Raw genomic sequence first — 121,896 nt, forward strand, 5'->3', positions numbered from 1 at the left:
TCGTGGAAGGACACAGTGAAACCACGCACACATCCTGGTCCCCATAAAGCCTCCCCCCACGGCTCCCAGCCTCCACTGCTGCTTTTTCCTAAAACAAGTGTTTTACGATGCTGGTCACAGGCGATTTTTCTGGTTCCACAATTCCTTCCAGACTGCCTGGCTGGCGTCGGCCGCTCGGGAAACGCTTCCCTCTTCTTGTTTGTTTGTGCACGCGTACGTAGGTGTGTGTGTCTCCTGCTGCGGGAGGGTGGCTCCTGGGCTGGGCCAGGTGGATTGCCTGATTGACATGGGTGGTTCGCAGGTGGATGGTGGAGACGGACAGACGCAGGGCACACAGATGCGCACGCACTCACGCGGGCGTGGGCGCCCTGGGGTCACGGGGCCTGCTCACCGGGCCTCTGCTGACCGCGCTGTCCTGGCTTTGGCAGGGAGACTGCGTCCGGCTGGCGCTGGCCCCGGCTGTGTGGCCATCGCCTCGGAGCGCTTCCTGCCTCTCTGGCTCAGCAGGACGTCCCGGCTCGGCGCGTTGTCTCCTCGCCCAGCCCTGGACTCGGCCATCCCGCCAAGCAGGCCCAGCTCCTCCCAGAGCGGGACGGGATGTCGGCAGACAGCGGAGACTCTGGCCGCACACGCGGGCCTCACGAGGCGCCGCTCCATGGCAGAGTCAGCGGGCCTGACGCCAGCCGCCCATGGCATCCGAGGGTCTCCCGGGCCCTACGCGGCACAGCCCCTCCCTGCACAGAAGCCAAGCGTGCGACGCTCGCTCTCCCAGACTCCCTTGCAGCTGGCCGGCACCTGCGACTCTGCATTGGGAGCCCCCGATGCAACGAGGGGGGGTCCAGCACTGGGCACTTCAGGGCCAGCGGGCAGGGACGTAGGCGAGAGCAGGTAATGACAATAACAGAACGTCACGTGGCCCAAGCTCACCCTGACCATCTGCTCCTGGCTCCTCTGCGGCCTCCTGTGGGTTATCGGGCGGCTCCAGGACTAACTTCTGCCCCGGGAGCCGCGTGGAGCAAAGCACGCTGTCTGGGCTCAGCCGCCCGGCGGGGAGACCCCAGAGCCACCCGGTGGAGCGGCCTTGGGTGCCGTTTCTGGCAGCAGAGCCGCCTGCCTGGTCCACCCTCCCCCGTCACCGGGTGGCGGGGTCCTGGGGTCCTTAGGCTGTCTCAGTTTCTGCCTTGATGAGGAAGGGCCACCTGTGGCCGCCTCCCACAGAGCTGAACCCTGGCGGGGGCGGGGCAGGGGGTGAGGCCCAGGTCGGTTCTGGAAAATCTGAGAGCGGAGGGGACTGTTCCCCACTTCCATCCCAGACGTGCGCGGGCACTGGGGGTGGGAGATGCCTGGGAGCCAGCAAGTCCTCGATGGCTGTGCCTTCGAAGGGCTGGCGGCGGCTCCCGTGTCCCTGAGACCATGACGAGGGGCTCCTCCTCCCCACAGGGATAGGGCCTGGGGGAGCCCTGGTGTCTCAGCTGAGGCTGGGTGGTGCCGTCCCGAACGCATGGTCCCCACTGCCTGATGTCTGCCTGAAAATCAGAATGACACGTACACCGTGACCCACCCACCCACCACCCACCCACCCACTCACCCACCTGTCCACCCACTCACCCACCACCCACCCACCATCCACCCACCATCCACCCACCATCCATCCACCCACCCACCCATCCACACCCCATCCACCACCCACCCACCATCCACCCACCATCCATCCACCCACCCACCCGTCCACACCCCTCCACCGTGTTCTCATGCATCCACCCAGCTACCCACTCACCCACCCTCTGTGCACTCACACATCCACCCACCCACCCACCTGTCTACCCACCCACCCATCCACACACCATCCACCCACCATGCCTCCACTTGATATTTATTGATCCCTTGCTGTGTTCTGGGCACTGTTCTAAGTTCTAGAGATGCCACACGCGCGTGCACACACACACACACACACACACGTGTGTGTTTGCTCACGGGTGGAGCGTATGTGTGTAGAGGCAGGCAGTGAACAAGAGCACAGGTGGCGTGCATCATGGCTCAGGCAAGGCGCCGGGTGTGGGTGTTGGCTAGGACAGCCGGGGAAGCCTCTGAGAAGCGGGTGTTTGAGGAGGGGTGAGTGGAAGGGAAGGAGGAGGCAGGGGACGAGGACAGCTTCGGGGTACTGAGTCGGGACCCGTCCGTGCAACCTCACGGGCAGTGGTGGGGAGGGCCGGGGCCAGGACCGCCGTCAAGCTGTGGGCTTTGACGGCAGGGAAGCGGGGAGCATCCAGGCTCCTGCTCGAGACCTCCCCACGGAGAAGGGACGCAGGGGAGCATCAGGAGGAACGGACTTGAACTTGGAATAACGGGGAAAAGCGGCCTAGAGGAAGCTCGATCTGCAGGTTTGTTGGAGGTGGGGAGGGGCAAGGGGCTCCGTGTCTAAAGGTCAAGTTGTGCTGTGGAAAATGGAGCTGCCGGGGTGGGCGTTTGGCCACGTGGTTCGGACACTGGCACCCCATATGGCTCCCGTCCTGCCGATGCAGGCTGAAGGAGTTGGGCCCCTGCCCCCGGGGGAGGAGGCCTGGATGGAGCGCCCAGCTTTCTGCTTTGGCCCTAGCCAGCCCCGACCGGCGTGGGCGTTTAGGGAGTGAACCAGTGACTGGGCGCTTTCTCTGTGTCTCTGAAACAACTTGATCAGAGTTTCACATAGCTCAGGTCGCACCAATGCGGTGTAAGGAGACAGTTTGGGGTAGGGGAGCTGGAAGTCGCAACACGGCCACCCCCGTGTCTCGCCCGGGGCCAGGACCCACGTTAACACCCACGCTGTGTGTTTCTCCGATTCAGGTACCACCCCTGCCGGCCACACCTCTCCTGCAGGGTCTCCCCTCGCTCTCGGGGCAGCCCCAGCCCACGCATGACAGCTGGCTCCACTCGGACAGCAGTCCCTGCTCGGGCGACATGGACGGACACCCCCGCCTCGAATTCTCCCTCCGAGGAGGCGGGGACTTGGGACGGAGTCGGAGCTCCCAGGCCCGTATCAGCACCGTTACTTGCGTACCCAGGTTGGGGCCTGCAGAGTCACGGAGCCCCCGGAGCCCGTGCCTTCACCCCGTTTTGCAGATGAGAGAACTGAGGCTTGGCACGGCTAAGCCTCCCGCCCTGAGCCCTCAGCCCGGACTTCCCGGGGGAGGGGAGGTTGCTTTCCAGCTTCCTTCCAGCTGAGTCACCCGTGGTTGCGCCATCGCAGTCCAGAGCGCGTGGAAAACCCGAGAGAAGCCCCACGGCCCTGGCTGCGCTCTGTCCGCCCACGCCCCCACCCTTTCCGTTCACGCCGGCCCGGAGGCTCCTGCTCTGGCCAAATGGGCCACCGAGATGGAGGCATTGGCTTTGGGCCATGGACATGAGCGGACTTTTTTTTTAAAAAAAAAGATTTATTTATTTAAAGTCAGAGTTACACAGGGAGAGGTCTTCCATCTGCTGATTCACTTCCCAGATGGCCAACATGGCCAGTGTTTGGCCAGGCCAAAGCCAAGAGCTTCATCCGGGTCTCCCATGTGGGTGGCAGGGGCCCAAGCACTTCCCAGGCCATTAGCAGGGAGCTGGGTCGGACGTGGAGCAGCTGGGCCACCAGCTGGTGGCCATATGGGAGGCCGGCGTCGCAGGCTGCGGCCTCACCCGCCACGCCACAGTGCCGGCCCCACGCGAGCTCACTTGACCTTCCACTGGGGCAAGATGGCCCTCGGCGTGGGGTGTGGACACAAGTGCAGCTCGAATGTCCAGCGGGGACCAGCCAGCGTCCTCCCGGCACTGGGCAGGCCAGGCCCGGGAGAGGGGGCCCTTGGGGGAGGGGAGTTAAGGAGCAAGGGGCAAGGCCAAGGGGGCGAGGCGTGGCCCAGCTGAGTGCCTCGACAACTTAGCGCGTCTGCACAACAGCCCGTGACGGGAAAGCTGCTGTGTGCCCACTTGTCGGATGAGAAAACTGAGGCTGGCGTCGAGTCCTTTGGCCGAGGTCAGGCAGCTCGAGGCAGAGGCAGGACCCCTGCTCAGCTTCCCACAGGCCCAGCTGCCCTTCGGTGGGGGACGATCGTGCTGGAGCCCAGGGCCCGGCCCCGCCCCTGCCTTGCTGGTGCAGCCCAGCCATTAAGCTCCCTGTCCAAGCCCCGGTGGGACCGAGGTCCCAGGGCTGAGGGGGCCTCTCGGACGCTCTGCCGGGCTGCGCACCACTCAGATCGCCTGGGAGGCCCCTCCTGCTGGCTCCACGGGGACAAAAGCACCTGCTGACCCTCGCGGTCCAGGAGCCAGTGAAACAGGCCCCGGCGCTGCCCTCGGGACCGCCAGGCAGAGAACACGCAGCTGCTGCCGGGATGCAGGTGCTCGGGGCGCCCTCCTGTCTGGGCCGGGTGTTTACGCCAAGGCTCAGAGGAGACGGGGCCCAGCCCAGGGAAGAGGAGAGCAGGCACAATGGTGTTCCGCAAATCCGTGGTTTAGGGACTGTTTGTTGGCCCATTTCGCAGGTGGGCAAACCGAGGATCCCAGTGTGTGATTAATTTGCCCGTGGTCTTCTGGCCAGAAGGTGGGGTGCTGGCCGTGCCGCTGAACACTGCTGCACGAGGGGGTGTGGCACCCCACCCTTACCTGGGGCGTGTGGATAGGGATCGGGTGTGAGTCGAGCCCCGGGTCTTGCTCTCAGCTCCTACCCTCTGGTGTCTTTGGCACAGACCCTCCCAGGAGCACCAGTCACTGTTGGTGGCAGTGCTGGCCATGAGGCCGCGGCCCACATGCTGGGGACCGAGGGCGGGGTCCCCTGTTTGGCTGGCTCCTCCCCTTCCAGACTGTGTGGGTTGTCCTCTCGCTGCTTGCCGAGGGCGAGGGGAGCAGACCCGGGACCCGGCTGCTGTGGGAGAGCCCGGGAGCCAGCAGAGATGGGTCCCTGCGTGGGGTGGCCTCAGACTGTACCTGCCACCCCGGGGGCTTTTCCAGCGCAGCGTGTGCATTGCCCCCGTGCCTGCGCTGTCCTGGGGAGGCGAGGGGGCTCCCCTCCCACAGGTGGGGCAGCACTGGGTGCAGGCCGGGCCTGGGTCTGCGGCCCCGGGGGTGACATGACAGGAGGACCAGGCTCTGCTGCCTGGCAGCGACGGGGAGACGTGGCAGTCCTGGTGACAGCGGTGACAGTGAGGGCAAGGCCATGGCGGCGGCAGGAGGCAGTGGGGCCAGCCATGCGCTGCCGTGAGAGGGGGCAGCAGCCAGCGCTGGTCATGAGAGCAGTGACACTGGTGACAGCGGCCGTGATCACAGTGGCCCCGGCCTCCCCTCTGCTCCAGGGCACCTGATCTCTGACGGCACGGGCCGGGGGGAGGGGCTAGGCGGGGGGGAGGGGCTTGGTTTGCTGAGGCCCAGGCCTTCTCCCAGCTGTGAAGAGGTAGGGCCAGGGTTCACATCAGAATCTCGTCAGCCAGACGCCCTGTGAGCCCCTCATCCAAGCCGGTAGGTCTCAGCCCCGCCCATCGGGGGGTCTGGGGCTGGGGGGTGGGGCCAGGTTTGTTTTGCTCTTTGACCCCTCCCCCAGGTCAGGCTGGTTCTCCCACCTGAGTGCTCCTAAGCTTCTAGCAGGTTCCCTGGTGCTGCCGCCGCGGGCCCGGGGGCCCCACTCTGCGAGCCAGGGTCCCTCCTCTTCTGTCCCTGGCCCTGCGGGATCCGCGTTCTCGGGACCCCGCCCCCAGCCCGTGTGCGGAACGCTCTGTTCTGGTCTGGCCCCTGAGCTAATCCAGCGTCCAAACTTGCCCCCAGTTACATAAGTGTTGCCTAAGGCCCAGAAGAAACTAGCTGGTGCTGCCCCCCCAGAACCCCCGCCGGCTGCTCCCAGGATGTCAGCGCTGGCCGCTTCCCTGGCCCCGGAATTCCCGGAGCAGCTGCCGAAGCCTCAGGCAGGCCCCGCGTGCCCAGGGCGAGCCCCAGCCCGGCAACACCCCTCCTCCCCAGCGGCTGGCCCAGGGGGTGGAGCCGTGACCCTGCACATCTGGGCCGCAGCAGCTGTCCAGCGGCCTCAGGGGGCAGTGAGGGGGCGGCTGCTCCCTCAGGCTGAACCTGTGCCCTTCCACCACCCGGTCCCTGTGACACAGCCCCCTCCCCGGCCCAGGCCGGCCTCACAGCAGGTGCTGGGGCCCCGAACCCCGAATCCCTTGCTCGCCCACCCTCCTGCGAGGCCGCCAGTGCCTGGGGCTGCAGGCGGGGTCTTGATAAGCAGAGGTGCTTTACTTTTTAAAAAAGGATTTGCTTATTTCTTTATTTGTTTACTTTTATTTGAAAGGTAGAGTGAGAGAGAGAGAGAGAGAGAGATCTTCCATCTGTGGGCTTGCAACAGCCAGGCTGGGCCACGCAGAAGCCGGGAGCCAGGAGCCAGGAGCCAGGGGTCTCCGTGGGTGCAGGGGCCCAGGGCCTCGGGCCGCCCTCAGGGGCCTTCCCAGGCACATGGAGCAGCCGCTTTACGCATCCCGGGGCTGTGGTATCGGGTGCCGGCGTCACACGCAGCGGCTGAGCCCGCTGTACCGCGACGCCAGCCTCCACAAAGCTTAGTTTGAAAATGGAACTAAAAAGCCAGTTTGTTTTGGTGCCAAAAAAAAAATCTTTGAAACCCAGGGACGGCCTTTGCACAGCCGTCATCTTGGTGCCCTCCACACGGAGGGCCAGGTGGGGGCTGCAGCCCCGGCGTGGCGCCCTCTCACAGGTCAGGGGCCCTGGGGGTCTCTCCCCTCCCCCTCCCCCAGCTGCCTGGGCCCTGGCGGCCCTGCCCCCTCTCACGACTCCCCCTCCTCTGCCTGGAGGTCGCCTGCTGTAGGATTTCAGGCCCAGGCTGCTGGCGTCGGCGTCTGTCCTTAACCACAGCCGCAGAGAGCCTTCTCCAGTGGGACCGCCGCCCGGCTCCCGCGGCCCACCCCTCACAGCTACCCAGCAGCCCCAGCAGGGCACGTGCGGGTACCGGCCTGCGGAATCAGCTCGCAAGCAAAGCGAACAGGGCAGGCGGGCGCTGGGGTTCACGGCCACCCCCGCAGGGGCTGCAGGCCGTTCCAGGCACTGGGCCGGGGGCGGGCTCTGCTCTGCAGCCAGGCACAGCGCCGGAGCCGTGGGGAGTTTCCAACGGCCCCAAACTGTTTTGTGTCTGTAGGCACCTGGCCGTCCTCGCACGGCTACCCACCCGCCCCCGCCTCTCCCCGACTCCTCCCCACTGGAGCCGCTCTCCCCAGGATGGCCATCTGGTCCCTGGTCGTCAGTGTCACTGACCTGTCGGAAACACCCAGCCCCACCCCTCCCCCACCCCAGTCTTCAACCCTCTCACCTCCTGAGCCCCAGTCTATGGAGCCGACTGGCCGCTGGCCGTCTCTAGGCCTCAGCCACCTGGGCTGCAGGAAGCCCGCCTCTCGCCTGCCCGAGCTGTCTTTGCTGTGGCCCTGCAGTGAGGGTGGGGTGGCTGTGACCTTGGGAGGCCGCGGCCCTCAGCACGAGGTGGGCACTCGGAGGTGGAGAGCAGCCTGGGAGGCAGAGTGCCGGCTGTGCTACGCTCCCCTCTGGGCAGGGGCGCCCAGGACTGGGAGGCAGGGCCGAGGCCGGCTGGCCCAGGCTGGGGGTCTCAGGCTCTTACGAGGACCCTCCCCTTTCTTTCTTGGTCCGTGCAGCTGAAAGGCAAGGCCGTGAGCTGCGCTGTTTCTTTGTAAATCTCCCCCAGGAGAGGAGATGCAGGGCGGTGAGCACTGGGCGTGGGGAGCACTTGTCCAGGGGCTCCGGCCTGTGCCACGGGAGGCGCAGAATTGCCCACCACTAGGGGGCGGCAGAGTACTGGGGACCAAGGCGTGGAGAGCAACAAGGGGTCAGAACAAAGGCCGCCTCCCACCCGAGGGCAGCCCCTCCTCTTCCTGCCAGGGGCCCAGCTGCCCCCTGGATGGGACACCCTCGGGAGCCCGTGGTCAGGCCACACACAGGGTCGAGGTCCTTTCGGGAAGGAGGCGTGGCGTGGAGGGGCATGTCCTGTGTAGGCCACGAGCTGAGCCAGGCAGCCACGGGGTCGTGGTGGGGAGACGAGTCGGCCGTCACCTCCCAGGAAAACGGCCTTGGGGCTCCAGGTCGCTGCTGTGAGCTTCCCCGTTGCTTCTTGGACGTTTCTGGACGCCAGGGAGAGGCTGCCCGCGGGGAGGGGCGTCCACGGCCTGGATTCACACCTGGCTGAGCTTGGCTGCCGGCAGACAAATCAGACACGCAGCCTGCCGGGGCCACGCGGGCTCTGACTTCCGCAGACAGGGCTTCTGGCATGGCCGCACCGACACGAGGGCAGGGCGCACTGGAGAGAGCGCAGGACAGGGGCAGCCTGTGGACAGGCCGCTGTGTGTGTGCTCGCTCGCCCTGCCCGGCGGCTGGGGGCTGTCGTGGGCACTTGGCCCCGGCCGGGGTCGGGGCCGCTCTCAGGGGGACCCACTAGCTGTGCTCTGTGCATTGAGAATCCCAGCCCTCGGCAAACCTTGGTCACCCGGAGGCGCTGGCGGCCCCGGGGTGCAGAGACCCCTGCGAGGCGCCCCCTCACTCGCCCTTGACTCCTTGACTATCTGCCCCCAGATCCTGGCCACAGGCTCTGCCCCCAGGGACCCGACCTAAAACACAGGACAGAAGGGCCCAGGGGAACGCGGGACCAGGCTGCCTCTCCGAGCTTTCCCTGGCTTGTCAACAGGTGTGGGAATTTTCGGGGGGGGGGTCCTTTCCTGAAGCCCCTCCAGGCCTGTGCTAAGTCCTGACCCTGAGTCAGAGCCGAGGCGCGGGGCCGGGGGCCTCCTCAAGGGCTTCGTGCATCAGGCCGCTCTGCCACGGCCCCCCAGTGGGAGGGGTCAGGTGACAGGCCAGGGCGCGCAGAGTGTGCCCTCGGGTGGCCTTGGAGCAGTGCCGGCCCAGCGCCAAGCCCTTCTGAGGCCCGGTCAGCACCCAGTGCTGCCTCTGGCCCGCCCGCCTGGCCCCGGGTCGGGCCTGCGCTGGCTCCACGGCCTCAGCCTGGCGGGGCCGGTGCTGACCCCGGGTTGCTGGCTTGGCCGCCAGCCCCTGCCCTCCGTCTCACTGCTGACACAGGGCTCCCGGCTGAGCTGATGGACTTAGCAGGGCGGCGCGGTGCCTGTGCTGAGCTCTGCTGGACTGGGGCCAGGATGGACTTCTCGGGCTGCTCCCGGGGCACCGCTCACCTCCCACGCCTGGCTGGGCCCTCCAGGAGCGGTGGGGAGGCAGGGCGGTGTGTGTGCCAGCACCTGAACCCCCTCGCGCCTGGATCTCTGCCCGGGAAGTCGCTGGTTCCGCAGCCTGCCTCCCGGAGCCAGCCGTAAAAGGATGACTCGATGGATCCTGAGGTTTGCAAACCGTGTTCCCCGGGGCCATTCAGATGGAGACTCCAAACAAGACTTGGCCTCCAGCTGCCTGTGGGGCCCGGGGCTGGGGGGCAGCGGCCTCTGCTTCCTCCTTGTTCCGCCGCGGGGATCCTGGCCGGGAACTCCCCGCCCGCCGGGTGCAGGCTCAAGACGCCCCCGTGAGGCGAGCCGACCCTGGCCCACTTCACTCCGTGGATGAGGTCGTCCACCCCGCCGCGGGTGCCTGGTGATCCCTGTGGGGGTCAGCACCTCTTTGCCTCCGCGTCACCGGCTGGGGTTTGTTTTTCCAAATCAGAACCAGTTACTGCTTGCGACTCCGTGAGGACCTGCCCAGAGCCCGTCGGGATGGATGGGGACCAGTTGTGCCCTGGCTGCCGCAGGTGCTGGCGGGCTGGGAGACGCGTGGGCCGCCGGGTCGGCCCCGGGGCCGGCTCCAGCCCTCTTTTTTGTGTTTGTTTGTTTCGGGGTCTTTTTTTTTTTTCCCTCGCTCACATTTTCCAGCCTGGCTTTTGGAAAGGGCGCGAATGACTCAGAAATCCTGCAAACACAGCAGCGCGAGGGCCACCGGGCACGCACTTGACCAGATGTCCCGTCGCTCCTGGGGTCTGCGTGTGGGGACCGCCCCCCGAGACCCCCTGCCAAGGCCCCCTTCCCAGCCAGGCTCGGGGATCTGCGTGCTGTAGGATCTGCGGATGGGATGGCGTGAGGGAGGGGCTTCGGGACCCTAGCAGCCCCTCCCCCAGGCCCACCAAGTGCCTAGCCCAGGTGTGGACCTCGGGGTGGTAGGAAGGGCTACAGCTTCCACTGTTGGCTGGCCCTCGCTTACGTCTGCTCCCCGTCCCCCAAACTGCAGAAGTATGGTGACAGTGACACAGGCCCGGAGCCCAGCGGTCCCGGCCTCTCCGGCCACAGTTCCTGCAGCAGAAACCGCGGGTGTAGACAAAAGCCGGGCTCAGGCTTAGCCAGCGATCCAGAGGCAGATTGCAGAGCTGTGCCCAGGTTCCACCACTCCCAGCATAGGGACAGACACGCCCTGTCCCCGCAGGGCACACGGGCCGGGGACCACTGCTGGACAGGGGTGCAGGTGCAAGACCGGCTGTTGCTCAGCCCCGCTGTACAGGGAACCGAGACCTGGGTGGCACCGGGGCTTGCTCCCGACTGTGGCAAGCACCAGGCGGGTCTGGCCCAGAGGCAGGCCAGGGACAGGGGAGCCGACATGGCCTCGGTCAGGGCTGGGGGTTCCCGCCGGGCCCACCCAACTGCACCTGGACGAGGCAGGGAGGTCGCAGAGGCCGAAGGTGGAGGCAGGCGGGGAAGCAGGGCCCGGGGCTGCCTGCGGGTTGGTGGAGGACAGCGGCTCCACCGTGCATGCCATTTAAGTGGGGGCTTGGGGCTGGGGGTGGCGCGGCGAGCTCCGACCACTAGCTCGGGAAGACCGGGATGCGTGTGGGAGGCCAGAGGGCCGGGGCGAGAATTCCAGACGATGGAAGGAGCGCGCTGGGGTCTGGCCTGATGTCCTGAGATGGAAGCTTCCGGAACAGCCTGTCCAAGCGAAGCCTCTGCCATCCCATCGGGATCCCGCCTGTCAGACTGGGCCTGAGTGACAGCCGAGTCCTCACAGGCCCCGCCCATCACCCATGGGTGGGGGGCCACCCCTCTCCCCGTGTCCAGATCCGAGGCGCCCAGTGCCGGCTTCCCCTGGGACGAGGGTGCTGTCATGACAGGAGGTCACGTGGAGGGCGTGGGGCGGCTGCTGTCCTCCCAGCCCCCTCCCCCGTCCCTTCCGGGGCCCTGCTGCCCCCCACCAGGTCTGCTCAGGCTCCTTCTGTGGGAGGGGCCGGGAGGAGCTGGAGGGAGCTAGGTGTGGGGGGTGGGTGGGTGGGTTTCAGTCCCCCAGGTCCCTCCCTGCGGGTCTGTGTCTGCCTTCTGACAGGTGGCCCCTCCCCCACACCTCCTCTGCTCACTGGCAACCCCTCTCCCATCCTCATGTCTCAGTGCTGACTGCCTTCTGCTGTGGCCAGCCCTGGGGTCCTGCACTGCCCATGGCTTCCTCCATCTACCCAGCCCTGCCCTGCCCCGCCCTGTGCCCACCCACCCAGCCCTGCCCTGCCCTGCCTGTGCCCCCCCAGCCCCGCCCCGCCCTGTGCCCCCAGCCCCGCCCCCGCCCCGCCCTGTGCCCACCCAGCCCTGCCCTGCCCTGCCCTGTGTCCACCCAGCCCTGCCCCTGCCCCGTCCTGTGCCCCCCCAGCCCCCACCCTGCCCTGCCTGTGCCCACCCAGCCTGGCCCCCACCCTGCCCTGTGCCCCCCCAGCCCAGCCCCTCCCTGCCCTGTGTCCCCCCCAGCCCAGTCCCTCCCTGCCCTGTGCCCACCCAGCCCCGCCTTGCCCTGCCTGTGCCCACCCAGCCCCGCCCCACCCTGTGCCCCGCCCTGTGCCCACCCAGCCCCGCCCTGCCCGTGCCCCCCCAGCCCGGTCCCCGCCCTGCCCTGTGCCCCCCCAGCCCTGCCCTGCCCTGCCCTGTGCCCCCCCAGCCCGGCCCCGCCCTGCCCTGTGCTCTCCCCAGCCCGGCCCCCGCCCTGCACTGTGCCCACCTGGTCCTGCACCTGCTCCAGAAAAAGGTGGCAGGTGTAGGACGGGCAGGCTTGGGACTGGGCAGGTGCAGGGCGGGCAGGCCCCAGGTGATGGTCAGGATGACACGGGGTGAACCAGGGCCGACCCCCGGGGCCCCTCCCCCAGCCTGGCCTGGTGGCTGCGGGGCAGCACTGCCCTGAGCTCTGCTGTTGGGCAGGTGCGGTTACCAGCTTTTGCAGAAGGGGAAACTGAGGCACAGCAGGCTCGGGGGACTTGAGAGACTGTGGGCGAGTGGCACGGCAGCCTGGACCCCAGACCCGTGTGACCTCGGGCCAAGTTCAGCATTTGCCTGAAACCACCACAGGGCGCAAGGTGAGTGACACACGTGGCCGTGGCAGCCAGGGGCTCGTGTCCACCCGGGGGCCTCTCTGCAGGGGCGGCTCTGTCTCCAGTCAGGTGGCGAGGAGTGGACCCCAGTGGACGGAGACGGATCCCAGAGCTGGGCGGTGGCTGCGGGTGACCTGGGCAGCGCAGTCCCGGCTCATCTGTCCCTGATGTGAGCGCCCCACCCCCACCGGCAGCCGTGCCACCCACTCGTCCTGCAGGCTGAGCCGTGACGTCAGCAGGACCGGGACGCGCAGCCGAGGCTGGGGGTGCGGGGCGGGATTTCCTGGTGGGCCTTGAGCCGACTTTCCTGACTCACCTGGGGAAGCTGCCCCCCGAGCAGCCCCCCGGGAGGCCCACGGGCACCACAAACCCCTCTCAGGAACAGCTCAGCTCCTTCCAGGAGCTCCTGGGGGCCTCTGTGCTGCTGCCCCCCCAGAGCCCCACCACCCACACAGGCGCCGGGAGCTGGCCGCCCGCGCCCCCTCCTCCTCGCGGACACAGGGGCGGCCAGGGCGAGTGTCCAGGGAAGCTGGGCTTGAACCCAGCACAGGCCACTCCCGCCCCAGGGCCTTTGCACTGGCTCCACCCTCCGCAGCACCGCGCCCCTGCCTGCTTTCCTTGTCCCGGTAGCCGGTTTCAGAAGAAGCTTCTCTCCTGTCTGCAGGGTCATCTCCCTCTTCCTCGCTGCCAGGCGGCCCCCCCCCCCCCCCCCCGCCCAGGCTGGGTTTCCTGTTTCCCTGCGAGGCCGACTCCCCTAGGACGCACTTGCCCAAGCAGGTATTTGGAGGAAGGGAAAAATGGGAAGAGAAAGAACCAGGAATCTTGCTGCCCCCTCCAAGGCCTGGCCCAGAGCCCCCGGCTTCTCCTGCCCACGCGGGGCCCCCGCAGCCCTCGACTTCCTGAGCCACAGAGCTGGCCTGCCTGCCGCGGGGGCCAGGCCGGGCGCGGCCCAAGGCTGACGGCCCGGGAGCGCCCTGGCTCTCTCCAGCGGCGTGGCTCCAGCTCCGGCTTCTCACCCTGGCCCCTCTCTGGCCATCCTACGCCGCCTGTTTTCCGGGGCTGCGGGAGGGGCCCGGGGCGGGGCTTGGCCGTGGCTGCACCTTTGTCTTGAACAGACTCTCATTCCGCCGCCTCCCCGGGGTGGAGAGAAGCGTGGCTCACTGTGGACGGGCCCAGAGCCGGCCGGCGAGCAGCTGCCCGGTGTGGGAGCCGCGGGGGCCGGGACTGTACCCGGAACCCCAGCTGGTGACAGCGGCGCCGTGTGGCCCTTCGGGGGCTGAGCGGCCCTCGTGGGCCAGGCCCCTGCGTCCACACACCTACAAGGGGGGAAACTGAGGCTCCTGGGCCCCATACAGGTGAGCCACCCCCGCACAGGTGAGCCACCCCCCACACACAGGGGAGCCACCCCACACAGGGGAGCCACCCCCGCACAGGTGAGTCACCCCCCACACACAGGGGAGCCACACGCTGCCTCTGGCGAGAAGCGTGCCCGCGGCTCCGTCTCCCAGAGGCCACGGCCCGGGCCCCAGCTCTGGCCTCCTCGGCACTGGAAACCCGCAGCGGCCCAGTCTCGGACGCGCGCACAGAGCGAACCTACGTGAAACACGACGCGACCTTGCTTTCAGAACCCGGCTTTTCCCAGCCGCGTGGCCTCACCGAGGTGCAGCCTGGGAGTCGGGGCCACGGCAGGGCCTCCTGAGGGGCTGTCTCAGCCCCGCACGGCCAAGCGGCACCCCGGTTCCAGAGACGCTGCGAGGGGGCCGGGCGGGTTTCCTAGATTTGGTGAGAAAGAGCAGCCTGGACTGCCCTTTTCATTTATTTTTTCCGAATTTGTTTGAAAGGCAGAGAGACACAGATGGAGAGGGAGGCAGGGGGAGAAAGGGAGAGAATCTTCCATCTGCTGGTTCATTCCCCAAATGCGTGGGGCTGGGCCAGGCGGGAGCCAGGAGCCAGGAGCTCCGTCCAGGTCTCCGCACGGGTGGCAGGGACCCTCGTCCTGGAGCCATCACCTGCTGCCCCCCTGGGACGTCACGCGCAGGAAGCTGGGTTGGAGGCGCCCTGTAGCTCGGGCTCGTCAGGCGCTCTGCTGTGGGATGTGGGAGACCCAGGAGCCGGCTCAGCCCGCTGCACAGTGCCCCCCGCACAACTTCTTCCTCCCACGGAGGAAGCACGGCGGTGCGGGCCCTGTGCCGGGAACACGCAGGCCCTGTCGAAGCCCGGAGGCCCCACAGGCTGTGCTGCTCTGATCCGACTGGGCTGAACGCAGCCCCTGCTGCTGTGGCCGCACCGACCTCCCCCTGCCGCCCCAGGCCTCTGCAGCCCGCGGGCTGCCCAGCACTGTTCCGGCACCTTGGCGCCAGGCCAGCTCCGCCCCAGCTGGCTTGTGCTTCTCTGGCCTCTGGGCACGCGGCCGCGCGTACATCAGACAGGGCCTGCCGCTTGTGCCAGGGACAAGGGAAGCCAAGAGCCAGTGGCTGGGGCACTCGAGTTGTTCGCTGGCTGCACCCAGGGGAACGAGGGCCACATCCCCACCACCAGGGGCCCCGAAGAGAGAGCCAGAAGTACTCGAAGCCAGCCCTGGTGCTTGGGACGGAGGGCCCAGTACACCCGCCACAGCCAGGCGCACCCGGGGACCCACAGGGTGGCGAGGACACAGCCGGTGGGCGGAGACCATGGACTCGATGGCTCTGTGGCATCTCTGGCCAGCGTTGCAGAGGAACGAGGTCCCTGGACGTCCGTGGAGCCGACGTGCCTTCATCAGGGCCCCTTTGGGCCAACATCTGCAATCGGAGTGGAGCAGCCCTCCAGGAGGGGCAGCGCACGTGCCAAAGCCCCGTGGACGCAGGCAACGTCCCCTTTTCTAGAAGCTGGGGGAAAGCCCCTGTTGTTGGAACAGAGCCTGGAGGAGAGTGAGGGAGCTGGAAAGGTTAGGGGCCGGGTCGACCCCCGGCCTTGTGAGCCAGGCTTGCGCATCCGGCCTTCATGCTAAGCCATGGGCGGTTGGCACAGCACCACCTGGTGGCTTGGTGGGGAATGGCACCCTCCCTTGCCCACGGACAGCGCCTGGACAGCTCCTGGGCTTGCCCTAAGCCCTCCTTGCTCTGGTCCTGAGAAGGCCTGTCCTGCCAAGGCCAGGTGGACACAGCTCTCAGGGGCCAGGCTCCCAGCAGAGGCAGCAAGGTGTGCAGGGCGCGGGAGACAGCCCGCCCACATGGCGCAGAGCCGATGCAGACGGCAGAAGCCCTGGCTAGCCTGGGCCTTTTCCAGTGTGAACTGGGCGGGGCCCGACATCGGGAGTGGGGCCAGGGGAGAGGACAGGGTCCTCATGACCCTCCCTGAGCCATCCGGGGGGCCTGAATCTCTGGCCTGCAGACAGGGGTGTGGCTTGCTGTGCTGACGGCCAGACAACGAGCAGCGATGCAGCGACCACGCCATCACCCCCTCATCGCAGAGGCCGGACAGCCCGCCAGCCCCCGCAGGACCCGCAGCTGCACCACCTGCCTGGCCCAGTTCTGCTGGAGATGGATGGCGAGTGATGCCCCTGGTCCCAGGGCTGCCGGACGGGGGGCTTTGCTGGGAGCCTCGGGAGTCCCGAGCCAGCCTCAGGGTGCCCCAGCCTGTTGTGCTGACAGGGAAAACAAGCAAAGATGAGACCCCCCCACACACACCTGTTCTGGGGTAGGGGGTGAGCGTGACGGGGGCGGGGAGGTCCTCGCGAGCAGGTTGGGGGCGGAGGGGAGCCAGGGCCCCACTCAGGAGAGCTGCAGGCTTGGGTGGGGGGAATCCCGTGGCATCCACGGCCCGCCCCTCCCCCGCACGCCCTCCCTGATCCCGGAGCCTGGGCGCGCTCCTGGGTTATCCAGCAGGGCCCTGTGGCCCCAGCAGGTGGGAGGACTCAGCTGAGGGCCCGCACGGCCCAGGTGGGCCCACTCCAGCCTCGCGAGTGCGCCCGTGAATCCCAGCTCCCTGCCCCGCTGCGTGAGCAGGGGCAGGTGGAGGAGGGGCGAGCGCGCGGGCCTCGGAGAAAGGTGGTTTCGTAGCAGGACGAGTGCACCTGTTACTTCCGCCTGGGCACTCACCCCGCCCTTTCAGAGCGCGTCCTACCGCCCGCGGGGAGGCTGAGCCTGGGAGCCTCGCCGTCCGGCTGAAGACACCGCAGCCCCGAGACCGAACTCAGAGCCCGCGGGGGCTCTGCAAGCCGCAGGGGCCTCTGCTCGCTCACAGGTGAGACAGCTTAAGGTGGCCGCCCGGGGAGGCCGGGTGCATAGGTGTGTGCCTGCCGCGCGGGCCAGCGTCCTCTCGCCTCCAGGGCTCTGGCTGTGCTCTGGTTCCGCGGGGGACCCCGTACTGAGGTGCACGCGGGTCTACATCCGCGGGGGACCCCCGTACCGAGGTGCACGCGGGTCTACATCCGCGGGGGACCCCCGTACCGAGGTGCACGCGGGTCTACATCCGCGGGGACCCCGTACCGAGGTGCACGCGGGTCTACATCCGCGGGGACTCCGCTCCAAGGTGCACACAGGTCTACATCCGCGGGGACCCCGTACCGAGGTGTAGACGGGTATATATGTGTTACTCCCATCCACTGGCTCACACCCCTCCGCCGCCCCAGGTGTCTGTAACGGCTCCCAGGCTGGGGCAGGAGCCGGGACTCAGTCCAGGTCGTCCACCTGAGAGGCAGGGACCCGACCTCTAGAGCCATCACCACCCCTCCGGGGTCTGTCTGAGCAGACCTGGGGCAGCTGGAACTCAAGCCCAGGTGCTCCATGGTGGGGTGGGGGCGTCGCAGCCACGAGCCCCACCCCCAGGCTGGGTGATGGCTTCCTGACACCGCCGGAAACCACCACGCCGTCGGGGTCCCCACCGGCCCCGCCTTAGTGGTCAGAGGCTGGGCTGCCGAGTGTAGATGCTGGTGCCGGGGTCAGCCCAGGGGTGGCCGTGTGGACTCAGCTGGAAAGTGTGCGCCTTGGTCTGCAGGGCTCCGCCCCCAAGGCCCGGTGCAGCGTCAGAGGTCGGAGCCCAGGCCAGGCCGCTGCTGTGTCCACACCCGGGCCTGGGAAGTGACCGAGGGCCGCCCTCTCCTTCCAGGTGAAGGAGTGGATGTCTCTCCGTCCTGGGCTCTCGCTGCTGCTGCTGCCGCGGCTGGCGCTCCCTGGGGAGAAGCTCTGCCTGGCCCTCACGTGACCTGTCCCCTGCCCCTTGGAAGTGCTCCCCGCGGCCAGGGGAGGAGAGGTGGCCCCGTCCGCTGGCTCCTCCTTTCTCGTGCTGTGCTGGCAGTGGGGGGACGGACGGGTGCCCCGTGGTGCTGGCTGGCTCTACCAGGTGGAACTTGTCCCTTAAGAAATTCCACTCATCTCCACAGCCCCAGATCTGTGGCCACAGTCTGCCGATGAAGCAGAGGCAGGGTGAGGGCGTGGACTGGTGCGGGTCTGGGCCAGTTACTGGGGTCCCAGACGAGACAGACGTGGGGGTGGTCTCGTGCTGACGGGGGCAGAGGCTGCAGTGAGTGGCCACAGCAGGTGGAGGACCCAGCACTGCCCGCACCGGGAGCCCAGCTTGCGAGACACGAACCTCCACAGTGTGAGACGTTGCTGTGGCGGCCACAGGACCCTGGCACGTCCCCACGTGCCCTGACGAGAGCTGGCGCCCCCGGCCTGGCCTTCGGTCACGGAGGGCTCCTGCCCTCCGCGGGGGCCACCGAGCTGCCCTTCCCCAGGGCAGAGGTTCAGAGGGGCTGCGGGCCTGGAGCTCTGGTCCCTTCTTAGTTCTCCGAGGAGTCTGGTGGGTTCTTCAGAATTCTGGGTCAGGTGCTGCGGTGCGTGACTGTGGCGGGGCAGCTGGTTCAGGGAAGGACTTTGATTGGCTAGGCTTGGTCATGTGCTTACCCCTTGGCCCTATCACAGTGGCCGGGGCAGGTGGGAGTCCTATGATTGGCTAGGCCTGTGTCACATGTTCACTCTGGGGTGGGACACTTCTGTGATTGGCAGGTCAAGTCTGACAGCATCACATGAGTGAATGAGGCTGGATGGGGAGGGGGCGGAGCCTGTCCCCTCCTGGTGCGCTCTGTGCTCAGATCGCGGGATGGGCCCGAGTCCGTGGGTTTGGGGCAATGACCGTGTTGGTCCAGCAGAAGCAGGAAGCTCATCCAGACTTGCCAGGGCGCAGTCCCAGAGGCACGTGGGAGTGACTGTCCACTGCACAGATGGGAAAATGGAGGTTTCGAGAGCCCAGGCCCCCACCAGGGAGGGAACCAGCCCGTTCCCAGCCCTGGCTCCGTGGGAGCAGGCCGGCCTCCGTTTCACCCATGGACCAAGTCCTCTGAATTCCGGCAGAGGGGAGAGGCCCACGAGGCAGTCAGAGCTCAGCTTAGGGCAGCTCACCCTGGGCCAGGCGGCGAGGCCGTCCCGGGGGCTGGCGAGTGACTTGGGCCCAGGCAACACGGCTCCGGGCTGAGGCTGTGCCCATGGGGCAGCCCGGCCCTGGGTGTGCCCAGCCACGCCTCCTGCCCTGCACACTGGGAAGGGGTCAGCCCAGGCACGGCCACCCCGTTTCTCCCTGGAGCACCCCAGGCACACAGCAGCTGCTGGGAAGGCCAGTGGGACTGTGAGTGTGCGCGCGCGTGTGTGTAGGGGCAGCGTCTGCAGAGCTGCTGGGGGCTGGGAGGCACCTGCCACCGTGACCAGGAGGTTCCCCGAAGCTACCGTCCATACTGGCCAGGGGGCGGGGCGGTGACCGGGTGGGGAGGGGCTGAGGAGTGTCAGAAGGGTTTGTGGTCGGTCGGTGTGGGGACTGGGGCTGCCCCCAGGGAACACGGTGGCTGGTATGGCTGTGTTTGGGTCCCGTCTGGCTGCCGGTGCGCTCTGGCCGCCCGCGGTGCCGCCACCATCCCGTTTCTCGGAATGCGAGCTTCATGGCTACCTACGAGGCCTCTTGTCCCACCTGCCCAGAGGCTGGGGCTGCCTGTGGTTCCCCGCCCCGTCCAAATCCAAGTCACCTGGGCGGCTGCAGGCGCCTCCGTCACACCTGTCCCAGCGCCCGGAGCAGGGGGCCTGGAACCCTGGGGGCGTGGGCTGCCTCCCGTGCCTGTCCTGCCCAGGTGCCGCCGGTGCCCGTCAGCCCTGGGCTGAACGGACTCCCCCAGAAGTCACGTCCACCAGGCGCCGTGGGCGGGACCTTGGCGGGATAGGTCCTCCCGGTGTGATCTAGGGGCTGTGAGGCCGAGATTCCCCAGTGAGGGAGGAGGGCAGAGATGCAGGCAGACCCGGGGAGAGGCCCCCCCCCACCTGCAGCCCGACAGGCAGGAAGACCCCGCCCCTTGAGCGGGAGGGGGCGGGGCCTTCCACACCTTGATTTTGAGCGTCCGGCTGCCGACTGCCCCTGCGGTTCCCTCTGCCTCTGCCTGGCTCCCGCCTGCGCCTGCCCCTCCCGGGCTTGGCCCCTCTGGCTCCTCACTGTGCCCCGTTCCTGCCTGGGGTGTGCTCCCAGCTCCGCCTCCCCCCCCCGCCTCACTCTGGCGCCCTCACTGGGGACCCGCGAAGCTGCCAGTGCCCGCTTCTCAGTCCCCTTGGGGCTTGTTCTCCCCACCCATCCAGCACCAACGGAGCCGATTTGCTGGTTTTTTTTTTTTTTTTTTTTTTTTTAGAGGATTTATTTATTTGAAAAGCAGAGTTAGAGAGGTGGGGTGGGGGGGCTTCCATCTGCCTGTTTACTCCCTAGTTGGCTGCAACGGCCAGAGCTGTGCCGACTGAAGCCAGGAGCCAGAAGCTTCTTCCAGGTCTCCCATGCAGGTGCAGGGGCCCAAGGACTTGGGCATCCTCCACTGCTTTCCCAGGCCACGGCAGAGAGCAGGATCGGAAGAGGAGCAGCCGGGACTCGAACTGGTGCCCATATGGATGGGATGCCAGCACTGCAGGCGGCGGCTTTACCCACCACGCCACAGTGCCGGCCCCTGATTGGTTTTTCGTATCAGTCTTGGACTCTGTCTCCTCCCTGCTGGACCCAGCCCAGAGCCGCACCCCCACCCAAGTGCTCCGGGCCTGAGTGCCCCCCCCCACTCCACGGGTGTTCACTGCCACAGTGTAAATGTGGGCGTGACGGTGCTGCCTGCGTTTCTGCCCTGCCGTGCCCAGGCAGTGTCTCCCCAGCCACGGCGCCAAGCGTGGTGTCTGCCCGTGGCCAGGCGGCCGTGCCCGGGGTCAGCAGAAGGCCGGGCCCAAGAACTCGGTCCCAGAGAGACCGTTCCGTGGTCCAGTTCCCTCTCCAGCAAGGAGGTGAGGAGGCGGGTTCAGTCCTGACGCGGCCCCCGGTCCTCTGGGACCTCGGGAGCTCCGGCGTCTCCGAGGAGGACGCCCGAGGGGTTCCCACGTCGAGGCTGGAGCCTGGCCCGGGCCAGTGGGAGCCGAAGACGCAGCCCGGGGTTGGAGCAGGCTCTGGGCTCGGCCCTGACCTCCGTGGGGGCGGCAGGAACCGGCTGCTTAGCCCGCGATGAAGCTTCTCAAAACCCTGCTGCGTGTGGGCCCCGGGAGAGCTGGGGGGGGAGGAGGCTGAGGGAGCGGGGGGCCCTGTCACCCCGCCCACGCCCATCCTGCCTGTCCCCGGAGCCCCGCGCTGGGCGCCGCGCCCTGTTCTCACCACTGTCTGCGTGGCCGCCCGTCTCTCCAGTCCCCTATTCCTGTGTTCAACGCCCTCAGGTCCCTGAGCTGGGCACCCCCCAGAGGGTCACCTCCCTACCATCTCCCCCTGTGCTGTCTTCTCCCCAGCACTGGGGGATGCCCTGCTCTGAGCACGGTCGGGGTGCTGTCAGCCATCTCCCCACACGGAAGCTGTGTGACCTCAGCTGAGACGCTTGATCTCCCTGCACCTCAGTTTCCTCGTCTGTGGAATGGGTACAATTAGCGCCAGGGCCCCTCCTCCCTGAGAGTGTTGGGTGTGTTGTTAATGGCAACCTCGATTGTTCCCCCTGTCACTTTGTGCCTGGCATTCATCCGCTGTCCACTCACTGTGTGCCGGTGTGGGTGTGGGTGTGGGCTCCGGCTGTACCAGGAGCCAGTGTGGTGACAGAGACCAGTCGTGCACAGGGGCGTCTGAGCTGTGACCAGGGGATAAGCAAGGGGGGCTTCCTGGAGGAGGTGTGGTCTGAGCTGTTTTGTCTTCAGTGAGTGAGAAGTAGCCATTCATTTGTTCGCTTGCTGGGTCAGCTGCTCCAAGGTACAAAGTCCGGATGCGGCGTTCGGTGCTGGAAACACGAAGGTGCCCACAGGGCTGGCCTGCGAGGGCTGCGGCCAGAACGGGGACGCAGATCTGACCCCTCCTCCGGGCCAGTACTGGGCCCAGGGTGTGGCCAGGCCAGGTGTGGGCGTGGGCAGGGCCCTGAGGGCCACACAGCCAGGGGGTCTGGGGGGTCTTGTCCCATCAGCCTAAGCGTGGCTACGTGGTGCAAGGGCCGGGCTCCCCACGGTGCAGCCGGTGAGAAGCGGCCCAGTGCAGCGCAGAGGGAGGTGTGCGTGTGTGCAGCACGCACACACGTGTGCAGCGCGTCTGTGCAGACACAGCACGCAGGCACAGAGCCTCCCGCCACCATATCACACACACTGCACAGGAAGTGACGGCCACAGTCCCACCCACGGCGCTGCCCCCAGCTGCCGGCCGCTCACCAGGGCGGCCCTGCCTTGCGTCCCGGCCCCTGGAGCTGCTCCCGGGCAGGCGTGGGCTCGGTGCGTGCTCACCCTCGTGGTTAAGGGGCCAGGTGAGGCGCCCCCATCCCCATGGGAGTACCCGGGTTCTATTCCCAGCTCCGGGACCAAGTTCCTGGTCCCCAGCTTCAGCCGTTGGAGTCGTTTGTGGAGCAAACCAGGAGACAGAAGCGCTCAAATAATCAACATCTTTGTGATTGAAAATACAATGCAGGGCCCGTGGTACCCGGCCCGTGCCCAGGGAGGCCCCCAGGAGCCCTGGGGACATGGCCATGCCTGGGCCGGTGCTGGGCCGCGGACCGCGCAGGTAATGCCGGGGTCCGTTACTGCCCGTGGAGGGCGGGCGCCTGCCTAAAGAACTCCGCCCTGGAGCCCAGGCAGCAGCGTTCGTGAAGGGGCGGGGCACTGGTGTCAGTTACAACCTTGGCCGTGCCAGTGCCAGTCTTGCCGTAGCAGGCGCCGGCCTGAGTCACCTGGGGGACGCAGACGGATGACAGCCTTGGCGGTGCCCAGCCCCCCCCCCCCCCCCCCAGTCTCTGACTCGGGTCTGGGTGAGGCCCGGCATCTTCGGCAGCGGCTGCAGTGCGGCCCCCACGGGGAACGCGCCTGGAGGGGCGCCAGCGGCTCTCACCAAGGTGTGCGTGACGGCAGCATCTGGGGTCTCAGTGCCCCCTGCCCCCGCTGCCTGTGGGGGGGAGCCCCCATGCCCCCCAAGCCCCAGGCACCTGGAGGGAGGCCCCCATGCCCCCCCCCGAGCCCTGGGCACCTGGAGGGAGGCCCCCGTGCCCCCCCAAAAGCCCCCGGCACCTGGAGGGAGGCCCCCATGTCCCCCTAGCCCCGGGCACCTGGAGGGAGGCCCCCACGCTCCCCTTCTCCAGCCCTGGGCACCTGGAGGGAGGCCCCCATGCCCCCCCCGAGCCCCGGGCACCTGGAGGGAGGCCCCCGTGCCCCCCCGAGCCCCGGGCACCTGGAGGGAGGCCCCCATGCCCCCCCCGAGCCCAGGGCACCTGGAGGGAGGCCCCCATGCCCCCCCCTGAGCCCCGGGCACCTGGAGGGAGGGCCCCATGCCCCCCCGAGCCCGGGCACCTGAAGGGAGGCCCCCACACTCCCCCACCTCAGCCCCGGGCACCTGGAGGGAGGCCCCCACACTCCCCCACCTCAGCCCTGGGCTCCTGGAGGAGCAGAGCAGGTGCAGGAGGCCCAGCCGGCTGCTGTCCGGCGCGTGTGTGGCCCTGCGGGCGGCTCTGCCTGGCCGCAGCAGAAGCCCCATCCATGTGCTCCGTCCCCTGGGGGCCCAGTGCAGCTCACGGCCACCCAGGGCTGTGGACGAGTGGTTTGTCCGAGGAGCTGGGAGCGCTGCAGGCTGGGCCAGGGCCAGCCTTCGAGGCCACCGTGGCTGCAGTCAGCTGGCCTTGTGCAGGCAGGGACCAGAGAAGCCACGCAGACCCCACCCCTGCTCCACCTATGCCGTGTTCCCGCCTGACAGCCACTTAGGACCCACCCGGGGGAGCCGCCTTGGAGCCACTCACCGGCAGCCTGCTTTGTCTGGGCTTCGGGGAGTCCTGGGAGCGTTTGGGGCGCCGGTCTCCTGCACCCCACGTCCAAGCGCCCGGGTTCTCGAGTTGGCTCTGCACTGGATGCCAGCCTCCTCCTAACACAGGCCCGGGGGCAGCAACGGGCGGCTCGGGTCCTTGGGTCGCTGCTGCCCACGTAGGAGACGCGGCTGCGGCTTTAGCACCTGGCTATTTGGGGAGTGAGCCAGTGATGGGAGATCTGTTTATATATCTGCTTCTCTCTCTGCCTTTCAAAATAAAATTTAACAAACAATTCTAAACATATGTGGCCCAAATGGATGGTTGACCCAGCAGTGAGTGGATCTGGTTGTGTGCGGGTCTGGGCAGCATCTGCTGTCCCCTGGCGCCCTCTGGTGGTCAGTATGCGCACTGAGGCTCCAACCCCGTGTTCCTGCAGGTGCCTCCCCAGCTCCGTGCCACCCGCGCAAGCCCATGAAGACCTGGGTCCTCATGGAGTCCTGCGGGTCACCAGGTGAGCTGGAGGCAGCCCCCCCGCCCACACAGCAGGTTCCTTGCACTATGATTGGTATTGCCACTGCTGCCAAGCCCCTAATGTTAATAAACACAACACCCGCACTGCCTGCCACCGAGGGGTCCCACAGCAACCCCTCCAGCCCGCTTCCCCGGGAGACGGCGACGGCAGCGAGGGTTAGCAAAGGGCAGAGAGGAAGAGGGTTTCGGTCAGCAGGTGTGCCGTTTGGGCGAGCGTGGGCTGCTGCACTGAGGACTATGGTCAGCGGCCGGTGCCTCCCTCTCCCCACCATGAAGTGGCCACAACAGCCGCGCTGCCTCCCAGGGATGTGGGGAACCCGAGTGGTCCCGGGTGTGAGGTGGGCAGGCTGGGAAGAGGCCTCTGTCGGTGGCGGCCAGCCTCTGGCCACGAGGGGTCCAGTTACACCCTCTGGATGTGAGGATACTGGCGCGGCTCGGGGCAGCAGGGATGTGCTGGCTGGAGCCAGGCAGGCCTTCGGGCCCTTCTGCGCCGGCTGGGCTGCTGGTGGGGGAGCCTCCTGCGGGCACCCAGGGGCTCCCTCAGGAAGGGCTGGCTCCCCACAGGGTCCTGACACATGGCTCCTCCGTGTCTCACTCGCTCTGGGCCCCAGGAACGCCTCCACCGGGGAGCCAGGGAGGTGGAGTGAGCTGGGTGGGGCTGCTGGGAGAGAAGTTAAGGCGGGCCTCAGAGGACTGAAAATGAGGCCCAGCACCCTGAGCGAGCTGTGCGGAAGGGCAGACCGTGTGCTGGTTCCTCGGGAGGATGAAGGAACTGGACATTACCCCAGCTGGGAGGCGGCAGCCGGCGCGAGCTAGGAGGCATCACGGGTGTCATGGGTGTCCTAGGCCCCTCATCCAATCTGCAGGAGTTAGGAAAGGGGTACAGATGGCTCCTGCACACGCAGGGCGGGGTGGTCCACAGGGGTGCGCACTGGCTCGGTACTCGTGTCGGATCCCTGTCACGAGGCAGCACAGCGCTGTCCTGAGGGGGACAGGGACAGCACGGCCGGCTCGGAGCGGGGAGCCGCTGCCCGCCCGGCACCCGATTCAAACGCCTCGGACGGCACCTGCTCGGCCGGCTCACGCATGCACACTCCTGCACGGTGCTGGCTGAACTTAGATCTCGGTACCTGACGTTCTGGGCCCTGGAAGGCGACCTGTTATTTAAATGCGCACCACAGGACCGTGGCCCGAGTGCTGGGGTGAGTGAAGCGGGAGGCCGTGCGTCAGCTGAAAGGCTAGCACAGGGTGTGTGGGCGGCCCCATCTGTGAGCCCTTGAGGCCGGACCAGCAGGAGGTTTTGGAAAGTGGCCGTGACCGCAGCAGGCGGCGCCCACACACAGATGGACCGCACGGCCTGGACAGATGTCCACAAAGAACTACGCGGCGCGAGAACTGTCATTGGTTACTTTATTTCATAAAAAAGTTACATTGCAAGAAGAGGTTGACAACTCAAGAATCCTGGGTGTGCACAGACTTGCCGAGCCGCACAGGGCTCAGCCGCTGCGGGACTCCACTGACAGAGGACAGCCTCACGCCAGAGCCCAGGACACGCGAACCACCCAGGTGTGCAAATGAAGATGCAAGCCATCTCCGGAAGCAGATCTGGCTCCTGGCCCCCCAGCTGCGTCTGTCCCCCTGCTGTGACACGGCCGGTGCCCTGCCAACTCCCGGTCTGCTCGCTCAGCTGGCCCGTGCCCCCAGCGGGTTGCCTGGGCTGCCTTGGCAGTGGCAGAAGCCCTGGCCAGGACAGGGTGTGGGGTAATTAAGACAAACAGAACAGCCCCCGGCGGGGAGACCCAGCGGAAGCCCTGGACTGTCACAAGCCACTGCTGGACGCGGCCGGCGAGTTAAGGCAAGTCCCCGAGGGGAGCTGTTTGCGTTCTGGCCAAGTCTGTCACCACCTGGCCGGGGGTCCCCTCAGCGGCCCCTGCTTCTCCCCACACCTGTGTCAGCACGGCACTGCACGGCACGAGGCCGCCGCCTGTCTCGCTGAGGTGCCTGTCTACACTGCTAATTTGGTTGGAACATGAAAAAAAAACCAACCCAGTTCCACGGCCCTCAGCCGCTGTCTAGATGTTTAACTAAAGGGGAGCAGGGGCCCAGGGAAGCGCGCACGCCTGTTCTTTGGATCGAGACGCGCTCTGCCCGCAGTACGTCCACAGGGAGTGCGCCGTAGCGCCGCGCCCGCCCCTTCCCTGAGGCCTCGGCGTCCGCAGAACAGCTTGTCCGCCGGACACGGCCGCTGGAGGTCACGGCGCCTGAACACTGCTGTGGGACACACATGCACACACGCACAGTGCACACACACGCACACGGACTTCTGGAAGAGGCCTGGGGGCCTGCGCCGGGCAGCGGGCCATGTGCCGGAAGCTGCCCGTCCGTGCGAGGCACCCAGCCGTGGTGAAGCGCCGGGGGACGCCCTGACACGCCCGCGTGCAGAATTCTTGTTCCCTGCAGTGAGACTGAAGAGAGCTCAGTACACAGGACTCAGCAACCCCTGTGATCGCAAGAATTCCTAACGGATCCAGCTGCCCTCCGGTCAGCGGCACGGACAAGGCCTCAGCTTGCCCAGGGGTCACGGAGGCCAGGGAGCCGCGGACCCTGCAGACCCCGAGTGAGTGACGGAACGTGGCTGAGCTCCAGCCCGGCGGGCGGCCTCACACGGAGAACTCGGCGCCTCCCTTCCTGGGTCTCGTCTGTAGCCGTCGCAGTCGGAAGCCAACAAAGGGGTTCATCCAGAGCAGCGAGGGGGGCCCCCCAAAGACGGACTTCATCCCTTCCCACCGCAGCCTCCGCTCCCACGTGGGCTTCTCGCTTTTCAACCTCTCGATCTCCTGCAAGCAGAGGCAGGCGGGTGGGCGGCAGCTCTGGGACGCCCTGGCAGGCCGGGTCAGACCACACGGCCGTAACGGGGGCCGCCGCCAAGCTTCCGCCTCCCACACCATGGAGAGAGGGCGGCTCCAGCAAGCGTGGGCTCCCCTTGCAGCCCGGCCCCGACCCCAGCCCCGGCCCCACAGGCTGCAGGAGCACGGCCAGCCTCACTGCTGTCTGACTCCACACCAACACCGAGCGCCAACTCCACCCGCGGCACACGGTGAATGCTGGCGCTGCTGGGGCCCGGCCTGGCCCTCCCGAGACTGGAAGCTCGCGCACGCGTGTGTGACGACAGAGCAGCAGACACGGGGACCCACGCCCCTCCAGACCTCCGCTGACGCGGCGTCCCCCCCCCCCCCCCGTGCACGGGGCGGGGCACAGCCTACCGTCTCGTCGTTGCATATCGAGTGGATCTGGGTGCCGAACATGACGGCCGTGAACGTGAAGAACAGAAGCCCCTCAAGGCACAGGAAGATCAACAGGATTACAGTTATCGGGGGAGAGAAGTCGCTGCACTCTGTGGACGAGAGCGTGGCTGGGACCGCGTGCACAGGAGCATGTCACGGGGCGGGGCGTGGTCTCAGCTCAGAGAGGAGCCCCGGGGCCGCCGGGCCAGCTCCCGGGGAAGTCTCACGCTGCCAGCAGGCACGGCCGCCGTGCCCGAGGGGCAGGGGAAGGCGCACACCCCACCTCCTGAGGCTGCCACGCCCACTGTGAGTATCTGGGTACGGAACTGCTTTTACAGCGCGGCCAACGCCGGGCAGCACGTGTTCCCTGGGGTGGGAAGGAGCTGCACTTCGGCTGGACAGCCAAGAACCGGCTCCGGCACCCCTGCCGAGGTCACCCAGTCAACACTGAGGCCGCCCTTGGCAGTGGCCAGCCGGCCACCCAGAAAACACGCACAAGGTCTGGTGAGAGAAACCTGTGCTCCCCCAGCCTCAAGCGTCTGCAGACACGAATACACGCGCCGTTGGAGGTGACCACAATTATGTGACCTCAGTACCTCGGCAAAATGGCCACGCTGAAGCCTAAGGAAATAAATAGTGATGACAGCCACAGTGCCTGCCTCCCGTATAGCTGCCCCTCGGCCCCCGTAACGTGACCCACGGAGTCGGCTCACCAGTCCACTGCCCACGGACGCAGGAGATGAACTGCAGCCCACAGAGGATCAGAGCGTGGATGGACGACAGCGCTATGTACATCTACAAGGAAGGGGAGCCGGTTAGCAATGCAGCCACGCGATCTCCCAGGAGCAGCGGCGGAGACGCACGCCACGCTGGCGCCTCCGCAGCGCGAGCGGAGGACCAGAGGCTGCCTGCCGCCTGCCCAGGACCACAGTGGACCAAGTGAAGTCACCACGCGGTCAGCAACAGCGGCATGCGGCCCGACGGGGAACAAGGCCCGGCGAGCACCGGCAGTCAGGCGGCCCAGTCTGCCCGTGGGGCCGCCCTCCCACGTCTGGGGTCTGAATAACCCCCCACCAGGGGAGCTTCTGGCTAAAGGGCTTCACACTCGGCGGCGGCGGTACTCACGGTGAAGAGCACAAAGAACCTCTGGTTCTTCTCCCCCACACAGTTGTTCACCCACGGGCAGTGGTGATCCATCTTCCGAATACACCTTTTGCAAATACTGAAAAGCAGAGTGTGTATTCAGCACCCACGCCCGAGACACGCCAGGGCACCGTAACTGCGGGAAAGCCGGGGAGGTGGACGGGGCGGCCGCCACAGTGCAGCCTCGCCGCTGCTGGAAGGCTCAGAGCCGGGGAACGCAAGGTCTGCTCCCCAGAGCCACGCGCCCCAGGTTCCCAAGCCCTCCCGACACAACCCGACCAGTCAAGGGCCCAGAGCTGCAAGCCTGCAAGTTAAAAGTCCCCTTCAATGAAACACAAAAGCTGACCGCTCACTGAGCGTGTTCCTGCCACGCCCAAGGCCACCTGACTGACTTGAAGCTGATTCGCTGTCAGCTGTGTTTCAGGGAGCTCGCGCGTGTCACCACACTGAGCCCAACACCCAGGGCAGCACACCTCCTCACGCCAGGGACGGCTGCACGGCGTCACCTCTCCCCACCTCAGCTTCTCAGCCTGATGTCTGTGTGCCCATCACCCGTAACCTGCCCATCACCCGTAACCTGCCCATCACCCGTGACCTGCCCAAAGTTCCCATTTCACCTTTTTACACAGATTTATTGTGCTCTGCAAGCCATCAAAGTTCACCCGCGGCACACACGAGCCAGTGACCCCGCCCCCCAGTGTCGGGACACGGCTGTCGTCCCCCAAGCAGCCCCATGCTCTGTGCCCCCTCCCCAGCGCTAGGACACGGCTGTGGTCCCCTGAAGCAGCCCCGTGCTCTGTGCCCCCTCCCCAGCTCTGGGACACGCTGTGGTCCCCTGAAGCAGCCCTGTGCTCTGTCCCCCCCCCCAGCGCTAGGACATGGATGTCGTCCCCTGAAGCAGCCCCGTGCTCTGTCCCCCCCCCCCACAACGCTAGGACACGGCTGTGGTCCCCTGAAGCAGCCCCATGCTCTGTCCCCCCCCCCCAGCGCTAGGACACAGCTGTTGTCCCTCAAGCAGCCCCATGCTCTGTGCCACCCCCCCACAACGCTAGGACACAGCTGTTGTCCCCTGAAGCAGCCCCGTGCTCTGTCCCCCTCCCCAGCTCTGGGACACAGCTGTCGTCCCCCAAGCAGCCCCATGCTCTGTCCCCCCCAGCGCTAGGACACGGCTGTCGTCCCCTGAAGCAGCCCCATGCTCTGTGCCCCCCCCCCAGCGCTAGGACACAGCTGTTGTCCCTCAAGCAGCCCCATGCTCTGTGCCACCCCCCCCCAGCGCTAGGACACGGCTATCGTCCCCTGAAGCAGCTCTGTGCTCTATGCCTCCCCCCAAGCTCTGGGACACGGCTGTCGTCCCCTGAAGCAGCCCCATGGCGCGTGCCCCTGGCTCCACGGCAGTCCAGCCCCATGCCGTGTTGTCCCCCCCACCCTCCTTCCCCCCGGGGTTACTGCTCCACTCTGACTACACCCCTTCCTCTGCTTTTTCTGGCACTTGTGTGGGTGTGAATCTTCTAGAACTTCCCCCGGCAGCCGTAAGGGAGACAGAGCCCCCTGGACTCTGGTTCTCTCCTGCCGGCATCCATCAGATGGTCCCCAGCTCATGCTCGGACGTTCATCTCGGCATATCCGACCCAGGAAGGGAAGACACCCTGCAGGTGCAGCCCCGCCCCGTGGTTGGGCCCTGTGACCATGACTTGGGGAGTGCAGGCACCGCCCGTCAGCCTCCCCTGCAGGAGCACACAGGCTGCCAGGGTGAGGGAGAAACCAGAGGGCGACCGCGTCAGCGGGAGCCGGGTGAAGGCAGATGCTGCTCAGCCTCCGCGGGACGCCGCCCGCCTGCTCCGGCCCTCCCGGTGCTGGGGCTCCCGCCGGTACCTGCAGTGGTGGGCGCGCTCGGGCTTGATGCAGCAGCACTTGGGGCACTTGTAGATCACCTCCCCGGGCTTGAGCTGCAAGCTGTCCATGTGCTCCTTGGTGGCGTTTCCCTTGGGCACCGCCCCCTGCGGGCAAGGAGGACGCTCTGACGTGGCGAGAAGCAGCTGAGCCCCAAGCCGCGAGTGTGCAGGGCCTGAGGCTCCCGTCAGCAAACCACAGGCGGTGCTGTAGCTGCCGCTTACAGACGACAACACGAGGAAGGACGGTGACCCTGACCGGGCTGGGAGCTCTATGTTCCACCAAAAACCAGCATGAAAATACACACAAAAACGAGTCCCCACTACCTCCCCCGCAAACTGAGAAACCGTCCGTGGGCTCTCCAACTTACCGCGGACAGGCCAGGACAAGGTGCTGGTGCCGCCCCTCCCGGTGCCCAGCCCCATGGGAGGGGTCTGGCCATGCTGCCACGGGGCTGTCCTGTCAGCCGCGAGGGAGCAGCAAACCAGATCTCCAAGTGGACCTATCTCGTGCTGTAGCGTCACCCCACACCGGGCGCTCGGCCGGGCTCACCGCGTGCCTCCACGCGCAAACCTGCCCACTGCGGCCCTAGTGCCAGAGGAGCCAGCCGCAGGCGGGCCAGGCGTCCCTCTGGAGCAGGACCACAGCTGGCGACCCAGGGAGGGGACATCCGGTCGGCGGCAGAGCTGAGCCGTGAACAAAGCGATACCAGACCCACGTCTAGGGTCCTGCTCCGCCCCCGCTCCTCCTCTGGAGACGCAGCAACGCCGGGGGGGGGGGGGGGACAGCGCGTGGGTTCTTGTGGGAGCCTCCAGCTCTCCTGCACCAGCTGTTCGTGCTCCTGCTGCTGCTTCCCCGCTGGGCAGGGCCTCCTTTAAGGATGGCCGTTAGCGAGTCTGTCATCAGCAGAGACCCTCTGAGGGGCATCCGTTCCGCAGCCCCTAGCGAAATCACGTGAAACAAAAGCCCAGAAACTGTGTCGGTTCTAAACCTGTGCCCGCCTACAGCCTCCGCCTCCTCGGTCAGAGCTCAAGCCAAACCCTTCTGTCCGCGTTCCCTCTCAACCCTTCGCTGATCCTCAGGGACCCCCACCCCCGAGTGAGGGATGCTGGACAGAGCTCATCTCCACGTGCCGCGGGTGGGCGTGTGCAAACGTCTGCCCTTGGCTGGTGGATGAGGTACAGAGCCCAGGGCGTGCAAGTAGTTAACAGTGAGAAGGGAAGAGCCGGGTGCCTGCTTCCGTCACTTATCTTTGTGTGAAGATTAAGGGGCGTGCCATCTCCCCACTCTGGGGTCCTCACACAGGCTTTGGACACCTTCGCTCCTCCCAGGGCCCGCATGTCTTACAGGTGAGTGCTGGTGTCCAAAAAAATGGGCAGTGGGGTTTTGTGTGTTTGCATGAGTGAGTGTAGCTTCGGGCCTTGGGAGTTGGCAAGACGGAGGGAAGGAGAGAGCAAAACCTTTGGAAGGTGTTTCTTGTCCCTGGGGATCCTGCTCTGCATCGCCTTAGTCCTCCACTGCGAACTGGGGGTGGGCGGGTGCCAGGGACTAAATCTTATAGAACAAAAACCAAACGCAGGAAGGCTGCGTCCCAGGGCAGTGGATGCCTGCGATGGCCTCGCGCTGGGAGAGACGCTTCTGGAAGCCGTGGCACTGGAGGCGGCAGGCAGAATCACGTGGCAGTTCTTGGCGCTTCAAGGTAGGGAAGAGGCCTCGAGCCAGGGCCTGGGCTCACAGGGAAACGACAGCGCTGGAGAGCAGGCCCCGGGAGGGGTCAGGGACGGCAGTCCATGCAGGCAGCAGGAATGAAGGGAGGACGCCTGGACGAGTGGCAAGAGGCAGCAGGGGCCGTGGGAGACCCCGAGCAGAGCTGGGCAGGGACCCCACAGTAGCAGACACATCACAGGAAGGAGACGCGGGGGGAGGGTGGCGTCGCCACCTGGCCTGACCGCAGCCGGCCTCCCCACGAGGGCTGAGCAGTCCTGTTTCCCCATCGTGGGAGCGGTTCTGGTCAAGACCCCACGGCTTCTAACACTCAAACTGTTCAGAGAAGCTCAGAAGTTAAGGGTGTCGGCCGGCGCCGCGGCTCACTAGGCTAATCCTCCGCCTGCAGCACCGGCACCCTGGGTTCTAGTCCCGTCGGGGCGCCGGATTCTGTCCCGCAACGCGCCAGCCGTAGCGGCCACTTGGGGGGTGAACCAATGGAAAAAGGAAGACCTTTCTCTGTCTCTCTCTGTTAGACAGTTAAGCGTGTCAACTCTGCTGCAGGCCACTCGGGTTTTACAGAGGCCTGACAGCCCCGAGCCCGTGTGCACCTCCATCTCAGACACGCAGGTGTCGTCCAGGACAGGAGACGGGAGAGGAGTTGGTGCAACAGGAGCTGAGCGGAGATGGCTCTCAAGGCGCAGCCAGGGGCTCCCGGGGGCCTGTTTGGAGGGGACGCTGGGCCAGAGCAGGAGCAGCCCCTCACAGCTGCAGACCCCAGCCCATGGCCAACACGGTCACCCAGGCCCTTGGGGCTGGCTGGCAGAGCCGATGCTGTGCACCAGGGGGTCCCAAGTGCCACTGCGGAGGCCGACAGCACCTGCCGCAATGGCCCAAGGGAGAGTGCCCATTTCCTCCATAGCGACAGCGACCCCCGCCCCCGGATCCCACCCACTCTCAGGTGAGAGAAGAACACACAGGACAGTGTGGACGCAGGGTCAGCTGGGCCTGGTCTGTGCAGCGGCCCTTCTGCCCTCTGTACCAGGAGAGCCGGCGTGCCAAGTGCAGGGACCCCAGAGACCGTGCACAGGGCGTCCTCCAGCCTGTCCCTCCGCTTCCTGGCATCCCACTCCACAGGCAGGGCCGAGGCACTCTCGCCCGGGGGCTCCTCAGACACCGTGACCCCGGCTGGCTGTACACGGACTCCCAGGGGCTTTTGCAGCATGTCCCTGGGGTACAGGCAGCATGGCAGAAGGCGAGCCACCCAAATGGACAAAGGCCTCAGCTAAGCATTTCTTGGAAGCTGACGTACACCTAGCCTGCAGGCCTGTGAAGAGATGCGTAGTATCGCTAGTGGTTAGGGAAATGCAAATCAAAACCACAGCGCGCAGCAAGGGTTGGTGAGGGCGCAGACAGGGCTGGTGGAGCCAGCAGTGCAGCCGCTGAGCATGGCCTGGCTCGGCCGAGCGCTGCTGCCAATGACCCGCGAGTCCACGCCTCAAGTCCCCACGAGAAGTGAACAGCCACACAGACGTCACGGCAGCACCATCCAGAACGGCCGAAGAGCGGAAAACCCCGGATGCCCATCACCTGGTGGTGACGACGGACAGGCATGCGTGGAGTGAAGGCCGACACCTGCACACAGGGACTACGGAGGGAAGCAGACACGGCCGCCCGCAGTGTGACCACTGCTGCGCCACGTCCAGGACGGCCAAGGCCCGAGACGAAAGCAGACAGGGCCAGGGAGGGGTTGCTCTACGGGTGACAAAAGCGTCCACACGTGCTAGTGGTGAGGGCCTGAGGCCGCCGGGGCGTGCGATGCTTTCAGCTCCGCCAGCCGCGCCTCACGCCTGCAACCTGACACGCGTGCACCCTGTCTCGGCACAGCCAGCTGCGCCTCACGCACCCCGTCTCAGCTCCGTCTCCAACACAGACCCCCGGCTCCTCCCCAGCCTAGCGCCGGGCTGCGCTCTGTGTTCTCGGCAGCGGCACACACGCAGCACCCCGAACTCATCTGCTGCTGGCACACCGGGTTTAGTCCCGGTCGGGGCGCCGGATTCTGGTTGCCCCTCTTCCAGGCCAGCTCTCCGCTGTGGCCAGGGAGTGCAGTGGAGGATGGCCCAAGTGCTTGGGCCCTGCACCCCATGGGAGACCAGGATAGGTACCTGGCTCCTGCCATCGGATCAGCGCGGTACGCCGGCCACAGCAGCCATTGGAGGGTGAACCAACGGCAAAGGAAGACCTTTCTCTCTGTCTCTCTCTCTCACTGTCCACTCTGCCTGTCAAAAAAAAAAAAAAAAAAAAAAAGGCCCTCCCAGAAGGGAGGGGAGAGGTGGGACGGGGTTGGCTGCTGGGTGTCGGCAGGTTTAGAGGAACCAGGGAGAAACGCCCCTGTTAGCAGAGCTAAGGAGGCACTGAGCGACGTCTCCACTGCACGGGGCCTCCCGCACACACAGCAGGAAGCCTTGCACGACGCCCACGGGCAGGGACCTGCCTGGGGCCACAGCCAGGGAGACGGTCACCTGGACAGAGCTCCTCCAGGGAAACCTCCCAGAGAAACCCCTGATCTGCCGCACTCCACAGTGGAGCAACCGAGGGCAGCTCCAGGCAGCGGCGGGTGTGGCGCCCGCGGGCGTTCTGCCGGGAACGCGGAAATGAGCAGGACGCCGTCAGACCCCAGCCAGATGAGGCTCCCACCCACGGCAGCTCAGCTCCCAGCTGCCAAAGCCACGACCACCGCCGGTTCTCAGCCGACAGGGTCTCTGCCCTGGGGACCTCCACTCTGGTTTCCTCCAAGTAGCAGCCGCCCCTCCTCACCGGAGCCCCCCTCTCGGCTGCGCAGGCTGAGCCCTGCCTGGGACCGGATAACCAAGGGCACCGTTTGCTCCCGGTCTTAGCACAGGCCGGAAGCGTCCTGGATACCTCTGACCCTCAGCCTGAAGAACGGAAACCGGCCGCGTCCTGTCAGAAGACGTCAGCAAAGAGGAGCAAAGCGGCGGAACCGGACGAGCCCAGGCCTCAGCCCATCTCTGAGAGCACGGGTGGGGAAGGCCCTGCGGAGGCAGCCTCAATGGGACCTGAAATTCAATAAAGCTACAGCAGGCTAATTGCTGGGTTGGTAATTCTGTATGGTTTATGAATAATGCTATAAACATCTTTATGGCCCTTGGCAAAAAAAAAAAAAAAAAAAATGTTCCTCTGTTAGAGAGGATTAAACCAGAGAGCTGCCAAGCACCCTTGTCTGGCAGTCTCTCCCCATGAGCAAACAGCCGTAGGCCACAGCGCCCGTGGGCCACGACCTCACTCCTGGCTCAGCAAGCTTCCTCCCCAGCTAGCAGAGAAAGAGGTGAAGCAACAGCCCGCGGCCTCCGGGGCAGGGCCCTGCCCCAGTGCGCACTCACGGGGTCGGTGAGCATGGTCCGCAGGTGCGAGGACAGGGCGAGCACCGCCAGGCAGTTGAAGACGACCCCGTTGACCACGGAGTACCAGAAGTCCTTGGAGGGCAGCAGCATGACGAAGGTCACCACGAAGTCCGCGTAGACGACCAGAAGCCACGTCATGACGGCGCAGACCATGCCGCAGCCGTCGCGGATGAACCACACCCGGTCCGCCAGGTCGGCCTCGGAGGACGAGGAGGACGAGGAGTCGTAGTTGTCATTCTCAGTCAGCAGCGGGTGGTGCTCGACGTCCCGGAGTCGGTGTCCTGATGGCTGCATGGTTTCCCGGCGCACCCTGCAGGGGCGACAGCCGGTGAGGCTCACAGGACACGCACACGCACGCAGAAGCTTGCACACACCCCTGCGCATGAACACACCAGCTCACACACCCCCTGCACGTAAACACACCAGCTCACACACCCCCTGCACATAAACACACCAGCTCACACACATCCCTGCACACACACTCCTGCACACAGCTCACATGTACACACATCAGCTCGCACACACATACACACCAGCTCACACACATCCCTGCACACAGCTCACATGTACATACATCAGCTCGCACACACCCCTGCACAGCTGATACACACACGAGCACACCCCTGCACACAGCTCATATACACATAAGCTCACACCCCTGAACACACAAAGCTCGCACATACACAAAACTCAAGCACACCCCTGCACACACTCATATACACACACAAGCTCACACACACCCCTGCACACAGCTCATACACACACACACACACCTCTCTCAAACACACCACTCACACAAATACACACACCCACTCCTGCACACACCCACTTGAACACTCAATGTGATGTGTTTGTCTAAATGCACACAGCAGAAAAGAACAGAACCAGTTAAGATGTGAGTTTCCCAACCTTTCACATTCTTGTTTTACTGTCTAGACACACTAAACCGCACAGTACAGGTTCTGCCTACAACACAAAACTGTCACCTCCACGGCGACACAGCCACGCAGGGTCAGAGGTCCAGTCTGCGCAACATAGAACAGCAGCCTGCGCCCCAGAGTCCCGCACGGGATGCACACAGCACCCCCGAAGAGCACTCCCCGACGCCGACCAGCCATGCCCGGCCGCCCACTGTTTCACACGGGTGCCTGCTCGCGGAGCTCACGGTTCGCACCTGGCCCCTCTCTGTTCCCCGTTCACTCCCATTTCTCCCTCTTCTTTTCCTTTTTAAGATTTTTTTTTAAAGACTTATTAATTTGAAAGAGTTGGAGAGAGGGAGGGAGAGCCAGAAGGACCTTCCATCCACTGGCTCACTCCCCAAATGGCTGTAACGGCCAGGGCCGAGCTAGGCCACAGCCAGGAGCCTGGAACCCCGGGGTGGAGGGGCCACGTTCTGCTGCTTCCCCAGTGTGGCAGCCAGGACCTGCGCCAGCACTCACAGGGGAGGCCAGCGTTGCCCGGACGCCGGCGCCTCGCTCGCTCTGGCACCACGTGGCCATGTTTCTGTGGCAGGTTCCCAATTTCTCTCCACTGTCTTCAGCCCTTGAGCCCTGTTTCTAGAAGGCCCCTCACGCTGTTTGAATCTTGTTCAAGTTTCCTTCAGGTATCGACTCCTCCGCCAAAGTCATTCCTGTGAGACCTTCCCTGTATTTTTATATCCAGCATCTGGCTTCAGGAACTAAAACGTACTTTTCCTAGTGACCCTCCTCCACGTGCGGCCTTCTCCCATCGGGGTTCCATGGAGGAGCGGCACTCGTGGCCAGAGTTGCTGGCGTCGTCTGCTCACAGGGGAGAGGAAACGCCTGCGCCCTCTTCAGGCCTCCTCTCACTCACCTCTGTACCCAGGGCAGTCCTGCACACCTCTCCGCCCGCCCGAGGTCTCCCTGCCGCCCACCAGTGGTCCCCCTGTGCACCTGCGCTGTCTGGCACAGCCAAGGGCACGCTTGCTGAGGGCAGCTCAATACCAGACGCGGCCTCAGACCCCACTGGCCTGGTGATTTCACTGTCAGTTTCTCAGGGACTCGCCATCCAGGGCTCAGAGCACCAAGGACTGAGCCAGGGCCACCCTGCTTCACGGTTCCGTCTCAGGGCCACGCCCCACAGGGAGGGGTGCTTGGCTGGGCAGCAGGACAAGCCACGGTTCCACAGGGCACGAGGCTGATGGCGTCAAGTTCCACGCAGAAAGCAGGGCCTGGAGTCCCTGCCAGGCGCACAGGCCCACATCTGAGCCAGTGCAGCACAGCCTCCGTGCAGGGCCTGAGAGAACAGGACGCAGCCCCTGCGGGGGTGCCGACGGCAGGGCATCCGCACAGGAACCCCAACACCGGCTGTGCTAGGCCGGTGGCACCCAGACCCTGAGAGCCCGTGCTCTGTGGAGGTCCACACTCCCACTGCAAGTCAGCCGCAGGACAACCTGTGAGCCCCGTGTCACTGCGTCTCCGGAAAGCGACCGCGGACCGCAGCAAGGTCAGGCTGGACGCGTCCCGGTGCCAAGGGCGCCGCGTCCGCTGAGTCACTGCAGCACCCTTCATTAGTGCAACGGGAAGGGAGGGGAGGAAACGGAGAAAGCTCTCCTCCACACTGAGCCCGCTCCGAACCCTGGGAGCTCCCTGCAACAGCGACACAACACCGGAACGCACAGGCTTCTGGGAGCCAGCCCCGCTCACGCCCCCTCGGCCCCTGCGGAAGCCCGTCTCCAAGAGGCAGGCACGGGCCCGCCACACCGTCTTTCTCCTTCGCTGGTGACCTGATGGCATCCTGCCTGCGCCCCCAAGCCTGTCTCTGCATCCCCACGCGCCACGAAGCGCCGTCTCCCAGACGCTGAGGCCAGCGGCAGACCCCTCGCGTCCCGGGACACCCGCACATCCCGCTTCCTCCCACTCAATGCAGACTCCTTCTCCAAGGACCAACCCCGACGGCGGGAAGGCGGCCCTGTGCCGGCACACTCACCTCAGAGCCGGCCGCTGAGCATCACGGGGACGCTCGGCGCCTGCTGGTCAGGGTCTGGAGGCGCATGCTGCCGAGTGACAGGATCTGGAAGACAAGGAAGGACAGCTCCCTCGTTACCAAGTCCTTTCAGAGTGTACAGAAGTGACACGCATTCCCTGCCACGAAGCTCTGTCACTGGGAACTCGCTTAAGTGAGGAGTCGCTGCTCATCTAAGTTGTGCCGGACGCGAGCGACTTAGCTGAATCTGTCCAGGTTGGCCTCCTGCTTTTACTACGAGTCTGTGAGCCAGCACCCTCAGGGAGGACCCCAGGGGCCACCCAGACCCAACCTGGCTAGCCTTTATTTCAACCATCCACCGCTGCACTGAAGGGGCGAGAGAAGTGGGAAGCCCCAGACCAGCTCACCAGGAGGCGCGAGGGGGAGACGGTGAACGGGCTGGGGGTGCACAAGAGGCGGGCTCCTGCCATCATCGCACACGCTCTGGTGCGTCTCCCAAGACCCCAGAGCTCGCTCGGCTTCCTGTGTGCCCCGCCCCCACCAGGGCCAGGCTCTGCTACAGCGGCCTCTGCCCACTCCAGCCACTGCCAGATTCCTCAGGAGGCGTCCCTCGGCAGGGCGTGCACGCAGGCCCCTCCACGCCAGCTCAGGGTGGATCCCGAGCTGCTTAAAGAACCGAGGCAGCTTTAGAATGAGGTACCACCCAGTACGTTTATTTAAGTACCTGTGCAATGGGCAACAACTTGAAATGCTTAATAGCATTTTTTTTATTTGACAGGTAGAGTTATATAGACAGTGAGAGAGAGAGAGAAAGGTCTTCCTTCCGTTGGTTCACTCGGCGCTGCACTGATCCGAAGCCAGGAGCCAGGTGCTTCTCCTGGTCTCCCATGGGATGCAGGCCCCAAGCACTTGGGCCATCCTCCACTGCACTCCCAGGCCACAGCAGAGAGCTGGCCTGGAAGAGGAGCAGCCGGGACTAGAACCCAGCGCCCCAACCTGGACTAGAACCCGAGGTGCCGGCGCCGCAGGCGGAGGATTAGCCAAGTGAGCCGCGGCACCGGCCAATAGCATTTTGAATTGTTTTCCAGTGAGCTCGTGTGAACGACATTTAGAATCTGAAACCAGGGGCTGGCGTTCTGGCATAGCGGGTTAAGCCACCCCAAGACTCCCTGCTCTCGTACCAGAGTGCCCGTCTGCTCTGCTTCCCATCAGCTTCCTGGGAAAGCAGAAGCTGGCCCACGTCCTTGGGCGCCTGCCACCCATGAGGGAGACCAAGTGGAGCTCCTGGCTTTGGCCCCGCCCAGGCCTAGGTTGCAGCCATTTGGGGCGTGAACCAGCCGATGGAAGATCTCTGGTTCCCCCTCTCTCTTTCAATTAAATAAATCTTAAAATCTGAAACTGGCTTGCAAGCTATAGGACTGCCACTTGTAAGCGTTAGGTATGCAGCAGGATTTCTGCAATGAGACAAAATACCCAATCCGACGTTAAAAAGTAACGGTAAACGCTGACCCCATGACTCAGCAGTTCTACTGCTAGGTGTTTACCCAAGAAAAACGAACGCAAAACTTGTACTAGATCCCTTCATAGGGGACTGGCGCTGTGGCACAAGCATCCCATGTGGGCACCGGTTCGAGTCCCGGCTGCTTCACTTCCAATCCAGCTCTCTGCTGTGGCCTGGGAAGCAGTGGAAGATGGCCCAAGTCTATGGGCCCCTGTACCCACGTGGGAGACTGGAAGAAGCTCCTAGCTTCAGATCGGCCCAGCTCCGGCTCTTGCAGCCAAATGGGGAGATCTCTCTGTCTCTCCCTCCCTCTTTGTAACTCTGCCTCGCAAATAAGTAAATCTTAAAAAAGAAAAACCGCTCACAGCAGCTTTATATCCCGAAACTAGAAACCCCCGAGTGTTCATCAACAGGAGGTGACTTTTAACCACTGTGTATCCTCATAAACCGACGCGCTTCTGCAAAGAAGGGAAGGATCCCCGATAGAAGCCGCAGCACAGATCTCTAAGATGCTGTGCTGGGCACAAGAGGCCAGAGGAGCGCGCAGTGTCTCCACCCGCAGCCAGGAAGACCACTCCACCTGCGAAGAACAGAGCAGGGTCTGAGCACAAGCCCAAGGTCACGCTCAGCTGATGGCTACACCTAGACAGGGAGGCAGGTGACACAGCAATGTGTGTGTCTTTTTTAAAGATTTATTTATTTGAAAGGCAGAGTTACAGAGAGGCAGAAGCAGAGAGAGGTCTTCCATTTGCTGGTTCACTCCCCAAATTGCTGCAACTGTCAGAGCTGGGCTGATTCGAAGCCAGGAGCTATGAGCTTACTCTGGGTCTCCCATGGGGGTGCGGGGGCCCAAGCACTTGGGCCATCTTCCACTGCTCTCCCAGGCCACAGCGGAGAGCTGCGTCAGAAGAGGAGCAGCTGGGACTATAACTGGTGCCCACATGGGATGCCGGCACTGCAGGTGGCCGCTTTACCCGCTGTGCCACAGCACCCACCACACAATATGTGTTTGTAAGACGAAATTCAACGAGCTGTTAAAAAACACCAATGAGGGGCTGGCACTGTGCTGTAGTGGGTAAAGCTGTTGCCTGCACTGCCAGCATCCCATATGGGTGCCGGTTCAAATCCTGGCTGCTCCACTTCCGATCCAGCTCTCTGCTATGGCCTGGGAAAGCAGTAGAAGATGGTCCAGGTCCTTGGGCCCCTGCACCGGCGTGGGAGACGGGGAAGAAGCTCCTGGATCCTGGCTTTGGATCAGCACAGCTCTGGCTGTTGCAGCCAATTGGGGAATGAACCAGCGGATGGAAGATCTCTCTTTCTCTTTCTCTCTTTCTCTGCTTCTCTTCTCTCTGTGTAACTCTGACTTCAAAATAAAATAAATACATCTTTAAAAAACACGCACACCAGTGAAGTACACACTTACCTTGCGCACTGCATGTCTCATCACACAGTGCTCGCGCCCTGACCGCCACGCTACTGGGAGGGGGGTAACCAGCACAGGCACTGTGGCACGACGAAGGGGAGAGGGAACAGGCAGCCGCACGCACCGCTCCTCAGCGTCCGGAACCGCCTCGTGTCTATTTTTATCTCACTTCAAGCAGTCTGAAACTCCTCCCTCACCATCTTCCTTGACTGTGAGCAGAAACGTGTTTCTCATTAAGGCACTGAAAACAAGCAAGTAAACAAAGACAGCGGCGTTCTGTGGTGACCAGCCACTACTAAAAAGCCAGGGTGTAATCACTTTAGCGTTCCTGCCCTGCTGACGAGGTCTCCCCTCGGGTCTGGAGCCGTGTTTATGTGAGAACTCAAGCTGTGCGGACTCATCAGCGCGTCACTACTCACACGCCCACTGGTGACCGATACAACACAGAAGTAAGCGAGCTGCCGCAGGCACGGACAGGCAGCACACGGCGATGCCGCCAGGGATCTGCCTGATTCCAACAGCCGTGGGCGGGGCCTGGAACCCAAGGCACAGGAGCGGCCTCGTAGAACACTGCGCCAGGTGCTGTTCCCCACACCAGGAGGGGACCACGAAGCTAATTCTGTCTAGAGAACAGAGAACGTATCGACAGTGACGACAGCCTGGGTGGGCCCTGCAGAGGAGCCAGGCACGGACAAGAGGACAGCACGGGAGGTGCACAGAGGAACAGGGCACACGGCGCAAAGGAGGGCGTGACGGAAGGCCTGGGCTGCGGCTCGCTAAGCAAGCCCTCTGAGCGCCGCGTGGCTGCAGCAGGTGGCACCAGAACTTGGGAACATGGATGACATTGAGGAGAGAGCACGCTGGCAGGAGGAAGACTAGCAGCCAGCAGAGACCACGGAGGCAAAGGCGGGGACAGGGCCTGGCGCGGCGGCCAATGGGGGAACGCCAGGGGGCAGTGCCGCCAGCGTTTCTGCCCCAGGGCCTCCAGCTTCTGGAACTTGGGGTTCATGGGAGCTGAGGCGCAGGGGAGGCTCACAGAGCTGACCCAGAACGAGAGGCCCCTGCACAGAGGTGCAAGGCTGGGAGCCTGGGCAACACAGGCAGGAAAGGGAGGAAGTGGGCAGGCCAGGGCGTCCTGGAGGGGGAGGGCTGGCGGGCCCCAAAGTCCGCAGCAGCCGACCACCCGATGGAGCACCCCGATGGAGCACCCAGGGCCAGCTGGGTCGCCGCAGGCCTCTTCCTCCTGTTTCAGTAACTAAGTGCTAAGACAGGAGACTGAGTGGTGAGAAACACAAAGAAGCAAATGTTTCAAACTGCAAGCATGTGATGGTCATCTACAGCTAGAAGGAAAAGGGTGTGGGCCGGCGCCGTGACTCACTAGGCTAATCCTCTGCCTGCGGCGACGGCACCCTGGGGTTCTAGTCCCAGTCGGGGCACCGGATTCTGGTCAGGGCGCCGGATTCTGTCCAGGTTGCCCCTCTTCCAGTCTAGCTCTCTGCTGTGGCCAGGGAGGGCAGTGGAGGATGGCCTAAGTACTTGGGCCCTGCACCCCATGGGAGACCAGGAGAAGCACCTGGCTCCTGCCATCGGATCAGCGCGGTGCACCGGCTGCGGCGGCCATTGGAGGGTGAACCAACGGCAAAGGAAGACCTTTCTCTCTGTCTCTCTCTCTCACTGTCCACTCTGCCTGTCAAAAAAAAAAAAAAAAAAAAAAAAAAAAAAAAAAACAAACCAAAAAACAAACAAAAAAAACAAAAAACACCCCTCGTGTGTCATCCAGTGTTCGCGACGATCCTTAAGCAGTTCCTGGTCCCCCCACTTTTCAGGGAAGCCCCCTTAGTTCCACAGGATTTAAGGACCCACCCAGCGACAGCGAGTGAAGTATCAGAGTCAACCCCAGGTCCCTGCACCCCACCCCTCCGGTGCTGCTCTCTGGGGTGACCACGCCCACGAAGCAGCTGCGCGGAAGCTGAACAGCGCGTGCGCCCCGCTGGCCGACTGAAACCTCGGACTGAAAGCACGAAGCTACGTGGCCCCCGTTCGTTCTTCCTAATTTTGTACTTTGAACTTTTCTTGCAACTACAAAAGCAATGTAGGTTCAAGGCAAGCTTCTATTTTTAAAGGATAAGGTAGGGGCCAGCATTGTGGTAGGGCAGGTTGAGCCGCTGTCTGCTCCACTTCTGATCCAGCTCCCTGCTAACGTGCCTGGGAAAGCAGTGGAGGATGCCCAAGTGCTTGGGCCCCTGCACCCCTGTGGGAGACCCGGAAGGAGCTCCTCCCTCCTGGCTTCAGCCTGGCCCAGCCCAGTGCAGATGTTGCAGCCATCTCGGGAATGAATCCACAAACGGAGGATGCCTCCCTCTGTCTCTCCCTCCTCTGTGTGACACTGCCTTTCAGATACATGAATAAATCTCTCGGAAAAAAAAAATGAGGGTCCAGGTTTGCACACCCAGGACAAGGAGCCCTAGAGAAGGAAAGGGTGGGAGAGAAAGAAGCTGTGAGGAAACTGGAAAGACAAGGCAGGGACAGGCTGAGCCGATGAAGCACTCCCGGGATGCCACGGGAGCAAGCACCCGAGTCGGGGTGGCTGACCCAAGCCCCGCGTGCGGCAGCAGGCGCCTATGATGACCACTGCGACACAGGTGGCCTGCAGGGACTGAGGAGGACCCAGAGGAGGTGGACGGGCAGGGCAGAGGCCGGGAGAAAGCCGAGTGTCACAGGGAACGGTAAACCCTTGTAGGTGGCCACGCCAACAGGCTGGTGCAGAGAGGCCGAGCTGATGGGAGAAAGACGGCCGAGCACTCAGGTCAGCGGCCCTGTGATACAGCGAACCCGAGTCGGGTGAGGGACTAGAGCGCCAGGCCCTCGTCACAGCACTCAGATGAGCTACCCAGAGCGCCCCCGTCACCGCGTCCCCAGCCCAGCAGCAAACACGCGGTTTATGCTTTCAAACCAGCACTGTCCGCCACAGCAACGTGGTATTCCTTGTCACGTTCCCGCATCCGAAGGAGAGTACCAACCCAACTAAAGCCGACTCTCAACCCCTTCTGGCATCTCAGGCACACCGCACAGGAACTGTGTTGAACCCTCTTATAAAGGCCTTTTCTATTAAAATGCTCAATCACTCTAAATACAGAAAAGCACTCGGACAGCCCAAATCAAAACTATGGCAAACGGAGAGAACACATGAGGCAGCCGAGGAAGTGTGGGCCTGGAGAGATGGAGCCAACCCCGTGGTGGGCGGGGAGCGCAGCCTGCACGGTTTCCTGCTAGCCACACCCACTCTCTTACCAGACATTTCTCCACGGATCTCTGTACACGGGGAGATGCCAGGCTTGATCCCGGATTCCCCCTTAACTACCAAATCTACATGCGGTCCAGAAATAATCCCAGGGGGCCTCAGCCCCAGGCAGTGGAAAAAGAACACTGCACCTGGAAAGCGACTGCGGCCGGGGGCCGGGGGCCGGGGGTCAGCAGGGAAGCACCACGCCCATCCTCAGAGCCCACTCTTCCCGGAGCAACACCGGGCCCAGACCATCGAGCTGCCGACACCAGAAACAGACCCACCCCTCATGCATGGCTTCGTCCTACCGCCCCACGTCAGCACGTGCTGTGGGCTCTGCCCGATCTGACTACCTCTTCCGTCTCCCCCCAACAAGGTACCGTGAACTCATGTGTGGCACGACTCATGCCCTCTCCCAGCCAGCCCCTTTCTACACTCAGTGCCTCTCCTCTCCCAGCAGCCAGGCCCCTCTCAGCACCCAGCGTGGCCCTTCACAGGAACCAATCAGATCACGCCAATCCCTGAAACCACTCCCGTCTGCAGACCTCTCCCGGGCCCAGCAGCAGGTCCTCCGTACGTTCCAGCCTCCACAGCGTTCGCTGAGCGTGCTCCAGAGAGCAGGGGCTACGCTGGAGGGAGACGAGGCAGAGTGGGGAGAAGCCAGACACGCAGGAGACGTATGTGAGGCCTGTCGCCAGGGCCACAGCCTAACTCTGAGAGGCAAAGGCAGCTACTTGCAAAAATCCCAGCAAGGTAACGACACCTCGAGAACTCGACATCCAGAATGAACCCCGGCATTCCCAGGGGACGGCTGAGCACGCGTCAGACCGGTGGCCCCACCTCTCCCACACCTTCCTCAGCACAACGCTGTTTAACAGGAAACGGACTCCTACAACGTCGACGCCAGGTTCATCGAAATCCAAAATAGGAAACTGACACACCAGCGAATCAGAATACTTCACAAAGTTCCTGGGCAGTGTGGATTATACAAACACTATGGGGGGGGGGGGGCAGCGCCGCGGCTCACTAGGCTAATCCTCTGCCTGCGGCGCCAGCACACCGGGTTCTAATCCCGGTTGGGGCGCCGGATTCATCTTCAGGACAAGGAAACCGAGTCCTGGACAGCCAGTGGGCAGCTTGTCACACACACAGGCTGTGAAGGTGCAGCCAGGACCCACTGGCGCCTCCACCAAAGCACCGCCTCCCAGAGCAAGGGCTTTACACTGCATTCCGGGAGGAGTAAATGGGTGTGGGACACACAGAATTCTCAGGGCTCAAAGTACGTCCATGACACTGCTGCTCGTCTCAAGAGACACTGGGGGCCTGTGCTGTGGCGCGGTAGGTTAATCCCCTGCCTGCAGTGCCGCCATCCCATATGGGCACCAGTTTGAGTCCCGGCTGCTCCTCTTCCGATCCAGCTTTCTGCTTGGCCTGGGAAAGCAGTGGAGGATGGCCCAAGTGCTTGGGCTCCGGCATCCATCTGGGAGACCCAGAGGAAGCTCCTGCTCCTGGCTTCAGATCAGCCCAGCTCTGGCCTTTGCAGCCATTTGGGGAGTGAATCAGTGGACAGAAGACCTTTCTCTCTGTCTGTCTATAACTCTACCTTTTAAATAAATTTAAAAAATCTTAAAAAAAAAAAAAAAAGAGAGAGAGACACTGGAAGAGGCAGGAGTGTGGTGCAGCAGGTGAAGCCCCAGCTGCACTTCTGATCCGGTTTCTTGCTAATGCATCCTGAGGACGGCTCAAGTGCATGGGCCCACGCCACCACACAGGAGATCTGGATGGAGTTCTGGGCGCCGGGCTTCGGCCTGCCCAGTCCTGGCTCTTGTGGCCACCTGGAGAGTGAACCAACGGACAGGAGATCTCTGTCTCTTCCTCTCTCTCTGTATCTCTTTCAAACAAATCCTTAAAAAAGAACTATATGATACTGAAACAACAGAAGGCCTGATACTGGCCCCATAGGAACTCGGATCTTATGAAAGGATTAAAAGGATTCTAGCAAATGTTTTTCAGGAATGGATCAGAAGCTGGTGGCGCCCAGAACTAAGAGTAGCAAGGTTAGCACAGGTCTGTAGATGGAGGTAAGGAAGCAAGGGAAAGGGAAGACCACGCGGCGAGTAACAGTGAACGCTACTCAGCCCCATGACAGGGCCCAAGGCACGGACACGACGACGCAGGGCTCTCCCTTCCTCGGCAGCTGGGGTGGGAGACTGACAGGAGCTGAGGCACACGCGCGTCAGAGGAAACCAAGGTCAGGACTCTCCCAGCTCCTTCCTCCTGCAGCATCTACGCCATCTGTCAAGGCCGAGGAAAGCAGGAGGGTGCCATGTGGTAAAGAATTTAACCCTGGGGCGGTGCTGTGGCCCAGAGGGTGAGGCTGCTGCCTGTGGCACTGGCAGCCTAGATGGGCACCGGTTGGAGTTCTGGCTGCTCCACTTCCAATCCAGCTCCTTGATAATGTGCCTGGGAAAGCAGCACAAGACGGCCCGAGTGCTGGGGCCCCTGCACCCACGTGGGAGACCTGGAGGAAGCTCCTGGCTTCACAAAGGTCCAACTCTGGCAGCTGTGGCCATTTGGAGAGTGAACCACCAGACAGAAGACCTTTCTCTCTCTGACTCTGCCTTTCAAATCAATCAATCAAAAATAATAATCATCTAAGGGTGGTGCTATGGTGTAGTAGGTGAAGCATCCGCTTATAGCACTGGCACCCCCACAGGCTCCAGTTTAAGTCCCGGCTGCTCCTCTTCCGATCCAGCTCCCTGCTGTGGCCTGGGAAAGCAGTGGAGGATGGCCCAAGCGCTTGGGCCCCGGTACCCGCGTGGGAGATCCAGAAGAAGTTCCTGGCTTCGAATTGGCCCAACTCCAGCCACTGCGGCCATTTGCAGGGTGACCCAGCAGATGAACTTCTCTCTCTCTCTAATTCTGCCTCACAGATAAAAAAATCTTTTTAAAAAAATAATTTTTTTTCAATCAACCATATCAGAAAAAGGACTGGCTTCTGTCCTTGGCCAGCAACGTGATTTAGGGTGGGGTCTGGCCACATCCAAAAGACAAAAAAAATGTGATCTGAGGGGGAGCTGGGGTCACACAGTGTCTACACAGAAACAGATCAGCCGCAAGAGCAGTCCATCCATCAGCCAGGCTCACGTAACGGAGGCCTCGCGAAACGGGACAGCGGTGCTCAGGTGAGCGTCCCTGGGACGCGAACATTCACCACGGCCGCCCTGACGGCACAGGGGAGCAGCCAGGGCCCCGGGCACGCATCTCGGCTGCCGTGATGGCACAGGGGCAGCGGCCAGGGCCCTGGGCACGCACCAGGGCTGCCCTGACAGCACGGGGGGCCAGCTAGGGCCCCGGGCACACACCAGGGCCACCCTGATGGCACAGAGAGGGCGACCAGGCCCCAGGCATGCACCAGGGCCACCCTGACGGCACAGAGAGGGTGACCAGGGCCCCGGGCACACACCAGGGCCGCCCTGACGGCACAGGGAGGGCGACCAGGGCCCCGGGCACGCACCAGGGCCGCCCTGACGGCACAGGGAGGGCGACCAGGGCCCCGGGCACGCACCAGGGCCGCCCTGACGGCACAGGGAGGGCGACCAGGCCCCGAGCACGCACCAGGGCAGCCCTGACGGCACAGAGAGGGTGACCAGGCCCCGAGCACGCACCAGGGCCGCCCTGACGGCACAGAGAGGGTGACCAGGGCCCCGGGCACGCACCAGGGCCACCCTGACGGCACAGGGAGGGCGACCAGGCCCCGAGCACGCACCAGGGCAGCCCTGACGGCACAGAGAGGGTGACCAGGGCCCCGGGCACGCACCAGGGCCGCCCTGACGGCACAGGGAGGGCGACCAGGGCCCCGGGCACGCACCAGGGCCACCCTGACGGCACAGGGAGGGCGACCAGGCCCCGAGCACGCACCAGGGCAGCCCTGACGGCACAGAGAGGGTGACCAGGGCCCCGGGCATGCACCAGGGCCGCCCTGATGGCACAGGGGAGCGACCAGGGCTCTGGTCACATGCCACTTCCCTGACTCCGCCCCGCAGGCTTCTGCTCAGGACTGGTTTTATTTGCAGCCTTTCCCTTAATACACCCTAACGGTGACATACACACCTCGAGTTCCGTGAGGCCTTCCTGTGGGCTGTGCCCCCAAACTCTGCAGCTAGCTGAACGCTTCTCACAGCTCCCAGCTGAAGGGCCAGGCCAGCTGGGAACGCCCACTCTGAAGACTGCTTTGGGAACAAGCATGCCCAGTGAGAACGCACCTTGACCTTACACTTCACACTCTGCTCCAGTACTTGGACCCCAATTAAAACTGTTTAATTAATGAGTGTATTTATTTTTATCTATCTGAGAGGCAGACAGACAGCTCCCATTTGCCGGTTCAGGAGCTGGGCGCCCAATCCAGGTCTCCCACGAGGATGCAGAGACCCTGGTACCCTAACCCACCGCCCGGAAGCTGGAATCAGGAGTGGAACCGGGCTATGAACCCAGGTACCCCACCATGGGAGGGGCCATCCTGAGCAATGTCTCACTCACTTTGCCAAATGCCAGCTCCAAAGTGGCTTTTTCTAAAGAAACATAGCCCAGGACCGGCATCTTTGTGTAGCGGGTAAAGTCGCGGCCTGCAACGCGGACATCCCACGTAGGCGCTGCCTGTGTCCCGGCTGCTCCATTTCCAATCCAACTCCTTGCGAATGAGAAAGGCAGCGGAAGATGGCTGGGCCCCTACCATCCACTGGGAGACGCGGATGAAGCTCCTGGCTACAGCCTAGCCAGGCCCTGGCTGTTGTGGCCATCCCGGGCGTGAACCAGCAGATGGAAGACCCACTGCCCAGATGCTGCAATGGCCGGAGCCGCACCGATCTGAAGCCAGGAGCCAGGAGCTTCCTCCAGGTCTCCCGCACAGGTGCAGGGCCATCTTCTACTGCTTTCCCAGGCCACAGCAGAGAGCTGGATCAGAAGTGGAGCAGCCGGACTCGAACCGGCGTCCCTATGGGTTTTACCCTGCCACAGCACCGCCCTCCTCTTTCCTGCTGCTGCAGATCTGTGTGTGCAGTTCTCCACGCAGGACACTGCGAGCTCAGCCCAACGCCGGCTGCGCACGGGAAGTCTGCCCAGTGCTCTTTGCTCACATGAACCACGACTGAACGACTTACATCATCGCGAGTCCAGGCCGGCAGGCAGCAGTTCCTGCGAGAAGTTGAAAGTTAGGTCTGCACCAAAGGTCGCGGCATGGGGCCGGCGCTGTGGCGCAGCGGGTGAAGCCACCGCCTGCACTGCCGGCATCCCATACAGACGCTGGTGCGAGGCCCAGCTACTCCACTTCCCATCCAGCTTCCTGCTGTGGCCTGGGAAAGCAGCAGAAGATGGCCCAAGTCCTTGGGCCCCTGCACCCACGCGGGGGACCCGGAAGAAGCTCCTGCCTCCTGGCTTTGCGGCCAATTGGGGAGTGAACCAGAGGGTGGAAGGCCTCTCTCTCTGCCTCCCTTCTGTGTAACTCTTTCAATTAAACAAACAAATCTTTGGAAAGGTCAGGGCAGCGAGCGCTGCTCTCCCACACCCCGCTCCCTGCAGGAGGCTCCGTGTCACAGCGCAGTAGGAGCGGGGCGCCAGGCTCCACTTCATCGGCCTGCTCTGGGCAGGTCAGAGGCAGCTCGGGGCGCCCAGCCACGCTGGCCCCTTGTGTCCCACCCCGCCACTCCCGGGTGTGCGTCAACCAGTCTACCTCCCTCCAGCAGGCCAAATCCAGACCCCTGTCTCCACCCCTTCTGCTTCCCAGCGCGGGCACAAACGCGTTTCCCGGACAGCACCAGCCTCGGGCCGCCCCGGGGCGAGCGCCACTTCCCGGTCGGCAGCCGGCCAGCCGCCCCGCGGGCACGCGGACCAAGGTGACTCCGGGGACTTCAGGTGAGGGCAGCTCGCGGTCACCACCCAGAGCCGGAAGCGATGGAGCCGGACTTCCACGTCCAGCGCACGGGGGCAGCCGGAGCAGAGCCGATCGCCGCAGGCACGGAGCGCTGCCGCGCACGGCGCCGTCTGCACTCGGACCAGGGCGGCCGCAGCCCGGACAGCGCAGCCGAGCAGGCAGCAGTCCGGCCGTCCTCAGACAGCGGTTGTTCACCAGCGCATGGCTGTCTCCACCGCCTACAGCCCCCCGAGGGCCGCCCTATCCACGGCCCGGAAGGCGGGCACCGAGTAAACGCCGCACAAGGCGGGGAGGGACACGGGCGTTGCAGAAGCCCCAGGGCCACGTGCGAGAAAGCCCATTGTAATCCGTGCCCATAAACAACCATAAAACCACCCCCTCATTAGCCGCGCGGGAGCGGAGCGCGCCGCCCGAAGCCAGGCAAGCAGCGGGGCTGCGCCTCGGGCCCGACCGCGACGGCGGCCGGGAGCCGCAAGGAGAGGCCGGGCGCCGGCGCAGAGCCCGCGGGGCTCCGGGGAGCGGCTGCGCCGCGGGCGTGAGCGCCGGCTCGGCGCGGCCCCCGCACTCACCCGAGGCCCGGGCGGGGTCGCCCGTCGCTGCGGCTCCTCCCGGGCGGCGGCGGCGGCTGCAGCAGCCGAGGCAGGGCCGCATCATGCGGCCGCGCTCATGGCCGGGCCGGAGCGGGCCCCGCGGCGCGGCGCGGCGCGGCTCGGCTCGGGGCCGGGCGGGAGAGGGCGAAGCCGGGCGGACGCGCGAGCCCTCAGCCCTGGCTGGAGCGCCGGGCCGAGCGGCCGCCGGAAGTGAACCCTGCGGGGTCAGCGGCGCCGCGCCTGCGCAGTGGCGGCCGCGGTCGGGGCGCGGGGCCCCGGAGGCGGAGTGCGGGGCCGAGCAGGCTCCCGCTGGGGCGGAGGGTCAGAGGACTGGCAGTTCGCGGAGGAATGGCCGGTCTTAGCCAGGAACCCGCCTCGGGGGCCCGAGGTCTTTCCAAGTCGTGGTCTGACGAGAAGGGTTGGGGGCTACGGGCTGCCGCGAGGGCCAAGCGCCGCCGTCCGCCAGCGCCGCCGCGCGTGCTCCCGGGCGCCTCGCGGGACACCCCCGAAACTAGTCGGAGGGGCGGCTCTGGGACCCCAAAGCTGGGTCCACTCGCCCGGCTCAGCGAGCCAGGGACGCGGGCAAGGTGGAGGAAGCAGGTGTTCACCGCAAAGCGCGGAGCCAGGAGCGGGCGGCCTCGCTGGGTCCCGGGCTCCGCGGGTTGGGGGAGCGGGCAGCAGGTGCGCGCCAGGCCCCGGCTGATGCGGGGAGGACTGCTGCTGGCACCCTGGGGCTGTGTGCCGGGCAGGTTAACTTGCTATCTTTTTACTATTATTTTTCTTAATTTATTTGAAAAGCTATTATAGAAAGAGATCTATTCACTGGCTCACTCCCCCAAACGGCCGTAGAAGCCCGGGACTGGGGGAGGGCAAAGCCAGGAGCTTCATGGGGGAGGCGGATTTACCACGTAGGTGCAGGGACCTGAGCACGTGGGCTGCTTTCCCAGGCACATAAGCAGGGAGCTGGATCAGAAGTGGGGCAGCCGGGACTCAAACTGGCGCCCCATATGGGATGCAGGCACTGCAGGCAGCGGCTTAAGCTACCACGCCAGTGCCCCGGGCCCTGGTGGCTACTTCTTGCTGGGGCCTGGGGTTGCAGCTTGTGTCTGGGGACCCTGCGGGGCCGGCTGCACCACCCCCTGCCCCATGCAGAACTGCCTGGACCCCCTGGGGCTCCTGGAGTCGTAGGAGGATCCCTTAAGGTTTTTGAAGATATTTTATTTCTTGGGTTCATATTATTGACAGAAATAAGCAAGGTCTGTTGTTACAGATTGATGGATCTGAAAGGCGGAGTCGCAGAGAGAGAGTCTTCGTCTGCTGGTGCACTCCCCAGGTGGCCACAGTGGCTGACGCCAGGAGCCCGGAACTCCATCCGGGTCTCCCACGTGGGTGCAGGGGCCCAAGCGCTCTGGCTGTGACCTGCTGCCCTCCCCTGCACATTAGCAGGGAGCCGGATCGGAAGTGGAGCAGCCGGGGCTTGAACCAGCCCTCCTACAGGATCCCAGCGCCACAGGAGGTCGCTTAACCTGCTGTGCTACAACGTTGGCCCTTCAGCCTCTACCTTTTATCTTTGTTTAAATGTATTTACGTATTTATCTGGAAGGTAGCGTGATAAAGAGAAAGATTGTCAACCCACTGGTTCCTTCCCCAAGTGGCCGTAACAGCAAGGTCTGGGCCAGGCCAAAGCCAGGAACAGGAACCCTGTGCAGGCCTCCCACATGGGTGGCAGGGCCCAGGCACTTGGACCGTCCTCCACTGGTTTCCCAGGTGCATTAGCAGGGAGCTGGATCAGAAGTGCAGCAGCCGGGACTCGAACCAGCGCCCATATGGGATGCCGCACTGCAGACAGAGGCTTAACCCGCTGCACCACACTGCTGGCCCCATAGACTTGCTCTCTGAGGCTTCTCTGTGCCAAGCCTGTGGTCTAGCACGCAGGGCTTTGCTTCTCCCTGACTTCAGGGAAGGCTGGGAGCAGAAAGTCCAAGCGTGGGTGCCTTGTCAGAGATGGAGAACGCCCGTCTCCAGGGTGAGTCTTGTGTGTCCCTCAGGGGGCGCTGGGTCCCAGGAGCTGGTTCCCAGCTGAGCAGCATCCCAGGAGACTCCCTGTGAGCGTGAGTGGACGCTGCCTTCACATTCACGGAAGGGTGCTTTGCTTCGTCCAGAGAGGGCTGGGTGCACAGTCGAAGTACGAGGCGATACCGCTACCGGCAACGATGGCGGGCTGGTGGTTCCCCGTGCTGGCAAGGAAGACCAAATTGGTGCAGTTAGAATTCAGCCAGCTCGTTGCAAAGCGTGATGGCAATACAGTAAACGTAAGCGCCATCCTCGGCCAGCAGCTCTGCCCTGGGGAATCGGTCCCGCAGGCAGACTCACCGTGAGCACCGAGCTGTTTGCACCTGGCAGTGACCGGCAGCGGGTTTGCCGGGGCCAGAGCCGGGCGTCGGCCCAGTCAGCGCCCTGGAGAGAGAGTTATGCCTAAGCACGCGGCACGGTGCTCTGCACTCGGAAAAGGGAGGAGGCAGACTTTTATGAGTCAGTCGGATTGGTCCTGGGTGTAAGTCTATTATAAAACTGCCTTTGTGGAGAAGGGATGAGTTGAGGGATTAAATACATTTATGGGTACATGGACTATCCCTGGAAAAACACAGAATTGGGTCTATATTGATTTTTTTCACCATAGGGATGTGTTATTTTTTTTAATAAAAACATTTATTTTATTTATTTGAAAGGCAGAGTTGCAGAGAGAGGGAAAAACAGATCTTCCACCTGCTGGTTCACTCCCCAAATGGCCACCATGGCCAGGGCTGGGCCAGGCTGAACCAAGAACCAGGAGCTTCATCTGGGTCCCCCATGTGGTGCAGTGGCCCAAGCACGTGGGCTTTCCTCCACTGCTTTCCCAGGCTCTTTAACGGGAGCTGGATTAGAAGTGGAGTAGCTGGGACTTGAACTGGCACCCATACGGGATGCTGGCATCACAGGCTGTGGCTTAACCTGCTGCACCATGATGCGGGTGCCAGATGTGTTCATTTTAAAAACAAAAATTGTGATTTAAAATAAGTCAATGGAACACTTGGCGAAACACTAAAACAGGTATTTCAAAGGAGAGAATATCCAAATATGAGAAAGCGCTCATTTTCATTAGTCATCAGGGAAACAAACTTAAACCCACACCGACAGAAGGGGTATGAAAAACACCAGGTGTTGGCAGGCGTGGGAAGCCTCCAGAACTCCCTTGCATGGCGGTGGGTGTGCCTGTTCATCTGCCACGCACGACTGACCAGCGACCTGCTACAACTGAACGTACGGGGCGCGTGTGAGGGTCAGTGGGTTAAGCTGCTGCTCGCCGCGTCCACGTCTCACGTTGGAGGGTTCGTCTGAGTTCTGGCTACTCTGCTTCCAGTCCAGCTCCTGCCAATGTATCTGCGACGGCAGAGGATGATGGCCCAAGGACCTGGGCCTGACCACCCACGTGAGACCCAGATGGGATTCCTCGTTGCTGGCTTCAGCCTGACGCAGCCCTGGCTGTGGGCTTTGGGAAGTGAGCGATGGGTGGGAGATCTCTCTCACTCTCCCTTCAGGTAAGTAAACAAAGCTTTAAAACAAAGACTGGATGGCCCAGGTCCTTGAGCCCCTGCACCCGTGTGGGAGACCAGGAAGAAGCTCCTGGCTTCGGATGGGCGCAACTCCGGCCGTTGTGGCCAATTGGGGAGTGAACCATCGGATGGAACACCTCTCTCTCTCTCTCTAACTCTAACTCTGACTTTCAAATAAATAAATAAATCTTAAAAAAAACAAAACAAAGACTGAACTTAGGTTCACCGGAAGTCTTGCGCTACGTGTCCATGTAGTACTATCCACAGTAGCCCAAACTTGGACCGACCTGCAGCGTCCATCAGGGGGACAAATGGATTCACAAACTGTGGTGCATGTGTACAGTGAAACACCGTGCAGCCATGGGAATGAGAGTCTTGATGGCGCTCTACAGGGATCAGCCTGCTGAGCACGAACAGCATGACTCTTAATTAAAGCGCTGGGACAGGCGTGTAGCCTAGTGGGTAAGGTGCCGTCATCCCAGAGTGGACTCCCTGGGTCAGCACCTGGTTCGTGACTCCAGCTTCCTGCTCACGCACACCCTGGCAGGCAGCAGTGGTGGCCCGAGGAGGGGTCCCTGCCACTCGCATGGAGGACCTGGATCGGGTCTCCAGCTCCCAGCTTCAGCCTGGCCCAGCCCAAGCTGTGCTGGGCATTCGGAACCAGGAAATGAGAGTTCTCTGTCTCTCTGCCTCTCAACAATCAGTTTTTAAAGTTTAAGTAAAAATGAAGACAGGCGAAAGTGGTCTTTGGCACAGGAAGACGGCAGGGCGGTGGCCCCTGGGGCTTGTCCCTCTCCAGCCTCAGGAGCTCTGCATTCCTTGGCTCACGGCCACAGCAGAGAGCTGGACTGGAAGAGGAGCAGCCGGGTCCTGAACCGGCGCCCACATGGGATGCTGGTGCTTCAGGCCAGGGCGTCAACCCGCTGCTCCGCAGTGCCTGCCCAGCCCGCTTTATCTTGGGTCGCGGCCTTCGGGGCTCCTCCGGGGTTCCAAGTGCTGACTCAGCTGTCCTACCAACGCACTGCTTCTGTCACCTTCTCTTCTATGATATCTTGAGATGTCCTGGCGCGTGTTTTGTGCCGACGTCTGTTACTTTCCTCTCTCTGCCCAGAATCTATCTGCCTTCTCCTGGCAAAAGCACCCCACTTTCCCGGGGTGGGGCACCCTTCCTCGTCCTCCACTCAGACAGTACAGGCCAGTCTGACTCCCACTCCTGTCCAGCCCGGTGACTGCAACAGCAGTGTTTGGCCTCAGACGTTGGTCCGTTCAAACCGGGCCCTGGAAGTTTGGCTGCTGAGAGACGATCCCTTTTCCCTGGCACTGCAGAGAGAGACAGCACAAGCCTGGAGCGGCTGGAGGCCACGCCGCGCAGATCCGCAGTGAAGCCGGCACCAGGGAGGAGGAGCCGACCCTGAGGAGGCGAGACCAGACTCTGAGGACATTTGTGCCCAGGTTCCCCCGGCCCTACCCCAGGACTTCTTCTTTCTTTTTTTTTTTTTTTGGGGGGGGGGGGACAGGCAGAGTTAGACAGAGAGGACAGAGAGAGACAGAGAGAGTTATAGACAGTGAGAGAGAGACAGAAGAGACAGAGAGAAAGGTCTTCCTTCTGTTGGTTCACTCCCCAAATGGCCGCTACAGCCGGCGCACCGCGCTGATCCGATGGCAGGAGCCAGGTGCTTCTCCTGGTCTCCCATGGGGTGCAGGGCCCAAGCACTTGGGCCATCCTCCACTGCACTCCCTGGCCACAGCAGAGAGCTGGCCTGGAAGAGGGGCAATCGGGACAGAATCCGGCGCCCCAACCGGGACTAGAACCCAGGGTGCCAGTGCTGCAGGCAGAGGATTAGCCTAGTGAGCCATGGCACCGGCCAAGGACTTCTTATTCTGTGAGCCAACACCCTCTTTACTTTTCTTTAACGCACTTGCAGTGTTTCTGGCACTTAGAACTGACAGCAGCCAGGCACGTACACGGGGTCCTGCAACACTGACTCCCTCATAGGCCCTCACTCAGCGGGTCTACACCCAGCTGACCTGGTCTTCCTCACTGGTGCTTCCTCTTCTGAGGGGTCACAGATACCTTCCCTGAGCCCCCGTCCTAATGTTGACAGGTCAAGGTCAAGTCCGCTGGCCTGTGTTTTGCAGAACTCACTCCATTTCCCCGTTTCAACTTGGCCGTGTCGTCTGTCTCTCTCCTACCTCCCGGCAAGGTCAGAAGGCTTTCTGTGGGGGTGGGGGGTCTGCAGGACCCCTGGACAGAAATGAGACGTGTTTGCTGAGCGGAATGGGATCCTGAACGAGCTCACGGCTCTGCAGTAGCTGGGGTCAGGCCTGGTCTGCAGGAGTCGGTGCCGGGCACCAGGTTCACGGGCTGCAGGGCAGGGCTTCCTGCAGCCGCCGTGCAGCCCCCCATTCCTGCGAGTGTGCGGGGCGGCACTTGTATTCCGGGGAACTCAGCACGCTGCCCACGTGTCTGTGTCCAACAGGAGGCTACCACGACACTGCGGCGGACGCCTTCCCTTCCTGAGCCTTCACCGAGCCTGAAACCCTGTGAGATCCACTTTCTCACTCATGACGACCATACCCAGCAAACCGGGGCTGGGTCAGAAGCAGCCAGGATGCAAAAGGCCCCAGACCTTCTCGGAACTTCAGCTCTCCCAAGTGTTCTTCATTGGCCACCCCCCCTTTTAAATTATTTATTATTTATTTATTTGCAAGGCAGTGTTAGAGACAGGTAGAGACAGAGAGAGAGGTTTTCTATCCGCTGGTTGACTCCCCAAATGGCCACAACGACCAGGGCTAGGCGAGGCCAAAGCCAGGAGCCAGGAGCTTCTTCCAGGCCTCCCACATGAGTGCAGGGGCCCAAGCACTTGGGCCATCCTCTGCTGCTTTCCCAGGCCACAGCAGAGAGCTGGATCAGAAGTGGCACAGCTGGGACTTGAACCGGTGCCCATATGGGATGCCAGCGCTGCAGGCCAGGGCTTTAACCTGCTGTGCCACAGCGCCAGCCCCTCACTGCGCTCTCTTAAATTTTTCCCGGTCAGCCCAGGGTTCGGTGGGTCATCATGCTTGGGGCAGAGCACTGGGCTCGCTCACCAGTCCTACGTCAGAACTCCCAGTCCTGCCTAACGCCGGGACTTCAGCACGGCCGTTCCGCCCTGTTCCAGGAACCCCTGCAGTTCCCTTTTATTTAACAAACGGCTCATTTCTACCTTTTTACAACTTGGCTGAGAGGCAGAGGTAGACACACACAGCTGTCTTTTTCCTTGGTCCATTCCCCAGTTGCCCACAATGGCGGGGGGCCAGGGCTGAAGCCCGGAGCTGCGGGCTCCGTCCAGGGCTCCCACGGGGGAGGCAGGAACCCAGGGTCTGCCCTGGGCAGGGAGCCGCCGTCGCCATAAACCCCGGCACTGCACGGGTGCAGGCACCTTAACGGCGGCTCCGCTGCTGAGCGCCACGCCACCCGGCCCCATCTTTAGCTACGGGGGTCTGCAAGCCCACAGCGCAGCGCTCAGCGGAGCCTGCAGCCGGCGCTGCAATCCGAGGCGGCGGTGCCCGCGCTGGGGAACCAGACGTTCGCCGGGCGCTGGAGCAAGCTTGACACAACCCAGAATGGTTGGGGAGGGCTGTCGGTTTCTGGTTCTAACTTTCTTCTTCTAGAACGAAGAAAGCTTCCGTCACAGCCATTTCTGGTTTTTCTTAACTGAAGGTTTGTGGAAGGAACTGCATGGCTTGAATGTATTTATCGTGCTGAAAGAAAACCCTAGAACTTTGGCCATTTAATGAATTCGGCAGCGGGGCGGGGTTGCGGTGCCGCGGGTGAGGCGCCAGCGCGGACACCCTCATCCCTGGCGCAGGTGCAGGTTCGGGTCCCGGAGGCTCCACTTCCGATCCAGCGCCCCGCCGACGCGCCCGGGAAAGCAGCGGAAGACGGCCCAAGGGCTCGGGACCCCGGCGCCCGTGCGGGAGCGCAGACGCAGCTCCGGGCTGCAGCCTGGCCAGCCGCCCGCTCGGCGCCGCGGCCTCACGCTGACGGCGGGACACCGCCCAGGACCAGGAAGCAACCCGGATCCGACCAAGCCTCCGGGGCCCGCCGCCTCTTCCCCGCCCGCAGAGCCAGCAAGGAACCCACCCATCCGCGCAGAAAGGCCGGCTTCGCCGCGCTCTCCCCGGGCGGGGGCGACCCCTGCGCCTTCCCACCCGGCCGGCCTCTCGCCGCGCAGGCGCCGCCCTGTCACGTGACGCCGCCGGGCCGCCCTCTCCGCGGGAGGCCGGGGCCGGCCGACGCCTGCGCAGGCGGGGGCGGGGGCGGGGCGTCCCGCTGACTGACGGCTCGCGCCGCGGCGCCGCGGAAGGACCCGTCTGCTCGCGAGCGGCGCAGTCCCCGCAGCCGCCGAGCCCCGGGGCGCCCGCTCCGTGCCCGTCCGCCCGCCGGCCGGCAGCCCGCCGCGGTGAGAGGGGTCCCGGGCGGCCCAGGGGAGGTAGACTCGGGACGCACGGCGGGGACGCGGGGCAAGGTCCTCGGGCGGCGCGGGGGGCTGCAGGGGTGACAGATGGGAGCGCCGCGAGGTGACAGACGGGGTTCTCCGTGGGGTGCCGGCTGTGGGTTCTCTGGGGGTGGCAGACGGGGTTCCACGGGGTGACAGCGGTCTCTGTGGGGTGACAGGTTCTCCCTGGGGTGACAGTGGTCTCTGTGGGGTGACAGGTTCTCCCTGGGGTGACAGTGGTCTCTGTGGGGTGACAGCGGTCTCTGTGGGGTGACAGGTTCTCCCTGGGGTGACAGTGGTCTCTGTGGGGTGACAGCGGTCTCTGTGGGGTGACAGGTTCTCCCTGGGGGTGACAGCGGTCTCTGTGGGGTGACAGATGGTGTTCCATGGGGTGACAGTGGTCTCTGTGGGGTGACAGTGGTCTCTGTGGGGTGACAGCGTTCTCTGGGGGTGACAGATGGTGTTCCATGGGGTGACAGTGGTCTCTGGCATGACAGGTTTTCCATGGGGTGACAGCGTTCTCTGGGGGTGACAGACGGGGTTCCATGGGGTGACAGTGGTCTCTGTGGGCTGACAGGTTCTCCCTGGGGGTGACAGGTTCTCCATGGGGGGACAGGGTTCTCTGTGGAGTAGAAGATGGAGTTCCATGGGGGTGACAGACAGGGTTCCCTGGGGGTGACAGACTGGGTTCTCCATGGGGGTGACAGCATTCTCCGTGGGGTGACAGCTGTGGGTTCTCCGTGGGGTGACAGGGTTCTCCATGGTGGTGACAAATGGGGTTCCTGGGAGTGACAGAGTTCTCTGTGGGGTGACAGATGGGATTCTCTGTCGGGTGACAGATGTGGGTTCCATGGGGGTGACAGTGTTCTATGTTAAGTGACAGCTGTGGGTTCTCCATGGGGGTGACAGATGGGGTTCCATGGGGTGACAGTGGTCTCTGTGGGGTGACAGGTTCTCCATGGGGTGACAGAGGGGGTTTCCTGGGGGTGACAGCTGTGGATTCTCTGTGGGTGACAGATGGGGCTCCCTGAGGGTGACAGGATTCTCCGTGGAGTGACAGATGGGGTTCCCTGGGAGTGACAGGGTTCTCCATGGGGTGACAGGGTTCTGTGTTAAGTGACAGCTGTGGATTCTCCGTGGGGTGGCATATGGGGTGACAGGGTTCTCTGTGGGGTGACAGATGAGGTTCCCTGGGGGTGACAGCTGTGGGTTCTCTGTGCAGTGATAGACAAGGTTCTCCCTGGGGGTGACAGTGGTCTCCATGGGGTGACAGCTGTGGGTTCTCCGTGGGGTGGCAGATGGGGTTCCATGGGGTGACAGGGTTCTCTGTGGGGTGATGGATATGGGTTCTCTGTGGGTGACAGTTGGGGTTCCATGGGGGTGACAGGATTCTCCATGGAGTGACAGATGGGGTTCCATGGGGTGACAGTGTTCTCTGTGGGGTGACAGGTTCTCCATGGGGGTGACTGGTCTCTGTAGGGTGACAGGGTTCTCCATGGAGTGACAGATGGGGTTCCATGGGGTGACAGTGTTCTCTGTGGGGTGACAGGTTCTCCGTGGGGGTGACTGGTCTCTGTAGGGTGACAGGGTTCTCCATGGGGGTGACAGGGTTCTCTGTGGGTGACAGATGGGGTTCCATGGGGTGACAGTGTTCTCTGTGGGGTGACAAGGTTCTCCATGGGGGTGACTGGTCTCTGTGGGGTGACAGGGTTCTCCATGGGGTGACAGACGGGGTTCCATGGGGTGACAGTGTTCTCTGTGGGGTGACAGGTTCTCCATGGGGTGACAGCTTGTCAAGGGGTGAGGGCATAGGGAAGGGGCATGGGGGTCCCCAGCACAGGGGCTGGCGTCTGGCGGAGGTGTCCGCAGGCCCATGTGGCCATGGGTGGCTTTCCCGTCTCCTGGCAGGGCGTGCTGGGAGGGGTGTCGGGTCCTGGCTGTGTTGCCGTGGAGTTGGCTGCCTGGCTGCTGTGGGGCTGGCGCGGTGGAGGTGAGGGCGGGGACTCGGCCGTCAGCCCCGCCTGTCCTCCGCGGGCTCCCTGCTGCTCGCGATGGGCACAGAGGAAGTCCGCAGAGGGGACGGCAAGGGACATGCGGTTTGGGAAGCTCAGGTCAGGACAGCTAGTTCCGGCTGGATTGAGCCAGTTTCCAGGATCTTTGAAAGTCTGCCTGGAGCCGGTGCTCGTCCCTGCTCGTACTGGGACCGCACTCCTCCCGGGGGAGGCAGGTTGCGGATTTGGGGAGAGGGGCCCAGGAGGAAGACCTGGCAGGGGCGCTGGCCCACTCCCCTTCCTTCCTCGGTAGGTGCCAGCTCGCGGGATGAGCAGGACCTCGGCTCCGAGCTGGCACAGGGGAGCAGCCTGACACGGCGGCTGTCCCCGCGGGGAGGCAGCCTGACAGCCGCCAGGGCCGCTGCCTGGGCCGGAGCATAGCTAATTTCTCACCTGACTGGAGGCGGCCCCTTCCCTAAACACCAAAGCAGGGCAGCCAAGACGCTCGACGTTGGTTGTGGAGAGCGGAGGGCAAAGCGCGGGTGGGTTGTCTGAGGAGGGGCGCGTGGCTTCCCGTCTGCGCGTCTCTCTTGGGGAGCGTCCGCCCGCATCGCGGGGTCTCCCTCTGGCTGTTGCCTGTGCAGTTTCCACTTTGCTCAGAAACAGGGCTGCTGTGCCTTTGAAGCACAGGCGGTAGGCTGCTGAGGTCTGTTCACAGTGGAAAAGCACACTCGAGGTTTTCCACGGGGGGGTGAACCGGCTCAGGACTCGCACCGGGACCCCCGGGCCGGGGCAGCTTCCCCCAGCTCGGTGTTTCGCATGGATGGTGTGCGGCAGGCAGTGTGAGGACTGGTTTCTTCGAGGACATCAGGACGGGCGCGTGAGGCGCTCCAGTGATGTGAGTAAGTCACAGGCCGTCCGTCGTTGGCTGCAGAATTCCAGAAAGCGGGGAAAGCCGCAGCTGCTCCGTGTGGCTCGCTATGCCAGCAGCTTTGCTTGTCAGGGACATCGTGGCGTGGCGACCCCCGGGGGCGGCGAGGGGCTGGTTTTTGGAAAATCTCTACGGAAGGCTTAGGTGGGGGACGCCGCTCTCTCTTTCCCTCTCCCCCTTTCTTCCTTTCTCTCTCTCCTGCCTCATCTCTCAAAACAAAAAATAATCAGGTTAAAAGCAACATCAAAAGCAGCCTGGAGATACTAAAAATAACAGGTGGGGGGGGGCTGGTGTTGCGGTGGAGAAGCTCATGTCGGCTCGTGTCAGCTCGGCGGGCGGCAGAGGCTCCAGGGCTGCGGCTCCCACCACCCTCGGGGAAGCCCGGGGGAGCTCCTGGCTCCTGGCTCCAGGCTCCAGCCTGGCCCAGTCCTGGCTCTGTCAGCCATTTGGGGAGTGAACCAGTGGATGAAAGACATCCCACCCCCCCATCTCTCCCCCTCCCTCCCTGTCTTTCACTCTGCCTTTCAAACAAACAAATCATGTATCATCGAAACAGCAAAGGCATGAAAAGCCAACCAGGCACAGGAGCCACACACAGGGGAGTAAGAGTCCTCTTCCCAGTAAGGACCCCTCCGATTCGTGTGACAGAGTTCCTCCACACACACTCTCTTAATTCACCTTCACCACGAACGTGGGCGCGGTATAGGGTGCCACTCCCACGTCACAGAGGGGGCGGTTGAGGCCGAGTGCTTTGCCCGGGACCGCCCAGCTGTGAGGGCGAAGGATTCCACTCAGCTGCCTGGCGGTGGGGGCGAGCCCATCCCTGCTCGCGGAGCGCCATGTGCAAGGGGCCTGGGTGGGCCGTGTGTCCTGCGGAGGGTCCTGAGGCTCCGCCGGCAGTGTCCTCCTCCCCACGGACTGCAGCCCAAGCTCCAGGTAGCCTGTGTCGACTCAGATTTGTCTGCGGAACCCGGGAGGAAGTGTGGTTGCGCGGTGCCTCTGGTCCGGGCGCTTGGTGTTTGCACACAGCCTCGCTTGCTCAGCCGTGTGGTGCAACAGTGCGAGGCCGTGCTGCGGAACCTGCTCTCTTAGTTTTCCGTGTCCTCCACCCCGGAGAGAAGTGTTGTGAAACCTGAGAGGTGACCCAGGAAGGCTGTTTATTTTAATCAGTATTTCATGGTGACATTGTTTGGGTTATGATGACACTTTTTTTTTGCAACAGGGCACAGCTGTTCTCGTTAGGGAAGAACAAGCTTTAGTCCTGTTTTCTAGATCTGGGCATCACCGAAAGGATTTAGGACGAGGTTGCCTGATACATGTACATTTTGGCAGGTCCATGGTACAAAGGCAGTCTTGGCACATAATGGGAGAAGTGTGGATCTGGAATCAAAAAGGTGATGGGGGGCGGCGCTGTGATGTAGCAGCCAAAGCTGCTGCCTGCAGTGCTGGCATCCCGTATGGGCGCCGGTTCAAGTCCCGGCTGCTCCACTTCCGATCCAGCTCTCTGCTGTGGCCTGGGAAAGCAGTGGAAGGTGGCCCAAGTCCTTGGGCCCCTGCACCCACCTGGGAGACCTGGAGGAAGCTCCTGGCTCCTGGCTTTGGATCTGCACGGCTCTGGCCATTGCAGCCATCTGGGGAGTGAACCAGCAGATGGAAGATCTCTCTCCGCCTCTACCTCTCTGTTACTCTGTCTTTCAAATAAATAAATAAATAAATCTTTTTTTTTTTTTAAAGAATTCACTTAAAAATAAAAAAGGTGATCGTTCCAGTCTGCTCCCTGCGTAGCGTGTTGTGTTCTTTTCCAGATGTCACATTCAAGGAGGGGGTAGAAAAAATCCAGCGTGTGCATTGGAAGCTGCGCCAGTGTGAGTGACTGGAGACTCTCAGAGCCAGGATTCTAGGAGACTCAGGGCCGTCGTTGATGAAACGTGTCCCGAAGAGGTCCAAGGTCCCAGGATCCAAAGGACAAAGATGACAGTTAGAAAGCCTTTAGTGTTAAGAACGTGGCTGAATACGGCGATGTTTTCAGAACCGTGGTCAGGCTGTGTCTTCCCCCAGCAGCCTCTCGTCAGTCTTGGGGTCAGTTCAACTTCTCACCTTGGCCTCTGGGCCTGCTGCGCTGGCCGTGCGGGAGCCAACCGGCCTCCCCTGTTCCTCTCGCTCCGTCAGTCTCTGTGCCTCAGTGCCTTTGCCCTGCCCACTCCTCTTGCTAGATTTTCCCACGGCCAGCTCCCCATCACACCCCACGTGAGACCGTCCTTAACTTTGCTTTTCCTCTGATCCCCAGCCTACTCGCTCTGTGATATTATTGTTTTATTTGCTTTACAGCAATATCAGAAATGATCTTGTTTATTTGAGAATAGTTTTTAAAAAATCTTTATTTGAAAGGCAGAGTGACAGAGAGGGAAGGAGAGAGAGAGAAAGAGATCTTCCATCTGCTGGTTCACTCCCCAGATGACTAGGGCAGAGCTAGGCCAACACCAGGAGCCAGGAACTCCGTCTGGGTCTCCCATGTGGCTGGCAAGGGCCCGGGTGCTTAGCGCATCCCCTGCTGCCTCCCCAGGCACACTAGCAGGAAGCTGGATTGGAAGCGGAGGACCTGGCACACAAGCCAGCACTCTGACACGGTACATGGGCGCTGAAAGTGGCGGCGTAACCCACTGCGCCACAGCGCTGGCCCCGAGAGGGCTTCTTGCTGTCTCTTCCCCTTTGCCACTCCGTCAGCAGTGGCCAGAGAGCCTGGCGTACAGCGGTGCTCAGTCATCAGTCGCTGAGTGCAGGATCTTAAGGCAGCCAGGTCTCGGTAGACGCTCAGCTGTGGTTTTGTTTTGTCTTAGCCAAACAGAGGCTGACTTGCTGCCCTCTGGGCCAGAGAATCCAAGCCTTAGATAGGAAAATGGGTCACCTCCAGCTTCCGTTACTAGGGCTGCTGTACCGGGGTGTCGTGAAGCGCCAGGGAGGTTTCCTCCCTCAGATCTGCAGAGCCCAAGTCCAAGCTCAAGGTGCAGCAGGACTGTTTGCTTCTGAGGATGCCAGAGAGACCTTGCGCCTCCCCTGGCTGCCGGCAGTGCTGCCGGTGCGCCCGTCCAGCCCTGCTTGCAGTCCTGCCTTCCTCCTGCCCTGCAGACCCCCTTCTGGCAGGCTGCACGTTCCTGCGTGCTATGAGCCGATGGCGGTGCCCCCACCAATGGGTTTTATGTCGGGAAGGAGAGTGCTTCACAGAGATGACGCGGAGATGGGAAAACCGGAGGTGAGGGGAGGCAGAGTGCGTTTATTGATGGCGTGGTTTCCAGAGCCGTGCTGGCGCGGTCGGTCTGACCAGGGAGGTGCGGGGGACGCACAGGGTAAGGCAGGGCGACAGTTCCAGCTCCCAGAGGTGTACGGTTCTTACTGTTACCACTTGTTGATGGCTTTGCTCTGCGCCAGGCCCAGCCGTGCTTGGTGGGGTTGCCCTTTCACCCCCATGGAAGCAGCGTGGGGTGACGTCTGTACCTTCCCTGTGCCGCAGGGGAGAAAACCAAGGTGTGGGGCGGCAGAGCGATTGCTCCCCTCACACAGCCTGGGGAGGGCAGAGCTGGCCTGCGGATCAGGGCCTGGTCCTCTCGGCTCTGCACACCGGGACAGGTACTCAGGAGGGTGCTGGTGTCCGGGCAGCTCCGCCTCTCACCTTCTGCTTCCTCCCGGCCTCCGTCTATAGTTTGTGTTCCACTCTCCAAGGCCAGGTGATCCCCGACCTGATCTATACACCGAGACACCCCCCGAGCCCCCAGCCCGTGTCCCGGCGGAGGGCGGCCTGCGCTCGGCACCTTGTGCTGCTGTGGTCTTCCTGGCGTCCTCTGTCTCTTCTCACGCGTTCTCCGTTCCCCGGACGGAGGCACCGGGGACCTGGAAGGTGCTGGCCTGCGTCCTGGCCTTCTGCCAGCTGGTTGCCGGTTCCACGGAGAACCCCTCCCGAGGCTTCCGTCTCCTGAGCTGTGCCCTGACCCAATCGCCCTCCTTCTGCTACTTGAACAGCCTTCGTCACTCTTTGTTCTGTTTCTTAAAAAGTTCTTTTAACAGCTTGTAAAGGTATTAGACACAAAGTAATGTTTATATATAATTTTACATATAAAACGCACCTGTTTCAAATGTTTAATTTAGTGATCTTTAGTAACTATGCTGAGCTGCTGTGACCATCAGCAGGATCTAATTTTAGAGTGTTTGTCTCACCCCGAAAACAGATTCTGTCCCCATTAGCGGCCGCTCTGTTCCCCTTCACCCACAGCCTCTGACAGCCACTCATCCGCCTTCTGTCTGTGGAGCTGCCGCTTCTGGACGTGTGATATAAATGGCGTCATGCAACATGTGATATAAATGGCATCATCAACATGTGGTCCTTTGTGACTTCGTTTTTAGTTCAGCCCTCTTGTCGCACGTGGCAGGACTTCGTTCCTTTTTATAGCGGGGGTTTTCAGTGATGCCTGAGAGTGCGGGGCCTCCGGCATGTCTGTCTCTCTCGCTGCACCTGCCCCTTGCCTTTGGCTGTGGGGGCGCGTGAGGGACAGCGCTGCTGAATATCCCGGTGCGCCCAGCTACAGACCTTGTGTCAGTTACGCAAGCGTTTCCATGGACGTCCTCCGTCTGTGCCGGCACCCGGCCCAGGGCAGCAGCGCTCACGCGTCACACACACACACTTGGCGGCTCCCGTGGACAACGGCCTCTGCACGCGGAAAGTGAGGCAAGGCGGCCTGCGCGGAGGTCCACGCTGCACATGAGCAAAGCCTGCTTCCGTTGGCCGGGGCTTTCCGGGCATTCTCCTGCCTGCAGAGTCGGAGAGGAACGGGCAGGGCTCAGGCACTCAGCTGGCGGCAAAGGCTGAGCGAGGTGGTGAACTGGAGAAGGGGCGAGAGAGGGGCCGTTGGCTGGCCCTCCCGACTCCCTGCAGCGCGGGTGGTGCAGGCCGCATCGTGGTGACAGCTTTCCTGAGCAGGTGCTCTCCGAGGCAGCGTCCTGGCCTCCGAGTCCCAGCCAAGCGTGACTCACAGCGATGACTCACCGTGGCAAGGATGACCGAGGAGCCAGGGGAAAATGAGAGTCTAGAAACAGTGAGAACAAAAGTGCCAAATGGAAAATGCCAGACGGAAGGAGCTTACAGGGCCGCTGTCAGGCTGACGCCCTTGAGTGTGGAGTGAATCTAGGGAGCGGGGTTTCAGACCTGGACCCAGGAAAGGGTTAACACCAGGTGTCAAGGGTGACGTGAGAGGGGGCTGGCGTGGGGGCACGGTGGTTAAGCTGCCACTGTCAGTGCCACCACATCCCATATCAGAGCGCTGGGCCGAGTCCCGGCTGCTCCGCTTCTGATGCAGCTCCCTGCTAATGTGACTGGGAAGGCAGCAGAAGATGGCTCAGTGCTTGGACTGCTGTCACCCACGTGGGAGACCCGGAGTGAGCTCCTGGCTCCTGGCTTCAGTCTGGCCCAGAGCCAGTTGCTACAGCCAGTCTTTCCCTCTCTGCCCTTCCCTCCCACGGTCTCTCCCTCTCTCTGTGATGTTCCGCCTTTCAAATAATCAATCTTTTTTCTTAGAAAAAAGAATGAAGTGAAAATTAAATGAGATCAAAGCATTATTGAGTCTAACTGCCTCCCAAGTTTTTACAAATGTGGTTGGTGGGGGAAGAGGAGGACAGGAAGCGACAGAAAACGAGTTAGCAAAGTAAAACTAGTCCAGAACTACCCAGAACCCTAGAACCTGGCACTCTGCTGGACTTCGCTGTGGAGCGAGACCCCTCCTAGAATCCCAGGGCCCCACTGAGACAGCGAGAGGACCTCGTCTGTGGTTCTTACGCAGAAGGGAGATCTTCTCCCTAATCAAACATTTGCTTACCGACTGCCGGCGTGCCTTTGGCTAGAGATTTACTACATCCGTCCTTGGGGAGGTGGGGGGAGAGAAGGAACATGAAAAGAAACGGCTCGTTCGGAGTCCGGCTTCTCATTGTATGGCTGCGGAGCGTCCAGGCCGCTGCAGGGCCAGTGCGGTTTTCAGCCGTGCTCACACGCGCTTCTCTGTGCAGGTCAGCAGGGGAAAGCCGACTCCGGGGCCGAGCCTTTAGGGGACAGCAACGCTAGTGACGCGCACGCTTCCCGAATCAGTGTCGTCTCACAGACAGCCTTATCGTAAGTTCAGTGATTCTAGTGAATCTCTAAGATAATGTAATTTTGTTTGATTTGATAAGGCATACAACAGCTATCCCCTATTTTAATGTCAGTTTTCCAATAAAGTTTTGATTGTGGGCCAAAAACAAACGAGCAAACAAATCGAAGTTCTACGCTGTGGGCCAAAGCTGCACCTCTGGCTTCACCCTTGCTGTCCCAGGGACCCCTGCCTGCCAGGTGAGCTCGCAGCCACAGGCCAGGAGGGGCCCACGCCGCTGGTGCCCCCACCCAGTGGCCTGCTTCTGTCTGTCCCTGCTGGTGTGCCGGTCAGTAGACCGTGCTGTGACCAGAGTGTAGCATCTCTCCAGGATCAAAGCCATACTGTGAGATTGCCTGAATTCAACCCCCAGGGTTCCCACTGCACTCCCTGGGCCCCAGGCCTCACAGCCTTCCAGCCCCCGCTCCTTCCTGCCCTGAGCTTCAGCCGCTGGGCCCTATCACACAGTGAGTGGGTCGGATTCGTGCCCAGCAGAGCACTGAATTCGCCACACCCATAGGCTGGGTCCTGGGAGCCGTTGGCCTCCAGATTGTAGGGTGAGTTTCCTTTCCTGCCTCCTCGGGCTGCAGGGCCTCTCTGCCTGCAGCCGGCTTCTCTGGCCAGCACTGTGTTGAGAAATAAGGCAAGCCCGTGTGCACTTTAAAGTTTCTAACAAGTGAAGGAAATAGGCAGAGTTAATTTTGCTGATGGGTTTATTTAACCCACTGTATCCTCCACATAATCATTATAAAAATTGTTGTCATTTTGCGTCCTCTTTTTGTAGGAAGTGTGAATTCCGGTGTGATCAGCACATCTCAGGTTGAACAGTCCATTTTCTATGGGCTCAAAAGCCACATGTGGCCAGCAGCTACCTTACTGGACAGCACAGGGCTAATCCGTTGTCTGCTTTAACTTTGTTCGTAGCATTTGTGATGGGCTGTAATGGTCTCTGCCTTCACTCCCTTGCTCCCTAACTAGAATGTAAGCTCCCCGAGGGCCGGGCTTCTGTCTGGCACGGTCCCCTGGAACCACGCCTGGCACTCTGTGGCACACTGTGGGTGCTTGATGGCATTTACTGAATGACTGAAGGAGCGTTTGGCCAAGCTGCTCCCGGAGTGCCAGAGGAGCCGGTGCCGTTGGAACCTGCTTTAACCAGAGCAGTTGAAGGCACAGGTTCCTGTTTGTTCTCATTCCTGTCTCACCAAACGCCCCTTTGCGATTGCTCTCTACTGGGTTTGGTTCTCTGAGTGGCAGTGACACGCAAGAGAGGAGTGTCCACCAGGAGACAATTCCAAAGCTTGAGAGTCTTTGGAGATGTTGTTGCTTGGAGTTAGTGTAGATCAGGACTCCTTTCTTATTTTATTTATTTTTATTTTAAAAATGTTTATTTATTAGTCAGAGTTACAGAAAAGGAGAGCCAGAGCCAGAGAGAGAGAGAGAGGGAAAGAGAGAGAGAGAGAGAGGGAAAGAGAGGGGGGGGGAAGAGAGAGAGAGAGACAGGGAGAGGGAGGGGGAGGGAGGGGAGAGAGAGAGAGAGAGGGAGAGAGAGGGAGAGAGAGAGAGAGAGAGATATCTTCCATCTGCTGGTTCATTCCCCAAATGGTCACAATGGCCAGGGCTAGGCCAGGCTGAAGCCAGGATCCAGGAGCTTCTTCCGGGTCTTCCATGTGGGTGCAGGGACCCAAGTACTTGGGCCATCTTCTGCAGCTTTCCCAGGCGCATTAGCAGGAGCTGGATTAGAAGTAGAGCAGCCGGGACTCGAACCGATGCCTATTTGGGATGCCAGCATTGTAGGCAATGGCTTAACCTATGTCACAGTGCGGGCCCCAGGAATCCTTTGTTAAAACATTATTTCTTTTGGTTTCATTTGACGGGTGGAGAGACAGAGACTGGCAGAGGTCTTCCACCCACTGGTTCACTCCCCCACTGCACACAGTAGCCAAAGCTGGCAGGTCAAAGCCAGGAGCTGGGAACTCCCTCTGGGTCTTACTCGTGGGTGGCAGGGACCCAAGTACTTAGGCCGTCACCTGCTGCTTCCCGTGCCATTAGCAGGAAGCGGATCTGAAGTGGAGTAGCTGGGACTACAACCAGGCCCTCCGGTACGGGATGTGGGCGTCCTACGTGGCAGCTTCACCCCTGTGCCAAGTGCTCTTCTCTGTAGCAGGAATCTTCAGCTGGGGACGTCTGTGGTCGGCACACCCAGGGGGTGCTCCCGGCATCTAGCGGGCGAGGCCAGGGATGCCCCTGTGTGTCCCGCAGCACCCGGTGCAGAGAGAGATGGCCCCGATCTCAGCGGTGATGCTGTGCAGGAACCCCGCGGCCAGCCCGTGCGCCTGCATTGCCGCCACCTCAGAGCTGCGCTGGTAGCATCGGGGAGGTCATCCGTGTGTGGACACTTGGCGTCCCTGCAGGCCTCCTCGCATTGCCTTCCCCCCTTCAGGGTACGCCTGCCCCAACCTAGCATGTCCTCTCCTTAAAGGACAGTCCTGATGGGAGCTGCCTGCAGCTGACGCGTTTGAGATGACAGGAGTGGGCCCCACGTTTAGACCGCAAATTAGAATCCTGCAGAGAAGCCCAGGCCTTGAGGAGCGCGGTCGATACGCTCCAGGCAGCCCTGAAAGCTTCGCGGTCCCTCCGCAGCCAGCAGCCGCGGAAGCCTCTCTGCCCTCACGTCGCAGGAAGCATCTGCCCACCTCTTGGTAGCTGAGAACTCCCCCGCGGGCCAGGGCAGGGCCAGCGGGCAGGAGCGCGAGTGCTCTAGTTCTTGGTGTGCGTGGAGGCCCCCAGGTAAGAGTTTGGGTCCCATTTTACTATGCAGAGGAAAGACGATAGATTTCCATTTTAAGCTTCTGGGGAGTTTAAACTGAAATTGTTCTAGGCTAAACAGTGTTTTTATTTTTATTTTTTATGTAGGCAGATGCAGGGAGTGAGAGTGAGCTCCCGACTGTGTTTCCCAAATCCCCACCACTTCTGGGGCTGGACCAGGCTGAGGCTGGGAGCCGGGAGCTCAGTCCAGGTCTGCCACGTGAGTGGCAGGAACACAGTTACTGCTCTGACACCACCACCTCTCACTCTGTGGGCATCTTGGACAGCCTCTTAACTGCTAGGCCACATGCCAGTCCCAAGGGGACATTTTGTGCCCCTCCAGCTAGGGCTGAGCACGTCTGAATTAGCTGTGTGGGGATGTCCAGCGCCTGAGACCTGCCGCTCTGTGTCAGCTGTCCTCGGTCCAAAATACCTTCCTTTGTCTGACGGGCAGGCTCAGGCTCCCGCCAGATTTGGCCCCAAAAATGCGATGTTTTAAAATCTCCCCAGGCAGAACTGAGGTCCTCTGCGTGTGCATCACCGCTCGCGTCTGTCTGTGGAATTCCAGTGCTTGCCACCTCGCTGCGGTCATGTCTGTGTCTCCGTTGAAATCGTGCTTGGGAACGGAGGGAGGGCCGTATCCTCTGCAGCCCAGGACACAGCACAGTGCTGGTGTGCTGTGGGGCTCGGTCGGTGGTTGTCAGGTGAGTCACCTGAACGCAGCAGATAGCACCCTTATCTGTCCCTGTGGGGAAGGGTCGCCCGGCTGGTGGAGTCCCAGGGCTGTGCTGAGCGCACAGGGCGAGCGCGGCCCGCATGCCCCTGGTTCTGGGTTTTGCCAGTCGGGGACATGGTGGGTGGGCACTGGGGTTTCCAGACGCAGCTCTGTGTGAACTGCTGTGTGACTTTGTGCCGTGACCCCGCTGTCTCCCGCCGGGGGGTCTGTGTCCCACGTGGTACCTGCACTCACGAGTCTGTGCCTCCCCCCGCCCCCGCCCCCACCGTGCTTCCCCCTCTGCATCCCTTTCTTATTCCGGCTGCCGACCCTCTGCCCGTTTTCGGAAGTCTCAGCTAACCCTTCCATCTTGGATTTTTTGGTCAAAGTCTAGAGTCAGTGGGTAACTGTTTTGGTCCCACTGCTGTGCAAGCGTCGTTTATTTATTCTCCTCTCATTATTGTGAAATCTTTTTATTTCTGTCTGTGGGCGCAGGGTAATTTCTAGCAACTTCTAGTAACCCAGCAGTTGCGGGGGAGGAGCGCGAAGCCCACCTCGTCTGCCAGTCTCTGCCGAGGTGGGAGCTGGGAAACTTTGAGTGCTTGGGGTGAAATATCAAGTTTCGGAGCCAAGTAATGCCCACGTCTTTTCCCAGAGACACTGGCATAGGGAGTGTTGGTTCACACCCGTCGCCTGCAGCTGTTTGAGGGTTCTGATCCACACTCCTTCATTAGCAAGCAGGGTGGGGCTCCTCGTCCAAACCCCAGTTCAGCAAGGCGGCAGTAGACTGCTTGGTTTGTCTGGACTGCTGTCCAGCTGTATGGCCTGGGACGACTTTTCCAAGCCTGAAATTTCTTCATCCGCAGGATGGAGATGATAATAGACTTAGATGTTACTGGAGAATTAAATCAGGTTATTAGTGTAAAGTGTTAGCTTAGTGCCAGGTGTGTAGTGAGCACACAATGAGCTTTAGTTGTAATTATTATTTAATTACTGAGAAGTGCTAAATGCTTGTAATACTTAGCGTTACAGCCACTCTCAGCCTGGCTTTCTCACACCATTGCCATAAGTCAGGCAGTGGCAGGATGCAGTGGGCTGCGGCTTTCACGGGGCGTGAGGGACCAGGGTCCGAGCAGCTCAGAGGTGGGAGCAGTGACTTTCGGAGATTTCTGGGAGTGCCATCCTTTTGTCAAATGCGAGTTTGCAAAGAGAAAAATTTTAGAGAAGTGTGCTTGTTTCAAACTTCTGTACTGGGTGGCATAAAAATCTTTAGAACGTGTGATGAAGAAGACCTCTTATTTCACATCTCAGACCAGGTGCAGTGTCCCGGATGCTGTCACTAGGTCTGGCAGCGAGGCGTGTGCTCTCTGTACACACACAAGGTCGCTTCTTAAAGCTCCTGGGAAATGGGGTTAGAAATTATTTCTGTAACAAAATTTTTGAAATCCATGCTTATTTTTCATAATACACACTTTCCATGAAATTCCTGAGGATCCTTCCCGGTATCTCTTTGTTTCCCCGTCTGTCTCCGTCCGTCTGTCTGTATCTGCTGTCTCCCCGTCTGTCTCTGTCCGTCTGTCTGTATCTGCTGTCTCCTCATCTGTCTCTGTCTGTCTGGCTGTATCTGCTGTCTCCCTATCTCTCTGTCCGTCTGTCTGTCTGTATCTGCTGTCTCCCCGTCTGTCTCCGTCCGTGTGTCTGTCTGTACCTGCTGTCTCCCCGTCTGTCTCCGTCTGTCTGTCTGTATCTGCTGTCTCCCCGTCTGTCTCCGCCCGTCTGTCCCCCTCCTCTGTCTCTTCCCCTTGCTCTTCAGCTCTGTCCCTTCCTCTCTGTTTCTCTGACACTGTCTCTGTGTGTCTCTGTCTCTCCCTCTCTTGCTCTCTCTCTCCCTCTCTCTTTCTGGCTCCCTCTTGGTCTTTCTCTCGTATTCTCTCCCCTACTCTTTCCTGTTGCTCTCCCTCTCTCTGTCTCACCAGTCACTGGAATGACCAGGAGGCAGAGTCTGGTCGGAAGCACACGCGAGGCGATGCCTTTCCCCACGTCGAGTTCCGGAGGATTCTGAGCCCATATGTTGTGTTTCCTCTCTCACGTGAAGGCTGCAGTGTGGGGATAGGAAGACACACGTTACTCAGCAGAGGAGGTGGCGGGGGGAACCGGGGTAAAACCACTCCAGGAAGAACACAGCAAGCAAGGCCCAGAGGCGTGGAGGCCTGGTGGTCAGGAGGCCCACCCAGGAGCAGGACCGCTCACCCCTTGGCTTTCCTGAGCCGGGGCATGCCACTGGGCCACGGTGCTGGGACGCTGGCTCTTGGCTGGGTGATCTACAGCGGTTTCTGTCAGGCTGTGGGGAAGCAGGTGGCGTGTGACCCCTTTGTTCTCCACAGGCAACTGGCCTGCAAAGGCCCGGCCTGGCTGTGCCGGGCTGGCTGGGCCACTCTCTCTGGTGGCTTGGCCCTGCCCTGTGCAGTGGGGGTGACATGTCATTGACCCAAACGCTTTGACGGGAGGGAGCTCTGCGCATCCCTGTTTCCTGGGAGCCTCGATGGTGGGAAAGAAGGGTGCCCTTCCCGTCCCCCTGCTTGTCACCTCAGGGAGTTCCCTGCGGTGCGGGCCCTGAACACTCTCCGGCGTGGCCGTTGGGTCGGAAGCGTTGGTTCCCCAGGGAGGGAGGATAAGCCTGTGCGTGTGTGGAAAGGCTGGGTGTCTGTCTCTTGGGCCATCCAGGGCTGGTCTCAGCGTTCAGCAGGTGACTCAGAAACCGGGCCCCTCCTCGTGCGCCCTCTGTCACGGTGTTGAGCGAGACCCCTGCCGTCCCAGCAGCTCTGGGCACAGAGCTTGTTTTGCCGCCAGGCACGCGTGCTCCTCATCCAACAAGAAGGCATCGCGTCCTCATCATGGTTGCAGCAACTGGGGCATTCCACGGCAAGAAAGACGAGGTGACGGCCGCTGGGGCTGCCACATCTGGCCAGCCTCCAAGCCGCTCAGGGTGTGTCACCGTGGCAGTGTGCTTGCTGTTCTTGGGGAAACAGTCATATCTGTCACCTAAGCAGAGGTGTGATGACTTTAAGAACGGAGTTCCTGGAATTAGGGTCCACCCAGCTCATCATCGGCCTCCACTCAGGTGACCGAGTCGTGCCCTGTACTCCTGGCCGTGCAGGCTGTGTGGTGGCCTCTGCCTCCTCGGTCAGCAGGCCCTCCGGGAGGCTGTGGGGCTCCTCTGACGCACCTGACTGCATCCACAAATCTGGCTGGGGCTCTCTGCGCTGCCTTAGTCCACGGCCACGCTCCCAGTGGGCGAGGCAGGTGGTGGCCATGGATCTCACACATCCTGAAGTGCCAGCCGCTCAGAAGGGGGTCAGGAAGGGCACGCCGGCAGGCAGTGGGTTGTCGGGTCTCAGCCCCCCGGAAACGAGCCGAGGTGTTGCCGTGACACCAGTGCCCTCTGCTTTGCTGCCCCCCCCCCCCCCCCGTGGCCCTCCGGGAACCTGGCACGCGTCGTTCTGTGAGCTGGTCTCTCACGAGTCTCTCTCTCCACACGTCTTTCTGTGCTGTGCAGCTGCACCATTTACACCCGCTCATTTCCTCGGCAGTTTCCTGTCCTGCTGGCTTTAAAAAAACACTTGATTCAGGCTGCTCTGGCTGTGAGCGCTCCCTCCGTGAAGACGAAGGCTCTGGGATCCTCGTTCCCTCCTTTCCCGCGGGATGGGAGGTCAGCCTGGAGGGTCCTGCTCTGTTCACCCATGGGGTCCTTGGTTGTATCCCGTCCACCCTGTGCCCTTTCCCCGGAGCCGCCGCTGCTGAGTCCGTGAGAGCAGCCTGCCCGTCAGCAGGTGATGGCGGAGACCGAGTGACTGCTCTGTCACCTCTCCGCTCGGACAGGCTCAGGGCTGCTTGTCAGGGAGGGGTGGAGCCCAGAGTGCTTCAGAGACAGGTGGACCCAGTGTTCAGTCCCGGCTGCACGCAGGGCCAGGTGCTGGGTGGAGTCGGGGGCTTCCAGGGCTGCTCCTCCTAAGAAAGGGCCCACCGTGTTCGCAGACCCTACTGTGCGCTGGGCGCTCAGCTGCCTACAACCAGATTGACGTTTGCGGGGGTACATGTTAAACTGTGGATAGGTTCCGTAAGACACTATTTCCCTTACCCCAAAGCAGCCGTGGACATCGTTTGCAGCCCCTCCCTGGCCCGCTGTCGGGTGGAATTGCGCCACAGGCTGGTGTTCCGAGGTTCGTCCAGGCTGCGCTCTCAGAGGCGTCGCTGAGCGGTCGCTGGTAGTCCGGATCCCGGCTCAGCTGCCGGAGGACATGTGGCTTGTTCGCAGTTTCTGGTGATTGTGAAAGATTTGCTGTAAATCTTGTGTAGAGATGCTGTGTGGACTTGAGTTTTCGTTTCTCTTGGATGCAGACATACTGAGTTGTGTGGTGAGCATCATTGTTAAAATCTGCTGACATATCCCAGAATCCCACACTTGTGCCCCTCAAATGTGGGTTGCCCGTAGAGAGCTCCTTCCAGAGGCCCAGTGTGGAGGGGGGGAGGTCAAGGGGAGAAGCCCGACAGACGCGCCCGGGCAGGCTCTCAGTCGACATACCCCGTGAAGGTGACGTGCGGACGTGCGCCCTGGGTGTGTCTGATGGGGGTGACTGCCCCTCGCCACGCGCCGCTTCCCCGCCCCCACAGCTTTGTTGTGTTTTCGTTTTCATTCGGTTACGTATGTCTTCCAATTTTCCTCGAGACGTATTTGACCAGTGGATTATGGAGAAGTGTTTTGTTTAGTTTCTGGGCACTTAGAGATTTCCCTGTTATGTTTCTGCTACTGATTTCTCGTCCGATTCATCATGATCAGAGAACATACTTTGTATGATTTCTGTTGCTTTACGTTTGCTAAGGTTCGTTTACAGCCTGGGCTATGGTGTCCCTTGGTCAGTTCCGTGTGTACCTGAAGAGGTGTTTGCTGTGTGGAGGGTGGATGGTGTGTCCTGTAAGCTCAGTTAGACAGACTGATCGATGGTGTCTGTCAAATCCTCTGCTATTCTTGATGATGTTCTGCTTCCTGGTTCTCTCGATTACTAGGAAATGAGTTTTAAACTCTCCAACTATTTTTGGACTTGTCTCTTTTCCTGTGAGTTTTGTCAGTTTTTGCTCTGTGTGTTTTGAAACTTTTTTTTTAGGTCCATGCATATTTAGGATTGTTGTATCTTCTTAATGAATTGACACTTTGATCATTATGTAATGTTACCCACTTTTTAAAAAGACTTATTTATGTTGGCAGCATTGTGTCATAGTGAGTTAAGCCACCGCCTGCAATGCCAACATCCCATATGGACAACCGTTCTAGTCCCAGCTGCCCCCCTTCCAGTCCAGCTCCCTGCTGATGCACATGGGAAATCAGTGGAAGATGGACAGTCTTTGGAGCCCTGTATCCATGTGGAGGACCTGGCTGGAGCTTCTGGCTCCTGGCTTCAGCCTGACCCAGCCCCTTTATTGTGGTCATGTGGGGAGTAGAGCCGAGGGCGGGGATCTCGCTATCTTTCGGGATCTCCCTCTCTCTGTAACTCTGCCTTTCAAGTAAATAAAATACATCTTTGACAGAAAGCAATAGAATGTTATCATCCTTTAAAAAAGACATTTCTTTATTTGAAAGAGTTACAGAGAGAGAGGGAAAGACAGAGAGAGAAAGATCTTTCATCCACTGGTTTTAGATGGCCACAATGGCCAAGGGTGAGCCAGGCCGAAGTCAGGAGCCAAGAGCCTCGTCTGGGTCTCCCAGTGCCGGCATCCCACGTGAGCACCAGCTCGAGTTCTTGACACGCTGCTGCTGCCCCAGCTCCCTGATAATGCGCCAGCGGAAAGCAGCAGCAGATGGCCCACGTGCTTGGGCCCCTGCAGCCGTGTGGGAGACCTGGTGGGATTCCAGGATCCTGACTTCAGCTGGCCCAGTCCCGCCTGTTGCCTCCATGGGGGGAGTAAACCAGTGGACGTAAGATCTCTCTCCTCTCTCTCTCTCTCTCTCTCTCTCTCTCTCATTCTCTTTGTGTGTGTGTCCAACTCTGACTTTCAAATAAATAAATAAATCTTTTTAAAAAATTCTCTTGAAAATACCTTAATTTTGTCTTCACTCCTAGAGGTTGTTTTTGTGTTGTGCTTTGTTTTTGCCGGACGCTGAATTCCGGGCTGACAGTTCTTCTCTTTCAGTGCTTTAAAAAAGTCTCCCTTCCTTCCAGCTCCTGTGGGTTTTGCTGGGAACACCCTAGGCGTCAGAATCCTTCTTCCCTGATAAGTCAGGCATCGCTTTGCCCAGCTGTTCTCACGATTGTTCTTTGTCTTTAGTTTTCAGTAGTTCCATTGTGATGTGTGTAGGTCTGGATTCCTCTGGGGTTATCCTGTTCGGGGGTCATTGAACTTCATGAATCTGCGGGCTTCTGTCTCTGCCAGATTCCAGCCACGAGCACTTTAAGTGAATATATTTGTTTTCTTACTGCCCTCTCTCTATGTTTGGGATTCTGCGATACGTGTGTTCGGTGCTTTAGAGTCGGTCCACAGGCCCCGGGGGCTCTGTTCGTTTCTTTGCATCTTTTTTCCTTTGTTTTTCAGATCAGATCATTTCGCTGGTCTCTCTTCATGTTCACTGAGTCTCCGTAATCTGCATTCTCCTGGGGGCCTATCCAGTGTGATTTTAAATTCAGTTACTGTGAGTTCTGAAATTTCCATTTGATTCTCCTTTGCATCTTCTGTTTGCTTCTGAAGGCTTTTTATTTATTTTAAAGTTTTTAAAAAATTTACTTATTTAAGATTTAGAGAAAGAGACAGCAGACAGACAGATGGCCAAAGACAGCTGCCACCCATCCTCTCTTTCACCGACCCAACATTCGTAATGACAAGAACTGGGTTGGGGCAAAGCCAGGTCTCCGTGTGGCAGGCAGGACCCCGATAACTTGAGCCATCACCGTTGCCTCCGAGGGGGCGCGTTAGCAGGAAGCTACAGTCAGGAGCGCGAACAGGCGTCAGGCCCAGGGGCTCCAGCATGGAAACGGCCATCCTAGCTGCTAGGCTAACCGTGCGCCTCCCCGAGGCTTCGTGCCTTACCCTCGTGGCAGGAGTGCTCCCTTACTTCTGGGACTGCTTCTTCTTCCTCTTCCTCTTTCTCTTCTTCCTCTTCTTCTTCTTCTTCTTCATTTTTTTTTTTTTAAGTAAATGCTGCCTTGAAGTTTGGCCAGCTAATTCCAACAGCTGTGCATCTCAGGTAGTCTGTTATCTTCGTGTGGCTTGAGGAGTTCCTGGTGCTTTGTAGGTGTGTCCTTTTGGGTTGATCCTGAGCATTTTCGGTATTACTTCGCGAGACTCTGGGTCTTGCCTAAATCGCATGAAGAACGTTGGCATCTTTGATTTACCGGGCGCTTGACCAATGTGGCTCAGGTTCCGGGTTCCTCCCAGCCTTCTCTGGGTTTCAGTGTCACTGTGTTTCAAGGTTTTGCCTGGCTGTTCAGGTCTGTGCTGGTCTGGGGCCTGGGCGGGGCTCTGTCCTGACCGCCAGTACTCAGAATCCATGCTCTGAGGTTTCTGTCCACTCTCATTCAGCCCAGGGCTGAGCCCAGGGCTCGCAGCCACTTCAGAGGGCTGTCTTCCTGCGCTCCGTGGTCTCTGCCGTCCTCCCTGTACGTTCTAGTTCCCTGGGCCTCCCCTCGCTGACCCTGCAGTCAGAAGGCAGGCGTTTTACTTCCCACACCTGCCCCGCTGTGCCCAGGACCGAGCTGTGGCTGAGCTCCTGTGGCCAGCGAGAGGTCGGAGAGCAGAGACCGGCCAGGTTCCCCTCTGTAGAGCACAGCCCAGAGTTGGAAGACAGTTCTCTCCCGCGGAGAGAGGGGCGCCTGCTCCCTCCCATGGAGAGATGGGTGCCTGTTCCCTCCGGCAGAGAGATGGGCGCCTGTTCCCTCCCGCGGAGAGATGGGCACCTGTTCCCTCCGGCAGAGAGATGGGCGCCTGTTCCCTCCCATGGAGAGATGGGCGCCTGCTCCCTCCTGCAGAGAGATGGGTGCCTGTTCCCTCCTGCAGGGAGATGGGCGCCTGTTCCCTCCTGCAGAGAGATGGGTGCCTGTTCCCTCCTGTGGAGAGATGGGCGCCTGTTCCCTCCCGTGGAGAGATGGGCGCCTGTTCCCTCCCGCGGAGAGATGGGCGCCTGTTCCCTCCTATGGAGAGATGGGCGCCTGTTCCCTCCTATGGAGAGATGGGCGCCTGTTCCCTCCTATGGAGAGAGGGGCGCCTGTTCCCTCCCGCGGAGAGATGGGCGCCTGTTCCCTCCTATGGAGAGAGGGGCGCCTGTTCCCTCCCGCGGAGAGATGGGCGCCTGTTCCCTCCTATGGAGAGATGGGCGCCTGTTCCCTCCCGCGGAGAGATGGGCACCTGTTCCCTCCGGCAGAGAGATGGGCACCTGTTCCCTCCCGCGGAGAGAGGGGCACCTGTTCCCTCCCGCGGAGAGAGGGGCGCTTGCTCCTGGCACCATCACTTCCTTTGCTGCTTTGGAATTGCTTGGGTTCGAACCTCAGAGAGCAGAGACGAGAAAAAAAGGAAGCCCCGTCCCCGCCCCCGGCTGTTTGGTCCGCTGTCTGAGACCTGGGCATCTCATCCTGCTTCTCAAGCCGGGACGAGAGAGCTGCCCCCCGAGCCCCCGGCTGCACTGGTGCTGTGCCAGGTGGTGGGCTGCGCTCAGTCCAGCCTAGGGGCACGGAGTGGGGGAGAGATGGCGGACGCCCTCCACTCTGGTGCACTTCAAGTCCTAGTCCTCTGCCCTCTCTCACAGGCTGTGATTTGATTTCCAGAGGCCTCTGTGCGCCCTGTCCAGGTGTTTTCACCTCAGGTGGGGTCGGGGCTGGTGCAGGCCTGCTTGCTCCGTCGCACACAGAGCCACAGAGATTCCAGAAGAAGTGTGCTGTAGAGGCCTTAGGCAGAGTCATGAGAAGCTCGGGGTGTATCTGGTCCAGGGAAGTCACGGTCTGTATGGGCACAGAGAACAGAGGGTGAGTGATAAGGCAAGCGTTGGCATGAGCACCTGATACTCAGGGCACGTCAGGGCTGGGCAATGCTTCCTGGGGATGCCCTTGTCTGTTTTGTTTTGCTTTTTTTTTTTTCTTTCAAATTTATTTATTTGAAAGACAGAGTGACATAGAGCTTGAGTTCATTCCCCCAGTGGCGCCAGCAGCTGGGGCTGGGCCAGGCCAAAGCCAGGAGCCTAGACCTCGACCTGGGTCTCCCATGTGGGTGGCGGGTGCTTGCATTGTCACCTGCTGCTTCCTCAGGTGCATTGTCAGGAAGCTGGGTTGGAAGAGCATCCAGAACTCAAACTGGTGCTCCCGTATGGTTTAAGTATGCTCCCCAGCACGGCCGCCCTGTGTTTACATAGCATTCCTAATCTGAAATTCTGAAACCTCGGATTCTACTCCTGACCTCATGTGACAACACCAAAACGCAGTTACAGGCCGGCGCCGCGGCTCACTAGGCTAATCCTCCGCCTGCGGCGCTGCACACCAGGTTCTAGTCCCGGTCGGGGCGCTGGATTCTGTCCCGGTTGCCCCTCTTCCAGGCCAGCTCTCTGCTGTGGCCAGGGAGTGCAGTGGAGGATGGCCCAAGTGCTTGGGCCCTGCACCCCATGGGAGACCAGGAGAAGCACCTGGCTCCTGCCATCGGATCAGCGCTGTGCGCAGCCCACAGCGCGCCGGCCGTGGCGGCCATTGGAGGGGGAACCAACGGCAAAGGAAGACCTTTCTCTCTGTCTCTCTCTCTGTCCACTCTGCCTGTCAAAAAAAACAAAACGCAGTTACACTGAAAACATTATGTAAAATCACCTTCAGGCTGCGTGTATAAGGTGTGTATGTATATGAGCCCAAAGCAAGTTTCTTGTTTAGACTTGGACCCTGTCCCCAGGGTACCTCATTGTGTATATGCAAATATTCCAAAATCTGAAAAAATCTAGAATTTGTCACAAGCATTTCAGATAATGGATAGTGAATCTGTATTAGAAAAGGTGTAGATGGAGAAGTAAAGTATTTTTGGGAGTAAAGTGTCTTTATCTAGGATATCATGTGTTGCTGTCCAGGTCACTACTGGCGCGCGTAACGTCATGCCGCAGAGTCCTGTCTAGGCTCCATGAAGTAGTTAGATTTCTCTCTCTCTCTCTCTGTCTCCCTCTCCCTCCCTCCCTCTCTCTCTCTCTCTCTCTCTCTGTCTCCCTCTCCCTCCCTCCCTCCCTCCCTCGCTCTCTGTCTCTCTCTCTCTACCTCTCCCTCCCTCTCTCTCTCTCTCTCTCTCTCTCTCTGTCTCCCTCTCCCTCCCTCCCTCCCTCCCTCTCTCTCTCTGTCTCTGTCTCTCTCTGTCTCCCTCTCCCTACCTCCCTCCCTCGCTCTCTCTCTGTCTCTCTCTGTCTCCCCCTCCCTCCCTCCCTCCCTCCCTCGCTCTCTCTCTCTCTGTCTCTCTGTCTCCCTCTCCCTCCCTCCCTCCCTCCCTCTCAAAGCACAGTTTTAATTGCAGGTGCATTCTTGGTACCACTAACTCTCTGTACTGAATTCCCCTGTGTGCATGGTGGCGTGGATGATGGCAGAGACAATCCAAGAATAGTGGACAGTTTCTCCTGGGCATCTGCTGCTGATGTGGTCATCAGAGTTTCCACTGCTTTTGTTTTTTAAAAAGATTTTATTTATTTATTTGAAGAGTTACAGAGAGAGAGAAGATACAGAGACAGAATGACATTCCGCTCTCTGTTTCACTCCTCAGATGGCTGCAACAGCTAGAGCTGGGCCAAGCTGAAGCCAGAAGCCAGGCACTCCATCCGGGTCTCCCATGTGGGTGGCAGAGGCCCAAGTGCTTGGGCCATCTTCCTCTGCCTTCCCAGCCACTTTGCAGAGAGCTGGACTGAAAGCAGAACAGCCGGGGCTGGAAGTGGTGGCCTTGTGGGATGCTGGCATTGCAGATGGCAGCTTAACCGCACGGGCCACAACGCCGGCCCCTCCATTGCTTATTGGTTAATATATTGAGCATTCTTCAGATGCCTGCCATTGCTAACATTCAGAATCCATACAATAGTTATCTCCTTGGCACTGTAGTTCATTTGGTTCTCAAACCAGCAGTATAAGGGGCTAGATGGGGCCACATGCGTTGCTTTGTGCCATTCCACATAGAGAATAAATATTTCCATCTTGGTTTTTCATATTTCATTTCACATAAACAGTTTTCCACGATGCCATTGTCATTGTTAATGCCTAATATGTCAATAAAGTGCCGGAATTAGTATACCAACATTTACATAATTTTTTTTTGCTCTTTTAGGTTGTTTTCATTTTTCTTTTGTTCTTGTAACTACTGTTACATAGAGGCTCCCCCCAAAATCGGGCATATTTGGGTTACTGCTGTAGCATAGATTAAATAGACTTCTAAAATATTGTTAAACATATTTCAACAAGATTAGGAAGGATTTCAAAAGATCACAGATGTCCTGTAGAAAACACCAGCTTAATGACAATTTGCAGATTTCTCCATATTGAGGAGCAGGCTTTGAATTGGCCAAGGGATTTGGCTAGAGGGCGGCAGGCAGCGGGTGCAGGGAAATGCAGAAACATTAGCCAAGGCACAGTGTGCGAGGAGAGGGACCAGCCTGGCTAGAGCAGAGTTCTCTCTGGAAGAAACCAACAACCAAACGTTTCTGTGAAGCTGCTCTTGAACAGCGGCAGGGTCCCCCCGTGTCTGGCCACTGTTGATCCGTGTGGGCAGCTTTGGGCAGCTCCAGATTGCAGACGCCTGGAGCACCAGCCAGAGACGGCAGGTGTGCGGGGTGGGCGGTGACAGACGCTAGTGCCTTTTACACGGAGGGCTCCCTGAGGCCTGCCAGGGACCCCCGCATCCAGGAGGATCTGCCCGGTCTGTTCTCTCACAGATACACAGATGTCTCTGCAGAGGACTGTGCTGTGGCCTTCCTGGGGGCCTTCTCTGGCCAGCAGAGCCCAAGCCCAGCGAGAATGGACTTTCGTTCTTTTCCATCCTTGGTCTCCCTTGGGTTTTGGGAGAAGGTCCAAGGTCCAACTCTTTAGGGAACCTGTCCTGTTCCAGCTAGAGCGCTGTCTCCATGTCAGCGGTTGGGACAATATGCGCTTGTTTTGCCACGTTACCTAAAAGGTAGAGGACCAAGTCAGTCTCCATCCAGGTTGAGCCCGGCTGTCCCTGGACTGTCAGCCGGAGCCCTGTTAGGGAAGCACAGCTGCTCCCCGGGGAGGCCTCCTCACAGCGAACTCTGACGTTTGGTTAGAATGGAACCAACTCAGCCAGTTCCAAGTGAAAATCCACGGAAATACCTGTCTCCACATTCCACCTCATTGTCTTACACTGGAGGGCTTGGCAGTTGGTACAGGAATTACCTGTGGTGGTTAAACATTAGTAAAGTGTGATAAGTCAAACATCGGTAAAGCTGCTTGTGTGGGGTGACTTTTGGGTGGAGACTTGGGACAACGTTTGAAAAAACGAGAAAGTTAACCCCCTAGACTCTGGAGGAGCAGCAGGTCTATGACCACACGGCGCCTTTCCCCTCCGGCCCACCCAGGGCGGTCAGGACTCCTGGTCTTTCTGTTCTTGTGCAGCGGGGTGCAGCGGGGTTTGTCCTGGAACCTTTGGCGCGGTAGCTGAGTCGGAGGAGGCAGGAAACTAGACTGTGTGCTCTGGGAGAAAGGGACCTTGTCTCTCCTAATGCTGTATTCCCGGCACTTAGCACAGAGCCTGGCCCGTGAGAGTGCCTTAAAAATTCATGCAGCGAAGCCACAGTTCTGTGAGGTAGTCTTTGTGGAGAACTTAACCCCGGGCTGGGGACCAGCAGAGGGTACCTTATCTCTCTGTTCTGTGAACTATGAACATTTTAGATGTTTCCTTCTTCCTGGATGCTCCAACAGTTGTGGTTGAAAAAAAAAAAAAAAAGCATCAGGCTGTATAAAATGTTAGCAGGGAAATGCAAGAAACCCTGGAGGCCCAGTCCCCTCTGGAGCCACACAGGGCAACCCAGGTCCTCGGCGCGTGACGGGAGCCTCCCGGGTTGGAGACCTCCGTCTGTCTTGCCCACGTAAGTTTGCTGGACTCTCTGGCCGTACCTTGTGTTCCGTGGTTATTGGATTCCTAGCAGTCCTGGTGCAGGGTTGCTTTTGGTCCGTCTGGACGCTCTCCAGGTTCTCAGTAGCTCTGTTTTCTCCTTCCGTCTTTTAAAAAGCATTTGCAAGCGTCTGCTGAGGTGAAACGCCTTTGCAAGTGGACTGTATTTTCCAAAGCAGTGAATCCCAGTGGGGCGCTTTGAACTTGCGGACTGAGCTTGACGGGGAGTGTAGGTTCTTGGATGTGGTCACCTGCAGTATTGCTATGGTAAGGGTAGCTGGACATTCATTTTAATGGGTGACATTGAACAGAATGTTCTAGAAGTGTTCTGACCCCCGGAGGAGTTGAATGAAGTCATTACTCTTGTATTGGCTCAGATAACATCAGTGAGTATGAAGGTCAGGTTAGGATCTGCTGTTGTTATGAAGTACATTAACTTACATCAAGGGTCCCATCAGCTCATGAGCTGCCCATTAGTGTTTAGTTGGATAACTTTTGCTTTTAAAGATTTTATTTATTGGCCAGCACCATGGCTCACTAGGTTAATCCTCCGCCTTCTGGCGCCGGCACACCGGGTTCTAGTCCCGGTCGGGGAGCCGGATTCTGTCCCGGTTGCCCCTCTTCCAGGCCAGCTCTCTGCTGTGGCCCAGGAGTGCAGTGGAGGATGGCCCAAGTGCTTGGGCCCTGCACCCCATGGGAGACCAGGATAAGTACCTGGCGCCTGCCATTGGATCAGTGCGGTGCGCCGGCCACAGCGCGCCAGCCGCAGCGGCCATTGGAGGGTGAACCAATGGCAAAGGAAGACCTTTCTTTCTGTCTCTCTCTCTCACTGTCCACTCTGCCTGTAAAAAAAAAAAAAAAAAGATTTTATTTATTTATTTGAGAAGTAGAGTTACAGACAGTGAGAGAGAGCGAGAGAGAGAGAGAGAAAGGTCTTCCTTCCCTGGTTCACCCCCTCAAATGGCCGCAATGGCTGGAGCTGGGCTGATCCGAATCCAGGAGCCAGGAGCTTCTTGCAGGTCTCCCACATGGATGCAGGGCCCAAGCACTTGGGCATCTTCCACTGCCTTCTGAGGCCACAGCAGAGAGCTGGATAGAAGAGGAGTAGCCAGGACTCAGTGGCCATATGGGATGCCGGCGCCGCAGGCGGAGGATTAGCACACCGCGCCACAGTGCTGGCCCCCGTGGATAACTCTGGACTGAAACGTCAGACTCCCTGACCAAGTTATTTGAGGGTAGAAACCATTGTTTCTCATCGTGCCTGGCACACAGAAGGCCCTCGTAAACACCAGTGAGCGAACTTCCTGTCAAGTGGCAGCTTTGAGTTGCTGCAGTCTGCCCTGTATTCCCAGTTCCCCCACCCCTCTCTGCCTTCTGTGCCCCTTGTTTGCGTTCAAGCCCAAGTAGTTGCTCCAGGTGTGGGGCAGGGCCCTCCCCTCGGGGCGGAGAGGTCTCTGACGCGGACTCGGCGTGACGTGCTCAGCTTCCACTTCTCAGAAGATATAAAATCAGTTGAGGCCGGCGCCGCGGCTCACTAGGCTAATCCTCCACCTGCAGCGCCGGCACACCAGGTTCTAGTCCCGGTCGGGGCACTGGATTCTGTCCCAGTTGCCCCTCTTCCAGGCCAGCTCTCTGCTGTGGCCCAGGAGTGCAGTGGAGGATGGCCCAAGTGCTTGGGCCCTGCACCCCATGGGAGACCAGGAGAAGCACCTGGCTCCGGGCTTCGGATCAGTGTGGTGCGCTGGCTGCAGCGCGCCGGCCGCGGGGGCCATTGGAGGGTGAACCAATGGCAAAGGAAGACCTTTCTCTCTGTCTGTCTCTCTCACTGTCCACTCTGCCTGTCAAAAAAAAAAAAAAAAATCAGTTGAAAGATTTGCTGCTATTCTGTGCACATTGGGCAAGATGGGACATTGCCATTTAAATGATCACACAGTTTTCTCATCACTTGGACTGTTTCTGTCCTTATCGAAAGACTGTCCTTTAGAATTACTTAGATTAATATGGTATATCACTCTTGTCTGTAGAAAGAGGTGAATACCAGCAAAATAAATCGCATCCAAAATAGAATGCATCCAGAGCTTCTTCACTTTGTCTCAGGGCCGTTGGGGTCTGTGGACCGCTCTGCAGGGCCGCGCCCCGTGCCGCCCACTGCCCTGTCTAGGGAGCTGCACCTGCCACAGGGGAGGGAGGGCCACAGGGGACTGGTGACGGGTGGTGGTTATGTGTGTGCACTCATTTTGTCAGGTTCACTGAGCAGTTTGATTATGACTTGTGTACTTTTTGTATTTATTATTTATTTTTAAAATTTATTTGAGACGGAGAGAGAGAGTGCAAGCTCCTATGTTCTGGTTTGCTCCCCAGATAACGGCGGTGACCAGCAGTGACTGGGCTGGGTTGAAGCCGGGAGCCAGGAACTCAATTCAGGTTGCCCGTGTGGGTGACAGAACCAACCCCCCGAGCTCTCGCTGCTGCCGCGCAGGGTCTACACTAACAGGAAGCTGGAGTCAGGAGCTAGAGCCAGGCCTTGAACCCAGGCTCCCTGATACAACACGCAGGAAAAGATTTATTGATTTATTTGAAAGGAAGATTGACAGAGAGGGAGAGACAGAGAATGAGATCGTCCATCTGCTGGTTCACTCCCCAAATGGCTGCAATGGCCAGGGCAGGGCCAGGCCAAAGCCAGGGGCCGAGAGCTTCATCTGGGTCTCCATGCGGGGAGCAGGGGCCCAAGCGCTTTCCCAGGCTCATTAGCAGTGGCTAGATCAGAGGCAGAGCGGCCGGGACTTGGCCTGGCACTCCACTGTGGGACGCCAGCATCCCAAGCTGCAGCTTCACCCACTCACCACAGCGCTGAACCCACTGAAGTTCATTTTTATTTATTTGAAAGACAGACAACGGAGAGGGAAATAGAGACAGAGATATCTTCTGTCGCTCTGGTTCGTTCCCCAAAGGCCCGCAACGGGGCCTGCACAAGGGTGGAGCCAGGAGCCAGGAAGAAGTGCAGGCGTCTTAGCTCACCCCTAATTGCTTAACAAGAAGGAGGGCGGTTGTTGTCTGGCGTGGCAGCTAAGTGAGCACGGGCCTGGTTAGGAGCAACGAGGGCGAGCACATAGCTGACTGCAGTCAGGGATCTTGAAATAAAATAAGCAACAGTGCATTTTAGGTAATGAAGTACAGTATTTATAAATCCACGTAAGCACACAGTGTTCAGGCCGTGTTTTTCTACCTTGTCCTCAAATTGGTGAGTTTATCAAGCACCTTGCACTGTTTGTGGTGTTCCCTTTGTCTGCTAGGCTGCGGCGCGCGCACACACACACACACACACAGACACACACACACACAGCTCCGGCTTAATTTGGCTTCCTCGGTTGCTGACCTCAGCCCTCACCGCTTCCTGTTCCGAGCACTCACAGAGCCTTTGCTTTAGGAACCTCTGTCTAGGTGTTTACCTGACGCGGAGACATCGCCCGTGATTTGTTGCACAGAACCTGCCCCTTTAAACCCGAGGCTTCGGTCTGCGTTCTCAGGTCCTCCCAGCTGTTATCTTGTTTTCTCCAAGATGCGAAGTTGAGATTCAGAGCCTTCCCCTGCGACAGCTCTAAGGTTTAGTTCGGCCACAGCCAAGCGCCCAGTTCCGTCCCTGCCTGCCTGGAAGCTGGTTCTCTGTGCAGGGCTACGGGGTGATCCTGTGTGCTTTCTGCGGGAGCAGCGCGTACGGCTCTGCCTGGCCTGCAGTCCCTTTCCCCACAGGGCTCTAGCTCGGTGGTCAGACTCATTGCTTTGCCCTCTCTGTGCTGTGTGGGTCTGTGCTTTGCGTTTCTGATTGATGGACCCCAAGCTCATTTATAGCCCAGACCCATCTAAGAGCTGCAGCCTTCATCTTTTTAAAAATACTATATTTATTTAAGAGACAGAGTAACAGAGAAAGAGAGATCTTCGATCCACTGGATCACTCCCCAAATGGCCGCAATAGCCAGGGTTGGGGCAAGCAGAAGCCAAGAGCTTCCTCAGGGTCCCCCACGCGGGTGCAGGGACCCAAGCGCTAGGTCCATCTTCTGCTGCTCTCCCAGCCTCAGCAGGGAGCTGGGCCGAGATGGAGCGGCACCACAGGTGGAGGGTCAGCCTGTTCCATGGCGCCTGCTCCCGTGCATCTGTCACCTCACCTGTCCACCTGACAGGTCATCGCAGCATGAACTCAGGGGAACTGGGAGTTGCACTGTGCTGGACAGGTGGGTCTTTTGACTGTGGGCCCCACATTGCCACAGGCACCCCTGCCGTTCCCCAGCCTCCCACCGTTGCCCTCGGTCAGTGGTGTCAGGAAAGCTCCTGTCTGCCCATCTGCCCCTCATCCTCTTGCCCGCCGGAGTCTCAGACGCCTCAGAAGCCTTCGTTTCAGGTTCTGGACGAGAGAGCGTTTCAGTTACTCGCCGGGGCCAGCGCTGTGGCGCAGCGGTTAATCCTCCGCCTGTGACGCTGGCATCCATACAAGTGCTGGTTCAAGTCCTGGCTGCTCCTCCTCCCATCCAGCTCTCTGCTGTGGCCTGGGAAAGCAGTGGAAGATGCCCAAGTCCTTGGGCCCCTCCACCCACGTGGGAGACCCAGAGGAAGCTCCTGGCTCCTGGCTTCGGATCTGCCCAGCTCTGGCCGTTGCGGCCATTTGAGGGGTGAACCAGTGAATGGAAGACCTCTTTCTCTGTCTCTCCCTCTCACCATCTGTAACTCTACCTCTCAAGTAAATAAATAATGTCTTTTAAAAAATAATAAGTTACTTGCCAAAGCCACACTGCAGAGGTGGCTTGTCGTGCCGCACGAGTTCGCAGCCAGAGGGCGTCAAGGCCGGTCACAGCCCACAGTGGACGGGTGTGAGTCCTCTGGTGCCCACCCCTCTCCGAAGGTGCCTCCCTCTCATCTCTACTCACCAGCAGCTCACCAAACCTGAGGGTCACTCCACCAAGTCTGCCCTGGGGCTCTCCCATCGTCCCGGCCTCCCCTGAGCCACCCTCTCCTGCAGCCCGTTGTCGCTGGCCCGTGCCCGGTGGCACAGTCTTTAGCTACTTGTCTTACTCCCCCTGTGAGGCACACGGCCGTGGAGACGGGGTCTGTAACCACTGCCGCGTGGTGCCCTGTGCGGGCTGGCTGCACCGGGCGGGAAGCTCGTTGGTTTGTGAGTTGCTCGGGCTATTGCGTGGCTTCCCCTGACGTGTGGATTTTACCGTGACCTCCCCGAGGCGGGGAGTGCGCTGTCTGCTCTCCTGCGGCCTCGCTGAGTGGCTTAGCGGCGAGGCCTGTACATTTCATCGGCCGACAAGACAGTGAGTGATCTGTGGCTTTGCTCCTTTCAGTTACAAAGCAAAGTGGCCGGCGACGTGTCCCGACAGTCTTCCTTAGACTGCTTTTGTCCCTTGTCCAGCACGGCGTGCAGGGCAGCCGGAGGAAGCGTGGGAGTGAGTAGGAGTGCGTGGGCTGGCGCAGAGCTGACCCTGCAGACTGACTCAGGTGAAGAAGCAACGCCTGGGCGGAGCTCGCCTTCAACCCTGCACTGTGCTCTCAGCATCAGCACTGCCGGAGCCGCGTCATGTGAGGCCCTGGGAATCCCCCGTGAGGCAGAGAGGGCTCGTGACCCCCAGGGAACTGACATGGGTGAGGGGTCATGTGAGGGGCGGTCAGTGGGAGGGGAGGGCGGGCCGACTTGCTTGCAGGAGTCAGGGCTCCGCTGCCAAAGCCTGGCTGGAGGCCTCCCTGGTGGAAGCGGCCTCTTCCAGCCAGCTGCAGGAAACAGCGACGTGTGACTGGTGAGCGCACACACTGTCCCCACCGCCCTCCTCACCGGAGGCCTGGAGGTCTTTGTCTCCCTGGGCAGCACTCCTTGGGAGTAGGCCCTCAAAGGCCAGAGGCACTGCTGCCCTGTGTCCAGGGAGATGAGCCGGCTCCTAATGCTCACTGCAGAAGTACAGACCTCGTGCTTAGGGGCTGTGGCGTGGGCGCTGTTGCCGTTGTCACCGATTGCTGGCCCCTCGGGCCCCCTTCGGAGAAGTCAGGGCTCAACAGGCTGTGGTCCGTGCTCGTCAAACCCTTTGAGGCGTCTGGCCTTTGAAGACAAGGCCCCTTTTAGGGAGCGCTACCTGCCGTGTGTCGGGACTGGAGAGACCTGTCTCTGCCTAGCAGTAAGTGCCGTCCAGCCGAATCCCTGCCTCGTTGACCTGACGTATCCCTCGGGTGATGATGTCATTTCAAGGACATCTCTGCGTCTGTTACAGAACCGGACAGAGACTTTGTCATTCTGGTAATCAGCATGATTGTGTGAGGACCTTCTGGACAGATGCTTTTCTTAATTCAGTGTCTGGAAGGATTTATGTGCAGAATTTGTCAAAATCAAAAGAATTCTATGATCTAGCATGTTTTTCCTTAATTTTTCAAGGTGATTTATTGTGTATTTATTTTAAAGGCTAAAGGAGAGAGAGCGAGTGAGCTTTTATCCTGTTTCACCCTCCAAGTGGCCACATTGGAAAGGACTGGGACAGGCCCAAGCCAGGGTCCTGGAACTCCGTCTGGGTCTCCATGTGGGTGCAGGGGCCAGGCACGTGGGCCGTCCTCCTCCGCTGCTTTCCCAGGTGCACTGGCAGGGACCTGGATCAGCAGCAGGGCGGCCGGCACTCAGGGGCTCCGTCACCCCCAGGTGGGATGCTGGCCTCACAGGCAGCAGCTTAGCCGACTGCACCACGTCGCCTGTGGTCGCCCCGACTGCCTGGCTGCGGGAGGCTCCATCCACCGCCCCACTGATGGTGCTCTTACTGACTCCACTGACCTGCCTTAGGTACATCAGCTGCCTGAACACTTGATGACTAAAAGGACACCAGTGACGGTCCTGTGACTTGGCATGTTCTATGGCCTCGTAGCCCAAACAGCCAAGAGTCCCTTCCTGGTTCCCAGTGAAGTCACTCATCAGCCCGCCCAAGTGGTGGTCAGCTCGCCAGGGGCCTTAGCCCAAACAGCCAAAAGTCCCTTCCTGGTTCCCAGCAAAGTCACTCATCAGCCTGCCCAAGTGGTGGTCAGCTCGCCGGGGGCTTCAGACCCGAGCTGTTTGGCTCCTGGAGAAGCAGGGGAAAGGCCTCACTGTGCACTAGCGGTCGGGAGAGGTTCTGAGCGCCTGCGCCAGGGGCTGCGGTCTGGCTGGGCCCGGCACATCTGCACACAGCAGAGCCCAGGCTGCCCGCGGGGCTTCTTATCTGAGGCCGGAAGGACGCGAGGGGTGGTTGAGTGTGTTTGACAAAGGCTGAGGGACTGTGGGAAGAGCCACCGCTCTGCTGAGGCCCACTCCTGGCAGACGTGGTGGGGAGCAGGTGGCATTGACTCCTGCCCCCCAACAGCACCCCGAGAGCCTGAGGTGCTGACCTGGGTGCTGGGGGACAGTGCCCAGCGTCCTGTGGAGCCTGGGTGACTCAGTTTGTCACCCGTTGTGCCCACAGTGCTCTGTTCCCTTATCTCCACGTGCAGGCAAGCAGTCGCTCGTCCGCCTTGGGCTTCTGGTCTTTTCCTCCCCTCTCAGTCGCTGTGTCAGGGAGGCAGTCGCTCGTCCGCCTTGGGCTCCTGGTCTCCCCCCCCTCAGTCGCTGTGTCAGGGAGGCAGTCGCTCGTCCGCCTTGGGCTCCTGGTCTTCCCCCCCCGCCCAGTCGCTGTGTCAGGGAGGCAGTCGCTCGTCCGCCTTGGGCTCCTGGTCTTTTCCTCCCCTCTCAGTCGCTGTGTCAGGGAGGCGTGGTCTCCTGGAACAGCATCTGTTGTGACTGTTTAACAGCTGCACAGGAGCAGGTGACAACCTTGTGATGGACCTGCCTCATTCATCTCACGAAAGCCGGGGGCACCAGAAATCTAAGCCAAGCGTCTCTTTGCATGCCTGCGGCCTCCAGACCAGGCGCACACGGAGGCCGGAGTCTCGCAGAGCTGTTCAGGGTCCCAGAGAACTCTGATCGGCTGGGGCCACCTGCATGGTCGTGAGCGCCGCGGCAGAGGGGCCCCAGCTAGACGCAGGCTTCTTTTAGCAGTGAAATTGTAAACTATGCATCATTTGCCCATTGGCAAAGCACACACCAAGATGAGAAGGGGCTACGCAGCACGAGGCGGTGATCTTGTGGCCGTGGAGGCTTCCCCCTCTGCTCCCCAGCCTTGTCACCGTCCACCCCAATAAAGGGGATGAAAACCAACCAGCCTGCACGAGCCGGCTGCTGCCTGCGTGCCAGGCTGTGCAGTCTCAGCGAGGGTCAGTGTGGGTGGAGAAGGGTCCACCTTGCCCTCTTCTGCCTCCCCTGTCGGGTGTCGGCCTCAGGACCGTCGTCCTGGCCAGAGATTCCCACACTCCACAGACCTTCAGGCTCAGCCGTGTCTTCCTGGCTCTTCAGGCTGACTGCGTGTGTCGCTAAGTCTGCCGGGCAGCACCCAGCTGGTGGAGGACTCCCTCGTGGTACACAGCAGGTGCTCACTGTCGCACAGTTCTGGAGGTCACGTGGCAGCAGTGAGTCCCCCTGCGTAGCTGGTGGAGCTGTGCCTCCGGAGGACGCTGTCTCTTTGCTTTTCTGCTTCTGGGGGCCACCCACCCCCGTTCCTTGGCTCATGGCCCCTTCCTCTGTCTTCAAAGCTGGAAACCACATTACTCCTATGTCCGTTTCTGTCATCACATCTCCTCTGGCCCCCTTTCCTCCTCCCACGAAGATTTTAGAATGACATTGTCCCTCCTCTCCCTACCACCCCCGCCTGGGATAATCCAGGATAAGTCACCCCCAGGGTGTGCCACGGGCAGTAGCGTATTCCTAGGCTCTGCGGATTCAGATGTGGACATCCTTGGGTACCAGTGTTCACCATACCACTCCATCTGAAAAGATAATTCAAAAGAAAAGAAAAAATGTATATATTATTTTTAAATGGCCACACTTACTTTTTTTTTTTTTTAAGATTTATTTGAAAGTCAGAGTTACATAGAGAGAGAAGGAGAGGCAGAAACAGAGAGAGGTCTTCCATCCACTGGTTCACTCCCCAAATGGCCACAATGGCTGGAGCTGGGCCAATCTAAAGCCAGGAGCCAGGAGCTTCTTCTGGGTCTCCTCTTCTACTGCTTTCCTAGGCCACAGCAGAGAGCTGAATTGGAAGAGGAGCAGCCAGGACTTGAACCAGCACCCACAGGGGATGATGGCACTGCAGGCGGCCCCCAGTCATTTTTAATGGGGCAGGTGTGCCTACCGGGGTCAGTTATTTTCAATGGGGCAGGTGTGCCTACCGGGGTCAGTTATTTTCAATGGGGCAGGTGTGCCTACCGGGGTCAGTTATTTTCAGTGGGGCAGGTGTGCCTACCGGGGTCAGTCATTTTCAGTGGGGCAGGTGTGCCTACCGGGGTCAGTCATTTTCAATGGGGCAGGTGTGCCTACCGGGGTCAGTCATTTTTAATGGGGCAGGTGTGCCTACTGGGGTCAGTTATTTTTAATGGGGCAGGTGTGCCTACCGGGGTCAGCACAGCTCCTTGATTCTTGGAAGCAGATCCAGCACGACCACCCTCCTTTCCTGCTCCGCACGTACACGTGCAGTCCTCGCTTTTGACCTGCTGAAACTCCAGTGACACCGTGTCATCGGGAGGAAGCCAGCCCAGCCCAACAGTGAGTCCGAGCAGCACCGCGCTCCCCGCGGCTCTGTCCAGCGGCTGCTCTGCCCCGTGCGTTCCTGAGCGTTTGCTCGGGTGTTCTGGGTGCCTGGCACCAGCTCGGGAACCGCGGCTCCTCGGGCTGAGCAGCGTGTCCTGAGGACTTGCTGTCTCCTCCAGCAGTTGCAGGCAGCATCTGGCCAAGGTGACTCCAGAAGGGGGTGGAGCCCGAGTCTGACTCGGATGCTAAAGATGCCATCAGACCCAAAGTCAGCTGAATGGGGCTCCCACCCCACCTCCCCCAGCCCCACTTTTCTCATCTCTGAACTAGGAGTAAAAGTGGTAATACTGCCTAAGCAACTTGACACAGTGGTTCAGAATTAACTGTTTATATATAATTTTTATTGACTTTCATTTTTATTTTTATTTACTAATTTGAAAAGCAGAACTACAGAGAGGCAGAGGCAGACAGAGAGAGGTCTTCCATCCGCTGGTTCACTCCCCAGATGGCCGCAATGGCCGGAGCTGAGCCGATCCTAAGCCAGGAGCCAGGAGCTTCTTCCAGGTCTCCCACGTGGGTGCAGGGGCCTAAGGACTTGGGCCATCTTCTACTGCTTTCCCAGGCCACAGCAGAGAGCTGGATCAAAAGTAGAGCAGCTGAGACTCAAACGTGTGCCCACATGGGATGCCAGCACTGCAGGTGGCGGATCTACCCACTACGCCACAGCACCGGCCCCTCATTTCTGCTAAAAAGACAGAGAAATCGTCAGTCTGCCGCTTCATTCCCCTAATGCCCTCGACAGCCAGGGCCGGGCCACACTGAAGCCAGCAGCCCAGCACACCATCCCGTCTCCCAGGGGGTGACAGGAACCTGAAGCCAGCAGCCCAGCGCACCATCCCGTCTCCCAGGGGGTGACAGGAACCTGAAGCCAGCAGCCCAGCCCACCATCCCGTCTCCCAGGGGGTGACAGGAACTAGAACTTGAGCCGCCACCTGCTGCCTCCCAGGGTGTGCATCAGCAGGAAGCTGGGTCAGAAGCAGGACAGCCAGGGCTTGGGCCAGGCGGTCCGACGTGGGATGCGGTTGTGCCAGGCAGCACCGTCAGTAGCTGTGTCCCATGCTCAGCCCTGTCTCTGTGTTTTGCTGCTTGAAAACCATGGAGGTGCCGGTGCTGCGGCTCACTAGGCTAATCCTCCACCTTGCAGCGCTGGCACACCGGGTTCTAGTCCCGGTCGGGGCGCCGGATTCTGTCCTGGTTGCCCCTCTTCCAGGCCAGCTCTCTGCTGTGGCCTGGGAGTGCAGTGGAGGATGGCCCAGGTGCTTGGGCCCTGCACCCCATGGGAGACCAGGAGAAGCACCTGGCTCCTGCCATCGGATCAGCGCGGTGCGCTGGCCGCAGCACGCTGGCCGCGGCGGCCATTGGAGGGTGAACCAACGGCAAAGGAAGACCTTTCTCTCTGTCTCTCTCACTGTCCACTCTGCCTGTCAAAAAAACAAAACAAAACAAAACAAAACAAAACAAAACAAAACAAAAAACACCATGGAGGACCCGGGAGTGTCAGGTCAGTTTCTCCTTGCAGCTGCGCAGTGGGGGAGGGGTGGGTGGAGTGGACCTCGAGCTCCCCCGTGAGCCCGGGGGGGAGGGGGTGGACCTCGAGCTCCCCCGTGAGCCCGGGGGGGGGGTAGCAGCCCGTTTCTCACACTGCTGTACCTCCCTGATCTTGTGTGACCAGGGACATCAAATTGCACACTCACAGTTCTCAGAAACAGGAAACGGAGGCACACGCATGTAAGCGACTTCCCGGCCTGGGTCCCTGGTGGGGAAGGGGAGGCCGGCGTTGCGATGCAGCAGGTCGACCACCACACACGATGCCGGCACTCCTCGCCTGTCCCGGCTGCGCTTCCCGTCCAGCTTCCTGCTGATGTGCCCGGCAGCGCGGCAGGAGGGCCCTGCCATCCATGTGGGAGAGCTGGCCTCGGCCTGGCCCAGTCCTGCTGTTGCCGCTGTTTGGAAGGCGGATCAGTGGGTGGAGAATCTGTCTCTCACTGTCTGTTTCGTCCTCTCCCTCTCTCTGGTCACTCTGCCTTCCAAATAGATAAAAAGAAGAAGAGGCCAGTGTTCCTTGTTTGGGACGTCAGGCAGAGGGGCTAGGGAGGGCACAAAAGTGCAGGCCCCCCAGGGACACAGGTGCTCCGTTGGGGTCCCAGTTCCTCCCCCTGCACAAGACACCTGCCCTTCCTAGGCTGCCATCAGGAGAGAGGGGAACTGGTGCTGCCTCTGAGTTCAGAGTCGTAATAAAAGGTCAGATGCAAACCCCACAAGTGTGCACCGCCCCAGGACAGACTTGCAGAAGGCCAGTTTTCCAGGTCCTGCCCAGCTTCCGTAACATGCACCCCTCTGGCCAGCAGTCTCTCTCTGGAAAGGCACCCGTGCCACGCAGGGCGAGGACAAGACGAGGGGAAGGCCTGCGTGTGGGTCCGTGCTCGTACTTCTGCGTGGGTGTGGGCCCTGCCTCACCGTCTGGGCTGGGGAGAGACCAGTGAGCCGCGTCTGCATGTGACGCCTGTGTCCCACGTGTGCCGGGCAGTGAGGTGCTGCAGGCTCTTTGCTCCTGGCAGAGGGGCAGCACTTTTGGTGGTTCTTTCGGACACTGCGAAAGAGGGACTTGCCTGAGGCCTATGGGAAGCGGCAGGGTCACAGGACATTCCGGAGTCTGCGCCAGGGAGCCCTGGTCTGATTGCTCAAGGCCGACCTCCTAGGGAAGTCACAGCCCCGGTTGCTCTGGGCGCTGGGGAAATCAGAGTTTGAGCAAAGGCCGGTGGGGAAGTGGTCGGCAGCAAGGCCTGGCAATCTCGTGAGTTCCCCTTGCAGCCGCAGGCCGCGCGGTGGAAGAACGCTGGGGGACGTGGGCTGGGACGGGGGCTGGGGCAGGAGGTTGGGAAATCTCCCTCCAGATGTAGGCTGCTGGTCCGCCTCCCCGGGCCCCCGTGGCCTGCACCCTCGTTCCCCATGAAGCTGCTTGGCCTTGAAGTCCTCCTAGGGCCCCCATCGCTTTGGAATTGCAGTCCAGGCTCCCTGCGGCCAGCAAGTCTCCTGCCTCCGACCTCTTGGCTCCGCACTGCTCTCCAGCCTTGAACTTCCCACAGCTATGCGCACCTTCGTGACCCTGCTCTCTCAGGCCGGTTCTCTCTGCCCTGGCCCCAGCTGAGACTTGACCTCCCAGTGCACGGAAGCCCCTCTCAGCTCTGCCAGGATGTCACCCTGGAGCCAGCACTTGGTGCCACCGGAGTTCCTCTTCTGGTGTTTTTGTTTTGTTTTTCAGATCTTATTAGCTGACCTTCCTCTCTCCTTGCCCCCTAGTTCACCCCGCCCCGTCTCTCTCTCTCTCTGTCACACACACACACACACACACACACACACACGACCAGATGCTCATGCTGCAGTATCTGGGCTCCTGCAGAGTGGCTGGTTCATAGCAGGCGCGCAGTGACAGTTACAGGTTAACTTGGCAGGGATTCTGCATTGATGTAGGACGTGAACTGCCACTCAGAGCCACAAGGGGGCTTGTGCTGCTTCCCGTCTGTAGGTGGTGGGTTTAGGATCCGCACTCCCGTGGCTGACAAGCCTCCTACTGGAAATTCCTGGGATTTTTGAGTCTGGGGACCTGCGGACGGTCCTGGAGCCGCCTTGTATGTAGAATGTTCGAATGGATTGGGGTACAATCCTCAGATGTGGTTTTCTGATGCCCAAAATGTTTTAAAATAAATTTAAGTTAGTTGCTAGTCTAGAAAAACCGAAAGATTTCGTACAGCAGATTTCAGCATTCCTTGGAAAACTCTAGACTCTCTGGAACCCCTGGGCCTGGCTCTGAGCGAGGACAGTGCGGGCCACCTCCAAGGGGCCACCTCCTCCGTGTTCTCCAGCTGGGCCAGGAAGTCCCCTGAGCTTTGATCCGGGAGTGGGGGAGTCACTGTCACCCTGTTCTGCCTGGAGGGTTCCTTCTCAGGGCCTTTCCACACAGGGCACTGCGCCACGATGTCCTAGCTCCACGAGCAAGTGAGCCGTCTCCCTGTCCCGAGAGAGAGGAGAGATCCCGCTGAGGGGTCCCAGGCAGGGGCAGGCAGGTGGCCCAGAGCACGGCCCCTCCTGCCACTCTGTCTCCTCTCACTTTGTGCCGCCCCCTTGCCAAGTCCACAGAGGACACGCTCGGGACTAAAAGCGTGACTCAGGCTCAAGTAGACTCTCCAAGCTGGATGGGCCATGAGAGCGTGGCACCAGCCTCAGAGCACGTCAGCCCGGGTCAGAAACAGCCGTGAGCGTTCGGCTTAACCCTGCGTGCCCACGCCTGGGGAGAGACACGGCCCCGGGCTCCGAGAGCGGTCTCGCACGCAGTCTCCCCTGAATCCCACTGTCTGCCAGCTGTGCTGCTGTGAGAATGAGCAAGAGGGGAGGGTGACCCCTCATTGCCGTCCTCCCTGTTTCCCGTCCTTTGTCACGCCTCCCCTTGATCGTCCTCAGAGTCAACGGAGCAGTGCCCGCTTGGGCAGCACTTACCCAAGTGAGCTGCGTGCCTTGGCTTCCGGTCCTGGGAGGGGAGGGGAGGGGCAGCGGCGGGCAGGGAGCGCCGTGGCCTCAGGGTGCTCTGCGTGCTGAGCCCTCGCCTGCCTGCATCCTACCCTGGTTACCAGTGCCTCAGGTTGTGACACTGCATTCTGGATCTCTCCCCTTAGGTTACCGGGATTTTAAACACTGTCTTTGTGAGCATTTTTCTCCATGTAAGTGTTTTTTAATGTTTTGAACTTGTTTTTAGGATAGATTTGTTTTTAGGATAAATCCTACATGTTTGAATGCCTAAGTCAGAGAAGAGGAAAATAAGAATTAAAGAAATTGCTGTTTTTTAAAAGATTCATTTATTTGAAAGGCAGAGTTATAGAGAGGAAGAGGCAGAGAGAGCGAGCGAGAGAGAGAGAGAGAATGAGAATCTTCCATCCACTGATCCATCCCCAAACGGTTGCAAAGGCCAGAGCAGTCGATTCTCATAGCACAACTCAGTGAGGACGGAGGTGCTACACGGGGAGTGGTGCGGTGACTTCTGTTCCTTTAACTTGACGCTCTCATTCAAGATGTCAGTGATCACCCGAGGCTCCTGCCATGGGCTGCCCTGTGGAAGCCTTTTGTGACCACAGACTCCGTCGGGATTTGGACACGGCCATGAGCAAAGTGGATGTTCTCTCCTCCCTTCGGGGAAGAGTACATCTCTCTTTGATGACCCTTTCTTTCCACTGAGGTCTCACAGAGATCTTCCGTGTAGGATATTTTTTTGCCACAGAGTCTCGGCTTTCCATGCCTGGAATGCTCTCACAGGCCTTTCAGCCAGACCAGGAAGCCTTAAGGGCTGATTCTGAGGTCAGAGTGTTACTTACAGTGAATGTCATTCTAGGAGCTGCTCTGTGCACTGATTCCCATATTGGACTTTCCTTCCTTTTTAATTCTATTATTATTACCAGGCACTTGATGCTGTTTATATGATCACTTTTACACTTAAGCCCATCTATATGTTGACTTTGACATTTAGTATGATCATTCTCACAGTGAAGACGGCCTTTATGCCACCAGTTTTCATGGGTGTGGAGTCCCAGTGCACGTTGTTAGGCTGTGCCCTGAGAGGTCTGTAGGGCTGCGTGCAGAACCGCACAGCTTTACGGTTTAGACAACCCCCTCCCTCCCTTATTCCCCCTCTTACTTTAACTGGGATCTTTTCCCAATTGACTTAAAACACATATGATTAACTCTGTCACATGAAGAGTTCAGCATGTAGACATGCTTCTGGTGTAAGTGGTTTTGCACTTTCGTTGTCAGACGTGTCACTGCATGTGTGGTTTCTCTTTGGAGGAGAGTCTGACGTGGCACGAGGTGGCCCCAGGACCTAGGGGTCTTAGTTGCAATCTCACAGAAGCTCCTGGGAGCCGTGGCTTCTCTTTTCTCTTCTGGACTGAAGCAGGGTCTGTGGGGCTTACTGGCCCTGTGCATGGCCACCCCGATGACCAGGAGGCAGCAAACCCCTTTTCCCAGCTCAGGGTACTTAGAATGAACGCAGGCTGGGGACTCTGGAGGGCCCGTCACTGGTTTGTGAATAACAGGCTCGTGGGAGGCAGCAGGTGCTGCTCCGTTAGTTAAATGTCCGCGGAAGGTGCACCCAGCTCAGCGCATCACGCCACCCCACCCTGGCAGGGTCGCCCTGGGCTTTGGGTCTGATAGAGAACAGCTGACGCCACCCCACCCTGGCAGGGTCGCCCTGGGCTTTGGGTCTGATAGAGAACAGCTGACGCCACCCCACCCTGGCAGGGTCGCCCTGGGCTTTGGGTCTGATAGAGAACAGCTGAGCTGAGCGTGTGCCCTCCTCTCGGGGGCTGGGCAGAAGGTGGCTTTCACCCCCTGCTTGGCTCTCTGCCGCCTGGTGCTGGCAAGGAAGCTTCCAGAACAGACGCGGCTCCTGAACGAGCGCTGGGAACCCAGCAAGTTCTAATCTCAGCTCCACCTTCCCCGTGAACCTTTAAACACGGGCACAGCCGCGTCTGTGCCTCCGTCAGCAAGTGTTCAGGGCTTCGGCTGGGCACCAGGTGCTGCCGCATGGCCCCTCACGAGCCGTGTGCTCTCGTGGACAGACAGACTGACATCCGTCCACGCGCATCTGCCTGGGGGTGGGGGCACAGAGGAGTGAATGCTGACCTCAGGCTGAATGGAGTCCCAGGGGCGAACGGGGAGGAAGAAGGAGGAAGGGGGGTGCCCAGCCCAGGAAGCGGAAGGCACAGGCGCCAGAGGGCGGATGTCCTTGTTCGGGCGGCTGCGGGGCAGGGAGAGGGCAGGGCCAGGTGGTGAGCATCGTGCTCAGGAGCCCCCACAGTACTGAGAAGCGTGCTGAGAGGGTCGCCCAGCAGCCGGGAGGGCCTGGGTCTCGAGTGGAAGGACCGAAGGGGCTGACCGCTTAGCCGGGCAGAGCTTCCGTGGCTGAGGAGCCCACAGATAGTGAGTGTGCAGGTGGATCCTCTGTGGCCGTTTTCTGTGTCCCGTCCACGACGAGGGACCTGCTTATCTGTGGGCAAGGCTCAGGCTGAGAGCTGAGCTGGGAGGCGGCCAGCAGATGTGTTGCCTTGAGAGTCTGCTGGTGGAGCTTGGAGAAATCCCGCTTACTTATTTGTTCGTATATGTAATAAATTGAGTGCTCTGTTCATCAGCCTTTCTTTACTATGACCGAATGCCTGAGGCAGCTCACCTTGTGGGGAGAGCTGCTCTGTTTAGCACATGGTTTGGAGGTTCACGCCCATGATGGGATGAGCCCAGTGAGTGGCAGACGGCGAGGGTGGGAACGTCCGTTGGAGAGGGGATCTCATGGCGAGCCGGGAAGCAGAGAGAGGCTGGGCCCAAGCGCAGCTGAGCTGCCTTCCGAGGTGACCTAAGGACCTCCCTGTCGCCCACCTCCCAGTAGAGCGCCCCTGGGGCCCAAACCTTCAATGCGTGGTCTTCTGGGGGGACCCTCAGCAGCTGTCTCCCATGTAGCAGGTGTTTAACAGCAAACTGAGCCGCAGGAAAATGTTGGTGCGGAGGCTTCCCAAACTGGCATTGTGGGGGATGTGTCGCCTGAGTGGCTCCCTGAGGCCTGAGTTCTGGTGGCTGAATTTCCCCACCGGCTGAGTCTCTCGTGGTGATCCTGGCTGTCTGTGTTTCCGTCCCAGATGCCTTAGAGCCTCGAGAGCTGCCCCAGAGACTCACCTCGGCAGCCAGCAGCTCCCAGGTGACTCGTGTGCGCTGGTGGGCTCCACTGCCACGCCTGGGGAGGCCTCCCCCGTGCCAGCCGCAGCCCAGCCCCGAGCCATGGAGGCTGCGGAGGTCCCCGTGGGTGCCCTGATTGACTTCGGGACTGAAGCACCCACCTCCTGTTCCCTGGAGGCGCCGGCTCCAGCGCATCAGGACCGGGATGGGGACGGCTCCCTGGGCGACGGCGCATCCGAGAGTGAGACCACCGAGTCGGCAGACAGCGAGAACGACGTGGGCGAGTCACCCTCACACCCGTCCTGGGACCACGACCGCCGCTCCTCCTCCAATGAGTCCTTCTCCTCCGGCCAGAGCACCGAGTCGGCGCAGGACGAGGAGAGCCTGGCGCTCAGGGAGTTCATGCGCAGCTACGTGGAGAAGATCTTCTCTGGAGGGTAAGTGGCCGCGGGCGGGAGACGGCACAGTGCCCAGCCCTCCTGCGTCGGGCGGGAGACTGGCACAGCGCCGGGCCCTCCCGCGTCGGGCGGGAGTCTAACACGGCGCCAGGCCCTCCCGCGTCGGGCAGGAGACGGCACAGCGCCGGGCCCTCCTGAGTCGGGCGGGAGTCTAACACGGCACCAGGCCCTCCCGCGTCGGGCAGGAGACGGCACAGCGCCGGGCCCTCCTGAGTCGGGCGGGAGTCTAACACGGCACCAGGCCCTCCCGCATCGGGCAGGAGACGGCACAGCGCCAGGCCCTCCCGCATCGGGCAGGAGACGGCACAGCGCCGGGCCCTCCCGCATCGGGCTCTGCTTCTCACAGGGGCCACCTGGGGGGCCCAGGCTCCGTGTCCTCGTGGGTCAGCGAAGGGCCGCCGTCGGGCTGTCTCCCCACCTCACTGCGTGCAGGGTTGTACAGGTCACTGGATGTGAGTCCAGCCTCGGGTTTCCAGAAAGGTTGGGTGATCATCCAAATATGTGACTCCCCAATAATGCGTCTCTGCCTTTGAATGCATTTTGGGAGGAAGTGGGCATGGCGCCCTACTTCGGTTGTTTGACCAACACCAAGATCAGTCGCTTTCTCCAGTCATTCCATGGTTAATGAAAAGGGGAAAAGCCCAGAGGTTTTCTGATAGCTGGGAGGGCCCGTCTGTATTTGCAACAGGCCGTCAGCAGTGTGGAGCGTGGACAGCTGAGTCGACGCGTCTTGAAGAACATTCCAGCAACACTGCAGATGGCTGGCAGCGGAGCCTGTTTCATCTGGTGTTGGTACTTTGGAATAAATGAGACCAAGATGTTTTCTACAAAATCTCAAATAAATGAAAATTGCATAAGCCAACTGAGCTGCAGCCTTCTGCTCCACTTTTGTCTTTGAACTCCGGAAAGAACAGTGGTCTCGCGCAATAGAGGTCAGAAGTGATCTGAGATCATGTAAGCTTCGTGTCCACCCTGGAGGTGGTGACCCTGTGGCTGAGGGTCCCCTGGTCTCTGTCCCTCACCCACACAAGGGGACACGGTCAGTGTTGTGAGCCGGTTCACTTTCTGATAGGCACACGAGTTCATGGCCAGGCCCTGCTGATGAACTGGAGCTGGCCTCAGGCCTGTGGCGTTTCTTGGCTTCCTGTGCCCTGCTGTGGCAGAGGGGATTCCACGTGGACATCACCATCCAGGTGATGTCCTTGTAGGGCCTTGTAGGGTCCCTGCCCTGCCGCAGCTCCGACCTCACTAAGTGGGGCAGGACAGGCTTTGGTCCAGGAAGCCCAGGAGGACTTGCATCATCACCCTCATGCCCTCTCTGGTCGTCTGAACTTGACTCCTCATTTTTCTTTTCATTTTCTTTTTTTGGGGATAGGGGAGAGGGTAACAGCTGGGGCTGGTCAGCCTGAAGCCAGTCGCCAGGAGCTCCGTCCGGGTTACCTTGTGGGTGGCAGGAACACAACCCCTGGGCCATCAGCAGGATGCGTGTGAGCAGGAAGCCGGGTCAGAAGCAGAGCTGGGGGCGCAGTACCAGGCGCTCGGCTGAGGCCAGCGCCCCGAGCAGCAGCTCAGCTCCGCGCCGCCGTCCCCACCCCAGGCCCCTCATCTTGGAAAGCAGGATGACGCCGCTTCGCCCGGGGGCTGCCCAGGGCCGAGCTGGCCTTCGTGCGTCCGTTCGTGGCCGGGTGCCACGTGCGTTGTTTCCTTCTCTTTGCTCTTCCCCCACAGCCACCTTTGGTGTCCCTGACAGTCAAAAGCTCTTTTGCTCATCTTTGTCCTCTCCTCTTTTGTCAGGGAGGACTTGGACCAGGAGGAGAAGGCCAAGTTTGGAGAGTACTGCAGCGGTGACAGTGGCCAAGGGCGGGAGTGGTTTGCTCGATACGTGAGCGCCCAGGTGAGGGCCAGCGGCCTGCTCCCCCGTAGGCAGCATCCGCGGTAGGGCCAGACTCCCACATCCTGAATCCACCCCGCAGTCACCCTGGGGAGGCAGTCGAGGGAGATGGCGCGCAGGACAGCAGCACGGTTCGCCCCACGGTGTTGTGAGGGCCTGACCCCAGCAGTGGGCCACGCAGCGGGCCAGGTGGGCTCACCCCAGATGCCCCAGCGTGGGGCAACGAGGGGACCTGGTGTGGTGCCTCGTGTTATTCCAGAGGCCAGTACACGCCTGGGCTTCGTGCGTGTGTGTTTTTATGACAACCTGCAGCATCCGGTCTGTAAAAGGTGATACATCCCAGACGATGAAAGCCAGACGAGCGAAATGTACTCACCAGGCTCAGCAAAGACCTAAATGCTGTCCGTACCCCACAGGTTCTGTCTGCCCCCAGAGAGTGGCTTACGCTCTTCGGTTTTGGGTATTTTTATCACGAGTAATTTATTCTTCATCGAAGAATTAGCAAGTTCTGATTAAGCTGCTTAGCCACCCATCCGCAACCCAGAGAGAGCGGGCATTGTCCTTGGGGCCGTGTCCACGCGCGTTTCCATGCGTGGGTGGCAGTGTCTGAGGGAGGGCATGGAGGAGCAGGTGCCTGCGCTCTGCCAGGCACAGGGCCCCACGGAGACCCCACCCTGGGGGGCCCTGGAGGAGGGAGGGAGCCGCCCTGGGCCCCTCGTAGCTCTGTCTGGAAACAGGCAGAGCAGGAAGCCCCTCGTGCCCCCGAGCCGCCCCCCAACGCCGTGTCTGCCTCTTTCCGGACAGCGCTGCAACTCCAAGTGTGTCTCGGAGCCCACCTTCTACCGCCTCGTGCAGTCTTTCGCCGTGGTGCTGTTCGAGTAAGTGGTGCGGTCACTCACAGCCTGTCCTCCCCGGTCCTTCCCGCCCTTCCTGCCCTGTGGTAACCCCGTGCTGGGTAACACACACCGCATCATCAGCTTGCAGCCGCTCCCCTGACGCGCCCAGCATCAGCCGGGAGAAACCGCGAGTTAGTGGTGCTGGCGGGGAGGAGAAATTAGAGAGAAGCGGCAGCTGGGTGTGAGTCAGGGCCCCTGGGACCCCGCCCGGCAGCTTCCCTCCCTCTGCGGGGCCTCTTGGCTTCTTGTTGCAGAGCACTTCAAACCAGCGGCCGCCGGCCCACGAGCACACTGCCGTGATGGGATTGGAGGAGTGCACCCTGCCTGGGAGTGCTAATTAGGCCCTGCTGGAGCCCGTCCCGCTGGGCGGTGGGGAGGCTGCGGGCTGGGCTGTCAGATGAAGGGCCCTCCTTCCTCTGACTCACTAAGCTGTCAGCTGCACCACACCTGTGGGCTGCAGGCAGAGCAGGCGACAGGCCCTGCAGACGGTGAACGGAGGGGGAGCCAGGCATCAAGCCCTGGCGGGAATGACCAGGAGCCACATCCATGGCCAGGTGGAGAGGAGGGGTACTGGGGGCGGGGCGCCGCTCTGCGGCTCTGCCCGGGCCCTGTGCGCCCTCTGGCCCCTTGGCTGATCCCACGGCCACCACTGTGGGCGCCGCTCTGCAGCTCTGCCGGGCCCTGTGCGCCCTCTGGCCCTTTGGCTGATCCCACGGCCACCCTTGTGCCCATTCTATCCTCCAGGCCTGTAAATTTCCCTCCTTGGCTTCTCCTGCCCCTGCTCAGCAGAACGGAGCTCTCTCCTGAGCCCACATTCCCCTGCTTCCCCGTGATCCGCCTGCCTCCTTGCCCTGGACGTGAGGTGTAGTCTGGGGGGAAAAGGCTGATAAAGAGGAGGAACCCTGTATCTCCTGCGCCTGGTGAGGACACCGCAGGTCTGGGATATGCTTCCCGCAGGGCCCGGCTTGCAGAGCGGGTGAGGGAGAGAGGCGACACGCAGCCCGTGTGCCCGAGCCCTCTGGGGCCCTGTGCCGGGGGAGCTCCCGGCTGCCCCTCACGTTGTCTTACCAATATCCTTTCCTGCCGTCAGCACCGGTTTCCAGACGCTGGAGGCCATAAGAGGCTCCTGGGACCTTCCTCTGCGTATTTGCACTCGTCTGTCTCTAACATAACTCAGTCTCAATTTTTATTTGAATTCTTCCTCAAACAAATAAAAGGGGGGAAAATTAAATTCAGGTTCCAGCCCTGCCAAATATGTACGAATCTCCCACCCTGTGCCCTGAGCACATATATTTTTATTTGGTTGTAGAAGCAAGGCAAAAAAGAAAATTTTTAAATTTTATCCATTTATTTATTTTCATTTTATTTGAAAATAATGAGGGACAGAGAGATCTGCCGTTCACAGACCACTCCCCCATGCCAGTGTCAGCCAGGGCTGAAAATGCCCATTCGTACGTTAGTTTCTGATGTTCGTGGCTTTTATAATTTTAATTTATTAGTGTCTTTAACTTTTACTTTCATTTAATCTGGTGTAGTTTTATGAATAGTCCTTCATGTTGACTCGATTTTTCAAAGTATATTAAAACAAAAGATTAGAAAATGCTCCTCAATCCACTGCTAGGTCCTTTCTGCTGGCTCTGTAGGACATAGTGGCCCAAGAGTAAGACCAAACGGCCAGGAGAAGCGGACAGGGGACCTGGCTGGGAAGGCCGCGAAGCCGGAAGTGCAGGGGGAGGCTGCCGCGTGCTCCCCTCTTACCCCGCCCCCCGGTGCTCGGGCGGCAGCACCTACACTGAAGTAACCGCCCCAGGGCGTCGGGCGTCGGGCGTCGGGCGTGCCGACTGTGGGCACCACACACTGACTGTGAGTTTCTGAGCCGTACCAGGAGTCCTCACGAAGCTCGTGGAAAATGTCTATTATGAGAAAATTATTCGTGGGTTTCAAGCGGTTTTTACACCAAAATAAGCTTAATTATTAATTTCCTTTTTCCTCACACTTAAAGAACTTTTGGTTATTTTAATGTATTTAAACAGTAGAGACAGAGACAGCCAGACAGGTAGGCAGAGATGTCCCATCCACTGGTCCATTCCCCAGATGCCTGCAACAGCTGGGGCTGAAGCCAGGAGCCGAAGTCAGTCCTGGTTTCCCACAGGAGCGGCCGGGCCCTGTCTGCCCGAGCCGCGACTGCTGCCTCCAGGTGCACCTGAACGGGCAGCTGGGTGAGGGCAGAGCTGGGGCTCCGTCCCCGGCACCTGCATCTGTCACGTGAGCTCCCAAGTCTGCACAGCCGCACCAAACGCCCCTTCCTCCACAGCCTTTTAAAGTGGCCTCGGAGAGCGCGAGGGCCGTGCGGCCTGGCCTGGGTCCCATGGTGTGAGCGGAGACTCCAGGCCCGACTTCTATCCTGGCTCCTGTGTGCTGAGCTGAGCTTCTTGGGCGGCGGCATTTGCCTTTAAAGTGGAACAGCCAGCTGCCGGCCCTGCACTCGTTACTGCCGGAACCAGGCCAGGCCCCAGGCCATGGGCCCGTGGGTGCCTTCCTGGGGGCATCGAGGGGATGGTCTTGTTGCTTCTGCTGCAGCAGCGTCACGGGAGGGAGGCGTTGCGGAGGCACGACCGTGCGGTAGGTTCGTCTTGTTACTGGGTGCCGGTGAGGCCTCGGGCGGTTCGGGGCTCTCGCCGGTCAGCCTGGCCTCTCGTTTCAGGTGCCATCAGATGGACGACTTCGGGCCGGCCAAGAACCTCATGACGATGTGCTTCACCTACTACCACCTCGGTGAGCGCGGGCGCCGCTCAGCGGCTGCGGCGTGGCCTCGGGGGCCTGCTCCTGACCGCGAGACAACTGGGGGCTGCTGGAGGGCACCGCGGGGCGGCGGTGTGCCGGGGAGATGTGCAAGGAGTGAGGCTCCTAGCGCGGGAGGGGAAGGCAGGGTCTGCGCCGCGGGTCAGGAGGTTGGCGTGCGGGGAGCGGGGACAGGGACAGGCAGGGTCCACGGTGTGTGGGGACAGGGACAGGCAGCATCCACGGCGTGCGGGGAGAGGAGCTCACAGTGCCCACAGCGTGCGGGGTGTGGGGACAGGGACACGCAGCGTCCACGGCGTCCATGGCGTGCGAGGAGTGGGGACAGGGACAGGCAGCGTCCACGGCGTGCGGGGAGAGGAACTTGCAGCTTGTTTCAGGGAGGAGACAGGTGGCAGTCGTAGGTTCCAGCAAAACCTGATGGAGCTTGTCCTCGAAAGGAGGTGGTTAGCCGGCGCCGCGGCTCACTAGGCTAATCCTCCGCCTGCGGCGCCGGCACACCGGGTTCTAGTCCTGGTCGGGGCGCCGGTTCTGTCCCGGTTGCCCCTCCTCCAGGCCAGCTCTCTGCTGTGGCCCGGGAGTGCAGTGGAGGATGGCCCAAGTGCTTGGGCCCTGCACCCCATGGGAGACCAGGAGAAGCACCTGGCTCTTGGCTTCGGATCAGTGCGGTGCGCCGGCCGTGGTGGCCATTTGGGGGGTGAACCAACAGAAGGAAGACCTTTCTCTCTGTCTCTCTCACTGTCTAACTCTGCCTGTCAAAAAAAAAAAAGGAAGGAAGGAGGTGGTTGTGGGCAGTCTAGGCTGAGCTGGACTCGGCTCCCGGGTGTGACCTCAGGTACCTTGTGCCGAGTCCGGGTTTTTCTTGGTGCAGAGGCTGTGACGTCTCTTCTGGAACTTTCTGGCAGCGTGGAGCTCAAGGGCTCCTGGGAGGTCCTAGGGTGCGATGGTAGACATGTACTGGGGCCACTGCAAGTGGAAGCCTCTGTGTGGGTGAGGGCCAGGCCGCGCTCACACCCCCTCCCCTCACCCGTGGGCTCCACTCCTGCAACTCCGCTTCATTGTCTCCTGTTCCCAGTAGCGCATCCCTTCCATGGGCCCTGTTCTGTGCCAGCAGCTGCTCTGATGGCCTTCACTCAAGGCTAGGCCGCCGTCCACCAGGCCCTCAATGCCGGGCCGTCGCTCGGCTGCCTTGACTGCCTTCGAGTGAGGTGGGAGCCCCTCGTGCAGCCGGGGGCTCCCCTTCTCAAGGAACAGTGTGGCCTGCTTGCCCGAGACAGGCCATGCACAGGGCAGCTCCCGCGGATAGAGGAGGGACACTGGACCTTGGCCTGTAGAGGGCCTGGAGTAGGTGCTGGGTGGCCCCGGGACATGGAGCTCCCGTGTGGCCTTGGCTCATGCCCCTCCTCCCTCAGGGTGTCATCCTCTTCCGCGTCCCCACGTCCCAAGCCTGGCTGCCTGTGGACTGTCCGCACGGCGGCCCCGTCACAGGGAAAGCCGGCTTGTCCTGTCCCCTGCCCTTCTGTTGGAAGCTCCCCTCGCCTTCCCGTGCGCTTCCCTTGCCTCCTGTGGCCTCTCTGGTTCTGCAGGCCTGGCTCCCTGCTGCGTCCTCTTTCAGCCTTCCCAATTCCGGGCCCAGTCTTCCCTACACAGCAAGTCAAGGGCCAAGCCCTCCGTCCCGTCCCACGGGGCCCTCTGTCCTGAGCGACAGAGGATGGGGTTCCTGCCTCCCGGCACTGACCTGCGGCCCCGGGGCTTGTTCTGGGCCGGCCGGTTCTCACTCCCGCTCGCTTTCTTTGTCGCCTCCCAGGCAAAGCTCACCTGCTCCCCGCCGAGTCCCGGGAGAAGCCTGCAGGGAGCATTGACGCGTACCTGAGGTCGGCCAACAGCTGGCTGGCCCAGAAGAAGGACATCGCCGCGCGGCTGCTCAAGGACACCTCGGCCACCACCGAGAACGCCAGGGGCTTTTTCGGGGGCCTGGAGACCAAGCTGAGGGGACCCCTGGTCAAGAGAAATGAGTGAGTGCGGCCTCGGGGGTGTCTCCCTGTGCTGTGGGGCGGGCAGGCAGGCAGGGGGAGGAAAGAAGGGCTGGGCTGAGCAGGGAGTGTCAGGGAGGGCGCATCTGTCCACCTTCTCAGCTGCCGCCAGCTCGACCCCTCCCCCGGGAGCACTGGCCTGTTCCCTGCCCTGCAGCCGTAGGCCGGGGGTCTCTTCCCCTCCGCTGATGAAGAACCTATGAGACTGTTCAGTTGACAGGAAGGAAATGACACCCACGCTGCACCGCGGCCGCCTCTTCCCCCTTCTCCCCTTCCCCCTCCTCCCCTTCCTCCTCCTCCCCCTCCCCTTCCTCCTCCTCCCCCTCCCCTTCCTCCTCCTCCCCTCCACTTCCTCCTCCTCCTCCTCCCTTTCCTCCCCCTCCTCCCCTTCTTCCCCCTTCCTCCCCCTCCTCCCCTTCCTCCTCCTCCCCCTCCACTTCCTCCTCCTCCCCTTCCTCCTCTTCCTCCTCCTCCTCTCCCTCCCCTTCCTCCCCCTTCTCCTTCTCTTCCTCCTCTGTTCCCCCCACCTCCCCCTTCCTTCCCCCTCCTCCCCCCTCCTCCTCTGCCTCCTCCTCCCCCTCCTCTTCCTCTCTCTCTTCCTCTTCCTCCCGCTCCTTCCCCTCTTCTTCCTCCTCCCCCTCCTCCTCCCCTCCTCCTCCTCCTTCCTCCTCTCCCCTCCCCCATCCCTCTTCCTCCCCTTCCTCCTCCTCCTCCTCTCCTCCTCCCCATCCCTCCTCCTCCCCTCTTCCCCCTCCTCCTGCTTCTCCTCCGCCTCCTCCTCCCCCTCCTCTTCCTCTCTCTCTTCCTCTTCCTCCCGCTCCTTCCCCTCTTCTTCCTCCTCCCCCTCCTCTTTCCCCTCCTCCTCCCCCTTCCTCCTCTCCCCTCCCCCATCCCTCTTCCTCCTCCTCCTCCTCTCCTCCTCCTCCTCTTCCCCCTCCTCCCCATCCCTCCTCCTCCCCTCTTACCGCCCTCCTCCTTCTCCTCCCTCCTCCTCTTCCTCCTCCCCCTCCTCCCCATCCCTCCTCCTCCCCTCTTACCCCCCCTCCTCCTTCTCCTCCCTCCTCTTCCTCCTCCCCCTCCCCCTCCTCCCTATCCCTCCTCCTCCCCTCTTCCCCCTCCTCTTCCTTCTCCTCCCTCCTCCTCCTCCTCCAGCCATGGTGAGAGTCCGTGATAATGAAAAACAGGAAAGACCCAGGAGACCACCACCGTCTCGGAGGAGAGCAGTTCCGCTGGGGGCTGGGAACATTAGGCCCGGGGGCAGCGAAGCCGAGGCTTCCGGAAGGAGGGGCCACGTCCACGAGAGGGAGTCTTCAGCCCCCGTGGTCCCCGCTGGCACTGCCAAGCCCGGTCTCGTCGGCGTGACTCGGCTCACTCTCCGCCAGTGCGTCCTGTTCTGTGCTCGGGGGACGACGGGCAGGGCCCTCTGCCGCACGTCTCCTCTGGCGGGCGACAAACAGCACCGCTTTCATGAGATTCTCTGGGGAGAACGGCGTCAGGCGCACACAGTCCCGTCCCAGAAACGTAAGGAGACTGCGGCGTGGGCACGTTTGTCCTTACTGTGGTCTCTCTCTCCAGGGAGGATGAGAACAAGGCCAAGCAGAAGCTGCCCAAGACGGGTGAGTAGCCTGTCCTGTAGCCAGGCCCACCGCTGACAGGCATCCACAGACATTCCGGGGCCTTCCTCACCTCTGTGAGCACGGCGGTGTCGTCTTAGGGGACTCCTAGGCTGGCCTGTGTTGTCTGCTGAGTTCCCACGGAAGAGCTGCTGTGCTAATCCCAGGAAAGTTAGTCAGGCGTTCCTGGGAAGGGGCAGCCGCCGGGAACTGTCCCCCGGGAGCGTCCTGTCCCGCCGCTGGCGCTGGCGGCAGAGCAGCTGCTGTAGGGTCAGCTGTGTGTCTCACTGAGCTGTGAGGAGCAGTGGCCGCTGGGAGGTGGGGCGTGTGGGGTGCTGACCGCGAGTGCACAGCCCGCGCCCCCCCGGCTTCTCGCTCTCCCCTGCAGTGACGGTGTGCAGTCCAGACGACGAGACGAAGGGGGAGAAGATCTACCTGTACACGCACCTCAAGCAGCAGCCCATCTGGTAAGGCCCCGCCGGCCCTGGCGGGCAGCTGCTGCCCAGAGATGGGGCTGTGAGAAGGCCCAGATCCTAAATACGAGTGCTGACAGGTGTCGGCCAGGATGCGGGGACATTGGAGCTGTCCTGCGCCGCTGGGAGGCGCGTAGACGGGGGCCGGCGGTGGAGGACTGTCTGCCTGTTACCCCCACACGGAGCAGGTGGTCCAGCAGGTCCACCTAGGTGCAGACCCCAGAGAGACGAGGACGCGTCCACATGCACCCTGAGCACCAGGGTCATGGTGGCCAAAGGGCAGAGCCAGCTCGAGTGTCTCTGCTGGCAACAGAGAAGCAGAACGCGGTCTGCCCGTGCCACACGCTGTTATCGGCCGTGCGGGGATGGAGTGCTGGCCACGCTGAGGCTGGGTGGGTGGCCCTCAGAAGCAGGGTGCCGAGGGGAGGAAGTCAGACGCAAAGGACCACCTGCCGTGTGATTCTGTCCTGCGGCGTGGCCAGCACGGGCAGAGCCCCGGGGACAGCGAGGGGGACAGTAGAGCTCTTGGATGTACACGTTTGGATACACACACATACATGAGTGAAGGCCATGGTGGTGGTGGGCGGTCAGAGGTCAGGAGGACCCTTGTCCCCCACCGGCCGTGGACGGCCGTCTGTGTCACTCTGATGCCTCTGAAGGCTCTCGTCACCATCACAAGGGCGGTGCTGCCCTGGCACAGCCCCTCCCCCGCAGTCACAGCCTCGCAGTGGTCAGAATAGCCCATCGCGAAGCCCGGGCCTTGTCACAGGCATGGCCATCTCAGGATGGAGCTCTGGGAGACATGTAAGTGGCCTGGGTGGCCAGTTCCTGTGGCAGCAGAGAGGGGAGGTGGAGCCAGTCCCTGTGGCTCGTGTGCAGGGGTTAGCTCCTCCCGGTCCCTGGCCTAGCCGTATCTCACCTCCTGGGTGTGGGCTGGGGAAGCGTTTCTGCGAAGGGCCACGTGACGACCGTGGCCGCCGTCGGGGCCGCACAGGCTCTGGTGCTGTGCTGCTGCAGAGCAAAAGCCACTGTAGCCAATTCCCCAATACGTGAGCATGACTTCATTCGATAAAACTATTTACAGAAATGGCAGCTGGGTTTGGGCCACACCAGACCCCTGATCTTTTTTTTTTTCCCTAAAGATTTATTTATTTATTTGAAAGGCAGAGTTACAGAGAGGCAGAGACACACAGAGAGAGGTCTTTCTTTCACTGGTTCACTCCTCAAACGGCTGCAATAGCTGGAGCTGTGATGATCCGAAGCCAGGAGCCAGGAACTTCCTCTGGGTCTCTGGGGCAGGTGCAGGAGCCCAAGGACTTGAGTCATCCACTGCTTCTTTCTCAGGCCATAGCAGAGAGCTGGATCAGAAGTGGAGCAGCTGGGTCTCGAACCGACGCCCATAGGGGATGCCGGCACTGCGGGCAGCGGCTTTACCCGCTACAGCACAGCGCCGGCCCCAACCCCTGATCTTTTTTTTAAGATTTATTTATTTATTTGAAATTCAGAGTTATGCACAGAGAGAGAGAGAGAGAGAGAGAGAGAGAGGGAGAGGTCTTCTATCCACTGGTTCATTCCCCAGTTGGGGCGCACAATGGCCAGAGCTGCATCAATCCAAAGCCAGGAGCCAGGAGCTTCCTCTGGGTCTCCCATGCAGGTGCAGGGGCCCAAGGACTTGGGCCATCCTCCACTGCTTCCCCAGGCCACAGCAGAGAGCTGGACGGGAGGTGGCGCAGCCGGGTCTGGAACTGACGCCCATACGGGAGGCCGGCACTGCAGGCCGCAGCTTTACCGGCTACAGCACAGCGCTGGCTCTGACCCCTGATCTTGAAGAAGCATTTTGCATACTCAGATTTCCCTGTGCACGTGTGTGTTCTCTGCACGTGGCACATCCCTCCCAGAACAGCGGGCCCTCCCACCCTCCGCTTCCTCTTGGAGAAGGGGAACCAGCCCCCCTGGGCCGCCGCACCCAGGACATCCACGGGGAACCAGCCCCCCGGGCCGCCGCACCCAGGACATCCACGGGGAACCAGCCCCCCTGGGCCGCCGCACCCAGGACATCCACGGGGAACCAGCCCCCCTGGGCCGCCGCACCCAGGACATCCACGGGGAACCAGCCCCCCGGGCCGCCGCACCCAGGACATCCACGGGGAACCAGCCCCCCTGGGCCGCCGCACCCAGGACATCCATGGGGAACCAGCCCCCTGGGCCACTGCACCCAGGACATCCACAGGGAACCAGCCCCCTTGGGCCGCCGCACCCAGGACATCCACGGGGAACCAGCCCCCCGGGCCGCCGCACCCAGGACATCCTGGCTCTGTCCCGCCTCCGCGGTGCCTTCCGTGCCCGGTTCTCCTCCCCTTCCTGCGCTGCCTCCTGAGAGCCCGGGGAAGCCTGTTTAGGACCGAGTCACCCGCGCGTTCGTTCTCCTCAGCCCTTCCTCTCCGAGGCTCTTGGAGGCTCGGGCGGATGTGGGAAAGCCCTCGTCTTCGTGCCTCACGCGGGCCCGGGGCCCGTGTTTCTGCCGCCCTCCCCTCACGTGTGTGTCTGTCCCGCAGGCACACGCTGAGGTTCTGGAACGCAGCCTTTTTTGACGCCGTCCACTGCGAGAGGAGAAAGCGGTCCCCCACCACCAGGTAGGAGCCAGGAGCGGCCCGTTTTGCTCAGGACACAGGCCCGGGGAGAGGCTGTCCCCCGGTGTCTGAAGAGGAGAGCACAGACGGCTGAGCTACGTGCACACGTTTCCCTCCCACCCTCCCGGCCCCGGCGCTCTGCAAGCTGCCTGAAGCCCGGACGCGCACAGCTTCGCTGGTGGGGGTGCTCAGCCTGCATGAGCGCTGTCTGTCCCAGGGCTCTGGCATGAGTTGGCCTGACCCTCCTGAAAATGCAAGCTCCCACTGAACGAGACCACCAGGCCCGCCCACCCCCGGCCCCACCGCGGGACCACCCTCCACCCTGCTTGTCGCTGGGAGCCCCGTGACGGGGGGCTGGGCGGTGGGACGTGCCCCTCAGCTCACTGAGGGTGGTGCTGGCGCTGCGGAAGACCCCCTCCCGAGACCCTCTCCGTGGCAGCCTCGGGGAGTTGGCGGTGACACCCCGTGCAGCTCTGTCTGTCCAGAGCCGGGAAAGATGGCTGCCCGCCATGTGCAGCGACTGGGCAGCCAAGGGGCAGCAACACCGCCCCACGCCCCTCCCAGGCCTGGGTCCCCTTCTTGCCCCACGGCCACGTGGCTCTGAAATCTCTAAGGTCTCGGAGCTCTGGTCTCAGCGTCAGTGATAAAAGCCTTCCTGGTCCTCAACGCCGGGCAGACCCCAGCCTCGCCCCCTGGCAGGCAGGGCAGCTGGCTGCCAGGGGGACGCCACATGCTGGTGCCGGGGACCCGCCGAGAGGCACTCCCTCCCTGTGGGGGCAGCAGAAACCTAGCGGGGTCCCAGGGGGCCTGCTTGAGGCCCACACAGCCTGCTGCGGCTGTGTTTCCTGGGAGACGGGGTTCCTGGAGCAGGGACCGATGGCGGTCTCCTGGGGGACTGCAGATCTGACCGTGCCGGGGGACAGGCGTGCGGCAGGTGCTTAGATGCTTCTGGGCGGACGGGCTGTGCTCTGGGTGAGCTCTCGAGCCTCTAGGAGAGACGCTGACTTGGAATCCTCTCTGTCCTCTTTGTCCCTGCCTGTGATAACCCCTCTGCGTGCTCTCTCTGCCCGTCACATATCTTGCATGACCTGACATGTGCCTTTGTTTACCTGTTTCTGCTGCCGCTGCAGAGGGGATGCTGGAGAGGAGGAGGAGAAGAGGTGTGTGCGTCCCTGGGGCTCCGTTCCCTTCCACAGCACCGGGGGAGGGCGTCCCGGGGAGGCAGGCCCAGCACTAGGACCGGACACGGGCAGGTGGGAGTGTGCCAAGGCCGGAGCTCCTGGAGACAGTCAGAAAGCCAGTGTGACAGCGCGAGGCGCCCCCGCCCCGGGCAGGGTGGAGGGAGCTGCGGGTCCGAGCGACGCTCTCCCCCCACCAGTGGCTCCAGTCCCTCCGGAGCCGACCCTGGGACCTCGCCCTCAGCGAGCATTTTGCCCTGGCTCGGAAGGGAGTTGAGCGTGGGCGTGGAGAGACTTGCCGCGTGGTGCCCTCTGGGAGGTGCTGGGGCTGGCAGGTTCGGGGAGTCGCGCAGGAAGGGCAGCTGCCGTCTCTTGTCCCACACGCTGGTGAGGCAGAAGCTGTGTCGTGTGGCGGGGGTTCCGTGGAGACAAGCCTAGAGCACGGTTGTTTCCTGTGCCCACGGCGGGGTCTGGCTCTTCCGGCTTCAGCTGTGTCCTTGTTAGAATACCTGCTGCCTGTTTTTAGAGCAAGAGACCTGCCTGGTCAATGCAGAATCCCTGACGTGACGCCCTTTGTGGCGAGCTCAGGGCGCTCCTTAGACGGCGCTGCCCACGGCTGGAGAGAGCCCTGTGGCCTGGGCAGGCTGACGGCCGTAACAGGAACACGCGTGCAAGGCAGGCTCCTGGTTAATGAAAAACCCAGGTGACGAGGCCTCTGGGTCCTGAAGGCCAGGCGCACGGCAGGCTGGGAGTGTCGCTCACAGCCTCCCCAGCGGCCCGGTGCCGCGGGGAGGAAGTCCTGTCTGGAGTGAGCTGAGAGGGCCGCGGCCTCCTGGGCCTCGCGGGCAGATGAGGCCTGACCAGCACAGGCCACGTCCTCAACCCGCCCTGCACCTTACCAGGAAGAGGGGCTAGCGTTGCTTCCGGTGGGAGTAGGTGGGGGCGTGGCCCCGTCTCCAGGCAGCCTGGTGCCCGCAGCCTGACTTCTGTTTTCCTGGGAGCTCTGCTGGCGGCGAGACGCTGCCGACACCCGTGTTCACCAAACAGGCATCTCCATCCCAGGTTTCCCTTGCGGCGAGGGCCTGGGCGCATCCAGGACCCCCCTGTGCAGGGTCGCCCTCCGGTGGGACCGAGGATTGAGCCTAGTCCGAAGGAAGTACCCTGCCGAGTGCCACAGGCCTTTCCACCTGTCTTTAGCGGCCACTCTGAGGCCAGCCGCAGCGAGGGAGGCGTCACCACGTCCGCTCGGGGCCACAGGGCCAGGGCTGCTCTGCTGCTCTGCTGCGAGGGCGCTGTCCCTGCGTGGTCGGCGTTGGGCACGACTGCACACCAGGCCCGGGGTGGCGAGGGCACTGATGGATGACTGCGAAGTCTGGAAGGTGTTGGGGAAAGCAGGCAGGACGAAAGGGGGCGGCTCGGCACGGTGCGCTCTGGGCGTCTGGGATCCAGCCGGCTGCACGGGGAAGCTGGAAGCGGCCTTCATGGGCCCCGCGAGCCCCGTGAGCCCCCTGAGCTGCTGGGGCCAGGAGGGTGGAGAGGGGCTACGAGTTCCCGCCCTTCCGTTTCCTTTCTCTTCCGTCAGCTTCTGCGTCACCCCGACGTCACTGCTGCACACTCTCTGGTCTCCCTTCTCCTGATCTTTCTCGCAGCCGTATCTCAGGGTCGTCCGTGCAGGGCTTGCTCGTAGGGGACGTGGGCTAGCGTGAACTCCTCTGTGTCCGCGTCCACGGGCGCTCCTGCAGCTAGCTTCCCAGGCAGTCGCACAGGCCGGGGCCTGTCACCGCCCCGGCGACTGGAGGAGTGCAGGGCTGGGGCGGGGAAGGGGCGCGGCCCGCAGGGAGAGGAGGAGGAGAGGAGGGCTTTCGACCCTGCAGCCTCCTCCTGTGGCTGCTCCCAGGCCTCTGGGTGTGGGGCCTGCAGACGCCCAAGCACAGACTCCCCACCCTGTGCAGAAAAGGAGCCCGTGCGCCCCTCCACGCGCGGGCCACGGCAGACCAGGCCTGCCCCAGGCTTGCCAGCGCTTTCTTCCAGGGCTTGCGGGCTTCGTGAGGGTCCCACAGCCACAGGGCCACGGCTGGGAGGCTCGGCGGGGAGACTGTGTGTCTGGAGGCGGGCGGTGGAGAAGCAGCACCGAGGGCCGTGGGAAGCCGAGGGGAGGAAGCCGTGGAGCACGGGGCCAGCCCTCTGCACACAGCCTCCGGCGGAAACTGCGCCGGCCCACTGTGCTGGACACTGGCGAGGCCCCTGCCCCTCGGGCGTCTCCCCACTGGGAGGCGCGCCTGGGACCCCAGTTTTTAACTGCAGGAAGGGCACGGGCCCTTCTTGTTCCTGCAGACGCTCGGGGCAGCCGCTGCCCCGTGCCCCCAGGGCAGTAAAGTGCATTGGCGCTGGTCTCTTCATGGCAGGAATAGTGACGTCAACAGCTTCCGTCTGGGGCCCCTCGGGCGCAGCGTCAGGGTGGCGGGTGGCCCTGCAGTGCGGACGGCTCCCCTCTGGGCCGGGCAGGCCGCGCCAGCCGAGCCTGCAGGTCAGAGCAGGGAGGGGCGAGTGGCAGGGGCGGGACTGTGCTGCCTAAGCCTGCGCCCGTCCCTCCTGTGCCGCAGGGAGAAGTGGTGCCACATGACCCAGGAGGAGCGTGACGACAGCCTCCGCTTCAACGAGAACATCACCTTTGGGCAGCTGGGGTGAGCACGGGCGCCGCGGGGGAGGGCCCTGGCCCTGGCACAGCTGAGCAGAAGCGCAGGCGGCCACACTCCGCCTGGATTCTGTTTCCTAATCAGCCCGCCTCCTAACACGACAGCGGGGCGCAGCGCGGCCCCTCGAGAGCCGCGGGCTGGCTCCTCGGGGACCTGGGCATTTCATTTTTGGCTGACGGGCGGAGGCAGGCCCCAGGTGCGCCTCCTGGGGGACCCGGCCGGCTGCCTGGTCCCTGTCCCCAGGGTCCGGAGTGGTGACCGTCGGCTGTCTCTCTGCAGCACCTTCACTCACAACATGCTGGCCTTCGGGCTGAACAAGAAGCTGTGTAATGACTTTCTCAAGAAGCAGGCTGTGATTGGCAACCTGGACGAAGGTGAGACCGGGCGCCGGGGTCGTGCCGGCGGGGGCCGGCGGGGGCGCCAGTGCGGGCACCCTGGAACTCCTCCCTCCACCCCACCCCACCCGACGGCTGCAGAAGGATGGCCCAGTTTAAGTCAGAAGGGTGAGCTCGGCTGTCGCGGTGGCGCCCCTCCCCTTTCCCCACGGGAGCGCGTGGGCCGCGTTTGGAGTCTGTGTCTGCCAGGCGGCTTGCTGGGCGGGAGGCTGCCCAGGCCGACTGACGGTGAGGGTGACGGCCACGCCTTGTCAGCCCCGGTGGGGCCGGGGGAACCCACGGCCCTGCTGCTGACGCCGGCACCCTGCCCGGCCATGGAGCCAGCCCTTCTGTGTGGCCCCTGCTGCACTGTGTCTCCCTCCCCCATGGTCTCAGGACCCTGGCACCCGGACGCGTGCAGGGTACCTCAGAAAGGTTACGGAGGAGTGCAGTTAAACGATGAACTCATTTTGCTGCAAAACTTTATAAATCCACATAGAGTTTTTTCATAACAGACATTTTCCATGAACTTTTTGAATACCCCGCCTATTTGGAAGGACCAGTATTGGGGGCGGGGGCGGGGGCGGGGGCGGGGGCGGGGGGGAGTTCTGTCCTGCTCCAGAAGGGGGCTGCAGAGGCGTAGGTTCCGGAGGGGCGAGAGTTCCCAGCCCTGGACTGAATCAGTGTCGCTACAGCCCTGTCTCAGCAGGAAGGGTGAGGGGTCCCGTCACCTCGCCATCCCACAGCCCCCGTGCAGCCCAGGCCCAGGCTGGTCCCGGGGCTCCCCACGCCCCTCATGGGCTACTGGAGGGGCCAGGAGGCCGCCCTGCTCGGCACAGCTTCCAGGCAGGTGCTCGCGCACGCCCACGGGCCGTGTGCCCGCAGTGAGGCCGGCTCCCGCGGAGCCCCGTGGCGTGGCCGAGCGCTCCCGGGGAGAGGAGCCGTGGGCCTGTCGCGTCTTTCTCCCGGGAGTGACCCAGCTCTCTCTTCCAGAGCAATACAAACTGCTCAGCGACCACATTGAGCAGATGGCGGCCGAGTAGAGGACGGGCCCCCTCCCGGGCGGCGCCTGGCCGCCTCCCTCGATGACCTGCATGACACCAGCAGCGCCCAGAGCCACTCCTCGCCGCCCTGCCGCTCCAAGTTAGAAGAACCGGCGCCCGTGCCCCCGTCCGCCTGCATCTGCCCCCACCCACGTGCCAGGGTGTCCCTTGGATCGTCCGGTCAAGTCCGAGGTGGCCGTCTGCACCCCGCGTGCCGGGCTCGTGAGATGAGACCGAGAGGGGGAGGCGGAGGGAGGCCATGGCGGGGTGGGCACAGGGCAGCGTCTGCCTAGGCCTCTGAGGACCCTGGATAAGGGCAGGCGTGAGGTGCGGACGTGGGGGCAGGCCCGGGGGTCTGCGGACAGCAGGGACCACTCCCCGCCGAGCCGTGCGGGCTGGGCTCACGGCTGCCCTTCCTTTCTCCCTCCCGGAAACAGGGACTGGAGGCAACCCCTCCTTCCTTTAGGGAATGAACGCTGTGTAGACGTCACTCTCCTGCTGTAGCAAGCCCCCCACCCCACCCCAAGGGCTGGCCGCGTCCTGCAGGCGCCGTGGGCTGCGGGTCTTGCTGGAATCTGTGCAGGCCGTCTGCAGCCCACAGCCTCCTCTGAAGCCGAGTCGCCGGGGTCCCAGGCCGGGAGCCACGGGGCGGCCACCGGAGAGCCGTCTTTCTTGAGACAGACACCTGCTGTTCGTTCAGGGCAGGCGGCTGGGGCAGCAGCTGCCGGGGGCCCGCCAGCCCGGTGGACCCGGCCGCGTGTCCACGCCCTGTGCGGCCCAGGCCTTCGTGTGTCTCTCCGACCCCGCAGGCGTGCCCCTCATCGTCTCCGGTGCCGGAGACCACAGCCCCCCTCCTGGCGCTGGGCCAGGCACGGCAGGCCAGCTGTGGGCACCGAGGTCTCACCCTCCGCACCCAGCGTGCGGGCCCAGAGCCTGCCCAGCCCCGAGCCCCCTGCACATGTCGCTGGCTGGCCTGGGCTCCCTCTGCCTCCTGCCGTAGCTGTCTGGGCCTGACCCTGACGCGGGGCCTGGGCTCTCCCTGTCACCCCGCCTCCCTCACTACCTCCGCCAGCGTTCCGTCGGATTAAATTAGTCTCATCTGTGAGCACAGAGATGCACGCCTGGTCGTCACTTCCCATCAGTGCCCGCGAGGCCGTCCTGGGACGCCTCCCCGCGTGGCCCAGGGAATGCGGATTGGCTGAGCCATAGAACGCGTGTCTCGGGGGGAGGGGGAGATAAGACAGAGGCAGCATGAAACACAGCATCCTCTGGACACACTCTGCCAGCCGGGGAGACAGGGCCAGGCTCGGGCGATGGCGTGATGCACGTGTGTCTGTGTGTGTGTGCACCCCACTCACGCGTGGGCACCTTGGATTCTGCCCGCCAGGAAAGCCCTCAGCATGACGTTGGCGGTTTGCTTGCTGTGTGT

General features: G+C 61.4%; 2 protein-coding genes and 2 long non-coding RNA genes across 11 annotated transcripts; 3 read left to right on the top strand and 1 right to left on the bottom strand.

Annotated features, from left to right (window-relative positions):
* Window positions 1–16,083: 16,083 nt before the first annotated feature.
* On the top strand, window positions 16,084–20,277 carry LOC138846369 (uncharacterized). The gene is made up of 2 exons (XR_011383851.1): window positions 16,084–16,552; window positions 17,417–20,277. It is a non-coding gene; the product is annotated as an uncharacterized lncRNA (long non-coding RNA).
* Window positions 20,278–25,479: 5,202 nt separating this feature from the next.
* ZDHHC7 (zinc finger DHHC-type palmitoyltransferase 7) lies at window positions 25,480–51,403 on the bottom strand. Of its 2 annotated transcripts, none has more exons than XM_051847355.2 (8): window positions 51,181–51,403; window positions 38,479–38,562; window positions 35,509–35,839; window positions 30,386–30,510; window positions 28,496–28,592; window positions 28,084–28,165; window positions 27,350–27,480; window positions 25,480–26,923 (listed from the first exon to the last, which is right to left on the bottom strand). In XM_051847355.2, exons 3-8 carry the CDS (start codon window positions 35,821–35,823, stop codon window positions 26,747–26,749), a joined length of 927 nt encoding a protein of 308 aa, XP_051703315.1. In that variant the 5' UTR covers window positions 35,824–35,839; window positions 38,479–38,562; window positions 51,181–51,403; the 3' UTR covers window positions 25,480–26,746. The 2 variants fall into 2 exon arrangements, with proteins under 2 accessions (XP_051703315.1, XP_051703316.1); XM_051847356.2 differs by lacking the exon at window positions 51,181–51,403 and adding an exon at window positions 41,400–46,330.
* Window positions 51,404–51,477: 74 nt separating this feature from the next.
* LOC138846370 (uncharacterized) lies at window positions 51,478–53,851 on the top strand. Its single transcript, XR_011383852.1, has 2 exons — window positions 51,478–51,801; window positions 52,472–53,851. It is a non-coding gene; the product is annotated as an uncharacterized lncRNA (long non-coding RNA).
* Window positions 53,852–59,083: 5,232 nt separating this feature from the next.
* KIAA0513 (KIAA0513 ortholog) lies at window positions 59,084–121,579 on the top strand. Of its 7 annotated transcripts, none has more exons than XM_051847342.2 (14): window positions 59,103–59,239; window positions 99,344–99,388; window positions 102,347–102,820; window positions 104,636–104,735; window positions 105,537–105,610; window positions 108,333–108,403; window positions 110,235–110,442; window positions 112,036–112,076; window positions 112,462–112,540; window positions 115,102–115,179; window positions 116,307–116,336; window positions 118,958–119,038; window positions 119,330–119,424; window positions 120,418–121,579. In XM_051847342.2, the coding sequence occupies exons 3-14, from the start codon at window positions 102,486–102,488 to the stop codon at window positions 120,465–120,467; spliced, it is 1,242 nt and encodes a 413-aa protein (XP_051703302.2). In that variant the 5' UTR covers window positions 59,103–59,239; window positions 99,344–99,388; window positions 102,347–102,485; the 3' UTR covers window positions 120,468–121,579. The 7 variants fall into 7 exon arrangements, with proteins under 7 accessions (XP_051703301.2, XP_069917960.1, XP_051703302.2 ...); XM_051847340.2 differs by lacking the exon at window positions 99,344–99,388 and adding an exon at window positions 68,246–68,348 and having other exon boundaries at window positions 59,104–59,239; XM_051847341.2 differs by lacking the exon at window positions 99,344–99,388 and having other exon boundaries at window positions 59,084–59,239.
* The last annotated feature ends 317 nt before the right edge of the window (window positions 121,580–121,896 follow it).

This window comes from Oryctolagus cuniculus, chromosome 18 (assembly GCF_964237555.1).
Source record: "Oryctolagus cuniculus chromosome 18, mOryCun1.1, whole genome shotgun sequence".
Classification (NCBI taxonomy): Eukaryota; Metazoa; Chordata; class Mammalia; order Lagomorpha; family Leporidae; genus Oryctolagus; species Oryctolagus cuniculus.

Bases quoted from the DNA above. Each gene is read 5' to 3' on its own strand.
- ZDHHC7 (XM_051847355.2), bottom strand. From the start codon at position 35,823: ATGCAGCCATCAGGACACCGACTCCGGGACGTCGAGCACCACCCGCTG. The intron at 28,166-28,495 runs GTGAGTACCGCC...CCTTCCTTGTAG, and splicing joins GGTTCTTTGTGCTCTTCACC to ATGTACATAGCGCTGTCGTC. The intron at 27,481-28,083 runs GTGAGCCGACTC...TCTCGTCCACAG, and splicing joins CGTCCGTGGGCAGTGGACTG to AGTGCAGCGACTTCTCTCCC.
- KIAA0513 (XM_070061857.1), top strand. From the start codon at position 84,841: ATGTTAGCAGGGAAATGCAAGAAACCCTGGAGGCCCAGTCCCCTCTGG. The intron at 105,611-108,332 runs GTAAGTGGTGCG...CTCTCGTTTCAG, and splicing joins TTCGCCGTGGTGCTGTTCGA to GTGCCATCAGATGGACGACT. The intron at 112,077-112,461 runs GTGAGTAGCCTG...TCTCCCCTGCAG, and splicing joins GCAGAAGCTGCCCAAGACGG to TGACGGTGTGCAGTCCAGAC.